This window comes from Dreissena polymorpha, chromosome 4 (assembly GCF_020536995.1).
Source record: "Dreissena polymorpha isolate Duluth1 chromosome 4, UMN_Dpol_1.0, whole genome shotgun sequence".
Taxonomy (NCBI): Eukaryota; Metazoa; Mollusca; class Bivalvia; order Myida; family Dreissenidae; genus Dreissena; species Dreissena polymorpha.
The window spans coordinates 32,448,989-32,593,167 of NC_068358.1; the positions used below are offsets into that span (position 1 = coordinate 32,448,989).

The window sequence follows — 144,179 nt, forward strand, 5'->3', positions numbered from 1 at the left end:
TAATAAAAAGTCATTTGTTACTTTAGCTATTTGTTACTTAAATCTCTATCCGTTGTAATATATATGCAGTTTACGGTAGTACATTATTTTGTATTATTAAGCCTGTTAAATTAAGCAAACCTTATCCCGACTAGGCATAACCCTGTAACCATTATAAAACCTACATTCAATTCAAACGAGCAAAACAATTACCACAAATAAAGCAGATGAGTTCACATGGGCGTGTTTGTGTACATGCATACATGTATCATCAATCCAATTTATCAACATATTGTAGTTTCCTTTTCAAACAATAAAGATTGATACGGCAAGATACATTTCGATAAATCAAGGGTAAACGGGGTGCATCGCTTTAAACAGCCATATCTTCATCAATTGTGCAGCGATTTTCACGATCTCGGTCTTATTCAACGCAGAAATGAATTTCCTTTCTGGAAATGTATATGTCTTGCAATATTTTTATACAAATGCTGGGTCAACTTTTAAGAAAAATAACGATACACAACTCGCATGACCCAGTTGACAGTGAATGTTCGGTTGAATAAGACCGAGATTGTGAAAATCGCTGCACAATTGATGAAGATATGGCTGTTCAAAGCGATGAACCCCGTTTGGTGGTGATTTTGAGTTGCATACCTTGTTATATATATATTTGATAGTGAAATATTTTTTTCAGAAAAGTTAATTTTTCGTTATAATATGATTATTTATCATTCAAAATGATGTTTTCACTAATTAATATCATAGCCACACGCTACCCACCTGTGTCAATGACACCTATTATTTGCTTACAATAACATCAGGGGCATATATTTGCAAACAGGTGATTAATTTTGAATTGATTAATTAATGCTATGCCTACAGAAAGAATTTAGGAGCTTGAATTAGCTATCACTGAACTTATTTAATAGAAGATCTTCAATTAAGTTTAATGCTATAAAAAAAAATCAAAGTCTTATAAAGTACTGTAGTACTGATTTATGACAAAACAAAACAATAAACAAATATTAATGAATTTGCAATTCCATTCAGTCTTTAATTAAATAAATACATTTTATATGAAGCCTGATGGTCCCAGGGTAGGATTTCGCCGTTCAGGTCATCGTCAGATCGTCAGAGACTGGTCTACCATGGGTGTTAGTCGTTGGTTGTAAACTTCTTAGCGGCGAGACCGGGTCTTCAAGTGGTGGTGTTGGTCCCCTCTGCTGTGGAATTCAGAGGTGGGTTCAGGCAGCCAGTACAAAACCACTTATTCTGCAATTCACCAGTGCGAAGTTGCAGGTACTGCTGATGGATAATTTCTGAAAATAAATAAAGCAAAGTTATAACATAATACGATTTTATATATACAAACATATAATATTGAACAAAACGTAGTCAGATCAGATAAGATGTTGTAGCTATCTCTTCATTTACAATCTAGACTTATTAGCAGCGAGACCAGATCTTCAAGTTGTGGTGGTTCGTCGCTCTCTGCTGTGGAATTCAGAGGTGGGTTCAGGCAGCCAGTACAAAACCACTCATTCTGCAATTCACCAGTGCGAAGTTGCAGATTATTATTGTTGATTATTAACAGTATTGTATTTGTCTGTTTCAGGTAGACAGTGATGAGGCCTATGGTTCGGTAGCCGCCACCAGTTCGTCCAACGCTGTACCATCAACATCAAGGCTTCTCGGATCTGTAGTCGCCACCAGACTGTCAACCTCTGCTCCATCAACATCAAGGCTACCCGGGACAGTCAAAGCCACCAGTCCATCAACGACAATCATAATTGACAATTCAGTGATCAAGGGATACCATGTTTTTAAAATCAAAACCACCTGTTACAGACACTTACTTTGATGTTGGCAGGGAGTATACCAATCCGATTGATAAAAATGCTTGTCTGGTGTGGATCCCTGACATTTCCAAATTTAATATGTCTTTGCATTATAAAGAAGTGAAACTCCAGCTGCTGGACATGACATGTTTGCATGACATGTACACAGATGACAAAAGACAGTTAAAACTGTCAGATATTGCAAGCTTACCTGTAGGCCATGTTCCCGGCATATTGTCGAGCTGCTTTCGAAGAATTTTGGACTCCGGTGGCAATATTTATGCGATTGTGACAGGAGAGCCATGTCCATGTTTCCCACCATTGCCTGCCCCACATGAGAAGGGAGGTGGCGTTGTTATACCTTGTAGATATGTTGTAGTTGTTCATGATGCTGGCAGCATTTTTGCCACTCTTACTGAAGTTCTTTCCGATATGGTTGAGGGAAGTTCCATGCGTTTATCAATTTTGTGATAGCTTCATGCTTTGTATCATGCTTTAAAGTGGCAGGGCTATGTAAATGTATACATGAAATAAGATATTATGTAATTGTCCTCCAATGTTTAAAATGGGCTAATTTTAATGAGAATAAAATGTTTAATTTTCATGATAAATGTTTATGCTGTGCGAGATTCTAATTTTAGAATGGTGATATGAACTCACCAGGTATCTGATTGGTTAATGTTGTATCTCGTGTGCACGAGATCTGTAAAATATGTTTCATACTGGTTTTTGTAATAGACGGACACACAGCGTTGTTTGAAATTAACTTGAAAATAATTTTATTTCCCTAATCCCTCTCACCCTTTTTTATGTAACTGATAATTTATCATCATTTAATCTTTGAATCATTTAAGAGAAGTTAGTTGTACAGAATGTATATGTATTGAATATATGTTTAAGTCATGTTGTATTATAAATTGTAATTGATTATTCAGTTATAGGCACATTCGTTTATCATTGTGAGTGGACTTAAATTAAGAATTAACAAGAGATGTGTTTTGTCAGAAACACAATGTCCCCTATTGCGCCGCTTTGAAGCCATAAATTTGACCTTGAAGGATGACCTTGACCTTTCACCACTCAAAACGTGCAGCTCCATGAGATACACATGCATGCCAAATATCAAGTTGTTATCTTCAATATTCAAAAAGTTCTGACCAAATTTAAAAGAAGGTTAAAGTTTAAGGAAAGAAAAATACAATTATATTTGAACTTTGACCTTGAAGGATGACTTTGACCTTGACTTTTCACTAATCAAAATGTGCAGCTCCGTGACATACACATGCATGCCAAATATGAAGTTGATATCGTCAATAAAGCAACTTTAACCAAGGTTAAAGTTTTTGGGACACACACAATGAATGAATGACAGACAGACAGACAGGCCAAAAACAATATACCCCCGATCTTTCGATCCAGGGGCATAAAAACTAACTTGCAATGTAAATTTGTGATTGTAAACAATGTATTTCATGTTTTGACTGTTTAATTAACGTTTGAGATAGCCCCCAGAGTTGTTTTGACCACGTGATCCGTTATGGCTACAAGTGATCCGTTACTGCATTATTTCCGCAGCGAACAAAAACGTGCCACAAATACTTATTGTCGGCATTTAAAACATAAAATTTGCTCAAACAGTAAGAAAAGGTAATATTTTATTAAACTGATATAAAAGAGGTCGCAATAAAAATATTGCTTTTCTTCAGCGCAACTTATTTTCGCTAGTGATCTGCTATTGGTAACTTGACTGTACTTGTATTTCAAAATAAGCGCGTACACATAGACATCACTATTTCAAATTTTCTTTTTCGAACTATTTTCGATTGTTCATTAGACTTTGAAATAGCGGAGTTCAACTGTCTAACTGTTACAATTTTTTACATGTAGTTTCTTAAACATCACAGGGATCTCTTTTCTTATGTACCTTTTATTACAAGACTGTCGCCTTATGTGTATGCCAACTTGCATGATGATGTCTTATGCACTTTTCTATTATTGCCCGGTTCTTTATAACGCTGTAATGTGTTGTTTTAACATTGACCACATCTTTGACTAATCCCCATAATCATCGTTTTGTTTTATAGAAAAAATTAAGAGCGAAAAAGCTGTAGAAGATAACTCTGCTGTGACATCCTGCCCGTCTATGTTGGTCAAATCACACATTTGAATAGAAGTTCAAATTTAATGTAATTTTTCAAATATTTAATGGCAAATATATTAAATAAGCTTCAATTTTAAGTTTTGAACGAAGATAATTACATACTTCATTAATTTATAATAAAATGCCATCATACTGATGTTGCTCTCCTCCCTGTTCAGTTTGATCTGCACGCACTGCGTATACCTTTGTGTGACCTTTACCTACCTTTACCAAATTGCATCTAGGTATCTTCATTCTCGATTCGGACCACGAGGTAGCCGTACATGTTTTCATGCGCGTGTATTCCAGTATTAACCGTGGACAAGTAAAATATACGGTCTGTTACCGACATATAACTAATCTAATTACGCAGCGTTATAATATAATCTTATGTTTTTATTTATTTTGTTTGTGTTTGCGTGTGAATCTCTAGTGTACTATTTTAAACTGAGTCTCGTTTGTATTAGTCTGTACCAAGGTCTCGGTCAAGTGAGGGATATATTAAAATGATGCCCAATTGCTATAAATTATAAATTGAGTCCGAAATAGTATGAATTGTTTTACAGCCCATTTGATTTTATTTTGGAATCTGAAATATTTATGGAAAATTTCAAAATCGGCCGAATGTTGAATCCAGAATTTGTTTTCGATTTATATGCAAGGAAATCTGATCAACGTATAATTGCAAACTCACATTTTGTGCTTAGTACAGACGGCTTTCATGCGTCAGTAATTGTTATGATAGCCGCTGCATTAAAATAAAAGCGATGATAATGAACATACGGGAGAGTATCTGGGGAGAGTATCTAGGGAAGGGTTTGGTCTTCAAGGGTTTTATCATTCAGGGGGTTAATTGGCCGTGTTTAATTTATTTTCCAGGATAATTGATGGTGACGCATAGAAGCAACCAGACGTGCGTTATCTTAAAGGGGCCTTTTCACAGATTTTGGCATTTTTTTAACTTATTCATTAAATGCTTTATATTGATAAATGTAAACATTGGATCGTAAAAGCTCAAGTAAAAAATCAAGAAAAAAATTAAAAAAAGGAAAAGAACATTGCCCGGAGCAGGTTTCGAACCAGTGACCTCTGGAGTCCTGCCAGAGTCCTGAAGTAAAAACGCTCTAGCCTACTGAGCTATTCCGCCGAGTACAAATTCTTGATGTATTTTATACCTTATATAAGCAATCTTCGTAGTTTCACAAAATTTAACGACAAAAACAGAACTCTCCAAATTATTCAATCGTTTCGCGTTGCAACGCTTTATAATTTTTAGGTTTTAAAATCGTCAAAAGATGCATATAATGGCTATATTAGAGCATGGTTAATGTTCAGTATTACTGTTTCCTCACAAATATCATAACTAAAACGAAAAATTACGAATCTGAAACAACTTTTTTCAATTTTGTCAATTTACCAAGCGTGAAAAGATCCCTTTAATATGACCAATAATATTAATTGCTATATCCTTATATAAAGATTGATAATGCGCATGAGTCAGCGCGGTAGTTTGGAAAATTTTCAGTGGAGATAAAACTATATATTTCATTAGTAATAAAGGTTATAAACAATAACTGGAATGTGAAAAGTATGTGAGAAATGAGTGTTCACCTGTTCTGTGGATTATACATGCCTAAAAAGCGAACACACAGTTTACTGGGACAGTTCAAGTACAAACACAGAAGAAAAAGAGTACACGTTCAAAGGGCAATATGGCGGACAATCGTAGCTGTGCAAATATCTCAGGAGCAGCGAAATTCACAACTACGAACGCTACCCAATCGCCACAGTTATAAATGGTTCATTTGTGCAGCTAAGTCAATGTTTCAATTCAATGTCTCCGCAGCTATGTAATTTTAACAGTAATTTCAACAGACGTTTATTCATGGCGTCACAGGGGTATGGACAATTAAATATGCCGACATTCCCCAATCAAATTTATTCAGCAAAATACAGAGTTAACCGCACTGTTAAAATGCTCTGAGCATGATGGACAATACAGATAGAAATCTTGGAAAGTTAGAACCAATCCAATCAACAATGGATAATCTAATGGTGCAATGCGAGAGCATGGACAAAAAAGTTTTCCAAATTGATAGAAATTGAACAAATCCGACAATGCCCAATTGATTAAATTATAAATTGAGTCCGAAATAGGCACGACACATAGTATGAATTGTTTAACAGCCCATTTTATTTTATTTAGGAATGGAAAATATTTTTGGAATATAAGAAAATCGGCCGAATGTTGAATCCAGAATTTGTATTCGATTTATATGCAAGGAAACATCTGATCAACGTGTAATTGCAAACTCACATTAATTAAGTTCATCAAATATGAAATTGTTTAATTTGAGTTATAAATGTTATGAGGTTAAATTTTATTTACACTTATATGTATCATGAATATTGCTGGGCCAAGTGTGAGGTTGAGTGCTCTAAAACCGGTTTAAACCCCCAATGCTTTGCATTGACCGTTCCAACGCGGTGACCAGAGCTATGTGTGTATGCTGTTTCGTATTTTGCTGTTTCGTACTGTGTTGGCAATTGGCTACTTGCCTTTAATAAAGGACCAACACAGTGAACATAATGAGAATGTTTTAGATAACAAAAAATACATGCTTTTTTAAATATATACATGTATAACACTTTATTTTGATAATATGCCACAGTTATAATGTCGCAGCGCTACACAAGTGCCCTTTTGAAAAATTAGCAGACTGTCCGTTTTGTTGTAAATAGCCATTGATTCAAAATAGCAGTGTTTGAAAGTTAAATTGTAGTTGTGCTAAATATCAATTTGCATTTCCGATTATTTCATAGGATGGGGGAGAAAGAATGCTGGTGGAGTCACATTTCCGATCGATGTCCTAAATAATTCAGTTACAGAGAGAAATTCCTACGCGAGAAAACAATTGAAAAAAAACATCAAAGAGTGAACATTTTATATTTGCCATGAATGTGTGTAGACAATATGTGTTATAAACAAGTGCAAATCTATCAGAAAAGAATAATTTGGTTTAAATATAATGATTATATTCGTTATATATTTTTAAAAGCTTACCTTATATGTTACCTTATATATATTTTATTTGTGTATAAGCTTATATTTTATGTATTTTTATATATGTGTTTACAAGCTGATCCATTTTGTTTTACATTTATTATCTGAAAATAAAAATAAAGATACTGTGTTAAATATATTTTGTCATAATTTTCATTAGTTTTAAGCGATCGCCTTTAGCGTTTTCGTATGGCCTGTCCTTATATTTGTTTGTATACAAATGCATATAATCTGATTTCCGCCCGTAATATTATAATTAGTGTTTTTCCCAGGCCGTTTTAGCGTGGCGCTGCGCCATGCCCTTTTTTGTAGCGCCACGCTGCCCCTTTCAAAGTCATTTAGCGCCACGCTGCCCTTTTCAAAGGCAGCCGCCCTGCCCTTTCATGACATGAGCACCCGCTGTTTTCCGCGCCCTTATTGATAACATCTTAATAGCCCTTTGTCCAAACTACTTTGCCGACTAGTATCAGAGTATGGCCCCAAGGCCGCGAAGATTCGCTCGGTTATGAATTAGTCATGCGTGAATAACACCGTGTCAATATTTATCGATAATTTCAGTGGCTTACACCAAGCACACTAATTGGTCGGTAATGTGTACTCGTCCACGATAAAATCGTGGACAGTTACTTCGGAGACTTCTGTTGCAAACCTCGATTTTCCTCGCGGAAAATGTGCATTTCATGCATAATACAGTAATATCAAAACATTTATTTTAGATTTAGTTAATTAATTATTAACAGAATTACTGTATCGTTTTCTAATTAAACAAAATGCGAATCGCGTATTAGGCGGACTTATGTCGCTTATCATTTTAACAAGATGGCGGACAATACAGCAAATAAATTGTGACCCTCGGCGAAAATAGCAAATAACGATCGAATTAACGATGGAGATCACACATTTAGAAGGGATTAATGAAATGCATGAGATAACGAACGATGCATTAAACGTTAAACACAACGACGACATATTTATTAGTAATCTGTTCAGTTGATGTATGTCACGGAAACGAGTGTTTGCAAATTGTTAGCGTTCAATTTACTCATTTTACTGGCAAAACTTCTGACAAGATTATCGTTAGAAAATGGGATAAGACAAACATGGTTTCATTTATATGTTAGTGGATCTGTGTATAATCAGATTCATATGCATATATTGCTTTATTATGTTTGTCATTATGTACAGTTTACTGCAACAGCATGCAACTTAAATGGAGACATAGCAAGGTAAATGTATTAATATTAATTTAAGTAAGTTAAATTACCATAAAATGTGCTTGTTTATATTTTTATGTGTATATGTTTCTCTCAAAACCACTTATTCACGGAACGTTTTTGCCCTTTTTTACCTAAACTGTGCGTTAAAATACCCTTTTTCAAAGTAATGCGCCATGCCCCTTTTCCCTCCTGGGAAAAACACTAATAATGTTATTAATTAGTTGAATTCATATTGGCTTTGTTTTTGAGCTGAAGACAGCCGTATTGGCCTGAGGCTGTCTGAAGCTCAATAACAATTCAACTAATTAATGACAATTTTATTAATTATCTTTATACTATTATTCAGCAAGAAAAGCTTGAATTTCACTTTTGAATCAATTACAGGTTTTTGCTATTAAATTAAGAATGAAGTTTTGAAAAATAGCAACATTTCTGTTCTAAACAACTTTTTCCCTGTTTATATTTCCATGTAAAATGCTTTGGAAATGTTATGTACACCAAATACCTTTTTGGACTATTGAGCTTTACCAGTACGTAAAAAAGAATGGAAACGCGTATAATTTTATCGTTGCTAAGCGCGTAACACCTAACGCAAATCCTAATAATCCTTTTTATCCTATATATTTCTTTAGTATCGGGGGCTACCGCCCAACACCCCTGCCTTGTCGATAGTGGTATACAACTGCGTACCGGTAAAGTTCAATCTAGAATACCTCTTAAGAGATATCTTGTTAATTTAAAACGAAAATTGAATATTGTTGCAAGAGGAAACAAATGTTCAATGCATTTAATTTCAGAAGAATAATTATTATTTCATTAATATTGTGATATGAAGGCGATATAACTAATAAAGAATATAAACCATATCATTTAAACTTAGTATATGACTAAATATGCTTTCTAGACATTACATGATGCAGGAACACAATTTGACAGGTCGCGAAATTATGCAAAATTTACCTGAATAACATTCCAGCCACACTGGATCGACTACCGTTGTTTTGAATACAACTCAGAAAGATAATAAGGATTGAAAACTTACTTATTGCCATTGGGAATTGCATTTGTAATGTGTAAATCCTCCATGATTTCGAATTAGTTTTGCTTTCGGCGCTCATGTAGCTTGAAAATGTTCAAAGTTGTTTTTTAAGTACGCTAAAATATTTAACCTTACTGTTGTGGTTACAATGCACTATTGTTATTGTCGAAAAAGGGAGCTGAATATATTAGGGGTTGAGTGCTTTAAGTATATTTTTTAAGATTTAAACCTTTGCGACAAACCGAAGCATACAACTTCAAGATGGCGTCCAAAATTGTCGAAATTTTAGATTCTCACATAAGGCCGAGTTTTTCCTGGGTTTTGATTGGCTGAATCTCGTATTGGCAAATCTTTTGCCGTATTGGCCGTGTTTATCTTTCCATATTGGCCGCCTTTTTCTCGTATAAGGCGAGTTTCGAGCTTTATTGGCGAGGCTTAACATGTATTGTGCGAACAAATTGAACACATTCTCGTCTAATACTATAAAGTTAATTAATACAAGTTACGCCTGTAAAAAAAAATCCGTCCCATCTCATCTAATATTTCGACCATTTTTTCCATCCGGGTTACGCCCGGAATCCGCCCCTTCTTAAAATCATATGTAAAAAAGTACGCCCGGAAATAATTTTTACGTCCGGAATTTAGTTTGCGATTCCGTGCCGATTCCGGGCTGGCTGAACATTTCGTACGGGATAAGCTGGTTTAGTTATCTTCAAGCCCTACTTTTAACTTTCGTTTCGTTTATTTCAAAATGCACATTTGCACAATATACTAACAGAGTCACGTCATTTACAGGAAACAACGGTAAATTACAACGTTAAGGAGGACAAGGTCAAAACATAAAACATGCAGCATGATACATTGACTAAACTTTGTTATGTTTAATAGTTATTTGGACCAAATTAACGAATACTAAAGTGGTTATTTGTAAGAGATCAAAGTTTATCACAATGAAGTTGTCATAGTTTAACATGTTGTAGCTCTTTTTATTGTTATTTACGTAATTGGCAGAAACGCATTCCTTTTAAGTTAAGACACACATGCTGGTAAAAAAATTTGAAAATTCAAACGAAAATGATGATTGATCTAACACGATGTTTTATTAAACGTGAACTAATCGAGCAAAAAGTGTTGTTACATACAGCTCATCACTTTAATTGTTCACTTGCAGATAACGCGATTATGGAACGATACTGAATCAAACTTTCGTTCGTTTAGGGATCATTTTTAGACGGCGATATTATTTACGCCCTTTTTTTAACGTTCGGGAGTGAGCACAGTTATTTTTAGTGGTTAACTATCGCAATTAAAAATACAAATATATGTATAACACCCATTGTTTGAATATCGAATTTTAGCTATAATGTGATTGGAAATGTAAAATGCTACACTTCAAAAGGAGATATTAATTTGCAACAAAATGTACTTAGCACAAAACTTCAATTAGTTGACATTCTTTCAAATTCAATTTATGACAATTTATTGCAATTACATCCGTAATGTATTAGAGAAGTACGAATAAAACATAAACATTGAAAGTGTATTTCCATTAAAAACTGGTACTCTAAAAAAGAGACATCTTTTAATTGTGTATTCCTCGACATGCATGAGCGATAACTACTTATCATTGATTGTTATGTTCATGTTCCCTTTTCCCAGGTGTACTGGATTATGAAAGCCTTATGCGGCTTTTATTCAGGAAAAGACAAAAATCAGTAAATATGTTCTGGAACGACTGTTCCATTTATTTCTGTTTTCGATTCATCCCCGAGCCGTGTCTGTTTTTGTATCGATGCTTTAATAATAGTATAATGTAACCTAGTATTGAACCGGAAACGTCTGGTCGGGCATCCCGCACATTTATTTTCTTGTAATTTCATGGCTTTCTTTAGTCCACACAGTGTAAGGATATTGTGTTTATATTGTTAATTAAGTCATATTGGAAATAATGTTCATTTTGCATAAGTTCAGAGTTTCTTCTTGAATATTTCATAGTAAAATTTACCATTTTCAAGATTCGTACTCAAACCTATTCGTACTTGTGTTAGGTTTATATGTTCTTTAAACAACTGGTACACGTTAAAATAGATATTGTATTGTAATATCACTAGTCATAAAAGTATTTTAATAAGTCTACGTCATTCTAAACCTGTTTTCTGTGTATTTTCAGTCTTTTACCAACTTTTTGGTCGTAACGTTTACTACGATTAAAACGGTTAACTGGCAAGGCGTTGTTCTTTGAATTTGTATGATTCCACCAATTCCTGAACTATGGCCCAGCACAGTAAAAGAACTGTGATGAGTGAGCTTGACGTGACAGCATTTGAGGAATTAGACTTGATGATTAAGTGGCTAGGTCCAGAGTCCTCCAGACAGGCATCTAGTATTCGCGCGTCGTGTGCTGGCAGTGCTGAATCTGCAAGATCACGAATTTGGGATCGTCTAGATGAGAGATATGGAGCACCAGAAAGAGTTGAAATTGCTTTAAGGCAAAGGCTGCATGCTTTTCCTAGACTTAATCCTAAAGATTCAAAAGCACTTTACGAGTTGTATGATTGTGTGTCAGAAATTAACTTTCTGAAAGATAACCCCAAGTACAAAGACATGTTTTCTTTCTATGACACGTCGTATGGTGTTTCTCCCATCGTGGCCAAGCTTCCCATACATCTACAAGAGCGGTGGACGGTTAAAGCTTCAGAGTACAAAATCAGACACAGTGTGCCGTACCCACCATTTTCATTCTTTGTGGAATTTCAAAACTTGCAATGCAGGATGAAGAATGATCCTAGCTTTGTGTATGAAATGACAACTAGCATAGCCACACCTCAGGCCCAGAAGCGATCCCTGGGTGTCAGAGTGAACAAACTGAATGTGGACACAAACCAAAGTACTTACACACCAAGTAGGCAAGCAAAATTCAAGTGTCCATTGCACAACTCCAACTCTCACATGTTAGCGTCATGTAGGGACTTTAAAAGGAAAAGTTACATTGATCGAAAGAAGTTATTGAAAGACAACTTTCTGTGTTTCAAGTGTCTTGATGATTTCAATGGCTCATGTCATAAAGAATTGAAATGCAGTGAGTGTGGCAACAACCACCACACGGCCATGCACTTTACTCCAGCAGTGTCGTCAAAGTATGGCGGGGAGCCTCAGCAGCGGAATAGAGTACCTGCTCCCCAAGGTGTAACAAATTCTTCATCCGTGAACAGTTCATGCACTCAAGTTTGCGGTACCCCTGGCTTTGTCGGGAAGTCGTGTGCTAAAATAGTTTTGGTGGAAGTTTCTAGCAAACAGACAGGACTGAAAATGCAAACGTACGCATTGATCGATGATCAATCAAATAGATCGTTGGCTTCACCTACACTTTTCGATGAATTGAATGTCAAGGGTGATGTTGTTGAATACTCAGTTAATACCTGTAACGGCATTGAAGTGAAAAATGGCAGAAAAGCCACTGATCTAGTTGTAACAAGTGTTAATGAAAATAGTGTTTCATATGATATGCCATCAATGCTCGAGTGTGAAGTGCCTAACAACAGAGATGAGATTCCTACGCCAGAAGTCGCCCTGGCGTACTCCCACCTGAAGGATCTAGCGCCACACATCCCACCAGTCGATCCCTCATGTAGTGTCAACCTTCTGATTGGAAGAGACCTTATAGAAGCACACCATGTGATGGATCAGAAGATTGGGGCATCAAATATGCCATATGCTCATAAACTTCCATTGGGCTGGGTTATTGTGGGCGAGACTTGTCTCGGTAGTTCGCATATTACAAACAATGTAAATGTAAATAAAACCTACATTGTAGGTGATGGGAGAGCCTCTATCTTGCCACCATGTTCGAGTAAATATGTTGTGTCTGAAAAATGTGAAAATGACAATGTTGATCAAAATAACTGTTCAAGCATGTATATCATTGATAATGGTAGATATTCACTGTTTATGCCATGTAACAATGTTCATGAGTTAGATTGTATGACTTATGATTTTGTGTTCGCATCTTCTGTCCGTGATGAGAAAGCGTCATTGTCCATTGAAGACCGAGAGTTTCTGTCCATTATGGACAGTGAATTTACACTAGGTTCCGACAGTAAATGGTCCGCCCCACTTCCATTTAAGTCACCACGACCCAAGCTTCCCAACAATAAAGCCCAAGCTTTTCAAAGAGCCAAATCCCTCCAAAATAGTCTGAACAAGAACCCTGTTAAGAGACAGCATTTTGTAGACTTTATGGGTAACCTGCTTTCTAGTGGTCATGCAGAACTTGCTTCTAAGCTAGCAGATGATGCTGAGTGTTGGTACCTACCTATCTTTGGAGTCTACCATCCCAAAAAGGTTGATAAAATTCGTGTTGTCTTCGACTCAGCTTGTCAGTATAATGGTGTGTTGCTCAATTCTGTGTTGCTCCAGGGTCCAGACCTAGCAAATAGTCTGCTTGGTGTCTTACTAAGGTTTCGTAGGGAACAGGTAGCAGTTTCAGTTGATGTAGAGCAAATGTTTTACTGCTTCGGTGTCAAAGAGTGTGACAGAGATTACCTTCGGTTTCTATGGTATGAAGATAATGACCCCTCAAAATCTCTAGTTGAGTATCGCATGTGTAAACACGTGTTTGGGAATAGCCCATCTCCAGCCATAGCAAATTATGGTCTGCAGAAATCAGTTGAGAATTCTGACGAAGATGTCAAAGAGTTTGTTGGAGAGACTTTTATGTGGATGATGGTCTTACTTCTTGTCCTAGAGTTTCAGAAGCCAGGAGTTTGATTGAACGTACCCAAGCTTCACTAGCAGGGAAGGGAATTCGGCTTCATAAGATATCTTCAAACGTCCCAGACATTATGAAAGGGTTGTCTCGGGAAGATTTGTCAACAGACTTGAGCCGTCTGGACTTTGATCTTGAGAGTTTACCTACTCAGCGTAGTTTAGGACTTCAGTGGGACTTGAATAAGGACTACTTCCTGTTCGATTGTCATATACAAGATAGACCCGTCACGAAGAGAGGCCTTCTTTCAAGCATTCATAGTGTGTTTGATCCTATCGGCTTTTTGTCGCCAATTTTGATCAATGGCAGGCTGATTTTAAGAGATGTAATCGCTAGCGGTATAGAATGGGATTTACCTCTGACCACAGAATTTGAGGCCAAGTGGTACAATTGGCTAGGCAGTTTAGCAGATTTGGAGTGTGTGAAAGTCAGTAGAAGTCTGTTCAATGTGTCACTTTCAGAAATGTCCAATCCTGAACTTCATGTATTCTCAGATTCGTCAGAAAAGGCAATAGCAGCAGTAGTGTATGTGGTAGGGTGTTCCAGTGCTGGTGAGAAAAAGGCCAGTTTTGTGATGGGTAAAGCTAAGGTCGCCCCAGCTAAAGGTCATACTATTCCTCGTTTGGAACTTTGCGCTGCTGTTTTGGCCACAGAGCTGTACACTTTAGTTTCTGAGAATCTTGGTGTCAATATCGCCGATACTCATTTCTATACAGACAGCAGAGTAGTGCTAGGTAACATAGGAAACCAAACCCGTGGGTTCCATACTTACGTCAGTAATAGAGTTCAAAAGATCAGACGTGTAAGTTCTCCAAAGCAATGGAGATATGTAGCAACAGACAAAAACCCTGCAGACATCGGTACTAGAGGAGCCAGTCCCAAAGAATTGCAGGATGGCTTGTGGTTGTCAGGTCCAACTTTCCTTTGCACTCAGGAAACCCCTATGTCGAATGAGTTCTTTCCACTTCTAAACCCACAATTAGATGTTGAAGTTCGCACAGATGTTGTTACCATGAAAACGTCTGTTGGTAGCAATGCTCGCTTGGAAACAGACCGTTTTGAGCGCTTCTCATCTTGGAGTAGATTACTGCTTGCTCTAAGTGTTCTAGTGCATGTTGTTTCGTCTTTCAAGAAGTGTTGTAGTCAGAGAGGTTGGCATAGATGTTCCATCTCTAGTTCCCCAGAGAGTAAGTCTAGAGCTACTGAGGTTGTGCTCCGAGAAGTTCAGTATGATTGCTTCAAGGCAGAAGTTGATGCTCTTTCCTCACAGAGCCCTGTAGGTAGTAGTAGTACTCTGGTTGCATTGGATCCATTTCTGGATGATGTAGGATTGCTGCGATTCGGTGGACGCCTGCGTCAGGGTGACTTTCCAATAGAAGAGAAACACCCCATAATCTTAGCCGCAAAACACCATGTCACTAAGTTGCTCATACGTCACTACCATGAATCCATTCAGCACCAAGGGCGCTTATTCACTGAAGGTGCAGTAAGGCAGGCAGGTTATTGGATTGTTGGAGGTAAACGTGCCATTTCCTCTCTCCTTTTCAATTGTGTGACTTGTAAGAAGCTTAGGGGTAGCTTTGAGAAACAAAAGATGTCCGACTTACCCTTAGACAGGTTACAGCAAAACGCACCTTTTTCATATGTAGGTGTAGACTGTTTTGGCCCTTGGCAAGTTGTATCGCGTAAGACTAGAAGCTCACAGGCGAGCGCTAAACGTTGGGCAGTGCATTTCACTTGTCTCTCTGTACGTGCAGTTCACATAGAGGTAGTCGATGAAATGTCATCATCAGCATTCATAAATGCTCTTAGACGCTTGATTGCCATTCGAGGCCCAGTTAAGATGTATCGTTCAGATCGTGGTACAAACTTTGTAGGTGCTACGGACCACATTGGAGTAGATGTGATTAATGTAGAAGACGGAGACACTAAAGACTTCATTGCAAAAACAAATAGTGTTTGGGTGTTCAATTCCCCCCACAGTTCACATGTGGGGGGAATATGGGAAAGAATGATAGGGGTTTCCAGACGCATATTAGAATCCATGCTGTCAAACACTCATACCCTTACCCATGATGTCCTAGCCACACTTATGGCAGAGGTTAGCGCAATAATCAATTCTCGCCCCATAGTACCTGTATCCACTGACCCAGAGTGTCCTGAAGTTTTGAGTCCATCTGCACTTCTCACTATGAAACTTGATCTTGACCAACAACCAGTTGATGAAATGTCCCTTAAGGACCTGTACAAAGACCAATGGAAAAGGGTCCAGTATCTTGCAAACCAATTTTGGTTAAGGTGGAGAAAAGAGTTTCTCCAATCCCTGCAAACAAGGCCTAAATGGCATCATGATCAAAGTCCCTTAAAGGTCAATGACATAGTCCTCCTGAGAGATTACGACGTACCCCGCAATTGTTGGCCCAAGGGACGGGTGAACAAAATCTTTCCAAGCACAGACGGAAAGATTCGCAAAGTTGAATTGTGTATCATAAATGCCGAAGGAAAACAGAGTTTCCTTGTAAGACCCATTGTTGAGATGGTATTGCTTGTGAGATATTAGAAACACAGTAAATGGTGACTTACTAGTGTTTTCATTGAATAACTGTTGAAATCTATATAGGCTGTTATAGATTGATATGGTGTCACAGTCATTGTGTGTACATAGATGTATGTTGAACATTTCTTTGATATTGTGCCATTAATTTTTGAAATTGATAGCTCATTGTTTTGGGTAAATGAATGTGTGTAATTTTATTCACAATGTTTTAAGACTTAAAAGACATTATCTTTACTTGGCTAAAGATAATTTTGAATGGCATTGGTTAAATGCAGTATTAATGTAAGACTTATATATGATATTGAATACTTTAAAATGGTCATATGCATTTCATTTGAAAGGTTGTGCTATTATGTATTGAGTATACACTAGTTCAATGCGTTATGTACTTGTTAGTTTTAATACTAAATGTCTACTTTCATGTAAGATTACTCACTTCAGGGTGAAAGATTATTTTTCAGATGTAACAATGAAAGCATCTATGGTTCATGCCTTTTCACATTTCAAAATATGCCTTCATTTTGTAACTGTTTTTAAAGATGAATGTAATTTTCTTCATTTTATGCATAATGATGTTCTATGCACAAGAAGTTCAATGTACATAATACAAAGATACATTAAGAATACATCTTTACAGCAATTAAAGCTAAGGCATCAGGATATTTTGAGAATTGTAATTGTGTAATTTAGTCTGGTGTAGTGTTGTTAGAAATAGTCATCACTTTGCTTATAAGAAGAAACAATTTTGATTTGTCATTAAGCAATGGTTTAGTTTTTTTTTTTTTTTTTCATTTTTCAAAGAATTCGATACCGTATTTACCATTTTAAGTGAATACCATATTTGTTCTTGTAAACAAAAGGTAAATTGGGTCATATCTAAATTTTCTCTTTTGATGTTTCAACTCAATACCATATTTACTATTATCAGTTAGTACCGTATTTGCTATTGTCAATTGTTACCGTATTTATTCCAAAGGTTGTACCATAATTTTTATGTGAAATTCAGGATTTTATTTTTTCGTGTTTTATTTTTGATAGCGATTCCAAATTATTGTCATCGGACGGGGAGTGTTCTGGAACGACTGTTCCATTTATTTCTGTTTTCGATTCATCCCCGAGCCGTGTCTGTTTTTGTATCGATGCTTTAATAATAGTATAATGTAACCTAGTATTGAACCGGAAACGTCTGGTCGGGCATCCCGCACATTTATTTTCTTGTAATTTCATGGCTTTCTTTAGTCCACACAGTGTAAGGATATTGTGTTTATATTGTTAATTTAGTCATATTGGTAATAATGTTCATTTTGCATAAGTTCAGAGTTTCTTCTTGAATATTTCATAGTAAAATTTACCATTTTCAAGATTCGTACTCAAACCTATTCGTACTTGTGTTAGGTTTATATGTTCTTTAAACAACTGGTACACGTTAAAATAGATATTGTATTGTAATATCACTAGTCATAAAAGTATTTTAATAAGTCTACGTCATTCTAAACCTGTTTTCTGTGTATTTTCAGTCTTTTACCAACTTTTTGGTCGTAACGTTTACTACGATTAAAACGGTTAACTGGCAAGGCGTTGTTCTTTGAATTTGTATGATTCCACCAATTCCTGAACTATGGCCCAGCACAAAATACAAACACAGGACTGTGACAATTCTTGTTGAACAATCAAATGTTATTTTTGAACATTCAAAATATTTTTAGTTTAATATCACATACATCATGAAATAGCACAAATAAATAATACAAAGGTTGATTTTCTAATTGAACTGATACAATTTCATACTGATTTCATCTTCTCAATATTTTGCTTATAAAAATAAACATCCTAAATGATGTCATGGAAACAAACATGTGTTCATAAATGTGTTTACAAGTGTATATCGTATTATTTGTTTTCATCAATGAGTTGCGATGCCTTAAACCAAAATTACCGGTCACAATAGTTAAATAATAATCACATTAGTATGCCAAGAGTCAACTAACATCCAGATACAATATCAATAAATGAATAAACGTACTTAAGACAGCAATACTTTTTTATTTTACTGCATCAGCCTAAATATAAATGCTAATTGTGTAAAACAGTGATATTATATGTTTATCTGTAGATTTAAGATGCTTCATTATTTTAACCATTAACGTTCAAATAAACAAAGTATCAATGATAATTATTATGAATCGTAAATAATTCATTATTGAATAAAGACATTAAAAACACATCATTTTGTGTCATGAAATGTAACAATAATGTTAACATTATATTGTACTGTTAAGGTATATATAAATGTTAAATTATAAAAATGACAGAACGCATGATTTCTACGTGCACACAAACCATATTAAATTGGCATTGATTAAGGTAACCGAGCACATACATAAAATGTACCGTGTAAAATACTATACCGATTCAGAACATCACCTTGTAGTAATTGTTTTGTAACAAACCACATTGCCCTTTAATGTATACTTTCTCTTGAAATTTACATTCCAATTAAAATCACGCCAGAAGTGTGTATTATATATCTGTTCTCATGTGCTTTTTTCCTCTGAACTGTACTGGTAATTTTTATACAACAAAACTGTAATAATACACATGATTCAAACATAAGTATAATGTGAAGAAAAACGCACATGAGAACAGATATATAACAAACACAAACAGTAAACTCATGCACAACAAACGAACGTTGACAGTGATCTCTGCATCCAAATTGCGGCAGAAAGTTTGAATACAGTCGTATAACAAGAAACGGACAATGCGTTGGGTATCTCAAGCCAAGATGAACAAAAAAGTAGTATTACTAACATAACATATAACATGTGCACTGTTCCCCAAAAGCATACCGTGAAAAGGAAATATCTTTTGAGTTGTTTTTGCAACTTTTATTATGTCCGCTATTCCAAATATCATATATATATATATATATATATATATATATATATATATATATATATATATATATATATATATATATATATATATATATTAGTGAACACATTTATAACAATGTTCTGTGCAAATACGAAAATATTTGATTAAGTGCCGTAAAACGGACAAACGAGAACACGAAATACTACATCGTGCTTGTGATGTACAACACCGCCTCTATTAGCGAGAGTTTAAACAATATTATATACAAATTCGATGATATCAAAAGGCCTTCAGTGTAGAGAAACACTAACAGTAAGTTGTAAGATCCTAAACTGAATGGTGTATTTAAACGTAGCTTACAGCATCATTACAATTTTGGGTCATGTATATTTTGGCCTAAATATGTAGGAATAAAAACATATATACTTAAATATTATGTTAAGCTGATTTATATGATACAGTGTTTTTTTTTTCTTAGACAAAGCACCGCGATCTTTTGCAGGATATAGTTAGCAGTCTCACGAATACCACTCTTTGGTTCCAGTTAATGGTTTATTATTCCCTTTACTCGTTTTGTTTCAATTGTCCATTGAGGCATGTTATGTGTTTATGAATAATAAACCGTGGGTGTTTCCGTGTAAACACAATGAATAATCGTTCAGTTAGCTAACATGGTAGGGCCTCTTTCATATCCAGATTGATATCGACCACAGCTTAAGTTTAACAAAGCAGTAGCAGACACAGAATATGTGTTACGAATTTTGATGACTCGTTTCATTTGACTACATAAGTTTGTCAATTGATGCTAAATAAGTATCAAGGGATTAACAAGGTAAGTTAATATGTTTGTCAATACTTTACCAAATGAATGCGTTTTGGTTTCCTTATAGGGAGTTCGGGCATGTGAAGAACCTACTGTGAAACTGCGCAAAACATGCTAGATCTATAAATAAAGAATGACCTACTTACTAACACAATAATTTTGGCTGATAAACTTACTATTTTTGAAAACGCTTGTTTGAATTTGCAGATACAATATATACTTTTCTCAAACTGCATTTAAATAAATGTATCATGTAAAAGTTTGTTAATAACTTGTCAACTGATTCACCGATGGGCTTGCTACTTCCTATGTGCATTGACCTTGGACAGTAGATGACCCCTTCAGAGATTGGGGTCACTAGGTCAAAGGTCATGGTCACTGGCAAAATAAGTGAGAAAAGCGTTTCTGATCAATAACTCGTCAACGAATCGACCGATTGGCTTGATACTTCCAATGCGCATTGGCCTTCAGGGCTTTCCACAGGCCATTTAACGATCCCTAGCCGGGGCGCTTGAATTTCGAAATCAGAGTCACCGGGGCGCTTGAAATTTTCCGATCAGTGTATTTTTCAGTAAAAGAAAGTGGAGATTGTCAAAAAAATTCAAGATTTCTCTTTCAGTGTATCAATATTCCCTGTTTTAAAAGAGCACACGGTACCTACTTTCACAAGTAATCGCCATAAACACCACATGGGGTAATGGATAATCCACTGATAAGAGATAGCATGACGCGCGTATCGATTATTCTAGCCACATTACACAGTCATTTAAATGCTGACAAGGATGTATCAGGTAACTTTTCATGCGTCAAACTGTGATGTCCATCGTCCAATCGGTTACGCGAATGCTTATGAGGGCGGGGTAAACTGGCGATCATTATTTTTGATTTACGTCGGGCACGAAGTAGGAGTTTATCGCAGCTTGATTAGCAAGAAGTTGTACCATTTACGTAATATAAAACCGGTAACTAGTACAGTACAGTTCATTAAAGACGGTTTCGGGCATCATCATCATACCTTTTTACTGTAAACAAGTGTTACCTATGACTCATAATTAATACGAGAATCTAATTGCAAGTGGTAATTACTTCTAGCGAATAAGTTGTGCAAATAATTCCCGGTTAAAATTATGCGATAACAATTTAATTCCAGTACAAGTATATTTCATCATGTCCATTTATAGAACTGATTGACCTCGTTCTTCTGACATTTATTCGACACGTAATGCGCTTTAACAAATTTTCTTTGAATTAATTACGCACACTTGTTAATGTTTCGTCCGATAATCGATACTTAGAAGACTGATGATGGCAACCGGCCGTAATCCTCGTGGACAACGTGAATTTCATGCATACTTCCGTCAAAAACTTTATTTGACTCGTAAAGTGTTTAAACAAATTATCGTTGAATTTATAACGCAACTGTTAATATTTGTTGAAATCTCAAATGGGAATAATTAAATTTGTAATCCGAAACCCATTCCCGTAAGTCGATGTTAACGCGTTTTTAATCCGAAACACACTTCCGAATTTAAATGTTACCGCAACGTTAAAATATTCTTGCTTCAAATTAGCAGTGCAAATTTATTTTGCGTGGAATCTTTTTCTCAATTAAAAAGAGCGCGAAAATTATGCAGCATGTACAAGGTCGCGTCATTTGCATAGAAAGCGTGCGTGCATTGAGCGTTTTAACAAGCACACAACACGTCAGGGGATTGACGCATGTTCAGAGGCAATATTTCATCAAATCTATAAATAGTCACTTAAAATTAATTTGATACTATAGAAAAATGGCAAGGTTTGTGTTAATGAAATAATGGAGAGCTTTTATCGTAAATATTTATCAGAAAGTGATTTATAAAAACGGAAAAAACGAGATTATCGGGTAATAAATAGAAACTTGAAAAGTAGTAAGTATACAGTAATAGAGTCGGGTTGAAACGGATGTATTGGGGAATCGTTCGAGTCGGGATTTTACTATCTGTGCGGAAAAAGTTTTAAAACAATTAAACTATATAAAAAATTATATATATTTTTAAATGACTAGGGGATTCTCTTGAAGAGTCATAGCGCATAAAATGACGTCTTTTAACGCTGTTTTTCTTTGAGTTATAACGCACCACAGAACGTGAATTGACTCGTTAGATTAAAAAAAAATCAACATCGGGAGGGGACACCCCTCCCCAACCACCCCTAGCAGCCCCGGGGCGCCTGGCAAAAATCCTGTGGAAAGCACTGTTGGCCTTGGACACTTTGTGACCCCTGTCGGAATTGGGGTCACTTGATCAAAGGTCAAGGTCACTGTCACAATAAATTTGAAAATTGTTTCCAAACAAGAACTCATCAACGGATTGACAGATTGGCTTGATACTTCACGTGGGCATTGGCCTTTACCAGTAAATGACCCCTATTTAAATTGGGAACACTAGTGTGGTGGCTATATCGATCGTGTGTGACCGTATAATATTGCGCTGCTTACTTCCCTTGGATATATTCAGTGTATGTTCACCTACGCATGTTCGAGAAGCTTGCCGACATTGTTATTTCTTCCATTTTCTTAGACGTTTATACCGGTTTATAGCCCGCATGGTGTAAGTTTTCCACATGTTATGAATGCTATATAGCTTGTATTTTGTTGAGGCAGTAATTATTTTAAGGTATATTCGTTCATTAAGGTTTTTTAAGTAAATGTTATTCGTACTCAAATTACGTCGTACCTACCTTTTCGACCCAGTTGAGGCTATATGTCCTATTTGTTAGGGTAACTTCTAGTCCATATAAACGGACTCCCAGAGCCTTTGTTGAATTTTTGCTATGGCGGCTCTGGGAGTCCATATGCACCCCTTCATAAAGGTTTACAGAGGTTTCCTCACAGGTGAAGGGCGCGTGGCCAAGTCACTTTAACACTATCAATTTGTCATAAAACAACATTTTTTATCATATTGACCAAAAAAAAAAAAAAAAAAAATTTTTTTTTTTTCTGATATGTTATATATGAACAAGGTAGGTATCTCTTGACACAGAAAAATCACCTTCATCAGCATTTTAAGCGATAAATTGCCTAAATGGCGGTCGATTTTCGAAAACTATGTACCATTTTGTTGGGAAAGGGTGCCTCGTGACGAAAAATGACCACAAACGGCTACTTGCCGACATAAACTACAAGAAAATACTTCTCGAACTCGAAGAAATGCTAGGTCGGCTCCGATCTGACCGATAGTTCAGTGCCGATTTTACAAGAGTAAAACTATCGAAATACCACAGCTACCGAACATAATACGCATTAATACAATAAAAAAATAAGAGTTTATCAACTTACAACACAGATTTGTCCTTTTGTTTGCGTTCTTACCTCGAAATCGTTGTAAATCGGGAATTGTTTATCGGCAATTTCGAGTCAAGCTCCATGTCATCAGACGCTTACAAGGTGAAGGTCGTGGGGGTGTGTATGTTTCGGAACGCTTCTAAATTCTTCCTAACAATAATTCGGCGCAATATTTAAAACGTCAACACTGTTTTCTCACACAAGTATTTGTTCACAAAAATGACAATCATTACTTGGTAAGTTATGTATGTGATCCGTTCATTAATTATTTAAATAATGTGCAATGTTGACACATTGAATAATATTTATACATAGAAAAACTTTTTATTCACACTGTTTGCAGAAGAACAATGACGCTTCACGTTGGGCCTTTTTTCATTTCAAATGGTGTGAAAGACCAGCACACAAACGATGGATCCAGCCTTCACACTTGTCACATTGAATCCATTTATTAGCTTTGACTCCTTTGTTTGTGGAATTTGTTTTCTTGTTACAGACAAGGCACAGAACTTCATCATTTTCCTCCACTGGAGAGTTGTCACTGTCAGGATCCGACACATTTTTTCTTTTTCTAATTTCAACTTGTGTAGAAGTACTTGGTTGATCTATGTCAATCACTGTTGGACTTTGTTTGGAAATATTTTTATGTGGCTTTTTTTCACCTTTGGTAGACACCAAAATTTGTTTTCTGTGTGACATTTTCTTTTTTATTTGAAATAAACAATTTTTATCCGGGCTATTTCTCAGCAACTAATGACCGGAATTCAATGAAACTTTATGGGAAGCTTCACTACCAAGAGGATATGTGCATATTATCAGCCGGTTCTGGTCGGATGATTTTTCACAAAGTAATGGCCCTTTGAAATTTTCCATTAACTGTACATATAGTGCAATTCTTGTCTGGGCTATTTTCTCAGCAACTAATGACCGGAATTCAATGAAACTTTATGGGAAGCTTCACTACCAAGAGGAGATGTGCATATTATCAGTCGGTTCTGGTCGGATGATTTTTCACAAAGTTATGGCCCTTTGAAATTTTCCATTGTACATATAGTGCAATTCTTGTCCGAGCTATTCCTCAGCAACTTTTTACATAGAAACACTTTTTATTCACACTGTTTGCAGAAGAACAATGACGCTTCACGTTGGGCCTTTTTCCATTTCAAATGGTGTGAAAGACCAGCACACAAACGATGGATCCAGCCTTCACACTTGTCGCATTGAATCCACTGATTAGCTATGGCTCCTTTGTTTGTGGAATTTGTTTTCTTGTTACAAACAAGGCAAAGAACTTCATCGTTTTCCTCCACTGGAGAGTTGTCACTGTCAGAATCCGACTCATTTTTTCTCTTTTTAATTAAAACTTGTGTAGACGTACTTGGTTGATCAATGTCAATCACTGTTGGACTTTTTTTTGAAATATTTTTACGTGGCTTTTTTTCACCTTTAGTAGACACCAAAATTTGTTTTCTGTGTGACATTTTCTTTTTTATTTGAAAATTTTCCAGAATGTCTTTTCTAAATTGATTTACCATGACCATCAAAAAGATTTTAATTAATTTTGTATAAATAATGTAAATATGTTTTTCAAAATCTTGATTGTCAATTATATTATTATAAATGTCAACAGTCTTCTGACAACTGTCTTTCACAGCAGTATAAAACTGGTGATATAAATTTTTATTTTCAACTAAAGTGTTTTTTGAATATTCGAACATATTTTCACCATGTTTTTTTAGGTTTTCGTCAACCAATAATTTTAAGGATTGTTCAGTGATAGAACAATAGAAATTGTACAGTGAATCAGGGATGTTGGTAAGCGATCTGTTTTGATTTTGCCTCCTACTAATGTCTAACATGGTTTCTGGCATGCTTGTGTCTTGCTCTTGTACTCTTAAACTGTCCAGAATATTTGCACTTATAACAGCTTCCTGAAACATATCTGCTTTGTCTGTTTGGTACATGGTACTTCTTTTCTTTTGTATATATTTGTAGTGTAGCTTTGCGATACAGTAACCACCAACATAACGTACTCTTGCCTGTGCTGCATTGGTGATTTTTCTTTCTGTGCTTTTTTTACTTGTAATTGGGATCATTTCAGCTTGTTTTTTAAGTATATATATTCGAACCGAATTTGTAATATTAAAAGACACATGTAAATGTTCCTCTGTAAATACTTCATTATTAAAGAATGACAAACAACTCATTCTGTACTCAGCACTTGTCTGATAAACATGCATCTTTGAGTAAAATTCTGTTAGCTTTTGTGCAGAAACAGGTGCCACATTACTTGCATCAATTTTTAAACTCTCCATGAACGACATAATTTTTGAATATATTATTTTCACAAAGTGTTCAAATTTCTCCCTATCAATATTACTTACAATATTGTTTGCTTTCAACTGCATTGGTGTTACAACATTTTCACATTTTAAATTCTGTAAAATTGCTTCTAAATCTAAATCTTCAGGCAACTTAATGTTTTCAGTTTGAAGTTCATCGATACTTTTGATGATGTTGTCAAATTCTTCATCGAATTCTTCAGAGGTACTTTCATTTTCACCAATGTCAATATCAGCCTCTGATGTAAGCAGGTTCTCAACTGTAACGTTTGAAAGCTCAGCATTATCTTCCCTTGTTCTGAAACAGATGACATGTTATAAGCTTTAAATTCTCAATGTAAGATGTAGACAAAATATTTCTTTAACCACTATGTACATTTTTTTATTAATAGGCCCTTAAGTTCAAAATTTTTCTTATTTTGACAACATAAAAGATTAAAAAGAAGAAAATTTGATTTCAAGAAAATTGAAAATAACTGCACTGATTTCAGTGATTTTTACTAGTTGAGTCAAAACAATAAACACATAGTTCTTAATACATGTATCAACTATAGCTGCATATATACGGGTATATGAGTCGTGTTCTGAGAAAACTGGACATGTGCGTAAAGTGTCGTCCAAGATTAGCCTGTGCAGTCCGCACAGGCTATTCAGTGACGACACTTTCATCCGAAATTGGATTTTTGCTAAGAAGAGACTTCATTTAAACGAAAAATGTCATAAAAGCGGAAAGTTTCGTCTCTGATGATTAGCCTGTGCGGACTGCACAGGCTAATCTGGGATGACACTTTACGCACCTGCATTATGACTAATTTTCTCAGAACATGACATATATATATGAGCCTGGCAATATGTAAAAGGTTTAATGCATGTGCGTAAAGTGTCGCACAGGCTAATAAGGGACGACACTTTCCGCCTAAACTTGATTTTTGCTGAGAAGAGACTTTCGTTAAAAGAAAAATATCATAAAAGCGGGAAGTCATCCCTGATTAGCCTGTGCAGACTGCACAGGCTAATCCATGACAACACTTGACCCACATGCTTTAAACCCCCATTTCGCATAGCAAGGTCCAAAAAGAGACAAAAATACATAGTTGTTGGTTTCCGCCTATAGAAATAGTTTTGAATTCAGTTGTAAAAATTAAACTTTTCTGGCAATAAACTTATTTGCTTATTGAAATCAATTTCACAAAAGGTCAGAACAAGTTAACAGGCAATACACTAGTATGTTTAAAGATAAAACAATCCGTGTATGGGTTTCAGTAAGCAGTAACCAATATTTATGTATGCAATATTTATTATTAATAAAATTAAACCTGTACACTAAGGCCATTTTATTTTTGTGTGTGTTTCACAGAACTTATTTTTTGAGTCACAGGGGAAGGGATAAAATAACAATAACAAACATTTAAGAAGTAGATTTAGCAAAGAAATAGACAAAGTACTAACAATTTAAAACTTTATTTTCATTATTTTACAATTAAAATAATCTTAAAAAGTCTGCAAGTACAGCAAACTCCAATAAAATGAACAATATTTACTATCATACTAATGTATTGTCTTTTTAATGAAAAATGTGGTAGGAATTTGCATGAAACAAAAGATAAAAAATGGCCTCTTATATAAATGGATATAAATATCATTATTTTAAAATATTATTTATTAAAATGACTTTATAAACAAAATAAATAAAAAAAACATTAACAAGGAATTTAAACTTAAATTAGTATTAGTTATTACTGTAATATAAGTTATAATAACAAGGTACATGTACAAACTCACTTTTAGTACTGTTTTAAAGCTATTTTTTATAACTTAAGTTATAACTTTTTAACTTTAATTTTCAGGCTATTGTCTAGAGTGTGTCTAGACACAGAAGGTGCTGTTGAAGTCAATTCATTGTATAAGGCATATGAATTTGAAATGAAGGAATGTGGAGAAAGTTCCATATGTAACAAGCGCATATTTATTGACCACATTCCACATGTGTTTTGTAATGCAGTTAAGAAACGTATCAAAGGGAAAACCACCATGACAACATACACTGGCATAAGTGTGAAAAAACTGTGTGATGTTCTTGACAGAAAATCATTACCAGAAAACCCACAGGAAATAATGAAATTATTGCCTATAGACGTGGAAAAAATTGAAATACTCAATGACAGTGTTAAGTGCTCTATACCAACAAAGATCTTCTGTGATGGTAATGAGGTGTATAAGGTCATTCAATTTCAGTGTAATGGGCACTGGAAATTGAAGATAAGTGGGACAGATATAGACCTTAAATCTCTATTCATGAATGATTGTTTTAATGCAAATAAAGAGAGTGTTCAAACTGTAATACAGGGCGTTCGCCTACTGAAACTTTGTGCTGGTGTTCAAATATCAAAAACTGTAATCATGAGCCGGTACCATACACTTAATAAGTGGACATTTGATAATGATAATGATAATGGCAGTAGATTAATACACTCAGTTGTATGCAACAGACTTGTTGGAATGAACTCAGCATCAGGAACATGTAAAAAATGCTTAAAAATGACTTTCCATTCAGACTCTAGCAAACACATTGAAAACAAGGAGAACATAAACATTGCTATTGAATTTGATAGTACCAGAGATAGTATAATGAAGCTGTTTCCTGGAGCACCTGGTGAAATGATTGAGCTCCTGTTAAGCCAAGCCCAAAATGTTGCTAGGGATCCAAAAGGGAGGAGATGGCCTCAAAGTATTATTTCTTTATGTTTGCAATGGTATTGCAGGAGTCCACAGTCCTATGAAGCAGTAAGAGAATCCAAATATTTGATATTGCCTTCACGAAGTGTTTTAATTCAGTATAAAACAAAAGTTAAACAACATGTTGGGTTCGATGACAATATTTTTCATTGGATGTTCAATGAAGCACAGCGTCAAAAAGTACCCCAAGAGGGTTACATCGGTGGCTTAATCATTGATGAAATGAGTATTCAAGCTGACATACAAATATGCAAATCGGGTGATGTGGTTGAAATGACTGGTCTGATGGACATAGGAGAAGAGGGTAATACTTCACATACATTAAGGAAAGGTAGCCACGAAAAAGTCCTTGGCACTCATGCATTGCAGATTCTGTTTTTGGGGATCACTGGTTTTAGATTTCCAATAGCCCATTTTCTATCTGATGGGATACAGGCCCCGGAAATGTACCCAATATTCTGGGAAGCTATTGACAAACTGAAAATGTTTGGGTTTAAACCTGTCTATACATGTATGGATGGCGCGCAGGCAAATAGAACATTTATGAAAATAAATATTGGAAATCAAAATAACACCTTCAAGACTGTAAGTCCTTGCACCTTTAATGACATTGTTTTTCTAATGGATTTTTCACATGTTATGAAAAAAATTAGAAATAATATATTGAAAAGTGGTATATCAGACAAGTGTACCAGAATTTTAACATTAATTAATGGACACACAGTACAGTGGCAGATGTTTATTGACTGCTATCAGTGGGACAGGTGCAATGCCCTGCAGCTTCACAGGCGACTTACAAATGAACACATGTTCCTGTCAAACCAATCAAAAATGAGAAATCACCTGGCTGAGGATGTTTTGAACGCTGAAATGTTAAATTTAATGTTACAGTATCAGCAGTACTTAGGAGAGAAGGGAAATGTCCTCACCGGTGTTATCGAGCTTCTTCAACAAACATCGCTTATGATAAGAATATTCAGAGACATGAAGCCAATTATTACCACTGATGACTCTAGGCTAACTGACCTAATGATTGTTTCCAAGTGGTTCAAGGACTGGGAAACCTATGCCATGAATTGTGAAATAGTTCCTAAAAACATAAGGGCAAAGAATATCATGTCCATACAATGTCATGAGGACATTCAATCCTGTGCTATTGGATTCGTTGAGCTGTGCCAGATGCTAATATCAGCAGAGTCCAAAGTGCGTATCACTCTTGGCCTTGTAAACTCTGACGCAGTTGAAAACCTGTTCAACCAACAGAGGTCTACCTACAATGGTGCTTATACCAATCCCAATGCGCTACAGTACAGGAGATCTTTGAACAGCATTCTCCTTGGACAAACAACTGTATCCCAAAAAGCCAATGCCGGCAAGAATCGTTCAGCAGCCCTGCCCTTCAACTGCACAATGACTAGCGAACCGACAAATAAAAGGAAGTCAACATCTGGGATTGGATTAGGTGAAAAAATCAAAGTCATACGATATTAGCTAAGGGTAAGCTCTACTAAAGTGCAGGATCATATGGGATGGAGGTCAGCACAGAGAAGTCGAAGATCATGGTGAATAGCACAAACAACACCACCTAGGGACCATCAAACAATGAAAGCTTGCTTGGTTTGGACACGTCGCAAGGCACAACTCACTGTGAAATACTGTGCTATTGGTTTGACAGAAACATGTGTTCATTTGTAACCCTAGAAGGAGGTCACCGTCGAGGTCATCAGAAGAAAATCTGGATGGAAAATGTGAAAGAGTGGACATCCCTTCCCATTAATAAGCTACTCATAGCAGACCACGAAACAACAAAAGCTGGCTTGGTTTGGACACGTCACCAGACACGACTCACTGTGCAAGACTGTGCTATTGGTTTCACAGGAACATGTGTTCATGTGTAACCCTAGAAGGATGTCACCTTCTAGGTCATCAGAAGAAAAGCTGAATGGAAAATGTGAAAAAGTGGACATCCCTTCCCATTGATGAGCTACTCCTAGCAGCCCACAAAGACCTGACTGGCGGAGAATTTGTGTGACGGCGTCCCCCCCTCCCCCCCAACGTCCAGACCGGTCGAGGGAATGACGATGCTTAAGGGTAAGTGTTGTTTTACATAATTGCAGGATTCTAATTTAACATTTTAGCTGCAAAATTGAATAGTAAGTGACGTAATATATACCTAGAAGTTATTCTGCAACAGCTGTGATCTGTCAGAAATGGCCTTGTAGAATTGTCACGTTGAATGAAGTCTTGAACTACAGAGGGTTGCTTCAAACAAACACTGGGCGTGAAGTTCACCACTCTCACTCCATCTGTGGTACGCGCCCTTCCCAGTGCTACTCCAAGTTGGCCCGGCTTAAATATGCCTTTACAATTGATTTCCACACTGAAGAGAAACCAATTTTAAAATAATCACAATTATTATCTACAATTATATTTTAAGGATATACAGTTTATAAATATTGATCCCATTAGGATTTTTTAGCTATACATGTATGACAAATGTATTTTAACATGTTTTCTTTTAATTGCCGATTTTATAAGGTAATTTTAAGATCTACAAATAAACAAAGCTTAACATGACACTTAATGAAAATTAATTACCATGGTAAGCTGACATGAAAAAAATCATGTTCACCCTTTGCATGCTGGGAAATTTGTCGTCTGCTAAAATGTTGTCTGCTGAATTTCTCAAATTAGCATTTTCTTAGATTTTTTTCAAAGAATATTATCAGAATAGCAAACAGTTTGGATCCAGATGAGACGCCACATTTTGTGGCGTCTCATCTGGATCCAAACTGTTGGCAAAGGCCTTCAAAATTCTGAAAGGGTTAATTTAAATGAAGGTGATACAGGAAAACATTATAATAAAGTATGAGCAATATGTTATATAAAAAATGACTGGAGTTTTACCTTTCAAGGGTCATGCCTTGCGACTTGTGGATACTAATGGCAAAAGCAAGCTTCAATGGATACTGCTCTCGAACAGCAACATCATGGTTCTTTGAAGGACTGAAAACTGATTCATTAAAGGCATGTTAATTTAAAGAAATGCAGAACTGATCGTACGCGTCGTTGAAAGTATGTTATATCAATATTCATCATTTGTTGGGTCAAGTTAAAAAAAGGAAATTAGCACGGGCAAAAAGTTATATAAAAAAATGTTTTGTTTCCGTAAATTGATTGGCAGTACTCAGATAATTATATTTAACTATGTAATAATGTAACATAAATTAAGTGTGTTGATTTAATTTAACATACCAGAACATTTCATTCTTGGAACAGGAACTGATTTCTCTCCAAATTTAACAATTGGACCCTCTTCCGTAATTGCAGACACCACGCCTTTCAGTCCATTCACCAGCTTATCGCTGAGGTTCCTCATCAGAATAACAGGGGCTCCAATTTTTAACCAAAGATGTTTTGGTATAATCATTTGTGATAGAAAATTCCGTTCACCAGTGTCTGCAGACAGGAATTCATACAGCTGTCCTGGAAATTCCATAATTTTAGTACGGTTGTATTCGTCAACTTGTTCATTTGTTGAAAAAAGTTTTGTTGCAGCATCTGGGCTCTGTAACTGTCGGGCAAGGCTTTGAATAAATTTAACACAATCACTGGTTGGATTACCCATAGAACATTGTGCAATAGCGTCTATCAGCTGGAGTTCACTTTGTCTGACAACTTGCCTAAGCTCCAACCTGTGTGTTATTACTTCAAATAATGGACTTAAAAAACAAAATTCACCATTGTCACTGAAAATAGGGTTAGAAACTGGGGGTAGTTGGCGAAAATCACCGGCTAAAATGAGTTGAATGCCACCATATGGCAAGTTTGAGTTTTTTATCCTACAAATAGAGTCCAGACATTCAAATAGTTTTCTACTCATCATGGAGCATTCATCAATGATTAAGATATCAGTTTCAATAATTCTTTGTTTGCATTCCATGTAATGTCTATTGTGTTGTACTAATTCTGCAATTTCCTTTTTATTATTTCGTCCGTCGCCATATCCGGACCACTTGTGGATGGTCATGGCATCCGGATAAGCAATGCACGCGATGCCTGTTGTTGCTGTGACAGACAGCTTTTTAGGTGTCTTTTTGATAGTGTCAATGATTTGCTTGATAACATACGACTTTCCCGTTCCTGCAGGGCCATGAATTAAAATGTTGTGGCCTTCCAGCGCCCTTTGAACTGCTAGATTTTGTTCTTCGTTAAGCGACATGTGTGATTCTTTTCGTAACTGCGATAAACGTAAATATATACGGTTCTCTGTTTCAGGTGTTCGGTAACTCGGATGCGCGGAACCAATCGGTGTATAAATAACGTGAGGTGAAGGTCGTTCTGCAAGCGCCTCCCGTTACCCTGATCATCGTACACAATTGAAAGTAAACATTCAAACATAACGATTATATTAGTGTTTGGTGTGATCAAAAGGACAAATCTGTGTTGTAAGTTGATAAACTCTTATTTTTTTATTGTATTAATGCGTATTATGTTCGGTAGCTGTGGTATTTCGATAGTTTTACTCTTGTAAAATCGGCACTGAACTATCGGTCAGATCGGAGCCGACCTAGCATTTCTTTGAGTTCGAGAAGTATTTTCTTGTAGTTTATGTCGGCAAGTAGCCGTTTGTGGTCATTTTTCGTCACGAGGCACCCTTTCCCAACAAAATGGTACATAGTTTTCGAAAATCGACCGCCATTTAGGCAATTTATCGCTTAAAATGCTGATGAAGGTGATTTTTCTGTGTCAAGAGATACCTACCTTGTTCATATATAACATATCAGAAAAAAAAAAATTTTTTTTTTTTTTTTTTTTTGGTCAATATCATAAAAAATGTTGTTTTATGACAAATTGATAGTGTTAAAGTGACTTGGCCACGCGCCCTTCACCTGTGGGTTTCCTAGGTTGGCGCTAAGGAAAAAAACATAGTCGCCAAATCTAGGGGGGTCCGGGTGCATGCCCCCCCCCCCCCCCCCCGTTAAATTGTTGGATCCTAGATCGTCTGTGGTGCATTTTGGGGCTATTTCCTGAGCAAAATTAATACTATTTTTGTCTGAAATTAGCCCTTTTTTGATTGAAGTTTTTTCTTCGCTGGTGAGCCACTTGCTGACATTTTGCAGCCGATTTTTTTTTACATAGACAACGGCGGCGTAGTGATAATGATACATTAACACCGTTAAACAGGTTTCGGTACATGTCATATTTAGGTTAAAACCACTAAAACAGCCCGCCTGTCTCTGTAGTAATTATACGACATATAATGAAATCCAAACATTACTTTTTTTTTGTGGAAGAAATGCGTGAGAAATCACTAAGTCAGCATGAGACTGTCATTGCATGCCAAAAACCGTGAGACTACATTGTATAAACAAGGAATATGTTCAACGTATGTTCATATTGAAACTATCCTGAACTTGTCAGTTCATTAAAATTGAAGAAATAAATTCCAAAATATAGTTAACTGTAGAACTTTGAAACTGTTTAAACTGTTTATACTGTATACACTGGTTAGATCAGACGTTTCCGATTCTGCATTCATGTCTGCACTATTTAAGACGTGCTCCGATCGCGAACATTTGGTCATTTCCTGAGCTTATATTATTCTGTCCGCTTTCATTTCTAAAGAATTGTGTTAATTTCTGTTGTCTTCGACTTTCAATTTTCGTTCGAAGCATCCATTTTTCCCGGAATCTGCAACTCACTTTTTAAATCTGTCTTTCAAGTCGCATAGCGACCGTAAAGGGAAGTTACTCTACTTATACTTTTTAAGCCAATCAAAATCGTTGTTTCCTGGGAAATTAGTTTATAGTGGCTACGTCAATGCCATAACTCCGCCCATCTTATTAAATGAAGATTCCGTACTGGTCGATTCGATAACTTTGAATCGTGACATCTATAGCATAGGTCATTACACGGCACGCTTCAGTGATTCAGTTATCACGTAAATCGCCAAGTAACCCAAATGTTTGAAAAAGTCTGGTCGCAATGTAAAGCGTGACCAATTAAGACATCAGACAAGTGGATTATCGACCTAGGCGGTCGTCATTATCCCCTGGGGCCTTTCCGGTAAGGGTGTTATCTGTGTAATCTTAGCGATGTTCCGGCGATTTATATGTTCAGAAAACAGGCATTTAGATTGTGCATTTGTAAAACATAGGGTCTATTTTTTTCAATCGCCAATTTCATGAAACTCTTATTTTTAATCGCCAGCCAGGAATTGTTATCGCAAATGGCGATTTCGGCGATCGGTAACGCTAACGTAGGGTTTCATCACACTGCAGTTTCGTCACACAGAATTTACTGTAGAAAACAGGTAGAGGGTTCGTTACAATGGTAATATATAGGTGTGAATAATACCGGGAAACTTTAGCACCTTTGATGGACACCTTTCTTCTGTTATCAGTCAACATGTTTTTTTTTCTTTTCTGTTAAATTCGATAAATTGAAGTACGATGCTGTCCGGTAATCTTGCGCAGTTAAGGATCAATTGGTTTAAAAACATGTTCTTTTATAAATGGGCAACAAAATATCTAAATTTATTATGAAAATAATAAGTTCATGTGCTTATTAACACAAAAATATCTAATTAATTCAGTGAAGAACTATCCGATTTGATTTCAAAACAAACATGACTCACCTCATTTTCAAACTATCAGAGTGTCCGGTAATCTTGCGCACTTTGTATAATGACCTCGTTTAGGCAAAATTTCTAAAATTGTAGACATATGGTGTCCAATTATTGACAAACAAACATTCCAGAAAAATATTTTTAAAATCAGTTTGTAAAACCATTGAAATTAAATGTGGATTTCTAGTGCAGTTTTTGTTCACTACAAATCAATAAATAATATAGTCACTAATAATAGGATACAATTAATAAAAAAAGTACCGGTATGCGTGAAAAAAATGCATAACAGGTTTGATAACACGATCATGCTTCCATAGTTTACAGAAAATATCAAAACTAGGCCATTGCGCATGCGGAGATCATACCAAATCGGTTTGACAGAATGGCGGGAAATGATGACTATGTCGTCTGATGCGATATATTTTCATGGCAAAAAATACCAAAACTGATTGGATATTGTGCAATGGAATGCTAAATTACACGTTGGATTTATGAATTCATAATTTAAAGTATGAAAACGCTAAAGATTGCAGGGAATTTGTGATTCATTTTGAATTTTTCGTAAGAAGGCCAGTGTTTACGATGTATTGGGATGACGCAACCGGTGTTTAAATGTAATGATCGAATTTAATTTTGCATGGAATACGTAACTTTTAAATCCGTTAATTCTTTAAGATGTGAAATTCCATCTTTCATCACTAAAGAAAACCATTTGTCGTCTGCGAGATTCGCAAATGCGAAGTGCGCAAGATTACCGGACGCACAAGATTACCGGACTTAACTGTATTTAGTTAGTATACACATGCAATTAAATGACATAATACAATGTTGATTATGATTCACAAAAACATTTATTCTAATACAACACAATATTACACAATACATTAACATAAAAATCTTCTTAATAAACGGTATAATAATATACTGACCTTTACACAACACATACATTTATTTGCAAGCAATATTACACCAAAAAAAAATATTTGCATATAAAACATAAAGAAACAATCAAATACAAATCTACCCAATAAACGGTATAATAATATACTTACCTTTACACAACACACATTTATTTGCAAGCAATATTACTAGAGCTGCAACGATTCACCAACAGCTCGATTCAATTTTGATTTCAGACACTCCGATACCGGTTTTTTCGATTCGATTCATCTTCAAACCTAGTTTTATAATATATTCACTCTTATGCCTCAAAATTAACATTTCTGTTCAAATGTGATTTCAATAAAACACATAAAAAAGACAATCAAATTAGGAATTTAATATAAAAACTTCTGACTAGAAGATTGTGTTGATTACACAATAATATAAAAAAATAAATAAATAATAATAAGAACGTATCTGGAATCAGTTGAATGGTAGTACTATCACTATTATACTTTTACCCAAAACCGCAATAAGCATGTCTACCATTGTGACATGACAGCATCACCTGTTACCTGTAGGACAAATCACATTCTCTAATAAACTCATGCGACCTCTTAGTCTTGCGTTTGACATGTTGCATTAGATTAGTGGTTGAGCCGGACTTTGCGTACGCCACATCCGTGAAGCACAGTTTACACTTTGCTTTATTGGTAGGGCTACCATCCCGAAACCCAAAATACTGCCACACTTTTGATTTTAGCTTCTTAGGCGCATCTGATAATTTCAATTTGACGGCAACAACTCATTCAGCCATTTTGACGCTTTTTCCGAAAGTAGACCGTAACGCGCTTATTAACTGGATGACTAAAGTAATAAGCAACCAATCGCGCGGGTCGTAATTACAGGTAAAGATAAAACCTTCACCTTCCCGTATCAATAGTCAGAATACAGCGTGCTTTACGTATCTATGTATATATATGTTAAAGAATCAAATCGAATTTGGTAGGTTTGGTATCGTAATCGAATCGAAGCATTTCGAATCGATTTCCGATGAATCGGATTGAATTGTTGCAGCTCTAAATATTACACCAAAAATAAATATTTGCATATAAAACATAAATATACAATCAAATACAAATCTACTAAAAAAACGGTATAATAATGTACATACCTTTACACAACACATACATTTATTTGCAAGCAATATTACACCAAGCATAAATATTTGCATATAAAACATAAAGATTTAATCAAATACAAATATACTCAATAAACGGTACAATAATATACTTACCTTTACGCACCATATACATTTATTTGCAAGCAATGTTACACCAAGCACAGTGATTCATTTTGAAATCTACATCAATGAGTCCCTGGGACTCGCATGTTTTGAAACAATGGGTCCAGTCTGAAAACAATGGGTCCCAGATTGTGTCTTTGTAAATTCGTTACAAATCATATACTTAAAGCGGGTATATACGATTTTTAACATGTGTTTATTTGTAATATATTGATCAAATATGTTACAATTACACAAAATAGACAAGAAAAAGTATGCATTAAAGCCGAATTTCATAAAATGCAGCAAAGACAAATAAGCGGCCCGAGCCGATTGTGACAAACATATTTTCCTACAATAACCAAAGCATTCGTTTTTGTATTAGGATTGGAGTTAGTGTTTGTGTGTCGTATGAATAGATATCGTTGCAGAAATAGCGAAGCCAAGAGTATAGCCCGAGCCACATCGACTGAAATTTGCGATCTTTTTTCTTTTCCGATTTTTCTTTAGAAACAATATTATCATTGATGTCTACGCTGGATGTGTCATTTTGGAGTTCTTCGGCCGCGGAACTGGTGTTTTTTAAGAAAGATGTTAATTTACATTGTTGCGGATCGATTTTGAGAACTTTTTTGGGTGGCATTTTCTTTGTTTACCATCCGGGACAGTCAAGTAACCGTCCAACGAACTATTAATAAAACGCCGTAACTGATTGGATAATTTATATATTTCGACCAATTGAAATACGCGTTTTACATTCCGAATGTAGTGATATGACTTCCGTTCTATAAGTCAAGACGGTGTTGACATGTGTTTCGGTTATCTCCACGAATCGAAATCGGTTTGTAAAACTTTGACGATGTTGAAAATCTGAGTTTTTTAACAATGCGTCCCGAAGACGCACATGTTTGAAAAGTATGCGTCCCCAGGAAAAAACGTGCGTCTGGGACGCGGGACGCACGGCAAAATGAATCACTGCAAGCATAAATATTTGCATATAAAACATAAAGATTTAATCAAATACAAATATACTCAATAAACGGTACAATAATATACTTACCTTTACGCACCACATACATTTATTTCCAAACAATATTACACCAAGCATAAATATTTGCATATAAAACAAAGATTTAATCAAATACAAATCTACTCAATAAACGGTACAATAATATACTTACCTTTACGCACCACATACATTTATTTCCAAACAATATTACACCATGCATAAATATTTGCATATAAAACATAAAGATTTTATCAAAAAACAAATCTACTCAATAAACCAATAATATACTTAGCTTTACGCACCACATACATTTATTTCCAAAAAATATTACACCATGCATAAATATTTGCATATAAAACATAAAGATTAATCAAATACAAATATACTTACCTTTACGCACCCTTGAAGTGTATGTATAGCCATCACTGCTTATCGGCTTGTTGCCGCCTCGCTTACTTCCGCCACTTATAACTTCATAAGTTACGGGTCTGTCCTCTGGTATCACGTCATCCAGAGGCCGCTCCAGTATTGATCGATCCAGTGGCACGATCGGTGCTTCAATGTTCCGGCCAGTTATGTTAAATGACCGATCTTCGACTTCATCTCTTCTTGTGTCCCCCGAGAGTTCTGACATGTATGAAGTATCTTGAATCTCTGATATCTCAGGTACCGCGAGTTCAGACTCCACTGCTATGTCGGCGGTTTCCATTGGTACAGTACACTCCACGCGGTTTCCCCAAAAAACGCGCTCACTCCGCGTTTTTTTCGTGCCAGCGAGTGTTTACGCGGAGTTTGAAAGCGAGGTAAAACGCGGTGTTCCGCCGAGTTCGCTAATACCGCGGCGTGTATTAATTTAGCCTAGTCGGTAAATGCAGACAATTTCCGTTCTTATCAGCGACCGCCGCGCAACACCGCGTTAGCAGTGTGCTACTGGGCATGCCAAAAAATAAAAATATTGTTATTAAAAATTGTTTAAATACTGTATAAAAATAAAGATGATTGTACAGAATATTAATACGTATACAAATTATGTTTTTTAATTCACAGGTACGTCTACAATATGAATGAATAAACGACATGTCAAGCGTTTTGACAAATCAATATTTAAATCATAACACATATAACACAAGGATAAATGTTCCGTAAAATTTCCAAATGAGAATAATAATAAGTAATCCGAAACACGCTACGATTTTTAATGTTAACACGACGTTTACAAATGCTTTCAATATACAGTCATCATGTATATTTCCCGACAAAAGCGCGCGAAAATTATGCTCCAATGTACAAGGTCAAGGAATACTCATGCGAAGCATGCGTGTATTGATTTTTTTATACAAACTTTGTAGCGCAGAGAACACTGAATTCTGTTGTTTTCGGTTTAAAGTTTCTTTGGTATTTTTTAACAAAATTATATCGCGAATAAGTTGATATTCCCTCCAAAATAATTTCAAATCGAACACGCAGAATCTTAATCGTTACGGTATTTTAGTAGAGTAATTATTTTAACAGTAATTGTACTGTAAACTTAATAAAGAAGACATCTGGGCGTAACTGGATTAAGTGTTTGATGTTATGAAAACACACAAAGCTTGTCTACTGACCTATTGTGTAGACTGCTGTCTGCGGTGTTTTGACAAAAGGGATTAACATGTGTGAATGTCACTCTGCCGATTTGGTCCATAATTACTGGTAATCAATGTTTTTAATGTCGACGCAATTAGAATACAACTGTGAATATTTAATGCAACTATCAACTCAATAGTTACCACCTTCTCTTAGCAATCAATGGAATAACCTAACTACAAAGAGCAAAAAAATGCATAAGTGAGCAGGGAATCGACTTTGTTCCGACAATTAAAACCATTCCTAATGCGTTCGTTAAACCTGTTTACTTGAGTAAGTTATGCCTTCAGACAGGAAGCCGCTTTCCTTTGATAACGTCAAACTGTCAATTCACACAGATTTGCGAGACTTTTAGGGTCCTTGGTTATTTGTTTACATGTTCAGTATAGAAAAAACACCTGCTTACATGAAAACTTTGGATTAAATTATCAAAATAAAAACAATGTTGCAAACTGTGATTATATTAATAGGTAAGTATCAGTTTAAAGACGACGTTTTGTTTGTCGTAAATCAACGAGTTTTCTATACAACTACTTCTACAACCATATCTTGGTTGTTTTTTAATGGTATATTATATGTATATATAAATTAATATATATATGTACTTGTAATAAATGTAATTTTATTTGAAAATCAGGAAGTCAAACAATGTTAAATTGATCGTTATCTCATAAAACGCGGAGTTTCCCCGCGTTGCCAACGCCGAGAGCCGCCGCGTCGGCTTATTAATTTTGCCGGACATTCAACGCCGCGTCCAAAATCATGCAAACGCCGCGTATCGCGAAATTTTCATTATCTGCCTCCGCGTTACTGCACACGGCGTATGGAGGGAAATTGGGGAAATGCGTGGAGTGTACTGTACCTCCGGTGAGACTTCTGCTGTGAGTTCCGACTCCTCTGCCATGTCGGCTGTTTCCATTTGTACCTGCGGTACGACTTCTGCTGGTTGGCTGCATTCGCGACATTTCCATTCTACTACAGCACCCTTCATCATTTTGCGATACTGTCTTAGAATGATACCAGTGTCACAAGACAGGTGTTGCCATTTTTCGCATTGATCACACGATATTGCGCGATCATCGTCATTCACGTTCCGTTCGCAGAGTATGCATGGATATTCTGAAGCCTTGATTGGATTTTGTGGTTGCAATGAAACAACTCCCCTATTATATACTCTTGTTTAACAGACGCTATTTACTCTATATGTATAAAAACACACAGTTTGTATAATCCACGCTGCCAATTTAAGCCAACTACTTTAATTGCCAATTAAAGGCGTGTGTCGCTAATTGATTGTTTGCAATGCGCTAATTAATATGTTTGCACTATCAAGTAATCAATAATTGAAATATCTTATAATCATAGATTGCTAGTCGATAGGGTGTGGACGTGTTTTCATGTGCTCCACAAATATGTGTTTTATTCATATATTACGCACACAGAAAAATTTGATATTATGGTAGAAAAAAGGATAATATGCAAAGTGTAATGCAAGTGTTACATTTTTTGGATAAAATCAACAGTAAAGACAAAAAAGTTACTTTTATAATCATTTTTATTAAAATCATAGGACATAAATTATTGCCTGTTACATGTGAATATATTTCTAATTAAATATAAAATAACACTGACAAAATTTTACAGTTTTAGCTGGTACTACAACTACTAAAATAAATACGCTTCATTATAACAAACAGTACGCTGTTTAACCTAAGTCAAACATAAATCATTTAAATAATATATACAATTAAAACCATGATTTGTTACAAAACTCAACGCAATAACGCTAAAAAATAACATAAAGAAGCATATATCCCAATATATTTATTAACAACATCATATTCAATTGCAATATAATTCTATACAATATATCAGTGTGACGAAACCTCCACTGCCCTCCTTCATAATATCAGTGTGACGAAACTGCATTGTGACGAAACCTCCATCACCCCTTCATAAACATGGGTGCAGTTCAGCGCACAGAATCCGTGCACTTCACTAAACAGACGTCGTTCGAGACAAATTGAGGAAAATAATGAATAAACTTATAATAAAGCGAATCTTGGTCGTTTATATGCCCCCGAATGAGGGCATATAGTGATCACACTCAGGCCTTTTCCGCCCTATGCCACTGGTCCGAATATCGGCCCCATTTCCATAGTCCATATAAACGGACTCCCAGAGCCTTTGATAATTTTTGCTATGGCGGCTCTGCGAGTCCATATGCACCCCTTCATAAACATGGGTGCAGTTCAGCGCTCGGAATCCGTGCGCTTCACTAAACAGACGGCGTTCGAGACAAATTGAGGAAAATAATTAATAAACTTATAAATAAAGCGAATCTTGGTCGTTTATATGCCCCCGAATTAGGGCATATAGTGATCACACTCAGGCCTTTTCCGCCCCATGCCACGGGTCCGAATATCGGCCCCATTTCCAATGCAAATCTGATTGTTTTTTTCCCAATTGAAAAAAAAATTCCCAATTCAAACAAAAAATTTTTTTTTTTTTTAAACCTTTAAATATATAAGTTAACCTGATCCAGAGTAGAAAATAGAAAAATATTGCATAATTAAATTATCTGTTGCCTTGAATTTGTTTTAAAACCAGTAAATTATGTTAAATTGATTATTTAAGACTCATTATTTTCCCCCCAAAATCCGGCGTTTCGTGAGATTTTTTTCCCCTCAAAACAGGCCAGGCCCTTTCCCCAAAATCAGATTTAAAAAACACACTTATCACACATGTTCATAAGATTTTGTAAAATTTTAATAATATGTTATCAAAATAGTTTTTATTTGCCAGTTAACGGCTTCTAATACAAGAAACACTATTTACATGCAGGCCTTGATGAATTTTTCCAGAGCCACTCGCCCTGCAGGGCGAGTAGGCCTGACAATCCACTCGCCCTTCACTTTAATCTACTCGCCCTGCATTAAAAAAAATAGATATCTATATTTATAGTTATGATCAACCAGAACCTTTTTAAACTACGTAACAACTAACATAGTGACACTAAATTGCAAACAAATAAACTACATTATCTGACGGATTTTATTTGCTTTCCTTACGTTTTCTGCTACCGTTTCCTTTTCGCACCTGTTTCCTTTTCTCAATACTTTCCGCTTCTTGTTTTGATGACCTTTCTTTCTGTTCCCTGTCTCCACCACCTTGCAGATATTTTAAAATAGAACCCTTTTTCATGCCGAGTTTTAATATTTCAGACGATCTTTAACTGAAAGACATGCTTGATTGACAAATGGTTACAATATGGTTAATTTTGGCTAAGACTTCTGATCACAAATTATTATGTTTATTAATAATTATTGTTTCTGTTTATTTTTAATTGAATATAAGAAGTATTATAATTAACCAGTCATGTATTATTTTTTATTGATATTTACATTAAAATGAAATTTTATTCTTCATGGAATGACCAATATATTTAACTGTTTTTTAACCATGTTTTCCGAAGGAAAAAAACTTGTTATTAGATTGGCGAATGTCGGCGGGTGGGTGGGCTGGCGGGCGGGCGGGCCGAACAAGCTTGTCCGGGCCATAACTTTGTCGTTCATTGTGAGATTTTAAGATCATTTGGCACATTTGTTCACCATCATTAGACGGTGTGTGGCGCGAAAGAATTACCTCGATATCTCCAAGGTCAAGGTCACACTTTGAGTTCAAAGGTAAAAAATGGCCATAAATGAGCTTGTCCGGGCCATAACTAAGTCATTCATTGTGAGATTTTAAAATCATTTGGCACATTTGTTCACCATCATGGGACGGTGTGTTGCACGAAAGAATTACATCAATATCTCCAAGGTCAATGTCGCCACGACTAAAAATAGATAAGTTCAGTTTGAGTTGTCTCCCTTTATCCGACTTTTTCACATTGAAAACCTAGTTTTGTGACAATTTTGTCCCTTGTTTCACTTTTAATCGATGAGCTAAGAGCACTGACACCTACGAAAACAGCGCAGCCGATTTCAAGAATGATTTTTACTGTGCCCATGACGTCATTTTTCATTGTCAAAACGAAAGTGCAGTTTCTTTGTGTCCTTAACCTATTTTTTGTTGGTTCGAAAAAATTTGTATCGATATGGCAGGAGTTCTGGAACTGAATTAGTATTTCTCAACTTGAAAAACAGCACTCGCCCGGTCAGTTGAGTATTTACTATTTAACAAACTTTACCCGCCGGACCGTCAACTTCACTCGCATATGCGAGAGGTCGAGTGGATTCTTCAAGGCCTGACATGCGATTATTTTTCCCAATTGAGCCAGTTATGTGATTAATTTGTTTCCCAAAATGGGGGTTTTCAGGACGCGAAATTCCCAAAATTCCAGTGAGGCGTTTTCCCAAAATGGAGCGGAAAAGGCCTGGCACTGTCTGTCTATCTGTCTGACAGCTGTCTGTCTGACTTTCCTTCACACTTTGCGTTTAGGTTTCGCAAAAATACTCATAACTTCTATGTCGCTTTAGATGTTACCTTCATATTTGGTATGCATATGTTTATGGACATACTTTCCATACGCACACAAATTTTGACCTTGACCTTTAACTTAGGGTCCGCGTTAAGTTTTGGAAATCTGCGTTAAGGTTTCGAAAAAAGCATATTTTTTTTCGGTGGGCATATGTCTTCCGATGGAGACAGCTCTCAGTGCTCCAGCTAGGATTTGAAAAGGGCAGGGGGGCTTTTTTGTCAAAAGGGCACTTTCGACGCGCAGTATTTTGTCAATAGGGCACGTTCGACGCGCAGTATTTTGTGAAAAGGGCACGTTCGAGCGCGCGTGTGTTTCTGGAATGCTTCCTACTGCATGTTAATTTTTATGTTATAAATAATTGTAGTATTCCCAATATTATTAAACCATTCAAATATAATGTCTACAATGAGGATTAAACTAATTACAATGTAATAAGAGATTTATGAATTATCATAGGTAAAAAAAAAAATTAAAAAAAATGTGTTTTTTTTTTTTTTTTGAGTTTTGAGAGGGGGGGGCAGGGCGGAGGTTCGGGGGGGGGCGGGGGGGGGTGGGGGGGGGGGGCAGGGCGGAGGTTCGGGGAGGCAGGGCGTGGCGCCCTTCGATTTAGGCAGAGCTGGAGCACTGCAGCTCTTGTTTTCTCGGATATTTTCATTTTCACTTAAAAACACTAGCTTTTGCTGCACAGTCTCTAATCACTATGAAAATCATGGCATTATCCATAATCGTTTACGCAATGCACGTTTTACGGTCCCAAGCCGCTCACGATGGCAATGTCTAGGGAAAATGTATTAAGTAATGGGTTGTAACACCCAGTTCCTAGGATCAACTCGCAAGCATACATGTATCTTCACATACATTATAGAAAATAGTAATTTTTTAAGCTTACAATAATTTACTTAAATATTATTGGCATTTGTTAAATAATTGTGCAATCTGAGATAACAAATTAAAACAAATATTGAGCAGCAGTCATTTTGAACTTCGGTCTGAAACATGAAAGAGGATTTAACAATTTATTGTTAACATGTTTTATAACCAGAAAAATACGGTATATACAAAAGTGTAACAATTTTTGGACTACTGAAGTATGGTCAGACTCCTAAATTTCAGTTCAGAAGAAGGGAGTCCTAAAAATTCCTTACTCAGAATAGTTTGTGACAAACACTTGTTATCTTTACTTTGATTGTGTTTGAAAAATGTTATCACAACACTTTGTGTACCAGCTTGCTTCATATTTCTGTTCCAGGCCTTCACTGGGCATAATTTATTTATGCCAACTGAAGACCAGGAAATGAAATAGGAACCATAACAAAGAGATGCAAAAAGTCATATTTTTAGTGGAGAAAAACATACATTGTGAGAATATCTAGTGTGCAGGCCTTACAATAATTATGTCACCTGTAAATTATTTCTCGATGTATGTATTAACATGTGATACAGCATATGCCGAAGTGATTAGGTTATTTTAACATTCTTTGATAAGCATCGAGAAAATAGATGACAAAAAGATTTAAGTTGCATAGCCTACTTCTTTTGTTTTGTCAAAATTCTATATTTATGAAGGGGTCAAAGACCGCCGGTGCGAGGCGGGATTTTGTCCATACTAATTATAGTGGTTGGATTCTTGTTTGTATATGTATTATCATATAATCTTGAGGGGAATCACACAGCAGCACAATTATCGACATGAAAAATTATAAGGTCACAATGAAGACTGTCGAGTACAAGTTTATGTTTTAATAATGAATGTTGTTTTGTGTATTTTCAGGACGTCTCCTTCCACTCCTGCATGCCTCCCAACCCAGGCCCAGTCAAAACAAGTTCCAGCGATTTTTTCCTTCTTTATAAAGTACGGGTAAACACTTTCCCAATTACGAAAAAACCTACAAATTTCCCAATTGCTGTCCAATTTAAGGTAAAAAAATTTAAGGTAAAAAAAAAAATAAAAAAAAATGCAACATTTTGTTAGTTTCCCTATGCAGCTCTATGGTTTGAACTTAGGTAAATATAATATTGACAGCTTGAAAACACTTAGTTATCAATTTAAAAGTATTTGGGAGCATAAAATCAAATAATTTCCAAATTTGAGGGTTTCATGACTCGATTTTTCCCAATTTTCAGGCTTTCACGACTCAATTTTTCCCAATTGGACTGGTACGGGTACTTTTCCCAATTGGACAAAAAAAATCGCCGAGTTCAAAAATTGTAGTCGGACTGGGAAACTAGCCAAGGGCATCATTAGTTGAGTCATGTCAGCCATGGTTGATTGGAGTATTTCTTATTTTGTTTTCTTAACAGTATGTATATAGAGAATAACAGGTAACTGCCTGATCTTTTTGTAATATATCAGGCAAGGCTTAGAATAATATTACGGCGAGGCTTGCCAAGCCGTTATTTTATTCGTGCTGAGCCTGATATATTACAAAAAGATCAGGCAGTAACCTATTTTTCTGTTTATCATACCTCTATGTCCCAGAGTTTAAAGAAATAATGAAAAATCGCTAAAAAGCTGCAGTTTTAGCTGGAAAGAATATGACTTTTGTTGTTTGACGAGTTAATAATGACGTCATAAGCACGCACGCTTAATATTTGTTAAATATGTTTTTTAGCTCTGCGTTTTCGGAGAAAACCCAAGGTATTGTCATAGCCAGCTCGTAGTCCGCCGTCCGCGTCGTGCTAAAACCTTAACATTTTGTTAAGGTTTTGAACATTGGATCTAAAATCAAATTGCTTCAACCTACAACTTTGAAACTTCATATTTAGATGCACCTTGATGAGTTCTACACACCACACCCATTTTTGGGTTACTAGGTCAAAGGTCAAGGTCACTGTAACCTTTTAAAAAAAAAAAATTCTGACAAGCTTTCATTTATTCAAAACTGCACCCGTAGCCGAGTGTGGCACCCGTTATGGGGTGCTCTTGTTGCTGTTTGTGTTGCATTTTGTGTTTAAAATTTATCACATCCTGGTATCAAATTGTTTGTTTTGTTGAATCTGATTCGATTGTACTAAAAATAGTTACTTTATAGTTGTTTCCCAGTAATATGACCATCCTCCACACATGACTGATATAAAAACTTCCTGTTGATCATGATATAAAAAATATATCTGGCAACGTTATATCAGGCAGATATCAATGTGATGGTTTGATAAAAGATAATTATGACCTGTACTTGGTTAAGGTTTTCTTATTCTTTTGCAGAAAACGGACTATAAATAGTTGTACGTGTACCTCTAGACAACCAACCTTACAAAGTTAGTTTATATACCTGAAATGTACATATGCATTCATTTCTTTACTTCAGATGTCCAGGAAGCTCATTATAACATTTCTGGTGATTTTGTGTGGTAAGCATTTAGACATAATTTAATTATGTATTTATTGTCTTATTCTCATGAAACTTTTTCAGTAGATTATTCCAATGATTTCTCTGACGAAATATAAACTTGGTCATGTGATGTCACCAACTCATTTATCTGCTCAAATTAAAGAAAAAGAAAACATTTACACTCATGAATACAAGTTTTGTGTCTAATGTTCGTGAAAATTCATTCCAAAATTGTTGTTATGTTATCACATCCTAATTTTTAGCTCGGCTGTTTTCGGAGAAAACCCAAGGTATTGTAATAGCCAGCTCGTTGTGTCGTGGCGTGGCGTGTCCGCCGTCCGCGTCGTGCTAAAACCTTAACATTTTGTTAAGGTTTTGAACATTGGCTCTAAAATCAAAGTGCTTCCACCTACAGCTTTGAAACTTCATATGTAGCTGCACCTTGATGAGTTCTGCACGCCACACCCATATTTGGGTCACTAGGTCAAAGGTCAAGGTCACTGTGACCTTTAAAAAAAAAAAAAAAATCTGACAAGCTTTCATTTCTTCAAAAATGCACCCGCAGCTGAGTGTGGCACCAGTTGTGCGGTGCTTTTGTTAAAAAATGTTTCAGGTTCGTTAAAAAATAGGTGGAAGGAAGTTTCTTTATATGGCTATTGTGAACCTTGTTGACATTAAGTCATATGTTTAGTCCAATGTTTATAACACTTGGTCAGAATATTTACAAAATTGTAGTTCTTCTGATATTTTGGCTAAGATGAGAAATAGTTCTGTTTGTTAAAAGTTAAAACATATCCCCTACTAGGTATATACATAAATCCGTAATTCACTGATGACCTATTCAATTCTGCATAAACAGGTTCTTGTGCAGGAGAGACAACCCTAATGGCTTACTTAAATGTTCCAGTAGGTTTGTCCTAAATAATCTAAAAGTTTTATGTGAACATATACATGGTTCTGCAATGTATATATTTCAATTCTTTAAAGTGTGTCATAATAATGTGCCTTGAAAGTAAATATTTATGTGTCTTAAAGTTTATATGTATTCAAAGTTTTATACCCACAATTGGTTGTAACAAACAATACAAAATCTGTGTACATGTCTTAACTTATGTGTATCTTATATATAAACATCCTTTTATAACTCAATAAGTAAAAGTTTCAATAGCTTTATCACAACAACATGGCAACACAATTTATCATTCGACATTGTTAACATTTTTACATACCCATATTTGGCCAATTGTCTTGACAATTGGTGAAAACAATTCATAATATTTTTTGTACACAATACCTCTGGTGAGTTCTATACTCAGTTATGTGGGGTTAAATACTAGGTTAGTATGCTTACTTGAAATACATTGATAACAGTAAACACTTTGGAAGTCAAATGTGTGGCCCAATTATCAATGATACTTGCACAAAAGAGTATATTGTTCTATTGACATCAATGTTGAGTTTGATATTGGTTCCAGTCATTTCAAAACATAACTCGCAGTTTTTCTTGTGTGACAATATTAAAACGTAATGAGCAAGCAAAACATTACATGTTTACCCTATAATAATGCAATTGGCTTAGCATGTTTGTTTTTATATGTGTATCATTATTACATTCTCAGAAGAATTAAAAAAATTACGATCAAACACATTTCTTCCAAGGTGATGTAGTTTTCCTGGTATGACATGAAAGTATATGTACCAAACTCAATTGTGTTATTTCAAAAAAGTCAACCAACCCAAAGCCTCCTTTGCCTAATTTGTAAAGTTGGCCAGAACATTTGTTCCAATAATTTGATAATAGGTATTTAAATAGTTAAATAGGTACATTTACTGCAGTCAACAAGCTGCAGCTTTTGTTATAGTAATACCATTTGCTTATTTAATTGTTATAATTAGACTGATATATTAAGCACCACCATTTAAAAACACTCTTGTACATGTATTTGTCTATGCTACTATATAAACTTTGTATAATTCCTCAAATTTACATACATGTAGTACATATAGTTACATTTAAAGGTCAGAACAGGTAACTTTTTTGCAATGACAAGTGAAATGTTATGGCACAATTGCAACTGGACAAAGGGATTAAAAAGTTAATGGTGTACTTTGTTACAGTTATTTAACATTTGTAAATGAGCTGTACTGTTAAACATTTTAATTTTAGCACAAGCTATCGGCTGGACTCAAAGCATACACATCAGAGTGTCCAAGTTCCCTGTTCTAATAACATTCATTTGGGACAACACAACATCTGCAATAGATGTATTTCATAGGTCTGACCACAAAAAGATCGCTGTGTGCAGTATAAAGTTTGATAACGAAACAAGGTGCAGTCTAACAAAAGACGAACTATCCAAGGACTATGCTGTTTTTGGAGAGCTTAAAAGAACATACCTTGTGATTGAAGAAATGAAAGAAGAATTAGAAGGACTTTATTTATTTAAAGACGCACATAATAAAATAATTAATTTCAACATCACTGTACAACCACATTTACAAAATTTCACGGCACAACCTAAGTTCACGGCGCAGCCAAATTCCACGGCAAGAGGGGAGACAAAAGACAATAGAAGTGCTTCGCATACATGTAAGTATAATTTCCCTCAGTAAAGCGCGATGTTCTTTTCTATGAAATATGTCTATCTTTAAACTGAATTAATGCCATAGAATCCTTCTTAAAATAAATTATCCATTGTACTCTAGACTGATGCTTTAAGCACAATAACCTGAAACTGAATGATCTAGTTTCATGTTTTAACAGATTGTTGTGTGTGTAATAAAACCTGATTTGCTGGGCACACATCATTTTGTTTGTTTTTAAATGCAATAATTTCAATTTATTTTATATGCTTTCAACAAAAAGCAATGTTTGTGTTTTTGATGTATATTCAATGAAATCACCATTTACATATTATTACTATTTAATAGCAATACACAACTTTGCAAAACTTTTTATAACCAATTCTCGCCAGCAATGTTTATAAGTGCTTTTCGTTTATTATAAACTAAAAATTGTACATACCAGGGCTATAGATAACAAGCGTATTTGAGTTATTACGCAATTAAAATAACCAAAAAAGTAATTAAATTCAAAATAAAGCGTACAACAACGCAAAATCAAATTTAATAACGTAATTCCCGTAAAAAACCTTGCGTCACGAAACGCAATTCTCACGAACACGGGGCTTATTGTTTAGACTGGTTATTTTTCGGACAAAAATGTACTGGATAGTATATATGCCGTTCTGAGAAAAAAAGAAGGCAGTCTTTCCAGCGGTTATCAATCTTTGGGGTATGATTGTAATTTTTCATAGACCCGTCCGATTTCTACTTTCATTTTCAAGGTATTGAACTCAAAATGACCCGAAAACGGGATGAATCGCTTTGAACAGCCATCACTTTATCAATTGTGCAGCGATTTTCACGAACTCGGTCTTATTCAATGCAAAAATGAATGAACTTTGATCAGAAATTCAGTATTTGTTTGTTGTAATGTACGGGTACCTTTTTGAGTTTCATTTGTATAAATAATATAGTAACCTTAGTAGATTTTTATTATATTATATATGTTATTCCCTAAATAACCCAAGTGAGTAAAAAAGCTGGGGTGGAAATCCCAATTAAGCTCAAAAGTAGGCGGTGAAAATTTTTGCTAAAACTCTATTGAATTAACAAAAACCCTATTGTCAAAAACAGGGGGTGATTTACCCAATATACCCAAAAAATTATCTGTATTTAAAGAATGTGATAAATCTGTAAACAAAAATAAGAAGAACTTCAAATTCAATTAAAAGAAAATCTACACAACTTGAAATCAAATCAGATTAGTAAAAAGGACTCATCATATTGTACTTGTTTTTAACTGTAACTTATCAGTTGTATATTGCTACATGCATGCAAAACAGTAAGTACTGTATGCTATGAAAAGTATGTTATTTACTTGTATTTTATTTAGACAATGACAAAAGTGCGGAAGTGTGGAAAACCATAGCTATCATTCTGTTGGTCATCCTGGTGGTCATCCTTGTAGGAGGAGGGTGCTACATCAGAACAAGTAAGTATTACTTATTCAATTGCTCTAGCTCAACTACCTGTCATTTGTCCTTACTAGTAAGTTTATGCCCCCGGATCGAATGATCGGGTTTATTTTGTTTTCGGCCTGTCTGTCTACAGTCTGTCTGTCATTCTGTCCCAAAACTGAAACCTTGGTCATAACTTTTGCAATATTGAAGATAGCAACTTGATATTTGGCATGCATGTGTATCTCATGGAGCTGCAAATTTTAAGTGATGAAGGTCATCCTTCAAGGTCAAAGGTCAAATATATGGCTTCAAAGCGGCGCAGAAGGGGGCATTGTGTTTCTGAAAAACACATCTCTTGTTTTGACTGACTTTGGAACAATCTATCTCAAGACATTAGGACATGTGATACATTACTTTTGTTCAAAACTAGACAAATTATGGTTTGATAAGTGTTGGGGCATATCAAAAGTGTAAGATATAAGTAAACTTAATTAATTAATGGTATTTTTTTTATAACAATTAAAAATTCATACCCGAGTTGAGGTATTGCAATTAAATAAGTTTAAAGAGATCAACTAGCAGTAAGAGCTATTGAAATTCCCTAAAAGACAAAATGTAGAAAATGCTGTTAAAAACTTGTTAAGCTGAAAGCCATGTTTAAAATGAGTATACACAATCTTAGTATTGTTTTCAAAACTGATTAAATGTTGATAAATAATTAAGTGTAATAAATGTTCAGAAAAAGTGGTAGCAGAAAATAAACTATTTGAAAATTTTAGGATATTGCAAATAATTTTCTTTTATAGTTGAAAACTCACTTATGTACATGAGACATGTATATTGTTTGGAAGTCCATAAAATTGGACTGCATGTGATGATTTGGTCCCGAACTGCCATTTTGACATTGACAGTCTAATCCAAACTAGTAAAAACAAGATGTGTTTGTGAAACACAATGTCCCCCTATATGACGTTTGACCTTGAAGGATGACCTTGACCTTGTGAAGGATGACCTTGACCTTTCACCACTCAAAATGTTCAGCTCCATGAGATACACATGCATGCCAAATATCAAGTTGCTATCTTCAATATTGCAAAAGTATTCATAAAATAGCGATTTGGGCCACATATATTTGACCTCTGACCTTGAAGGATGACCTTGACCTTTCACCACTCAAAATGTGCAGCTCCATGAGATACACATGCATGCCAAATATCAAGTTGCTATCTTCAATATTGCAAAAGTATTTATAAAATAAGCGATTTGGGCCGCATATATTTGACCTCTGACCTTGAAGGATGACCTTGACCTTGACCTTTCACCACTCAAAATGTGCAGCTCCATGAGATACACATGCATGCTAAATATCAAGTTGCTATCTTCAATAATGCAAAAGTATTCATAAAATGAGCGATTTTGGCCACATATATTTGACCTCTGACCTTGAAGGATGACCTTGACCTTTCACCACTCAAAATGTGCAGCTTCATGAGATACACATGCATGCCAAATATGAAGTTGCTATCTTTAATATAGCAAAAGTTATTGCAAAATGTTAAAGTTGGCGCAAACAGACCAACAGACAGACCAACAGACAGGGCAAAAACAATATGTCCCCCACTACTATAGTGGGGGACATAAAAATTCTTTAAAGGACTTACCAGCTACATAATATTATAGTACTAGCTACAGAATATTATAGTAAAATAACCTGGTTTCATTGCTTGGATCAAGTTCATGACAGTGCGATTGATCACAATTATAAATTACATTTACAATTACAACCTTAGAAATTGATATTTGTAATATGATAAATAATCCGATTTATGAATATATTGTTTACTTAAGAAACTATGCCTTCAAGGGTATAAATCAGCATTCAGTAGATAATTACGCAGACATGGTGAAAGACTTCAACATTTACATGACAGACCAGTCTGCAAAAAGCACTTATTTAAAAGCCAGTTGTTAATTGCACACGCCTCAAATACGAGTGTTTTACCTAGGAGCACATAGAGGCGTGGCAAAGTAATTTCAAAAAGGACATTTTAACAAATGGTTCATTCAAGAAAGGGCAAAAAAAAGCGCAAAAAAACAAATTCCGGGGAAATAAATAGATCATGATTGTTTCAGTTTGGGGAAAATATTTACACCTATTAGGCCATCCTAAAAAAATTGTTTGTTTGGCATAACCCCACCCAGGTAAATTTGGGTGGGTCGGTAGGTAGGGTTTTAAATTTTTTTTAATAATTTTTTTTCTGACATTGAACTCTGACAAATACCAAACTGAAAGGTAATTATCAAATAAAGCTCCAAGTCTTCTGCCTCATGAAAGGAAATTGGTAAAGATTTTTCTGCACCGTCCGTTTCACCGCACGTGTATTCGTAAGTCCATTTTTTCTATAAAGAGCTTCTTTTCATTTACTTATTTTTTATACGACTTTTGCCATCGGCCCTTATATTGTAGGCAGACGACAATATCAACTGTGTATTCCATTATACACTACGCGACCCGTGATTTTTGCCTAATTTGCGAAGTCAAGGCGGGCATTTTGCTTTTTGGGTGGAAAATCACCGCGATTTCACGTGACTCGTCACTCCGACGTCGCGCGAGAGCAAGATAATCTTCGCGCTTAATCCCCTCAATGTTGTGGTGATTCGCTGCGATTCGCCGCAATTCGCCGTGATCGCAGTGACAACCATGACTTGCCAATTCATGCATAGAAACCGAATCGTATCGATAACTTTATACATGTACATAACGCTTCTAATGTTCACAATTATCCGATAATCCAACATCAAAAAAATAATCTTGAACATTTATGTCGGTAAATATGTTTCATTAAAACAAATATATGACTACGCCATTTTTCAGAAGTGTATAGAGTACAGTGCATAATGTGGGACACAGCTTTCATTGGACGAGCGTATTTAAATTTAGATTGATACAATACGATCTTACAAAAAAACGTTTTATTGTGTCATACGCCTTCATGTAAAAAACGTTTTCCTCCTGGAAATTGTGCAATTAATGCATAATATTATCAAAACATTTTTTTCACACGTAAAGCGTTGTAACAAATTAATATACAATTCAAAACAAATATACCATAAGTATAAATGTTCCGTTAAATTCCCAAATGAGAATAAAAATTAGTAATCCGAAACACACTTCCGATGTTTTAATGTTAACACGACGTTTACAAATGCTTTCAATATAGTCATCATGTACATGTATATTTCCCGACAAAAGAGCGCGAAAATTATGCGGCAATGTACAAGGTCAAGGTATACGAGTGTGCAAGTATTGATTTTTTATACAAACTGCGTAGCGCAAAGAACATTGAATTCTGTTGATTTCGGTTAAATGTTTCTTTGGTATTTTTAAAACAGTTATATCGCCAACAATTTGATATTTCTTTTAAAGTCAATTCAAATCAAACACGCCGTATCCGTATCGTTACTGATAGAAGTAAAACATAATACCTTGACTTGTATAGTTTTTTTGTTGTGAGAGACCATCTGAGTAAACGCCGAAAAATATATCCAAAATGTTATTTTTTGTCAATGCCATTTGATCCATTATCGCACTTAATTGGCAGAGCCATCCTGTTGTTTCTGTGATTGTCACATCTTTTAACAGTTTGAACACGTACAAAGAGTGCCAATAAGACACTTGAACAAACACTATCACCCGCTGGACAGTACACACTAAATAATCAAATGTTGAGGGTTTTTTGTTTTTGGCGTGAAAATCCAGAGAAATGCATGTGCATTATACATCATCATAAATTTATTTAACTCTGCGAACGCTAAGTGCTACGTTGATATACTCGTGTTTTTTTCAGCAAAACAAACACAATGTTTAACGGCTTTAATATATAGGCAATGATGTAATAACAACAAATTATTTACCACGATGTCATAATAACATGTACTTAAAAATAGAACAGTAATGTATTTCCGATTTCCGGCTTATCAAGCATTGTGAATGTATGTACAACGCTCGGAAAGTAACGCGAGTAACACGAGTTATCCGCATTGGAGCCTGAAACAGAAAATAAATAAGTATAGCATATTTTAGTCCAAATAATTAGATGTAATCTACCGATTACATTTAACCTTTAAATGAAAGCGTTACTTAAACAATTTCCCGTGTCTTAAGGCGCGAATATTTTGCTAAACACTGTTAACAAAAGGGCTACACGTTATAATTCTTAATGAAATGCAAAAATAAGTATTAACATAATTAATAACGTCAATTAACACACACGGTAAGATCAAAGTTTAAATGGAAAACTTATATCATATTTATCGTAAATTACCAAATTATTAGTTTCGTCGAAATCAAATACCATGTAGAGAAACAAGGTATTTATAACCGACCAATGACGAAACACTATGCAACTTTCAATTTACACAGTGTTACGCTACATGTATATTGCAACAATATGGAATTTGAACAGTGGTAGTGTATTCGGGCCTGGAATATAATTGATTGTAAGTTTTAATAAACATTCTGCTAATGCAATTAGTTAAATAATGTTTACATGTTATGTTTAATAATTATTGCATGATCATTCTTCTGCGCTGTTATATTAATTTGGAGCCGTTAAAGCTTCCGACATTACTTCATCACGTTCATGTCGGAACGGGAGTATTTTAGCTAATACGCCCATTGCATACAACAACAACAAAAGCTTTATTATTGCAATGTATAATGTAAGTGTATACATATATGTTACATGTACATGTAATGTAGTGTAACCCTTAATGTAAATCTCTTAAAAAGGTGAACCACGGCGGTTTGCGGTGATTTGCGGTGATTCGCGCTGATTGCGTAACAGCGAGATACATCGCGCGACGGTCGCCGAGACATCACCCAAATTTTCTTGTCGCTCGGAATCACCGCAATTTGTCACGTTGCATCGATTGCGGTGATGCGAGAATCGCGGCAAAAATCACGGGTCGCGTAGTGTATGCGCATGAATGACCAAATATTACCTGATAGCGAACTCAATGTTGATTGGCCCGCTACCATATGCGCTTCAAATTGTTCATGGAAACAAAGAGAAAAATAGTTTTAAAAAACACTCCGGATTAAAATGGCGGATGTTTTCAATGAAATTTAACGAGATTTAAGCATATTCGCAAATTATATTTTTCTAGGGCTAAGTTTGCTATACTTTCGCAAATGGCGAAAGACAGCGCGAGCCCTGTAGTAGTGAGCATTTATTCCAATAATAACACGTTCGCAATGCTCGCGCTGTCGTTAGCCATTTGAGTCATTTGCAAAACTATTGAAAATTTGGCTCAAGAAAAATCTAAATTGCGAAAATGGGAAAATCTAGTAAAATTCCGTTGAAAACATCCGCCCTTTTTAATCCAGACTGGTTTTCTATATTTGTCTCTTTGTTTCAATGAAAGTGTTTGCAATTCTAACAGTTAACGAAACCCGGTCTGTACCCGATTAGACATTGCTTGACCTTATTGTTAATGAAGTGCACATGGTAGCTGGCCAATCAGCATTGAGCTCGCTTACACATGACATGACGTTGTCGAATGAAACGTGAGAACAGATGGAGCTATCGGATAATATTGGGTCATTCATGCGCAGATGTTGTATAATTTGAATTCACATTTAATATCGCCATCTGCCTCCAAAATAGCGACCGGTCGGAAAGTCGTATAAAAAGATAAGCAAATGAAACAAAAACGTGACAATACCCGTCAATAAATATTTCTAAGCTGACCATTTTTTATCTTTTGTACCGAATATTTACCGATCTGAATAAAAGAGTGATAATTAATTAATTAGTTATATGGCGTTAATATTATACATCTCTGCCGATTGCCGAATTGAATTGAACGGTGATAAATAATTAATTTGTTTTTTTACTCCCAAACTATCCTTAACGACAGCAGCGTATTTTAATTAAAGGGATACAAGAAAAACAAGAGTGGTTTAATTGTATTTAAAGTCTAATTAATCGCATATGCATATGTCAAATAAATAGGCGACTCAAATTAATACGGGTACGCGTTTTGTTCATTGCTATTCTAGATATCCTTGAAAGAGCATTCAATTAAATGACGCAAATAACCGGAAAGGATAAAAAGCGGAAAGGACAAATTTAGCGGAAAGAAGTTTCGGCGAGCAAAAATATTTTTTTTTGGAAAGTTACAAAAAAAATTCAGTCGGGCCGATTTGAGTGGGTCGTTCGGGTTATGCCAAACAAAAGAATTTTTAAGGATGGCCCTAACATACAGGAACATACTTGAGTGTTATTGATGTATTTAACCAAGATCAATTAATTATTTATAATATAATAATATTATATTTTATATGTTACCTTTCAATATCTTCCATTTCAGTAACATGCCATAACAGTTAGGTGTACAGTGACAAACATTATAAAGCAGAATATACACATGTATCTGATTAAACACAGATCTGCTAACATATAACTAAAACCATGCTTGTCTTTCCTTTTTTTTTAACTATAGTTTTGTTAGATATATTTTTCTTCACGAGTAGACTCCAATTTACAAACGCTCATTCTATGACATTTAATACAAAAATTTATAAGAAAAATATGTATCCAAAACGTATTCTCAATCATTAAAAGACACTACAATCCATCCTTATTGTATGAATTCCGTCATTAATTGGGTTGTTATTTGTAATTTTTGCTGAGCAAAGTAAATTCTTGTTTATTGTCTGCCATATTGAAATCACGTTTTGCAACATTTGTGAAATGCAACGTAAAATAGTGTAATAAGGTGCCCTTGGTAAATTGCATCATCAGAAAGAGCGTTGGTATGAAAAAAGCACGTGTATAAAGACAATGTCGCTTTTTTACAATGCGTACAACTTTCAGAGCCATAAACAAACATTGACAAACAAATAATTGCGTTGCAATTTTTATGCCCCCTGATCGATAGATCGGGGGTATATTGTTTTTGTCCTGTCTGTCTGTTTGTCTGTCTGTATGTCAGTATGTCTGGAACTGCTCATTTTGAGTGGTAAAAAGTCAAGGTCATCCTTCAAGGTCAAAGGTCAAATATCATTGTATTTTTCTTTCCTAAACTTTAGCCTTCGTTAAAGTTTTATCATAACTTTTTCCATATTGAACACAGCAACTTCATATTTGGCATGCATGTGTATCTCGTGGAGCTGCACATTTTGAGTGGTGAAAGGTCAAGGTCATCCTTCAAGGTCAAAGGTAAAATTTAAAAAATAAAGCGGCGCATTAGGGGGCATTGTGTTTCTGACAAACACATCTCTTTTTTTTAACGCAAAATCAGTCCTGTAAATTAGACAGACAGGCCTGCCCTTTCAAAATTTTACAGGACATGTCCGTCAGTCCAGCCATGTTCGGTGGAAACTGCATTGACCTGCACTAGTCCTTGGTTAACCCAAAATGAAGTTTTTCATCTATCATCAAAACCTGCTTTCTAAAAAGCTGTGATACTTGCTCCGATAGCATTCATGAACAATCTCAATACAGCCATGTCACTTGACCTTAGTTTGACCTACTTACGGACTAAAACTAATCAAAATGTCAAATTTCTTCTGTAAGCAAAACAAATGTCCAATTTGAACACAAAAAAATAAAATAAGTGTTTACTGATTATTGTCCCCTACCTGTGAAACCGGAGGGGACTTCTGGTTTGCACTCCGTCTGTCTGTCAGTCTGTCTGTGAGTCCGTCACACTTTTCTGGATCCTGCAATAACTTAAAAGTTCTTCATATTTTTTCAAGAATCTTGAAACATGGATAGATGGCAATATGGAGATTGTGCACGTCATTTCATTTTTTTCCTGTCAAAAATTCTGGTTGCTATGGCAACAAATACATATTTAAAAAAATACTGACAATGGTGGAGTTTCACCGGTAGGGGACCATATTGCTTGGCAATCTCTTGATATATCTCAATTTTATTTCAGTTAAATCTATAAAAAAAGTTTATAATTTTAATTTATATGATTTTGTTCTTAAAATTGAGTAATTACAATTTCAATTATTATTAACTGTTTGTATAATTAGTTTTCCTAAATCAAACGATTTTTCGCACGAAAAAAATCCCAATCCCAAAATATTTTGTTCCCAAAAATTGCCGGAAAAAGGCTTGACTTCCATTAATGAAACTGGACTAATCAAGTATAATGACAAGGCATGTGAGTTTGGTTGGTGGTCATCACACCTGACTTAAGGGAATTCCTCTGGGTATTCTGGTTAACCCCACAGAAAAAGACCACACCAAAGTTTAATATCTACCATTAAAAAACTTAATAGCTGGACATTCAATTATGATTCAGAATTTGTCCCATTTTTTTTTTAGTCTAATTATTTAATGTGAGCTCTCTATAATTGCCATTAGTAATGACTGTAGTTTGAATACACAGACATGTTTGAACTCAACTGGTGAAAAGAAAATTACCCATGTATTTTCAGTGAAGAAGCAGATAGAAGCAACTCAGAGGGCAGCAAGGATTGTGACTTCAAGGAATCTGACTCAAGGGCTTGGGACGGGTATCCAAGAGTCAAGCTGTGGTCTTGGGACAATGACTACCTCGCAGAACACAAGGAAAGATGGTATGTATATAGCATATTCAATGTAATTATTATTTGATGCAAGGTGTTAAGTGAATTTTACTCACTAGCACTATACATTCCAAGAAAAACTGAAAAACTTTATTTATGAACCTCAACACATTTTTTTCCATTCAAAATCAGGTCCGGTAATCGGCAGTATTTCCAATAGAAAAAAGTATATATTTTTCCCAAATGGGAGCTAAAAATTCCCAATAATTATTTTTTTTAGATCATATTATTTTGTTTATATCCCCTCCATATAAGTTCAACCTAAGTAGTAAATATAATACTGAAAACAATTGTATTCTTAATTTTGAAGCATATTTTAGCAAAACATCAACAACATTAATTTCATAATTTCAGTCAAAATGCCGCAAATTTTCCCAATTCAAAGGGACCCGGCCCCATTCCCAAAATGGTGAAAAAAACACACTGTAACATGTAAATTGACTCTTAAACAATTTCATCAGATGTCTTACGCTCTTTTCATCTGCATTTGTGTATTTCATCTGAAATTAAAATATAAATTGTGAAGGAAATGTATTTTTGGGGAATTTGTGTACAACACCAAGAACTGCATAACGAGTAATTTAATTTATTCAAGTGTTCTCTACCATAGCATACATATATACATGTAAATAAACTAATTTTATTTTAAATTCCAATCCTCCCTCTGGAAATTATTTGAGTGTCACAAGTTTCAGATCTGTTCCAGTTCCTACCTTCATTCTACTTTTCTTGCTGTACAATTATTACGTTCATGATTGTAGTCATTATCAACAATGGCAAATCAGTAAACCATTTCAAGAACAACATATTTTTCGACACCTCATAATCACACTCTAGTGTATGCTTCAACTGCATGTTTGGTAGGGGCCTTATGTTTACTCTTAGTCTTTAAACAAGTTTGTAAATTTGCTGGTTTACTACCTCAGTTTCAAAGAAAATAAAGAGATCAAGAGTCAACAAGATCAATGACAAGGTCAAACCTCACAAACAATTGCATGCTGATGGAAATTTAAGAATAAACATTACACACAAACAATCTATGACTATTTTCCGCTTCCCAAGTGTTTAGGGCAATAAATATAGTCTACTTTCTATAAATAGATGGTTATGTCACTGCATTCTTAAAGACCAGTGTGTACACAACAGTATTAAGGATGCATAATATGATTATGTATTATGCAGATTTTACCAAACTAATGACATTTTACAAAACTCTTTAGTTAAAACAGCTTTGGCATGAAAACAGTCATCATGATTTTTTTACATGAATCTGGTCTACGATCTCTCAATTTTCCAACTGAATTTTTGATGCCTTATTTTGCACATTGACAAAAAAATGAATAGATGGATATCGAATTCAATGAACAGCTGATTATCTAATACAAAGAAGTGCTGCAGAAACCATAATACAAAATGTATTTATAATATTAATGATAATAATAATAATAATAATAAATATCATTTTCATAGTAATAACAATTATGTTTGTATAAAATAATTACCACCATAAAACTCTTTCAGATGTTTATCTAGAGCTTGATGCAAGTAAAGAGGCAGATGAGAAATTTAGCCTCCTGGAATCAAACAAAGGTACAGCTATAAACTTCCCTATAATTAGCATGTTCTGGGGCTCTTTCATAGGTCCCACAATTACGATTTGAGAACTATGCTGTGGTTTAAAATCATATTCATAAATAACGTAACTCTGCTTTGTTATTGCATCCACTTTAATAATAATAATAAGTTTGTGTGAAACTATTATGTGGATTATTTCACTAGTAACATTTATAATTTGTAATGATCAGAAATATATTTTCAAATAAATCGACAGGTTTTCAAATTAAGCAATTAATACTAATTGTCATTTAAAAAAATAAACTATTACAACTCCACTGCCATTTTGTAATACTCATAATTTCTCTTTCCAGATGCTGATCATGCTGTATCATTAAAAGCAGGGGGTAAATATGTTTTATTGTTATATTCTTTTATACTGTTTGTTTCAATGTATTAAAATAAGAGACCATGTGATTGGCTCTTTTTTATTTCTCTTCCGGAGGGGACTATATGATTAACCAGCATCTGTCATGTCTACTGTCCATTCATCCATACGTCTGTTGGTCAGTCAATATATCCACAAAATTTGTTCTTACTATTTCTCCAAAATTTACATGTATGAAGAGACTTTATGAAACTTCTTAAGGGCAGTGTATGGATTATGCAAGCCAGTTCTTTTTTTTAACCACAGGTAAGATGGCTGTTCATAAAATAGAACAAAACTAAAGATTGCAATTACTAAAAAAGAACATCTAGGATTTCTTGAATATAAGAAGCCACCATGTATACATAAGAGCGCATATGCCGGTAAAATCAAATCACAATTGAAGAAAAACTATTTTCCTTTTTTTTTTAAACTTCTAAATTGAAATATGGCAGAACAATGTACATTTTTTCGTTTTTTTTGTTTACTTAAGGCCACAACAAATTGATTAAATGTTCGATGGATTCGCTGCACCTAAAAATCTTAAAACTAAATAAAAATATTTTTATTTTTATTTTGCGCCCGCAGCAAAACAGTTTGCTGCGCACCTGTTTATTAAATGATTTAGTTTTATTTAGCCTACGTATTTAACGACAAAGAGTGTTATAACGCTTTGCGTTATTACATTGGTTTATGGTAAAAACAAATGGCAGCGTTCGTCTGTCTTGTCATGTCAGCAAGACACAAATGGAAATGTTAATTTTCCACTGGGGCAAGTAGTCATTGCATCACAGATGATTTGAGTTATTTTATAATTTCAACCGTATTTACATAAGGATTTGAAATGTCGCCGGTATGCGTTCGATTGGAAAAATTCTGCACTAAACTTGTTGGTATTGATTAAGTTAAAATATTAAAAATTAACATGCAAAGGAGTGTCGCCGTGGAACTGGACAAAAAATGTCGAGTATAATATAAATTGTACGAGCCACCTATCTTCTAGTTCAGACTGATAAATGCTAAGTGTAAGGTGTACATTATGCCCCTTAAACATGAATTTAGCATAAGTAAGAAAGTGAAGAAACTTTCTGGACCTAAACGACTTTACTGGCATTTGATTGTCTTTTTTATATATTAAAATACTCATTTTTAACTACCCATTTCTTATTTTCTTTCATTAGGAAGTAATGTGTTTTTTTTACTTTACAAAACTTAAACTTCTCATTTCTAATTTTAACAGTGCTAAAATAACAAAAGTAATGCATCGAGTATTGTATAATTCCATAACCTATGATATTTAGAACTAATAGAACTTCGAGATATTTCAGATCAGTGTTTTTTGCCCAAAATAACAGACTCTTATAGGCTGTGTCCAAATTGAAAATTGTACAAAAAGCTGTTTCCCAAAAAGTAACTTTTTTTCCTTTTAAAAGTCTCGCCAAAATTTCCAAAAAATTAAGTCATTTTTTTTTAAATAAAGTCAATTGGGTTATTGAGTTTATCATACAGCAGTTTAATACCCTAGCACTTTATAATATATATTTTAGAAAGCAGTTAAACATGCACTTATTAACAATTGGTATACTGTTACCTATAATCATAATACTAATGATTTAATATTTCCAATTTCATGGTTTATTGCACGTTATTCCCAATCAAAAAGGCACAGGCTGTAAAATATGACGCAAAGAAAAATCACTGCTTATGCTTGATATTTATTGTATTATTTATTGTGTCATGTTATTAAACCATCATTGACAGAAAACTGAGCTTCTTATATATCTTTGATAATGAAAACTACATGAACCGTGTTAAATTTAAGTAATCACTACCTGGTGTGAGAAAGCAGAACAGCTATTAGAGACTTTATCCCCCGCCATAGGCGGAGGAATATTGTTTTGGCGTTGTCCATACGTCCGACCGGCCTTCCGTCCGTCCGGCACTTTTGTGTCCGGAGCAATTTCTTGGAAGTGCTTTGGCGGATTTCATTGAAACTTGGTATGCCTATATATATGGATAAGAGGATGATGCATGCTAAATAGCATTGTACACAATATGTTACTAACGGAGTTATGGCCCTTTGTATCTTGAAAAAATATTCGTAGCCATATCTTGGAAGTGCTCTGGCGGATTTCATTGAAACTTGGTATGAGTATAGTATATATATGGATAAGAGGATGATGCATGCCATTACCTTTGGGTAATAATGGAGTTATGGCCCTTTGTATCTTGAAAAAATTCTTTTTTGTGTGTGTCCGGAGCCATATCTTGCAAGTGCTTTGACGGATTTCGTTGGAACTTGGTATGAGTATATATATGGATAAGAGGATGCTGCACGTTGGCGTTGTCCATTCGCCCAGAAAACTTTTGTGTCAAGAAGTATATTTGCTGGGGGATATCAATTTAACAAATTTGCTTGTTTTCCTTATTTTTACAAACATTTGACAAGGGCTTAAACTCAATTATTACTTCTAAATGATCTTGTACTGGTATTTTGCAGATATCATGCATTTATTTGGCAAAATATATCAATTTACATAGACAATGTATGTATTTTTTATTTTTCGCTTTTCGCTCGCCTGTGATTTAACAAAAAATAGAATAAAAATAAATTTATTTTTATTTTGCTCGCTCGCTCCATTTTTGGGAAGCAAAAATCTGTAGAACAATATCATCAATTTGTTGTGGCCTAAACCTAAAATATGTTTTTAGGAAAATCGTTATTATGAAACGCAATTACTCTGTACCAATTAGCACTTAAGTGCTGTTGACGGTGAATATATGTGTTTAGGCCACTCCTTTTTAGCTCATCTATTTTTTGAAAAAAAAAAATGAGCTATTGTCATCACCTTGGCGTCGGCGTTGGCGTCCGGTTAAGTTTTTCGTTTAGGTCCACTTTTCTCAGAAAGTATCAATGCTATTGCATTCAAACTTGGTACACTTACTAACTATCATAAGGGGACTGGGCAGGCAAAGTTAGATAACTCTGGCGTGCATTTTGACAGAATTATGTGCCCTTTTTATAATTTTGAAAATTTGAATATTGAAAATTTTGGTCAAGTTTTGTGTTTAGGTCCATTTTATTCCTTAAGTATCAAAGCTATTGCTTTCATACTTGCAACACTTACTAACTATCATAAGGGGACTGTGCAGGCAAAGTTATGTAACTCTGACTGGCATTTTGACAGAATTATGTGCCCTTTTTATGTCCCCCACTATAGTAGTGGGGGACATATTGTTTTTGCCCTGTCTGTCTGTTGGTCCGTTGGTCTGTCTGTCTGTTTGCGCCAACTTTAACATTTTGCAATAACTTTTGCTATATTGAAGATAGCAACTTCATATTTGGCATGCATATGTATCTTATGAAGCTGCACATTTTGAGTGGTGAAAGGTCAAGGTCATCCTTCAAGGTCAGAGGTCAAATATATGTGGCCAAAATCGCTCATTTTATGAATACTTTTGCAATATTGAAGATAGCAACTTGATATTTGGCATGCATGTATATATCATGGAGCTGCACATTTTGAGTGGTGAAAGGTCAAGGTCATCCTTTAAGGTCAGAGGTCAAATATGTGTGGCCCAAATCGCTTATTTTATAAATACTTTTGCAATATTGAAGATAGCAACTTGATATTTGGCATGCATGTGCATCTCATGGAGCTGCACATTTTGAGTGGTGAAAGGTCAAGGTCATCCTTCAAGGTCAGAGTTCAAATATATGTGGCCCAAATCGCTTATTTTATGAATTCTTTTGCAATATTGAAGATAGCAACTTGATATTTGGCATGCATGTGTATCTCATGGAGCTGCACATTTTGAGTGGTGAAAGGTCAAGGTCATCCTTCACAAGGTCAAGGTCATTCTTCAAGGTCAAACATCATATAGGGGGACATTGTGTTTCACAAACGCATCTTGTTATACTTAGAAAATTGAAAATTTGGTTAAGTTTTGTGTTTAGGTCCACTTTATTCCTACAGTATCAAAGCTATTGCTTTCATACTTGCAACAATTATTAACTATCATAAGGGGACTGTGCAGGCAAAGTTATGTAACTCCGACTGTCATTTAGACGGAATTATGGGCCCTTTATACTTAGAAAATTGAAAATTTGGTTAAGTTTTGTGTTTTGGTACACTTTACCCCTAAAGTATCATAGATATTGCTTTCATAGTTGGAACACTTGCAAACTATCATAAGGATACAGTAAAAGGACAAGTTGCATAACTCTGGTTGTCATTTTTACGGAATTATGGCCCTTTTTTGACTAAGTAACTTTGAATATATGGTTAAATTTTGTGTTTCGATCCACTTTACTTTTAAAGTATCAAGGCTATTGCTTTCAAACTTCAAATACTTTCATGCTATCATGAGGTTACTGTACCTGGCAAGTTGAATTTTACCTTGACCTTTGAATGACCTTGACTGTCAAGGTCAGATTATTAAATTTTGCTAAAATTGCCATAACTTCTTTACTTATGATTAGATTTGATTGGTACTTTGACAAAACTACTCTTACCTGACATACCACAATAGACTCCACCCAAACCATCCCCTGTGCCCTGCCCCCCTCCCCCCCCCCCCCCCCACCACACCCTCACACTATACCCCCCCCACCCCCCCCCCCCCCCAATTTATTTATTTTTGAAACGGTTTAAAAACACAAATATTTATTTTTATTATTTTATTTTTGAAATACCGTCCAACTATCGCACCCAAGAATCCCCTCCTCCACCCACCCCCCCCCCCCCCACCCACCCACCCCCTCCCATAAATTTTTTTATTTTTTATTTTCATTTTTTTCCGCATTTTTTTGCATTTTTAGAAGATAATGTAATAAATGTCCACACCCCCACACTATACACCCCTCTTCACTCCACCCCTCCCTCCTTTGTGATTGAAATTGAGAGTCCCTTCACATTTAAAAAGAAAATAGATGAGCGGTCTGCACCCGCAAGACGCTGCTCTTGTTTTATTTATTGGTTTACAAAAAATTTCAGTGAAAGTTTCCGTCAGGCGGTCGGAAAAAAAAGAGATTGTGTATTTGTTATCTTTCAGATGGCATTACAAATATAGTTTGAAAATTAATTTATTTAATAAAAATCAGCAAAAACACATTCAATACAAACAACAAAACTTATTCTTAGTCCTTGTCTGGAGCATGTGTTTTGGTGGGTATAGGACTTCTGCGCAGCCAGTAACACCTTGAACACATCCGTGCCGGCAGGTTGCTTTCCTTCAGGAGTTCCCTGCACCCCACCTGTCACAACAAAAATACTTTTTAAATACACATATATTATAACACAAGTTCAAATGTTTGTGCATTCAAACTTTATCATGCACAAAAAACATTGCCAGACAAATACAACATATCACATCATGTAGAGAAGTGTAGTTGACTTGCATATGAAATTGACCATTGTTAGATTTTATGATGATGAATTATATCAAACAATGAAATCCCATATTTTAACAATGCGTCATGACAATTATTGTACCACAATCGTGAATATTTAATTAATTGAGTCAATATTTTATTAATTATGCCCCCCTTCGAAGAAGAGGGGGTATATTGCTTTGCACATGTCGGTCGGTCTGTCGGTCGGTCTGTTGGTCGGTCCGTCCACCAGGTGGTTTCCAGATGATAACTCAAGAACGCTTAGGCCTAGGATCATGAAACTTCATAGGTACATTGATCATGACTCGCAGATGACCCCAATTGATTTTGAGGTCACTAGGTCAAAGGTCAAGGTCACCGTGACCCGAAATAGTAAAATGGTTTCCGGATGATAACTCAAGAACGCTTATGCCTAGGATCATGAAACTTGATAGGTAGATTGATCATGACTTGCAGATGACCCCTATTGATTTTCAGGTCACTAGGTCAAAGGTCAAGGTCACGGTGACCCGAAATAGTAAAATAGTTTCCGGATGATAACTCAAGAATGCTTAGGCCTAGGATCATGAAACTTCATAGGTAGATTGATAATGACTGGCAGATGACCCCTATTGATTTTCAGGTCACTAGGTCAAAGGTCAAGGTCACGGTGACCCGAAATAGTAAAATGGTTTTCGGATGATAACTCAAGAATGCTTATGCCTAGGATCATGAAACTTCATAGGTACATTGATTATGACTCGCAGATGACCCCTATTGATTTTCAGGTCACTAGGTCAAAGGTCACGGTGACCCGAAATAGTAAAATGGTTTCTGGATGATAACTCAAGAACGCTTATGGCTACGATCATGAAACTTTATAGGTAGATTGATCATGACTCGCAGATGACCCCAATTGATTTTGAGGTCACTAGGTCAAAGGTCAAGGTCACGGTGATCCGAAATAGTAAAATGGTTTTCGGATAATAACTCAAGAACACTTATGGCTAGGATCATAAAACTTCATAGGTACATTGATCATGACTCACAGATGACCCCTATTGATTATCAGGTCACTAGGTCAAAGGTCAAGGTCACAGTGACAAAAAACACATTCACACAATGGCTGTCACTACAACGGAGAGCCCATATGGGGGGCATGCATGTTTTACAAACAGCCCTTGTTGAAAATCAACTTTAAGCTTGCAATGGATGATGGTGTGCAGGTCGGGATTTTCACGATTTAATATTAAAATAGGTCGTCAAATGTTTCGCTCTCAAGGTGTTTCCACCCTCAGGCTGTATGTTTTCCCCTGTATTTAAGTTTTATCATTGACGTGATAAATATCCCCTAATTCAATTATAATTGGGGGCGAAACGACGAGGGTGGCACATCCTGGGGGCGAAACGACAAGGGCGCAAACGCAAATCTTAAATAGAAGCCAAAACTAAAAATATTACCTTTTGCTAGTTGTACTTGCAAGTACTTGTATCCGAACTCCTGGATAGCTCGGACGGGCGTATCTGTTGCCATTGCGATCTTAGAGTAAGACCCTTGTGTATCATGGAAGGCTTCGGGTTTGGACACAGTCAGACTTTCCTCAGCAAGTATCCTCACAAGGGAATTTCCAATAGTCTCGGAAATTTTTGCGAGCATAAAAATCTTTGCAGGTCCATTATAATTATGACCAAACAAGTCCACTTGCAAAAATAAACAATCTCCCTTGTTGTCCAGGTCAACGGGAGTCGCCATGTTACCGATAACAACAGACTGGTTTATCACAGTTACTGCGTATTTATACGCACAAGAACGTAAAATACCAAAAAATAGTACAACCTGACCGCTCAGTGCGCGATGTCATGTTTAAAACGCGGAACATTTAGAAAAATGATTACTGTTCGGACCATTTTCGTAGAATCGGGAATTTTTGTTTAAAAACAAATGTCAAATCTATTTTTTTTTATTTTTTTTTAATACGTCCGCAGGTTTTGTTAACCAATGAAATTTATAAAAGTAGTCGCCTTGTTTATAGACAATTAAATGTAGGGCTCATTTTTACATCTGATCTTATTCATTCTGTAGTTATGTTTTGTTTTTTCTTTTTATTCAACAAAATTAATATAATAAATCACTAAACATGATTAATTTAAGTACCATATTTTTATTTATTGTGTGGAAAATCTTTATAACAGCAGTAGGTTACTAATAATGAATATGTTTGTTGGCAAATTTCTTCTGCTGTCCGTCTGTCTGTTTCTCAACCAAAACTGATTTAGCTAGAAAAGCATTTGTCGTAAAACTGGAAAATGTAATTTTTCAATAACAACTACATATTTTTGGATCAAACTTGGTTTATAAAGGACCATGTTGGGATTTTGAAATACCTTGAAGTTTTTTTACAAAGCTATGTCACACTTACAAAAGAATCAACTTCATATTTTAATCACTCAACTACTACATAAGATATGTTCATAACACTTACTAGTATACACATTTATCTCGATATGTGTGCATTTTGGCTGTCTGTCAATCAAATCATCTTTATCCCCCAAACATGTGTTTTTCTGCAGATGTTAAATGTCAGGAGACTGGCACTAAAAAGAATGACATAAAGTAATGTAATTTATTGAAAGATACATAAGGAATAATCCTGAATCTTACACAAATATATTTTCCTGCGAGTCCAATCCTCTGGCAAATGTTAGCAACAAATATTGATATTCCTGTGCTTAATAGATGTATGCTTCCATTATGAAACTTAACCTGTGTGCAGATTAAATTTTTTAGATTGATAGAATTTTACACCCCTTTTAAAACCTTGTTGTCCCCTACTGGTGAAACCGGAGGGGACTTATGGTTTACACTCCGTCTGTCTTAAGGTCAAGGTCATCCTTCAAGGTCAAAAAAACTAAAAGCGGCGCAAAAGAGGAAATAGTGTTTCTGACAAACACATTTCTTGTTTTGAAATGCATTAGCAATTTTTTATTTTGGACAACACTGCCCCATTGATGGGGGGATACACTTTATGTGACAGATAATTTTCATTTACTGTATTTATCACATCCAGGAATGTAAGAGAACTAAGCTTGAACAATGTTCATGTGCAGAAGTATTTTATTTGGGGCGCTTTTGCACCATTTTCAATAACAGATGTGACTTTCAACATTTCCTCTTGTCAGAGGGTTTGATAATAAAATTGATTTTATATGTGTATAACAAATGAATATACTGTTTTAAATTACAAACCTGTACATATTCAACAGATAAAGCTAGTTATACTGGAAAGTGAACAAGTCTTCTCTTTCATTTACTGGTAAAACTATTAATTTCTAAGAAGAAAAAAATGTTTACCTAAATACAGCTGAAACTACAAGTTCGACAAAAGTACTAAAACCATGCAGTGACTAGTTATCTACAAGATATTGTTTGATCCTGACAAAAAGCAGTTTCTGCAATTTTTCTTCAATATTTCAGGGGACCCAGATTTGGCTGTGTGACGTGAAGGAGAACATGAGGTAAATTTCAAATACACTTATTTTCTTCCAGTTAAAAAAATAGTTTGTTCCCACTTTACAAAAAAACCTACCACAAAAAAACACCATGAGAAGATAGCATGTTTGTGTGTACCTCATCTCTACACCTCTAAGATCAAGGTCACACTAACCGGTCAAAGTTGCAATTTGGCTACTGAATTTAGAGAATTTGATATATAAGAAATCCCCCCCCCTTATATATATAGCGTTTCATTTGTCTGTCAAGCTGTGGGTAGGTTGGGCCATCCATGGCCAATTTGTAATGCTTTAACCATCAAAAATTGCTATGGTGTGTTTTCCTAGGCCCTTTTTGCGTGGCGCTGCACCATGCGGCCCTTCTTAAGCGCCAGTTTGCCCCTTTGAAAGGTAAAAAGCCGCCACATGCCCTTATTGATCAATAACATCTTTATTACCACTTGACCAATTTTTTAAGCCGACTCACTAGTATCCGAGTATGGCCCCAAGGCAGCAAGATTCGCGCTGTTGTGAATAAGTCATGTGTGAATAACCCTGTGTCAATATCAATCGATAATTTCAGAGGCTTTGATATACCAAGCACACTAATGGGTCTGTTATGTGTACTCCTCCACAATAAAATCGTAAACATTTAATTCGGAGACTTTTGATGAAAACCTCAATGTTACCTGGAAGTCAAATTTATAGTCCCAATCTTCATAAAAGTTGGTCATAACATTTGTCTAAAAGATACCACAGCTGAGTTTGACAATGATTCCTGTTTGATGAAAAACATGACCACCAGGAAGCCAGGCAGTTTTGTTTATATGGATATAGTAAAACCTTGTTAACACTAGAAGTCACATTTATAGTCCAATCTTCAATAAACTTGATCATGAGTCAGACAATTGTTCCGGTTCATTGAAAAACATAAACACACACACACAACTATTTATAAGGCATTAACTTTTATATCTGCCTAAACAATTAATCCTTGCTTTTTACAAAACAATTTTAACAGCCCTTGCTTGACGTTAATACTACCCAGGGCATTGACCAGGGCCACCATGGCCCTGGTCCACTATGGCCCTCTTATTCTTGGTCCCAGCTTTGGAATAACCATGTTTGACTTAACATGTCTAGTTCAGGTAACTAATGTATTGCCTGCAAGCCGAAGTTGTTCAATTTTCAATAACATTATTGTTAGCACTTGTACTTATTACAACATTCAGAATTGGGGATAGTGTATTCATTACTATTTTGACTAACTCTGATTTAAGCTGATTTAAACAAAATCCTGGTTTATATTTACATACAGATGTGAATATAACAGATAGTTATCATTTAAAATATGGCTAAGAGTATATAATATCAGGTGACTGAACACTTTTGAACATTTTCTATCAAAGTGGAAGAATAGTCATGCACACTGTCTTTTCTTTCTGTTACCACATACATTTAACTGGTCAAGATTGAAGTTGTTTATAATCAACCCAAACATAGCTCATTTTGGCGAATACAACTTTCAATAACATTATAGTTTGCCGATGATATCACATAAAAAACGTAGCATGTCCATTGCTTAAGAGATATATATTTGTAAATAATAGAATAACACATTTAAGCTCGGCGTTTTGGGAGAAAACCCGAGGTATTGTCATAGCCAGCTCGACGTCCGCTGTCCGCGTCGTGCTAAAACCTTAACATTTCTTTAAGGTTTTGAACACCTACAACTTTGAAACTTCATACATGTATGTAGATGCACCTTGATGAGTTCGACACGCCAATCCTATTTTGGGGTCACTAGGTCAAGGTCAGTGTGACCTCTAAAATAAAAATAAAAAGTTCTGACAAGCTTTCATTTATTCAAAACTGCACCCGTAGCCGAGTGTGGCACCCGTTATGCTGTGCTGTTGTTTTTGGCTGTTTTAGTTGGTAATAGATATCATAGATATGTGATTAGATCATATGTAGGAGCAAATTTGTCAGTCTTGGAACAATGCTAGTTATCTATAAATGCTCTTCACCATGTTTATAGAGGTGCAACTCATTTACAATGTATCTCTGAAACTGATAGACCAATTTTAATGACATTGTTTCATAACAAGAGATTGCTCCTGTTTTTCAAATCATTTGATACTTGTATTTAAGAGAAGTTAAATGTAAAGTTTAACACATAAAAGTCTGAAGTCTATTTTTGTTCTCTTACAGGAGCAAGAAGATCAGGTGTGGTAGACAAAATCAAGCCAAATCACATCAATAGGGCATTAAGCAACACTTTGACTCAAGGCAATTTTCACCGTTTTGGACTATTGTGTTTGCTACTTGTATGGATACCTTTGTGTCAGCTTTGGGTAGAGTTATGAGTATGTACTTGGACATGATAAAATTTGCATTATTGTTTTCAAATTTGTGTTTTATGGAAATAAATATTGTCACTTTCTTGTATCATACTTTTACCATACTTCGCATGTCATTTTTTGATAGAAATATGCATACCATATGCATTAGTCCTGTGTTGTGTGTGCCTTAAATAAATGTCTTCCAGCTTTGCAAACATAAAAAAGTAATAATAAAGTGGTTTCAAACACAGTCTCATATAGATTACACAGAATGTTAACCATTTAAAGTTCAATAATTAGCCAAATAATAACAGTGTATTTTTTAGGGAATAAATAAGTAAACCAGATTTTCAATGAATTTGATTTGAAAATCCTTGTTAGATTGGTTAGGGCAGGTGGCTGCATCAACAGGGTCTCTGCAGATCTAGCATGGGGTTTGTTTTGGAACAAATTGCATCAAGGTCAGTCTTACTCAAAAACAGAAAAACTGTTTGAAGCTGAATAACTTAGGTAAGTTAAAATCAAAGTTTTGTGCTGAAGGTTTGTGTATATGAATTTAACATGCAGACCTAACTTGAGATTGCATAATTATATAAAATTAAATATAACTTAAATTATGGAAACCTGGTTTTATGGCAATGCCATGTTGCATGAGTTTGCTTTTTTAGATGTTTGTGCGTAAAGTGGATTTAGAGACAGCTTTGCTCTGTAGACATGTATCTAGTTATTACTTAGTGTTTATTCAATAATATCTTTATTATTTAAGACCTGTTTCATAACATTTCCCTGTTAATGTTTTGTTATATGGGGTTATTTTCACAAGAAAAAAAGGAAGGGAGAACACTGAATAATAATTACATAGATGGCTTAACAATTTGAACATTTAATTGACAACTTTATATATAATTGATTTGTTTGGTAATGTGTAAATAATTAAAGTCATATAAGATGTTTCATTTGGCTACAATGCTTTGTACTTTTATCACATATTAGGATCCTTTAGAGACATATTTATATAATTTCAAATGGAGTTTTGAAACTGTTCTTAATGATAAGTGAATTTTATGAAAACATCATGAAATGATGGTGTTGTAAATGCGATAAGAACGGTTTTGTATGGAAGAGGTTTATGTAGAATTTTTATATCCCCCACCACTTTAGTGGGGGACATATTGTTTTTTGTCCTGTCTGTCGGTTGGTTGGTTTGTGTGTTTGCCCAAACTTAAACATTTTGCCATAACTTTTGCAATATTGAAGTTAGCAATTGAACTTCATATTTGGCATGCATGTGTATCTCATGGAGCTGCACATTTTGAGTGGTTAAAGGTCAAGGTCATCCTTCAAGGTCAAAGATAAAGCTTCAAAGCGGCGCAGAAGGAAACATAGTGTTTCTGACAAACACATATCTTGTGCTTACTCATTTTTGTTATTTATTTATAAAGTTTTATGGTTATTAAGTTGGAATGAAATAAACATTCCTTTGAAATTTAAATTTCTACAAATGGTATACATAAAATGCCAATGCATTTATAGATCAACATTCAAATGTAGCATAGACATTTTAGGTACCATTTATACATGTATATAGGATCTGGCACGAGTTGTCATAACATACCATATTTTATTAAAGGAGTTCAGGAATTTTGTTAGTAAGCAAGATTTTGGCGAGCTTACTAACAAATTTCCTGGACGAGTTTAATAAAATATGGTATTATATGACGAGTGTCAGATCTTTTTTATCACATGCTTTTAAATGAGCAAATTAAATAAATGTTTACGCATACATGATGATAAATCCCAAATGTTGTTAACATTTCGTGAGGTATTTGACGTTGCAATGTCATTTCAGCAAAATAACAAAGTGTGATTGGTCAATAAACGAAAACTAAGCCAATGAAAAACGCTTTTAAATGTTGTATTACACATGTCTTATATAAAAAAATGTGTAATGGTTTTATTGCACAGGAAACAGGGTATAGCATGTAATAAAAATATATTTTTTCATACAGATGAATAAAAAGACTGAAGTTTCAGTGGTGCAGTACCATTGCAAACTTTAGAGTTGATTTATGATAGGGAATTGAATATAACAAATATATGTACAAAAACGTTTTTAAAAAGTTTCGTGAAGTTTTTGTTCAGCACATATAATGTTGACGTTTACTATTAATTTATTAAAACAGTTTCAGAAAGACAATGAAAGTTTAAGTGTCCATGTACTTGAAAGTGCACATGGTATTATGAAATCATGGTTATATGCTGATTATTTACAGTTGTTTACATTGATTTGTGATATCAATCATTTTGATGAAGAATCGTGTATAGGATTCCATTCAATATAAAGCTTTAATTGGACATCAGTATTGCCTCCATAATTATTGAGCATTAATAACAATAAATTGTTTGTCAGTAGTATTTAAATTTATGTGTTCACATACAAATATTTGTTAATATGTTTCATAACGCATATATCAATACTTGTGAATTTCATTGGTCAATATCACATAAATAAATTAATAGAACTATATATTTTGCATATTTTGTTAAGTAAAAGAAAAAACTATGTAATGTTGTTGTTTTTACATACAAACCAAAAGTGGTTCAAACATTATCTCGCTGATAAAATCAACTCGCTTGTGTCTAGGATCTGACCTAGTCTGCTCCACTATTATTAGCTCATCTATTTTTGGAAAAAAAGAGCTATTTTTATCACCTGAGTGTCGGCGTCCTGTTATGTTTTGTGTTAAGGTCAACTTTTCTCATAAAGTATCAAAGCTATTGCATTCAAACATGGCACACTTACATACTATCATGAGGGGACTGAGCAGGCAAAATAAGATAACTCTGGCTGGCATTTTGACATAATTATGTGCACTTTTTATACTTAGAAAATTTGGTTAAGTTTTGTGTGTAGGTCCACTTTATTCCGAAGGTATCAAAGCTATTGCTTTCATAATTGAAACACTTCCAAACTATCATAAGGGGACAATTGCTCACTATCATAAAGGGACTGTGTAGGCAAAGTTATGTAAATCTGACTGGCATTTTTAGCTAACCTGATTGCTCAGGTGAGCTTTTGTGTCCGGTCTTTGTCCGTCGTCTGTCCCTCCGTCCACATTTGTTCGTAAACACTAGAGGCCACATTTATTGTCCGATCTTCATGAATTTTGGTCAGAAGCCTTGTCCCAATGAAACTCGATCGAGTTCGAAACTGGGCCGTGCCGGGTCAAAAACTAGGTCACTAGGTCAAAAAAAGAAAAACTTGTAAACACTGTAGAAGCGACATTTCATGCCCAATCTTCATATAACTTTGTCAAAATGTTTTTCTTAATGATACGTTGGTTGAGTTCAAAAGTTGTTCCGGTCCGTTGGAAAACATGGCCGCCAATGGACGGTGCAGTTTTTCTTATTTGGCTATAGAGAAACCTTGTAAACACTCTAGATCCCAATCATCATGAAAGTTGGTCAAAACATTGATTTTATTGATATCTCGGACGAGTTCGAAAATGGTCCAGATCGGTGGAAAAACATGGCCCCCAGTTGGCAGGGCATTTTTCTCTATATGTATATTGTGAAAACATGTGAACACTCTAGAAGTCACATTTTTGGTCCAATCTTCCTGAAATTTGGTCAGAACTTTGTTTCCAAGATACGTGAGTTAAGTTCGAAATTGGTTCTGGTCCGTTGAAAAACATGGTTGCCAGGGAGACGGGGCAGTTTTCCTTATATTTATATAGTAAAAAGGCTTGTTAAAAATCATGAATTAAGGTCATGTAACATGGGAGACATCTCTTCTAAAGATTGCATTTAAGTTTAACAGTAATTACTCCCCTTTGACTTTTAATGTTTTCATAATAATACAGCGTAGTTGTGTGTATCATTTATGTGTTAATTGTTATTCGAGGTTCGATGTTTTTTTTAGCTCACCTGATTGCTCAGGTGAGCTTTTGTGAACGGTCTTTGTCCGTCGTCCATCCGTCCGCCCGTTAACATTTGTTTGTAAACACTCTAGAGGGCATATTTCTTTTCCGATCTTCATAAAACTTGGTCAGAAGTTGATATCTGATATCTCGGTCGAGTTCGAAACTGGGTCATGCCGGGTCAAAAACTAGGTCAATAGGTCAAAAAAAAAGAAGAAAAACCTTGTAAACACTGTAGAAGTCACATTTCATGCCCAATCTTCATGAAACTTTGTCAAAATGTTTTTCTTAACGATACGTTGGTTGAGTTCAAAAGAGGTTCCGGTCCGTTGAAAAACATGGCCGCCAGTGGGCCGGGCAGTTTTCCTTATTTGGCTTTAGAGAAACCTTGTAAACACAACAGATGTCACACTTTTTGCCGAATCATCATGAAAGTTGGACAAAACATTGGTTTTATTGATATCTCGGACGAGTTCGAAAATGGTCCAGATCGGTGAAAAATATGGCCACCAGTGGGCGGGGCATTTTTCTCTATATGTATATAGCGAAAACATGTGAATACTCTAGAAGTCACATTTTTGGCCCAATTTTCATGAAATTTGGTCAGAACATTTGTTTCCTTGATACGAGAGTTGAGTTTAAAAAAATGGTTCCGGTCAGTTGAATAACATGGCTGCCGGGGGGGGCAGTTTTCTTATATTTATAAAGTAAAAAAAGCTTGTGAACACACTAGAAAGCACATTTTTTGCCCAATCATCATGAAACTTGGTGAAATGATTGGTTTTATATATATCTCAGATGAGTTCGAAAATGGTCCCGATCGGTAAAAAAACATGGCCGCGCCAGGGGGGGTGGCAGTTTTCCTTATGTGCCTAGAGAGAAACCTTGTGATCCAACACTATAGAAGTCTCATTTTTTGCCTAATCGTGGAACTTAGTCAATACATTGGTTTTATTGATTTCTCTTACAAGTTGGAAAATGGCTCAGATCAGTGAAACACACTTTTTAGCTCACCTGATTGCTCAGGTGAGGTTTTAGAATTGGTATTTGTCCGCCGTCCATTCGTCCACATTTGATTTGTAAGCACTCTAGCATTCACACTTCTCAAGCATTCTTTATGAAAGTTGCGGAAAGATCAAATTCAAGTTTGATAATGAGCAAAATCACATAATTAATGCCATAATTATTGCCCTTAGATTGTCAAAATTTTCATTTTATTATACAAAATCCTTGTAAACACTCTAGAGGTCACACTTGTTTCAGATTTTATGAATCTTGGTCAAAATATTTATTTGTGTAAGCAAAGTTTGATGTTTGGTAAGGGGGGTCAACTCAAAATATAGGTCACCAGGTAAAATCTTACAAAAACACTCCATACGCCAGAGTTTTGGTTCAATAATGATGAAACTTAACAAGAATGTTTGTCTGGACAATATCTAGGTCAAGTTTGATGTTTGGTAAAGATTAAATGAACCGACTCCTCTCAGGTTAGCGAATTAGGGTCATCTTGGCCCTCTTGTGACAGAATTATGGCCCCCTTTTATACTTAGAAAATTGAAAATTTTGTTAAGTTTTGTGTTTTGGTCCACTTCACTTCTAAAGTATCATAGCTATTGCTTTCACACTTGGAACACTTGCTTGGAACATAACTCTTGTTGGCATTTTGATTGAATTATGGCCTTTTTTAGCTCACATGTCATGAAGTGACAAGGTGCTTATGTGATCGTGTGATGTCCGGCGTCCGTTGTGCGTGCGTGCATCCGTCCGTTAACAATTTGTTTGTGTACACAGTAGAGGTCACAGTTTTCATCTATAAAATTTGGTCAGAATGTTCATTTTGATGAAATCTGGGTTGGGATTGTATAAGGGTCATCTGGGGTCGAAAACTAGGTCACTAGTTCAAATAATAGAAAAACCTTGTGTAGACAATAGAGGTCACAGTTTTCATTCAATCTTTATAAAATTTGGTCAGAATGTTTGTCTTCATAAAATCTGGGTTGGGATTGTAATTGGGTCATGCGGGTTCAAAAACTTGGTCAAATAATAGAAAAACCTTGTGTAGACAATAGAGGTCACAGTTTTCATCCAATCTTCATGAAATTTGGTCAGAATGTTTATCTTGATGAAATCTGGGTTGGGATTGTATTTTGGTCATCTGGGGTCAGAAACTAGGTCACTATGTCAAATCGTAGAAAAACCTTGTGTAGACATAAGAGGTCACAGTTTTCATCAGATCATAATGACATATGGTCAGAATGTTTGTCATGATGAAAGCTGGGTTGGGATTGTATTTGGGTCATCTGGGGTAAAAACTAGGTCACTAGGTCAAATAATAGAAAACAACTTGTGAAGACAATAGAGGTCACAATTTTCATCCTATCTTTATGAAATTTCTTCAGAATGTTTATCTTTATAAAATCTGGGTTAGGAATGTATTTGGGTCATCTGGGGTCAGAATCTAGGTCACTAGGTCAAATCCTATAAAAAACTTGTGTAGACAATAGAGGTCATAATTTTCATTAGATCTAAATGAAATATGGTCAGAATGTTTGTCTTATTAAAATCTGGGTTGTGATCGAATTTTGGTTATATATGGTCCAAAACCAGGTCACTAGGTCAAAGTTTAATGAAATCTGGGTGGGGATTGTATTTGGGTCATCTGGGGTCAAAACTAGGTCACTAGGTCAAATCATAGAAAACCCTTCTGTAGACTATAGAGGTCGAGTTTCCATCAGATCTTTATGAAATTTTGTTGGAATGTTTATCGTAATGAAATCTGGATTGGGATTGTACATGAAATTTTGCCCATTTATACTTATAACTAGCCATAGTTTGATAGAATTTAAGTTGATGTTGCAATGTTTGTCAGGTAAGCGATTCAGGGCCATCATGGACCTCTTGTATCTTATATGGCTTTAGTTTAACCTTGTTTACACTCAAGTTAAATGTTCTCGAAGTTTAATGTAGTAATATGTATTTCGCAGAAAATTACGTTAAGGGACAAAAACTGTTCATAACTTGAACTGTTTGAATTCCAATCGTGAATGCACACTTAATTACTGATTAACTGACCATTATCAGCTGACTGAGCACAAATCAATACACATCTCTGAGTGAACCTTGTTGTTCTGATTTTAGATCAGCAACTTCACATCTTGTGCTATTTCTTTCATGTGTGGCACCAAAGATAAGAGAAGATATAATTTTTTAGGCACACGGTTTATTGATGAGGTCTAAAAAAATGGTGTGATTATGAAAGATTTGTGTTTCAAAACGGAATTATTGATTTTTTAATTGGAAATATAATTGCAAGGCAAGTCTGAAAATAGTTCATATTTGTTCAAAAACAAGGCTCTCAGGGGGGTTGTAGTTTGTATGCTCCCCATATATATTATAATGGGGAGCATATAGTTGCCAGTTTGGGGTTCCTTACTTCCGTCACATTTTTGTTACAGTTTCTCATAGCGCCTTCAATATTTATGCCCCCTTCGAAGAAAAGGGGGTATATTGTGTTGCACATGTCAGTCGGTCGGTCCGTTCACCAAATGGTTTCTGGATGATAACTCAAAACGCTTAAGCCTAGGATCATGAAACTACATGGGTACATTGATCATGTCTCTCAGATGATTCCTATTGATTTTCAGGTCACTAGGTCAAGGTCACAGTGATTCGAAACAGTAAAATGGTTTCTGGATGATAACTGGAGAACGCTTAAGCCTAGTTCCAAAAGGGTTGCCTTGTGTAATGTGAAGTCATTGTCTGTCGGCCATTTTATCCTGGATGATAACATACGAAGGCTGTTGCAGTTCCCGGACTCCATTATATCTGCTTCTGACTGTTCAGGGCGAGTCTGCACTCTGTCAAGTTATTATATGTGTTTTGAGTCGCGTTGTTAAATGGCGTAACAGTATAAAGGGAAGTAACTACGTAGTTAAGTTGTTTTAAATCCTGTCCATCACCGTTTGTTCCGTACTTTAAGAATATATAATTTATAATAACGCAATATAAAATCACGGATAATCTCGAAATGAAAGTAATTGTTGGGTAACTTTTAAACAACGCATAACAAAATCATTTTCGCAGCTTTACAGACATCGTGCAGTTCTCTTTACAAACAAACGCCCAATAGTTTTTTTCTGTCAGTGCAAGATTGAGAAAATTTACCCGTTCTGTCTGGTAGATTCCCCCGTTGTACCGAAGCACCCTCCGTAAGCAATCACGCGGATTTTTTTACTATTAATGGTAGCTGATCTAAAGGTAATTATATTTTCGTTTCATTTTGTTTTTCTTTTTAACAGGGCACATTTAGGATCGTCATTCCATATAGATTGCAATAACATGTAGCAGTATGCACTCACTTGGTTTTCTCTCAATCACATTGCAGTGCAATAAGATGGTGCAGTCCAAAAAATTTCGTACCAATTTTTTTCGTACCCAATTAGTTTTTCAAACCCAACTATTTTAGGTACCATAATTTTTTTATTTTTTTTTCTTACTCAAATTTTTTTCGTACCCAAATTTTGTTTGGCAAAATTTGTTTGTACCCAATATTTTTTATCCAATTTTTTTTCGTACCCAAAATTTACACCATTCATACAATTGTCAAAATATGTTGACGAATAATTATAAAACCATGCAAATAAATATGTGTGATAAACCTGGGATTTCCCTTTTAAATGTGGTGTACATAAAGGCAGTAGATTGCATCCAATTTAATAAACCTATTGTTTCTATGTAAAAATAACTGTACATATACTAATGCACTGTAGAGCATTATCTTTGATCTTTACTGATAAGCCAAGTCAGCCTACTGTGTTTGGGTGTATTGATCGAACAGTGCAATGAAACTGTTTCCATGGCAACTTTGACTTCAGTAAAATGCACTGGTATCCTGTACATATGTAGTGCAGTTTATAATGACTAACCATAAAGGAGGCATAATGTTGATCATTTTCATGCATCTTTTTCACTATAGGGTGTAATTATTTTGCATTTACATGTGTATATACTTTGTTTGTGTACATACTGTAATTAATTTCTTTGTGAGTAGTGTTTAGATGTTGTTAATGTCTAAACTGCCAGTAACTAATTAATAACACACGTCTGTCATCTGATAACCTATACATGTCAAATATTTTATGTTAAAGAATAAAATAAACATTAAATTGGTCAATATGGTCAGCTGTATTGGAAAGAGGAGGCTGAATATGTCCCGAAAACCAAGATTTGGTCAGTGAAAAGTCAGGGAATTTTATTTCATCTGGTTGGTGGCAACCCTGATAAACTGCATAGCAACTTCGTATTTGGCTTACTGGGGGGGGGGGGGGGGGCATAGTGTTTCTCCAAAAAAAATTGTTTACCGATCTCTTACATATTTGGCATTTAGGTACTTTGCATGGACCTCTACCTTTTGACGATGCTTGAGGTCACTAGCGTCAAGGTCACTGAGGCTAATAATAGACTTTTCCGTCACAATTGTGTTACAGTTTCTCATAGAACCTTCAATATTTGTCCGATCTCTCACATATTTGGCATGAAGGTGCCTTTCATGGACCTTTACCTTTTGATGAGGTTTGAGGTCACTGGCGTCAAGGTCACCGAGGCTAATACTAGATTTTTCTGTCACAATTTTGTTACAGTTTCTCATAGCGCCTTCCATATTCTACCGTTCTCTTACATATTTCGCATGTTGGTACTTTGCATGGACCTCTATCTTGATAAGGTTTGAGGTCACTGGGGTCAAGAACAAGGAGGCCAAAAATAGATTTTTCCGTCACAATTTTTTTACAGTTTATCATAGCGCCTTCAATATTTTAACGATCTCTTACATATTTGGCATGTAGGTACCTTGCATGGACCTCTACCTTTTGATGAGGTTTGCGGTCACTTGGGTTAAGGTCACCGATGCTAAAAATAGAGTTTCTGTCACAATTTTATTACAGATTCTCATAGCGCCTTCAATATTTTACCAATCTCTTACATATTTGGCATGTAGTTACCTTATATGGACCTCTACCTTTTGATGAGGTTTGAGGTCACTGGAGTCAAGGTCAAAGTCACCGATGCCAATAATAGATTTTCTTAACGTCACACTTTGGTTACAGTTTCTCTTAGCGCCTTCAATACTTGATCGGTCTCCTATATATTTGGGATGTAGGTACCTTGCATGGACCTCTACCTTTTTGATGAGGTTTGATATCACGGGGGTCAAGGTCAAGGACACAGGCTAATAATAGATTTTCTCATGGTCACACTTTTTTCCACACAATTAAACCATATATCGACTAAGCATCATTGGTGAGCATCCATCAGTTTTACTGATATCCTTGTTTTGTATGTCTACAGTTGTTTTTAATGAAACATTGTGAATTCTTTTAGTCACATTTTTAGTTCAATGTGAATGAAACTTGCTGAGTACAAATGTTGTTATTATATATTGAGTTAGTTTACTCAATTAGTTTTAATAATATCATCTTCAAACATAGTGACAATCTTTATGAGCATACTATTTTTTCTCATGGTGAACTTTTGTGATCACTTTTTGTCAATTGTCTGTCTTCAGTTGTGTGTCATGAATATTGCCTTGTTAAAAAAACAGTGTAGAGGCCACATTTATTGTCGATCTTCACGAAACTTTGTCAGAAGATTTGTCCTAATGATATCTTGAACGAGTTCAAAAATGGTTCAGGTCTGTTGAAAAACATGGCCGCCAGGGGGCCATTTGTTGTTTATTCTTCATGAAACTTGGTTAGAACATTTGTTCTGTTGATTTTTTGGGCTACACAGATAAGGACATTTCTTTTTATCTCAGGTGAGCAACTTTGGGCCTTTCAGGCCCTCTTGTTTTACTTAGTAACTTTGAATATTTGGTTTCATTTTGTGTTTAGATCCACTTTACTTCTTAAGTATCGAGGATATTTCTTTCAAACTTTAAATACGTTCTTACTATTATGAGGGTACTGTACCTGGCAAGTTGACTTTGACCTTGACCTTTGAATGACCTTGACTCTCACGGTCAAAATATTGCTAAAATTGCCATAACTTCTTTATTTATGATCACATTTGATTCATACTTCAAAAAAACAACACTTACCTGACATACCACAATAGTCTCCACCCAAACCATCCGCAACGCCCTACCCCAGAATCCCCCCCCCCCCACAAAAGTATTGTTTCCATTGTTTTCTTATTTTTTAAAGATCATCTAATAAATGACCAAACCCCACACTATACCCCCACTCTCAACCCCGACCCGAGCCCAATTTTTTTTGTTGGAAACATGGTTAAAAAAACACAAAATAAATATAAATTTTTATTATTATATTTTTGAAAGACTGTCCAAACAATCCACCCAAGAATCCACCCCCACATTTTTGAAAGGTAATGTAATAAATTACCACACCCCCACACTATACACCCCTCTCCACCCAACCCCTACCCCACCCCCTTTTTGATTGGAGTATTTAGATAGGTCCCTTCACCTTTAAAAATAAAATGAAATCAGCGGTCTGCGCCCGCTAGGCGGTGCTCTTGTTTTTAATTGTATTGGTTTCGTAATCTTATCTATGGTATATGCATGTTTCTTATAACCATTAATGCTATGCCTTGTACTTTTGTCGTTTCAGTCTTCAAAAAGTGTCTAATCTTTTCTACACAGTCGTCTAACATCAAGTTGTTATACCTTTGAAGCCTTTGTTATCAGTCACCTACCCATGTCACAGACAGGGGACTGTTGGTTTACCCTTGGCGAGTCAGCATTTCAAAAAAACTTGATCTTTGAAAACTCAAAAGCTGCTGCGTATAATGATGAAACTTCGTATAATGGGAATATGAACTATTTTTCGGTTTTTTCCTCAGACAAAATTATGGTTGCCATGAATACAAACTAAAATCTGTATTCTACAACAACTCAACAAGTTTTATGCTAGTTTTACAAAACTCAGTATATGGATAGATGGTCAAATAGGGAATAGGCAAATTAAATCGTTTTTTTTTGTCTGAAAAAGTAGTTTCTATGGTAACAGAATAAAAGAACACTAAAATCTGGTTATTGTAACAAACAAGCACGTACTGAATTCAGGCACTGAAACTTGCTTTGTCGATAGCGGGCCATATGTACGTTATTTATGATGCCAGGTGGTTAAAACTGCATCCATTCCGGGACACGAACCCAGCACCTCTCGCTATCAAAGGATTACCGGGTCCCTTACTCAGTTAAACACTAGTCCCGCTTATGTTCGGTACCGTAACTTTCTCCCTTGTCAATTAGGAATTCGTCCTCGAATTCATGTCGCAAAGAATAGTGCATAAATGATCCCGACGAATCCACGGGCAGATTGTATGCATAATTGCAAGTGCCACGGTCCCACAATGGACGCCATTTTTGCCAGTTGCCACCCAGTCCGGGACGCGAACTCGGGACCACTCACTAATAAGGCGAGTGCTCCACCAAGTGAGCTTATCGGACCGCTTACTCAGCTGATCACCATCCCGCTTTAAATCGAAACAGTGACATTTCTTTTGTTAATCAGACAACTTGTTTGCTATGTACAACTGTAATTAAAAACCAAAATATGTATATTAACTTATCTCAGAAAGTACTTAAAAGATGGGGTGTGCATTAAAGTAGACTATGTTGTAAATATGCACGTTATTTAACATTTTCGTCGGACAAAAATTATGGTGGATATTGTTATAGAAATGTTTCAAAACTAAAATCAAGATAATGCCATAACTAAATATTTCTTAAAATAGGTTAATAAAAATTTAAGAGATCCTGATCTTCCGCTTACAACTTAAACCAAGCTCTTTTTCTTTTACTGTTAAAGCTGGCGACCTGAGCGAAGCATTACACGTTGTAATTATACGTATCATTTGATGGCCGAATACCAATGTGGTTAAGTTTCTCTTTAGCGAATTATGTATTTAAATAGATGTTAAAAACGTCAAAGCGCATTATGTTGAAATAAGCACTTGTATTGAATGAAATATTAAATTGTTTTTATCTAGACACGGACTCTAGATGAGACAATATACGCTCCGTGATGTAGAAGTTCATAGTGTTTGATTAGAGTAATGAAGGCCTGGAATCAATTTTCAACAACACCGTGGAAATACAATCTGCTCGACTTGAAAGATGGCGATTGAAATTATCCACATACAACTTCATCGTCAACTATCGCCCAGGGAACCAAATGATTTCCGATTATTGTTCCAGGCACCCAGTGAAAACAAACAGCACAAGCAGTTTTACCGAAGACTACGTGAACTTTCTGTCAATTTCGGCAGTACCGGATTCGCTAACATTAGCAGAAATAGCAGAGGCGACAAGAAAAGATAAAGTTTTATGTTCTGTAATTAACGCCCTATCACAAAACAAGTGGCATAATCAGTCAGTGCAAAACAGCGCTATCTATCAGCAATACCGCGCTCTGGCTGATGAGTTAACCTCGGTGAAAATAAATGACAACTATGTAGTACTCCGCGGTTCAAGACTGTGTATACCAGAAAGTATGCGAAGCTAAGTTGTAAACCTAGACCATGAACATCAAATCGACTCCGGTGTAAAAGCCTACTCAGAGAAACATGCTGGTTTCCATACATGGATACAGTTGTCGACGATGTATGTAAACACTGCATTCCGTGCATGTCAGCGTCACCAGTCAACAACTCAGAACCAGTAAAGTCAAGTCCACTACCTAGCGTACCGTGGGATGAGATTTCGATAGACTTTTGCGGTCCTTTCCCGAATGGCGATTACGCAATGGTAGTTATCTTTAACTACGCCAGATTCCCAGTTGTCGAGATTATCAGAAATATATCAGCGCAGTCATATATCGACTTGACGCAATATTCGCGCTGATGGGAATTCCAAGAGTAGAAAAATCTGACAACGGCGCACCTTTCTACAGCCAAAACTTCAAAGAATTTACAATAAAGTACGGATTTCAACATCACAGAGTGACGCCGTTGCATCCACAAGCCAACGGTACAGCGGAAGCATTCATAAAACATCTCGTCAAAGTATTAAAAACGGCATGTAAAGAGGGATTTCAGTTACGACAAGGACTGTGCAATGTCCTATTTAACTACCGCAACACCCCACATCCAAACACAGGTCGCTCACCGGCAGAAATCATGTTCGATAGAAAACTTAAAACAAAAATCCCTGCATATAGAAAACCAGAAAACGACGCTGAAATACGAAAAAGGGACACACAAAACGCAACCAGATGCGTAACGCAGACGTCTAACGGAAGTCCAAACCTGCGGATCTCAGAATCGGATATACCGTTTGAATACGACAGAAACCGCGTCATAAACTGGATACGCCATTTAACCCAACTCCAGGGACAATCGTAAAAAAGAATGGCTCTACCATTACAGTTGAACACAATGGAAAACAGTTTCGTCGCGATGCATCACATTTTAACCCAGTACAGACAGACGTCCAGGACCCCCGACAACTTCCACAATGGCAGCACAATCCCAACCCGACGCCGACGGTCCAAAAGGCAGAGTCGCCAAAAGGCATGATTAGACCCGCCTCGGTCAATAGAAGCTGGCGGTATGTTATACGCTTGTATTCCATTTAGTTAATTGCGCTTTGATATATGTAGCGAATAAACGTGTTAAAAACCTATCCCTCTTGGGTCTTGTATTCACTTATCCCATTACGGGTCTAGGCGTCAAAAACATACTTAACGTTAAGAACAATAGAACAGATGCGTAGGAATAACATCACGAGTGCGAAGAGAAAATCTAGAAAAGGGTTCTGAATAACTATATGTATAACCTTCACCAGAAGTTCTTAGCAGAATGTAAAAATTGGACGAGCAGCGTTTTACAGTTACAGACCAAAGCACGGTTGTCCAGTAAACTTTGCCTCTCGAACTGTCTGTCTGTGTTCGAGACATCAGAACTTTTGTTTTTTGTTAAGGTCCATGAAGTCAAATGATAAAACAACATGCACAAGCCCAGATAAGTTTGAGGATCAGTACAAGGAAAACCCTGAGCTGCTACGTGAATCTATGGAAAAGTAACCTTCCAGTCAAGAAAAGATCAAGTGTAAACAGTGGAAGCGTGTGAAGCTGAATAATGGGACGGAGCACCAAAGGGTTGTAGAGGTTGAGAGGAGCAGGCAAAAGTTCATAGAGACTGTACTGAAAGAGTTTCAGGAGTTTAAGGGTCACGTGAAACGGGTTAAAGAGCAGTATGTTGCCGTCAAAGATATGAAAGATAAATTACCAAAGAATCATGTCCTTGTACACATGGAGTTCAGTTAGAACTATACATGCAACACACTGGAAGAAATCCAATCAGCACATTGGAACAGTTGCATGGTGACTCTCCATCCTACTGTGATCTATTCCAGGAATTATGATAATGAGCTAAAACACACTAGCTATGTGTTCGTCTCTGAGGTCCTCAATCACGTTGCAATGGTGATCACAATCATAGATAAGCTGATATCTCTAGTAAAAGATGTGGTGCCGAATGTAGAAACTGTTCGTTTTTGGACCGACTACCCATCATGACAGTATAGGAACAAAACCATCTTTGATCTAAAAGGGCATTTCGAGGAACGCTTCAATGGAGTCACTGCATCTTGGCATAACTTCGAAGCAGGTCAAGGTAAGGGCCCCTGCGATGGGGTGGGCGGCACTACTATAAGGAATGCGAATAATGCTTTGAAACAAGGCAAAGTACTAATTCAAGATGCTCATGATTTCTTTTCATGGGCTAAGAAAGATCAAAGGGGTACTAAGTACGAGTTGTTGACAGAAGAGTCATACACCAATACAAAATTAGAAGTAGACAAAAGAAATACACAAATCAAACCACCAAAGGTTCGATGATGCTGCATGCTATGGTAGGTATGGGTGATGGGCAGCTGATGACACGTACTACTAGTTGTGTATGTAATGACTGCTTATTGAACGGTTTCAATAGAAATACAACATGTGCATGGAATCATGCACACATTGAAGAAAAAGCTGTGGAAGTGGTTGACACAAGTAGCACTACTGAGCATACAGGGCAAGAAATATCCGACGAAATCGCAGATAAGTATGAGCAACAAGCAAGTGCACGTTCAGTTTGAAATCCGTCCTGATGGCACATATTACATAAACTTTATGACTGATTCTGGGAAACGTAAAGGATGTTTCAGGTGGCCAGCCAAGGAAAACAAGGGCTGTTTGTAAAACATGCATGCCCCCCCATATGGGCTGTCCGTTGTACTGGCAGCCATTGTGTGAATACGACTTTTGTCACTGTGACCTTGACCTTTGACCTAGTGACCTGAAAATCAATAGGGGTCATCTGCAAGTCACGATCAATGTACCTATGAAGTGTCATGAACCTAGGCAAAAGCGTTATTGAGTTATCATCCGAGAATCATTTTACTATTTCGGGTCACCGTGACCTTGACCTTTGACCTTGTGACCTCAAAATAAATAGGGGTTATCTGCGAGTCATGATCAATCTACCTATGAAGTTTCATGATCCTAGGCATATGCGCTCTTGAGTTATCATCCGAAAATCATTTTACTATTTCGGGTCACCTTGACCTTTGACCTAGTGACCTAAAAATCAATAGGGGTCATCTGCGAGTCATGATCAATCTACCTATAAAGTTTCATGATCCTAGGCATATGCGTTCTTGAATAATCATCCGAAAATCATTTTACTATTACGGGTCACCTTGACCTTGACCTTTGACCTAGTGACCTCAAAATCAATAGGGGTCATCTGCGAGTCATGATCAATCTACCCATGAAGTTTCATGATCCTAGGCGTATGCGTTCTTGAGTTATCCGGAAACCATTTTACTATTTCGGGTCACCGTGACCTTGACCTTTGACCTAGTGACCTCAAAATCAATAGGGGTCATCTGCGAGTCATGATCATTTTACCCATGAAGATTCATGATCCTAGGCGTATGCGTTCTTGAGTTATCATCCGGAAACCATTTTACTTTTTCGGGTCACCGTGACCTTGACCTTTGACCTAGTGACCTCAAAATCAATAGGGGTCATCTGCGAGTCATGATCAATGTACCTATGAAGTTTCATGATCCTAGGCCCAAGCGTTCTTGAGTTATCGTCTGACAACCACCTGGTGGACGGACGGACCGACCGACCGACCTACCGACCGACCGACATGAGCAAAGCAATATACCCCCTCTTCTTCGAAAGGGGGCATAATAAGATCTTGGGAGATTTGACTGACATTGTTGCGGTGATCGAGGAGCCACAGACGACAACGAAAGCTGGTCGAGTGTATTCTGTGCCAAATAGTACATGGGGAATAACTTACCGGCATACACAAAGTGGTAACACTGATAACTGCATTGTTGTTTCACGAAGTTACATTCACATTGTATTGATGTACTCACCATCACAAGCAACAGTGATGTTTTCAAATGATTTGGATAACCTGTTGGTATGACAATGACCAACGCTTATGCTATTGCAATTATACCTGTACGGTAATGTACGGGACAGATATAATCGATCTGAAGAATCATTGTCACATGGAGTTTATTATTTTGTATAATAGCTGTTTTACCCTTTAAAAGTTACATATATTGTTCTAAAACAGTTTAAACATGTGTGACTATTTCAATATTTGTTTGTTTGTAATTTTAAACCAGATTGTGGCAATTTTTTATTAAACAGTTAAAAAAAATTTGGTGTACATAGTTCGATATTTGTATGAATACCTTTATCTGCAGTAATACTATACTCGTACTTTACTTATAGTTTGATTCCAGTAGGTATTTTTGGTAAATTGTTTTAATGGGTGCATTGTTTTTCTGTTACAATGGTTTTGTAATTGATGGGAATGGACGGGACAATAACAAAATTAAGTCCCAGTCATTTAAGTGATATACAATGTACTAAGATAATATGCTCAAGACAGATGTTTGTAGGAATACTGAAGTACTGTTTACTGTTGCCTGTGCAGTTTAAAGTTGTACGTTTGTTATTTTAAAGATGTATTACCTCAAAGTATGTGGTATGTTTTGAAGTTAATTAGAAATAGTATGAACATTTTTGTTTTTTATTTCTCTAAAAGGCAAGCTGTTCTAACTTAAGTTGTTTTCCTTAACTTCTATATGACTTTATGAAATAAAACATACCATTTTTATTGGTTTTAATCATGCATTAAAAAAATATCGAATAATTGTCGTTTGGGTCAACATAGATTTATGAAAAAAGGAGATATATATGTTTGTTCAATTAAACTAACGTATCTTGAACAAGAAATATCTTTAAAAAAGATATACGGCGTTAATAGTTTAATGAATGAGATCAAGTATAGCGAATGTCTTTTTCTGTGCAGTTCTTAGCTGCATCACACGCAGTACGGGATGTTACTGGGAGTTTCGCGGCTTATTTAAGAAATAATTCGTGTACGTTATAGTTTGTTGTCGAATAACCCACGGCCGGAAGTTTAGATGCGTAGGGATTAAATCACGAGTGCGAAGCACGAGTGATTTGAAACCACGCATCTAAACTTCCGGCCGTGGGTTATTCGACCACAAACTATAACGTACACGAATTATCACGATTCTAACACGATTATTACTAAAGATTTATAGAATGTATCTCATTTTTCTTGCATACTATTTTATGTGAAGCTCCGCCCATAAAAATAGCTTTCGGCTGTTCTGTCGATCAGATCTCCGCCCTCAATAACAGCCAAACTGGATGGAAAAAAACCCATTTCATTTCTCACGTTTGGTTAACTAAGAACAACAACTTGCGTAAACTAATATGTTTTCATTGTACTCTTTAAATTAACGCAAGAGTGTTGAATCTACAAGACAACAATTCCGATTCGAACTTCAGCCATTTCAGTATCGAAGCAGCAGACGAACACCGTGGGAAATTGGGTCAAGTTTACGCATTTCTGTTCATAGCGTAGTATTTTGTCACGTGACATTCATTCATAAAATACCGGATTATTACGCTGGTGGAAAATGTATCGGCATGTTTTGTTTAGCTACAGCGCGTGCTTTCAGTGTATAAGCTCCGCCCATAAGTTATTGCAGAATAACCCACGCTTGATTTCCTTCTTTGTCTATAGAAAACAAGTCACGTGCCGTGTTAGAATTAAGAAATAATTCGTGTACGTTATAGTTTGTTGTCGAATAACCCACGGCCGGAAGTTTAGATGCGTAGGGATTAAATCACGAGTGCGAAGCACGAGTGATTTGAAACCACGCATCTAAACTTCCGGCCGTGGGTTATTCGACCACAAACTATAACGTACACGAATTATCACGATTCTAACACGATTATTACTAAAGATTTATAAAATGTATCTCATTTTTCTTGCATACTATTTTATGTGAAGCTCCGCCCATAAAAATAGCTTTCGGCTGTTCTGTCGATCAGATCTCCGCCCTCAATAACAGCCAAACTGGATGGAAAAAAACCCATTTCATTTCTCACGTTTGGTTAACTAAGAACAACAACTTGCGTAAACTAATATGTTTTCATTGTACTCTTTAAATTAACGCAAGAGTGTTGAATCTACAAGACAACAACTCCGATTCGAACTTCAGCCATTTCAGTATCGAAGCAGCAGACGAACACCGTGGGAAATTGGGTCAAGTTTACGCATTTCTGTTCATAGCGTAGTATTTTGTCACGTGACATTAATTCATAAAATACCGGATTATTACGCTGGTGGAAAATGTATCGGCATGTTTTGTTTAGCTACAGCGCGTGCTTTCAGTGTATAAGCTCCGCCCATAAGTTATTGCAGAATAACCCACGCTTGATTTCCTTCTTTGTCTATAGAAAACAAGTCACGTGCCGTGTTAGAATTTACATTATAACATATTGCTGGTCATAAACCTATAGATACAAAACAAAAAACCAAAAGAAGAATGGAAGTGAAATTTAAACATATGAGTCAACCGGCCACACGAGAAGTATCCGTATTTATAGGCGCGTTCTTCGAAAAAACCTGTTTTAGTGGTTTGTCGGGCATTGCTATTTGATTCGATTATTAACAGTATCAATTATCATCGTGCTAATGCTTAAAGTGATATTATGGGCATTTTGCACTGTTGAATTGAGCTGAAAAGAATTAACAGGTCAAAATAGTTAGTTCATATGTGGTTACTGATTAATTATCTGCAACTCACCTTGCTACCAGTTGTTTATAAAAATATATTTTATATTCGATATTCTTACGTGACCCACCCAGTCCTGTAAGCTGAAATGATCCGTAAAACAATTTCGTGTCTTTGTGTCGTATGAACAAATCTGCACTAAAACGAAATTTAGGTTCAACTCGTAAACGCATGATCAGTTGTCAAACGAAAGTACGGTTGATATTCAAATGCATTATTTTTCTCTTTCTGGTATATTGTTTTAGTATGATGATGCTGCATTAATTAATATAAGTGTATATGAAGTAGAAACATCAAAAATAATCAACGGTTGCGATAGACACCTATAAACTGTTACATGCTCATAATATCACTTTAGTACATTAGGCAATATGGACGAATAATTATTGTTAAATTTATCAACAATAATATTTATCATTGTATTGTTGAAAACACATTAAGAATCTATTATTTACATACCATAATTATATTGCTGAATATCTTCATTTAACATATTTCTGGTCTAAAGAAAATTCCAGGTCACCTAGTTCACGGATAGCGTCTTTATTATATAACGATTATTTTACTGGCCGCCAACTCCGGTGATGACCTGTATATAAACTCTGAATGACCGCAATTTGACCCGATATACCTCGCGGGTTGAAATGCAATGCTTTAAAGTGAGGCCTCGCTTCCATTGCTCTTTATACTTTTACACGCTAACATGTTGACAGGAATAAGGAAGTAAGTACTAAATATGAGAACATAGCCTTTTAAGTATAAACGCTCTTGCGCTGGTAATACTCTGAAAATAAAAGGTGTACGCACAAACTGTATTGATGTCGAGAATTGAGTGTAAAACTGTTCTATCTATTAAGCCTTTTCATTCGAGATAAAATGGTTTCATACAGTAAAACAGTGTTACAAAGACGCGGATATGTTTCCAATGTTCTGGTGGTATACTCAAATCAGCCAATGGAATAAATGAAGTGTATTCATTCGTACCTAGCCGCGGGAAATTTTATTGGAATTTTATTGGACACTTACAAAGGTCAGGCTAAGGTGAAAAGCTGGCTTAAGACAGCTTACGCCGAAAAATATTGAAATATAGCTGATGAAACTTATGGAAAACATCTACAAAAGGTGTGTTAGAATAATGGTGTTATTAAGTATACTATATATTGAAGTTCAAAAATTGACTTTTTTCAAATGAATTGTCCGTTTAAAAATACAATGAGTGTACACGAGAGTTAGCATTTTACATGATGATTTGTGATTGCGTTTCTCTCTTTCGTCTCAGCCGAAGTCGACCCTACTTGCACGTTTGCCTGAATGTTCACTTGTCTCTGATTGGACGGAATACCAAAGTCTAGTTCAGCACGGCCACAAAACTACATTTTATTTTATTTTAATGCATGGAATCTCATGAAAGTTATAATAAATGTGTATTTTGAAACTGCGATCGTGCACATGTAATTTTGTTTTGGATAGCCTTGGTAACTCCAGAGTTATGTTCTCTCAATTTATTGAAATTGAGGATTTTTCCCTTCCAGAGCTGTTCCACAGTAACTATTGCATAATAAATTCACAAAATTCAAAATGATTATGTATCATCATAGTTTGGTGGTGCATGAGTGAATTCTGTTTGGATAGCCTTGGTAGCTCCAAAGGAATGTCACCTTAATTGATAGAAATTTAGTGGGTTTTTGTCCATACTAAGCTGTTTCTCAGTACCTTTTGCATAGACGTTCATGAAACTTAAAATAAATATTTATCATCATCATCATGGTGCAAGCCCACATTCTGTTTGGATAGCCTTTTATACTCAAGAGTTAGTCTCCCCTAATTGATTGAAATAGAGCATTTGTTCTGTCCGGAACAGTTTCTATTTGAAGTCCATGAATCTTACATAATTATTCATCACAATTGTACAGTGCTGTATGCATAATTTCTGCTTGGACAGCCTTGGCAGTTCCAGAGTTATGCCCTCTTAATAAATAAAAATTTAAGTAATTGTGTCAGTATAAAGCTTCTCAGTAACAAGTGTATGGAATTTAATGAAACTTAAAATAAATGTGAATCATCATACAGCGGTGGTGCATGCATAAGGGGTTTTGGAATTGCCTTGGTACATGTATCTTAATAGTTATGCCCCTTAATTGATTTAAATTGATTACTATTTTTTGCCATGGACTGTTTCACATAAACTATTGTATGAACTGTTTCAAAATTCTAAATTAATGTTAAGTGTCATATTGTGGTGGTACACTTTGAAGTTTTTTGGGGTTCAGCTAAGGAGTTATTGCCCCTTTATAATCGATTGAAATTGAGAATGGTGTGTGCCTGTGCTGCTGTATGTAATTTAATGAAATTCAAATTTAATGTGTATTATCTGTTTTGGGTGGTTCTTTCATAACATTCGTTAGGATGATTTGGACAGTTAATAGTTTTTTTCCTTTAATTGAGTGAAACATGAGTGTTTTCATTTGGCGGGGGATAACAATTCAAAGAATTTGCTTGTTAGTTCAATATCCACTTTGTTTTGTTATTTATAATTTGCTTTTGGTTCTTGTGTGGCTTATCCAAATTGAAATACCTCCAATAAAAAAATTTCATTGAAGGTTCACCTGTCCTTTCTTCCGGTAGGACATACACATGAAGATGTGGGTGCAAGTTTTAAACAAATTGCACACAAACTTGGGAAGACTAATGCCAAAATATTTGACGACTTATTAAAAATATGCCCAAAGTCGCAAATGCTCACGAACATGTTCAATATCAAGGACTTGTTGAGCGATGCTCTACAGGTTAAAGATTTAGGGATAAGTGAACCACTGCACTACAGATTTCTGCGAGTGGACAATTGTATTAAAGGTTCGTATAAAGGATCACACAAAAGTTCATGAACTGACTTTGAATCGACAATTTTAAAATGTATGCCACCTGGGAGACCTAACATTGTAAAACCAAATTATAAAATCATTGAATTTGACAAATTTTTAAAACATATGAGAAAATTTCAAGCTTTATTTTAAAATCAATTGGTAGTTGAAATCTGGGATTAATTTGTGTTCAGAATAAAGCAAAATAAGGAACAAAGAAATCCAATATCGATATTAGAACCTTTACCCAGACAAACACCAATTAAAAACAACTTGTGCTGCAACAGTGAGTACATCATATTGTGAGTACAATAAGCTACCTAATGAAATTATTACCGACCATATTGCCCAATGCATAAAGTTAAATGTAATAGTCAATATTACTGACAAGAAATTGCCATCACTTTACTGGATACCTAAATTACATAAGACGCCATATAAAAGTCGTTTTATCGCTAATTCAGTGTCTTGTACCACCAATCAATTATCAGTGTATCTTACATCTGCATTGAGTGCTATTATATATCATATAGCTAAATTTTGTAATAAAGTTTATGAAAATAGTAATATTAACCTATTTTGGTCAATAAAAAACACCTTAGAAGTTATTGATAAAATTGAAAATAAAATATATAAGGTGTCGCAGGTAAGTACTAATGATTTTTCGACACTATATACAACGCTTCCTCACGCTTTAATAAAATCCAAACTTGTTTCTTTGATTGAAAAAACTTTTGCTAGAGAGAAATGTTTGTATCTAGCATTAAACACTAAAACAGCTTTTTTTACTAATCAGATATTAGATAATTACATCATTTGGACTGATCTTGACTTTTGTGCAGCACTTACTTTTCTTTTGGATAACTTGTTTGTTGAATTTAATGGTAAAATATTTAAACAAATTATTGGCGTTCCTATGGGTACTAATTGTGCGCCACTTATAGCTGACCTTTTTTTATATTGTTATGAAAGCGAATTTATGTTAGAATTATCTAAAACTAAGCAAGTAGATTTGATTAATTGTTTTAACCTTACTAGTAGGTACATTGATGACATACTTAATTTAGATAATCCATTATTTGAACAATATATTCACAAAATCTACCCAAAAGAACTAGTCTTAAATAGATCGTGTATATCCAATACAGACGCTGCGTATTTAGACTTACATTTAACTATTAATAATAATTTGATCAAAACTAGTTTATACGACAAACGGGACGATTTTAACTTTGAAATTGTGAATTTTCCGTTTCTAGATGGCAACATCCCTAAAGGACCTTCCTATGGTATTTACATTTCGCAGTTGGTACGTTATGCCAGAGCATGTTCGTGTATTAAAGATTTTAATGATCGTAATCTAATATTAACTAAAAAATTGCTAAAACAAGGCTTTTTGTATCATAACCTAAGAAATAAATTTGCTAGATTTTACTCTAAGTATGGTGATTTAATTTCAAAATATAATGTTTCTTTAAAATGGCATTTAAATAATGGAATCTCCCATCCATCATTTTACGGAGATGTTTTGAAGCGTGTCCGCAAATTAAAATATGTTAAACCAAATGTTCATATTAAACTTTTCAATTTAATTAACTTGTTTTTATCAAAAGGATACGATGCTTATGTACTTAAAAACACGTGTTTGATGGTTTTCGATTCACTATATCTTTCTTCCCTTAAAATTTGGAATCATTAGTGATATTATAGGCATTTTTCAATGTTAAATAAAATTGTGTCATTGTGTCGTATGAACAAATCTGCATGAATACTACATTATAGGCATTTTTCACTGTTGAATAAAATTGTGTCATTGTGTCGTATGAACAAATCTGCATGTAAACTACATTTGGACTCAAATCGTACATCAAATCATTTCTGTCTTCAGTTGTCATAACACCTATATACTGTTTGATTCCAATAATGTCGCTTTAATGGAATTACCATTTGTATTCATTTGCTTCTTAATATTAAATCACGTAAACTTGTTTTATTAGTAGCACAGCCCGATTAATATTTTTATTTAGTACTGCCCTTGGAATTTGTTCACGTCATTATGTCATTATGGATTTTTGTGACGTCATACGACCGACTTTCCCAGTTGTAATCTACATGCATAGGTCATTGGGTTTATAACGTTCCATTTCTTTCTTGTTTGATTTAATTATTTTTTAATTTGTTTAGCAGTCACATAAACAACCAAGCTATGTAATATGGAATTTTTACACCCATTATTGCTGCTTCTTCCTGTATTTGCGCGATGATTATCTGAGATATTAACTCTATGATTCTACATTCTCAAATCTTTTCTATAAAGAGGGAATGTAGTTGACAATTGTTAATAGTTTTATTTGATCGTTCGTCAAAAAGTTGTAATTCTGTTACTCTTGTATCTTCAATGCAATTGAGTAATTAAATAGTAATTAAATTGAATGCGTTTTAATTCCCTTTTATTATTGTTTAATTTGAGTTACAATGCTATGACGTTAAATTTTATTTACACTTGAATGTATTATGAATATTTCTGGGCCAAGTGTGAGGTTGAGCGCTCTTTAACCAGGTTTAAACCCCCAATGCTTTGCATTGACCGTTCCAAGGCGGTGACCCCAGCTTTATTCATATTTTATGTTTATGTTGGTTTGTATTGTGCTGTATTGTGCTGTTTTGTACTGTTTGGGCAATCGGTCACTTGCCTTAAATAAAGGACCAACTAATTGTTTTTAATGAAAATTCAATACTGCTCCAGCAGCTGGAGTTTCACTTCTTTATTTTGTATGGCTGTCTTTTGTTCTGTCTTTTTGCATTTTCTTTATTGCCTACCAGAGCATAATCGTTTTTTTCTTCAAAACAAGTACATGATATACAGGCTGCTGAAGGCCATCATGTTGGACGCTTTGAGAAGGCATCTTCTTTATTTGGCACTATTTCTAACAGTTTGTTATGTGAACATTTTATGTTACCCAGTCAAATTTAATTTTGATCAGTAATTCTCATTTTCTAGGAGACTGATTATTTTAAACAAATACTTTGCTAATGCATGCAAATCAAATTGACTTAAAATGTATTCTACCATCACGTGTATTAAATAGAGATTATAAACGAGCCGTGCACTCGGAAAACGGGGCTTAAAGCATGTGCGGAAAGTGACGTCCTAGACTAGCCTGTGCAGTCCGCAGAGGCTAATCAGGGTCGACACTTTCAACCTAAACTTGATTTTCTCTAAAGTGGGACATTCTTTAAATACCATATCAGCGGAAAGTTTCGTCTATGATGAATTAGGATGATATTTAACGCAAAAGCATTAAGCTCCATTTTCCCAGAGCCGCGCTCAAATTCATCTATAAAGGTTTTTTTTCTGGATCCCCATAGAGTCTAGACACAATCATATTTTCCAATCAATATCTGAGCTCAACTTAATGTTGCACAAAGACGCATAAGTTACTTGCACTTTCAAAAATTCAAGAATAATCTCTAGTAAAGCGTGCACATTTGATCCAGTTAATTTAGGACTAATTAGCCACATTTGAGACGAAACTTCAGAAACTTAAAAAATTGCGTAAAGTGGCACCTGCATGTAAGTATAGCTCTTATATGACCGTGTTGAAAAAGTTAATGTGTGTATCTAACTACAACATATAAACGCATATTATTCTTACTGGACGACCACACGTTCCACCAATTAATTCCATTCTCTTCCATGAATCGTTTTGACAAGTTCGATCTGTGCTTCGGATCGTTGTCTTGCTGAAACCTATGTCCATCTGGGTAAGTTGTCCTAACAAACGTAAGCAATGTTTTTTCAAGAATTTCTTCAGTGAAGAACTTGCTGTCCATGATTCCGTCGAAAATTAATATAGATGTGGGACCTCTCCGGCTTATCCCTGCCCACACATGCACTTTTAACGGGTGTTTTGGTTTTGGATGTGCGGTCAGATCCCTCAGGTCTATAGCTTGTCGTTCTGTTGTTGTGTAGCTGAAAAGAACTTTCATCAGTAAAAATGATGTTATCGTTTGATTTGATCAACGTCTGACAAAAGTCTATCCTCGGTTGAAGGTTGCGCGTATTGACCATCTGCGAATATCTGTGAGTACTATGAGTAAATCCAGCTGCCTTAGTTAATCTCCGAGTAGTACTAAGAGAAAAAGTAGTACCATCTTCCTTTAATTCCCTGTGAATATCCATGCTGGATTGATGGCAGTTGCGCAGCAATGAACTTTTCACTATTTCCAAATCGCTGTGTGACACTGACCTTAATGCCTTAGGTTTAGGGATAGCCTCATCCGTATTAAACTGTCCGTGAACATATTGCTTAATCGAATATGACACAATTTGTCGCGATACAACAACACCCGGGAGTTCCTACTCTTTCACAATGACTTTTACTTTAACACCGGACTTGAACAAAGCAATTAACTTTAATTTGGCATCATGCGTCACTTTCCCCATTTTAAACAGAAGGAATAATTGAATAAGTTGTTATAAAATCAAAATGAATGAGTTGATACTATATCGTTTAACACTTGCAAGAAGTCTGAGACTGAGAACCAACATAAATAGCAATAGCAAATTTGACACTTAACTTGTATATTGTATTGCCCGTGGTTTGGGGTCATTCGTACCCCGTTCAGAAGAGCACTTCTGATAATGCCTTGCAGATAACGTAAATAACATCATTTTGACACTTCACTTGTATATTTAATTGCTGGTGATTGTGGGTCGTCTCTACCCCGTTCAGTTGGGGTTATTTCGCACAATAATATGTGGCAGATTACCTTTATAAATTTTTACACTTCCCTGCATTTTTATTGCAGGTGATAGTGGGTCGTTCGTACCAAGTCCAGTGGGGTAGGACCAAATCAACGGCAGGTGAAGCCGTGATTATCGCGGAAGGTATTGAAGCCGAAATGAAGGAAAAACTGTCAGAATGCCTTCAACAGTTTGAAAACAACAACAAAAGAAAAGAACCTTCGACAAATGGTAATTATGAACCTAACATTTACCTATGAAATAGCCAGACGATTTGTCCACTTTTTTTTTAATGCATAGAAACCATTGTACCGATGTCGGTTTCCGCAACAGTATTACTGACACAAATTTTTTAAAGGGACTCTTCACAGATTTTGGCATATATTGAAGTTAGTCAATAAATGCTTTATATTGATAAATTTAAACATTGGCTCTTAAAATCCCCAGTAAAAACAAATAAAAAAATAAAAGTCACTCTAAACTGGATATATTTTTTTACTTTATAGAGGCAACCTCGTAGTATCACACAATATAACTACACCAACTGAACTTAAAAATCTCTAGTAAAAAAACCCAATAACACACAAAAGAAATTGCGTGAATCTGACAGAACTTTTTTAATTTTGTCCCAAAATGTGAAAAGGCCCCTTTAACATTTATTAGCACTCTCGTAAGGCGTCGTTCGCCACGCGCCTCACAATTACACATATAAGGCCCATCATATCATACATAAGATAAACAAGATGATAGTATACGTTTAATTATAAAAAAGCTATTATAATCACGATTTATTTTCAAATATATATCACATACAAACAAGTCGCATACAGTTGAAAAAAAAGCCAAACAATGTACTTGCGCACGTTAATGTCATAAAAAGCGCACATATAACAAATATATTTGTATCATTCTTGTATACAAGAAATCGGTATACTAATCATCATTCTGATTTTTAGACTACCACCGGCAAGCCTGTGGCACAAGTTATGAGTCGGAGACCTCCTGCTTCCGTTATCTCGGAAACCCTGGAACCACCGCAAGAAGCCTCCTCAACGGAAACGGGGTTCGTTCAACTTGGAGCGATTTCTGTACCACCTGGTACAGATTCTCGCGTACCCGAAACACCGGAACCATTGTTAGAGGCGACGTCATCTTCAACTGGAGGCACTTTCGTTCCACCTTCAATGGGACTGTCCACAGAGCAGGTTGTTCCTACACCACTCCCTGTTGGAGCGACATATGTGCCGCCTCCCTTTGAAGAGACTGTTGTGGGAGAGGTTCCAGGGCCGTGGATGTCTCTGTTAGCAGAGCCACTATCTGTCACTCCCACTGTTTCAGCAGTATAGTTGGATCTGTCAACAACTCCAACTGAAACTCCAACCCGGACAACATTCCTGGCAACGCGGCCGACCCAAACCGGATCAATGATGTCGATCCTGAATATGATGATTGAAATGCAAAAGACCGATTTGCCAGATCAGGAAAAGCTCCGGCAGCAAGTTGAATTCTTGACCAGATGTTACGCGTCGCTGCTGCAGGAGATGGCCTCAATGAAAGACCTGATGTAGTCCATTGTCAAGGGCTTGTACAATAATGCAGCTACTTCAACAGCACAGCCTACGGTAGCGCAGCCCACTATAGTGCAGCCCACGGTGGCACAGTCCATCGCTGCACAGGCCACAACTGTGCAGCCCACATATGTGCAGCCAACATATGCACAGCCCACAGATTCGCAGCCCACATATCCTCCTCGTCCTGAAAGTGAGGCTATTGCCTGTCATGCCTTACTTTCAGACGAGGAGGTAAAGGTGATTCGACAAGCTTCCCATGGCCCGGTTAATTTCGCTGCTTGCCTGACAAAACGGCTGTTTCCTGAACTGTTCACTGCCGCCAACGTGAGGCTTCACTACAACTACCATGGTGGCGGCAGGGACAAAAAACAGGCACTGAGCCCTTGGCGGAAGAGCGCAATAAGAACGTATGTTATTCGTCACTTCCCAAGCATGAGCGACGAACAGAATTGGGGACTCGAAGGCGTCGCCAAAATGAATGAACTACTACCCCGCCCAGTAAGGGCACCTGCTGCAATGACCAATGAGATAGACATGTGAAAGCAAAACTGTACATTTTGTACACACATTTGTTTAATGTATAAATGTGTACTAAGTTGATATAACTGTAAATTATAATTTCTATGTATGTATATATATATATATATATATATATATATATATATATATATATATATATATATATATATATATATATATATATATATCTCATAACATCTAAAAAATCTTAGTAGTGTGCTTTCCAATAACAAAGATGCCACTAATACAGGTTGTTTATCTGAACTGAAAATTGTGTTACCAATTAAATTTATGCTTTAAATGCGTCATGTGCATAAATATACATATATACACATCTCTTGCATGTAATTAATCAAGAACAGAAAAAGTATTTGTTTATGTTCTATATGAACAAAATAATAAGCCAAATAAAAATTACCACACATTTTATAATTGATTATTATTCGTCACTCGGCATGAAATATCCGGGAAGTTTTAACCAGTGCATACGACGCAAACATCAAACAAACAATAAAATAAAACATAACGATTGTTAGAATAACTCAGTTCATATAAACTGGCGAACAAGCAAAACTGTGCCGATAAACCTACCATTTTCATACGCAACTTACTACTATCTGCAAAAGAATGTGTGAGGCATTTAAGGGCACAGTAAGGCAAAATGACAATATGTGTAGAAAGTTATATCGCATGTGTAAACAATTCGACGTATGTATATTATTATTCAGTTCTGATTATTTATTTTTGAATTCAGAAATTAACGTTTCTTGCGATCAATTTATAAAAAAAATAATAATATGTGTATTTGCATATAAATTTCTGTCGTTTGGCTAGAATAACCGACGTTCTTAGTAATCCAAAAGCAAAAATTAGTACGGAGTTTAGGCGAATTGAATACTCTTCCTTTGGAGATGCAAACATGTTGCAAAGTAGTAGATTTTGTAAATAGCATTTGGATCGACCCATCTTTTTGTAAATTAGTTTATTTCACTGCCTTCCCGGGTGAATCGTGGTACAATTTACATGTATATCACCTCGAAGATTATACATGAAACCTAGGAACATCGGCCTCCACCGCGATCCAACGCGAACACGGTGAATCGCAGTGAATCACCGCGGAGATCATTTTTATAACATTCGCGATGATCAAGCCCGATTGCAATCGCGGTGAATTTTCACCCAAAATAAATAATGTCCACCGCGTGTCGGTGATTTAGGCAAAAATCGCGCGCTGCGTAGTGTACACATTGTAATGGTAAGCCATCTTATCAATGTGATTTTCCTTTATAAAGTGCAGATGTTACATAAAAAATGATACGCTGGCTTATCAAATTGACTTACAATCTGACTTTTAGTTACTTGTAATGGTAAGCAATCTTATCAAAGTGACTTTCCTTCATATGAATGTGGTACATAAGAAATGATACGCCGGCATATCAAACTGATTTGCTTTTTTATGTGTAAAATGGTACATAAGAAATGATACGCTGGCTTATCAAATTGACTTGCAATGTGATTTTAAATTTCTTGTTGTAATGATACGCCAGCTTATCATATGCATTGTCTTTATGTGTAAAGGGTCCAAAAGAAATGAATTGCTGGCATATCAAAATGATTTTTAATATTTTATGTTATGTCGGCTTATCAAATTGATTTTTAATTTACATTATGATTTTTTGTTTAGGTTGATACGAAGGCTTATCAAATTGATTTTTCAATTTGTTACTATTATTTTCTGTTATGTCGGCGTAACAACTTGATTTTGAAAAAAAGACCTGAATCATCAGAAAAAAAGGACTTTGTTTTACTTTTGTTTAATTTACATCCGAAAAAATGTGAACAGATCACATAACAAGAGCTGTCAGAGGACAGCGCGCTCGACTAATCGAGTGCTTGACAATATAACGTAAGCCATCATGGGGAAATTGTTCATATTCAATAATTTATTAGACGATCTTTCAATTTAAATTTTTTTTTTGGGGGGGGGGTTAGAGGGGGTATAATGTGGGGTGTGGTCATTTATTAGACGATCTTTCAAAAATAAAAAATAAAAAATTTTGGGGGCAGAGGGGGGTGAAAGGGGGGTATAATGTGGGGCGCTTTCTAATTTATTAGACGATGTTAAAAATAAATTTGGGGGGGGGGTAGGGGGGGTGGGGTGAGAGGGGGGTATAATGTGGTGTGTGGTGGGAGGAGGGATTTTGGGTAGGGGCGTGGGGTATTGTTTGAGTGGAATCCATTGTGGTATTCAGGTAAGTGTTGTTTTGTCAAAGTAATAACATGTGATCATAAATAAAGAAGTTATGACAATTTAAGCAAAATGTTCAATTATCTAAGTGTAAAAGGGGCCATAATTATGTCAAAATGCTTGATACAGTGGTCTGCTCTTGTTTATAGGTTGGGGTCATGTTGGTAAATAAGTATGCAACATATAAAAGCAATATGTCAAAGGATATATGAAATATTTGGTGTAGTACTCAAACTTTAACATATATTTATCAATAATATGCATATTCTTAGTATCAAAGGGGCAATAATTACGACAAAATGCTTGATAGAGTTGTCTTCTCTTGTTTATAGGTTGGGGTGATGTTGGTAAACAAGTATGCAAAATAGGAAATCAATATGTCAAGGGACAATGAAAATAAATGGGGTGGTACGAAAACTTAAACATTTGCTGCATATTCTAAGTGGAAAAGGGGCCATAATTATGACAAAATGCTTGATAGAGTTGTCTGCTCTTGTTTATAGGCTGGGGTATTGTTGGTAAACAAGTATGCAAAATATGAAAGCAATATGTCAAGGGACAATTAAAATAATTGGGGTAGTACGAAAACTTTAACATTTGCACGCTAACGGAAACGGAAATGGTAACGGAAACGCCGGGATGATTAGGAAAGCTCCACTATATATATTTCATATATAATAGTCGAGCTAAAAATTGCCTTTAAAAAGTATATTTTCCTGTAGGTATTTAGGGAATGATTGGACTTTCCTTTTTTTAAATAGACTCAGTTTATTTTAAGAAGCATGTCAAATCATTTAATGCAGAATATAGATTTATATAAATTAGAAACCAAATCATTCTTAAACACCGTGGTATTGCAGTCGGGTCCTCTTTTTGCTACATCTGAACGTTGTAACAATCGAACCAAAGCAAGCTATTCCTAAGTGTTGCACACTTGCTAATTGGCTAAAGAGGAATACTTGCATTTTAAGTATTCGAAAAAAAAACGGAAAACAAACCAAATAAGTAGCAAGTATGAGTCACGTGTTACCTTAATGTTCCTTAACATATTGATATGGGTATTTCACCATGTCCATTTATAGTACTGATTAAAACCGTATCTCTACAGCCACGAGTTCATATTTGCTGCTACAAGTCTCTTTGTACGCATATACAGGGTCTTCCAATCAATATACATGTAAGCCATTTAAAACCTGTGTTAAATGAGAGCGCCAAATTTTCCTGTCGACTGTCAAGTTCCACGCATGGAAAGCGTGCGTGCTGCACAAAGACCAAGCGCTGTAACTAAATAAAGATGTGACGCGCAAATTAATACATGTAATATTTTATAGTGAATATTTTAAATCGAAAACAATGCATACAGTGAAAAAGTATTGCCCCATTGAAACGTACGAAAAATATAAATCAAAGTACCATAAACACATTGCAGTAGATGTATTTTTAAACAAGAAATGTGTTTGTCAGAAACACTATGTCCCCTTCTGCGCCGCTTTGATTTATTTTAATTTTCTTTTCATTTGGCAGGTTCTGATAATTATCTCCCTTAAAAGCTTATTACTTCCCTTGGATTTGATTATTTTACCTTTGACCTTGAAGGATTACCTTGACCTTTCACCACTCAAAATGTGCAGCTCCATGAGATACACATGCATGCCAAATATGAAGTTGCTTTCTTCAATATTTCAAAAGTTATGGCAAAATGTAAAAGTTGGAGCAAAAAAACTAACAAACCAACCAACCAACCCAACAGACAGGGCAAAAACAATATGTCCCCCACTTTAGTGGTGGGGGACATAAAAAGCACCACTACTTTGTTTGACAAGTGCGTTGGTCCAAAAGTTTTGGTGAGACGGGGCGTACAGGAATAAGCCGAAAATTTATTTATAATGAAATGAACATAAATGAAATGAAGCAGAGACAGATGCATGTGAAGAAATTAATGTAGGTAAAAATGCCTGAGGTAAAAATACCATAGGTAAAATTGCCAGAGGAAAAAATGCCAGAAGTAAAGTGTTAAAAATTCTATAGGTAAAAATGTTAGAGGTAAAAATGCAAAATTAAGATATAGTTAGATAGAGTTTTGAGCATTATTTTTTAAGGATATTGAATATTGTCAGTATTACATTCTTTGCTTATGTTACGGATTTTTTTATAAATTAAACATGTAATATTTATTATACTTGTGTCACTAATTAATTAAGACTGTAATTGTTTTGCATTGTGCTTTATGCATTCTGTTTATTATCCCCCGCCATAGGCAGAGGGATATTGTTTTGGCGTTGTCCGTCCATCTTTCCGTCCGTTCGTCAGGCACTTGTGTGTCCGGAGCCATATCTTGGAAGTGCTTTGGCAGATTTCATTAAAACTTGGTATGAGTATCTGTATGAATAAGAGGATGATGCACCATCTGTTAATAACACAGTTATGGCCCTTTGTATCTTAAACAAATTCTAGTTTAGTGTCAAATATAACACTTTTGTGTCCAGAACAATATTTGCGGGGGATATCAATTCAACGAAGTTGCTTGTTGGCTATGATTTGTTGTTTCTTTGATGAATCGCTGATTAAAGAAAACGTGTTAAATTCCTTTTAAAAGCTATTGGATTTTCATTGTTGTTATGGAATCTTTTGATTTTTGAGGACAATAAATTATAAAAGCAATGTGACAAAATAACAGGATTTTGATGGTGATTATGTTAACATTTATTATTAAATGACACCAGAAAATATGTTTTGATACATCTAGTTAAGTTCTGCATTAAAGCATTTAAATTTAGAGCTGATAATAAATATATTTTTTAGTCATATTTTTCCCCAACTGAAATTGTGTATATAATATCTAACTGCATTTTTTTCTTAATCAATTGCGGATTTAATTCACTTAACTTTATAAACACAGAAAGAGCTTTCTCTTTCATCATACATTCTCACAAAAGTTAATTATAATATATGTGTACAAAATGCAGATTCAGAAATGTGTTGAGAAATGGGAACAATATTTTGCGCCGCACTCCTCCAAGATTCCTGCCGTGTGATTACGTGTTTGAAGCCACATGGTGGACTTCATTTACGCAACTCGGCATTTGCCGTTTTAGCTTCTGTCGTGGGCCGGTCACGTGATACGCGTAAGCCGGTTACAAGCAAATAAAGTGGAACCGGCCTATTTCAACAAGGCAGCATTGGTGGTTGGTGCATATGCATTAATTCACAAAATCTCTCTTGTGACAATGGTTATCTGGTTGTGTTATTAGGAACTGCGGGAATGTTAGTCTCTATGAGTCTTACATGTACATATTTTAATGTTAGTAAAGTCCAGAATGCCAGTTATACACTGATTGTGATAACAACACGCAAAGAACAAACAACCAGTTTGAAGAGTGGAACAACCGGTTTGCACATTTAGTAGGGCACCACCATCCACACATCTTGAAGTTAATAAAGCACATCACACTGGAAGATCGTGTTGCTGCGACAGTGATTGCCCAAAATGAAACAGGCAACTTCCAACCCAGAAAGAAGAAACGAAAGTATTGTCAAATAATGATGAGAAATTGGGTGAAATATTTGGGTTTTCTTTATGTACGAAATATTGACAAGTATATCAGTGGCGAGTATGCATGACGGTCAAAAGATTAAATATTTGGATCTGGTGTATGTTAACAACAAAAAGGGAACGATGCTGTCGACACAAGCCTTAGGCTGTATTTGCATTATTTATTTGTATCAAAATGCTGATTAGCGTGCACATACCCAGTCCCATGTTGTAATTCAACCAATCAGGAACAAGCACGTATAGAACACTGACCAATAGGATTCATAACTGAGTTTCACGGGCCAGATGTTGGAGGGAAATAGTACAGTTAGCGTTTAGACTTGGAGACGTACGAATCGAGAAAGACACAATCATGTAGCAATCACAACGTATTTGTATAACTGAAAATATCAAGTATGTTAGACATTAAATTGGACTAGAAACTGATATATGGTGTTGTTGAATATTTTATCCTATATTATGCAGAGAAATTAACATTAATAGAGAGGGACCGACTTGTCCCATGCGCGGCACAAGAAAATGGTAGTTAATGCAAAACTCGTCATCTTGGCATTATGCGCATAACGAGATATCGAATGATAGGCTACACACTGGTAATTTAAGAGTATTGAATATTGTTAGTAACTATGTGTCGTCCATGAACTATGAACGATTACGCGACAGTATGGACAGCTCCAACAGAGATTGAAAAGTTTGAGTCTGGAATACCAAACTGGTAATAGGGAGCTTGGGAACTTCCTTCGTGCAGTCGGACATAGCATTAGGTTTGGGTTACAGTTTTCTTGTTGAACAAAAAAAATTACTATATGACATTTGGCATTTTTACCTCTGGCATTTTTACCACTTTACTTCTGGCATTTTTGCCTCTGGCATTTTTACCTATGGCATTTTTACCGCACTCCGAAGAAATGCCTTGTGAACAGTCACCTGTTTTGATCAGTGATCCTGAATCACATTATTTTCATAAGTTCTCCAGCTTCCAATAAACAAGCATATCACTCCAGTGACCAGTCTATTTCGCTACTTTAAAGTACAAAATGAAATTTTGTGACGTATTCACACGTGACCACAGCTATATAAATACCGCACCTTGCACGAGGAAACTCATAGTCATTTTAGCGACCTATCTAGCTACACATTGAGGACACGGTCGTCCATTTTTTGGTACGTGACCACGTGTATTTTTGTGAAATGAGTTTTATTTCATAGGCTTTTAACACATGTGGCAATTGTTTATTTGATGATTATTATGAAGATGATGATTCAGTTGACAGCTGTGCTTGGGATTTTCCGAAATTAAAAGCTCCCAATAACTGAATCTTTGGCAACTTTGATAAACACTTCATGTACAAAACAGTGCCAATTAAATAACATTATTGAAATATACAAAGTGCCTGCTAACTGCGAACTCATACAGAAAGCGTTTGGAAAATATTTTATTATTTCAGTTTGATAAACTACGGCACGTGAACGGGCTACTTGTTGCCATAAATTTCTAATTGTTACATATAACCACGTGCCATTTTCACTAACAAATTGCTTGACGATGTCAAAAAAAGATATAAGAGATAAGGACGATGTCCTTTCTATTTTCCAATCTGATGAGGAAGAATTTTCTGGGTTTGAAACCGAGGATATTCCTACTCATAAATCGGCGGACAATTGTTTCCCGTCTAGGCCCCCCCCCCCCCCCCCAAAAGTTAGCCTCCAAGGTTACAAAGCCTAATAATAGTAATCCGAACGTTTCCTCTTCCGGTAAGAAAAATTCTGCGAAGAAAACAGAAAAGCAGAAAAGTAAAGAGAAAAATGAAACCGGTAATTTGATAGATTTAGACAATTTGAATGAGGATTTGGTCATAAAACTAAAACATGTTTTAGGATTGTTAAAACCTGCTCAGCCGAGTGTGACGGTTCAGTCGGAAGCCATAGTAAGTGGCGAAGACGAACCTGATTCGGACGAAAATTTTTCGGATATGACAAACATCATGAGCATAAGGCGCCGGCTCCTCTTAAGGCCTTCTCTGAAAACAAAATATTCCAAGCATATGCAAGATTAGCACTCCTTACCTTTTCAAAGGAGTTAAAAAAATCTACAACAACTGTTAAAAGTTGGCAAATTCTTTTATCCTAACAGATACCCAATCATGCTAGTACCTATGGCGCAATGCGAGTATCTCGTGGCAGAGGCACATACAGGGCAAGACCCTACAATGGTTATGTAACTGCAGGCATGATCCCTATTTTGTCCCAGGCAAATTTGGTTTAGCCTGATATATCTCAAAGTTGCCACAGATGAAGGAACTGATATCTGATTCATTGACTGTCCTTTGGACAGGTTCAATTCCATATGTTGGTAAACTAAATAGCTATACATAGCTAATGTTATATTGTCATATATACACAAACTTAAAATAACAATTGTATTGTATTGTATATGGCAGTGGACCCATGTATGGCAGACAAGCAACAATGCCAAGACAACAGTATGGTCAATTCAGACATGTGCATAATTATGCCAGTACACCGGAAAAGAAGTCGCCGTCGTGCACAGTAACTTCAGCCCCAAAGTAGAGGTGCAAAATTTTATGTAAAGGTAAGCAATTCTGAAAGATTAATATCATTTTGATAAATGGGCAAAAATAACATCAGACAAAAGGATGTTACAAACAGTTCAAGGGTATATTATTAATTTTAAAACAAGTCCAGTACAATCAAAATTACATGGAAAAATTTCTTAAAGTCTTGTTGATCAAGAAATTAATAAAATGTTACATGAACATGCGATCGAATGTTCAGAATACGAGGATGGAGAATTCATTTCGAATTTATTTTTGGTTCCAAACCAAATGGCAAGTTTAGGCTAGTCATAAATCTAAAACAATTAAATGAGTTTGTATGTTATATGAAATTTTAACAAGAAACCTTGAATTTTGTTCTTGAATTAATACAACCCAAATGACTGGTTTATTATACTGGATTTACAATCTGCTTATTGGACAATTCCCATAAGTATTAGAATATTCAAAGTTTCTCAATTTTGAATGGAGAGACCAATTGTATACATTTGTCTGCCTTCTATTGGGCTTTCGTCAGCACCATTTGTATTCACCCAAGTATTGAAGCCAGTATACACTTCTTTTCGTAGTAGGAGTATCAGATGCTAATATTATATTGATGACTCGATTGGCATTGTCAAATAATGATGAGAAATTGGGTGAAATATTTGGGTTTTCTTTATGTACGAAATATTGGCAAGTATATCAGTGGCGAGTATGCATGACGGTCAAAAGATTAAATATTTGGATCTGGTGTATGTTTAACAACAAAGGGGGAACGATGCTGTTGACACAAGCCTTAGGCTGTATTTGCATTATTTATTTGTATCACAATGCTGATTAGCGCGTACATACCCAGTCCTATGTTGTAATTCAACCAATCAGCAACAAGCACGTATAGAACACTGGCCAATGGGATTCATAACTGAGTTTCACGGGGCAGATGTTAGAGGGAAACAAGGCAGTTAGCGTTTAGACTTGGAGGCGTACGGATCGAGAAAGATACGATCATGTAGCTATCAGACTGTATTTGTATAACCGAAAATATTAAGTATGTTAGACATTAAATTAGACTAGAAACTGATACATGGTGTTGTTGAATATTTTATCCTAAATTATGCAGAGAAACCAACATAATAGGGAGGGACCGACTTGTCCCATGCGTGACGCGAGAAAATGGTAGTTAATGCAAATCTCGTCATCTTGGCAGTACGCCCATGACAAGATATCGAATGATAGGCTACACACCGGTAATCTAAGAGTTATGAACATTATTAGTAACTATGTGTCGTCCATGAACTATGAACGATTACGCGACAGCATGAATACAGATAAAACAAGAAACAAATATGATTGAGTTATTAGAATCGGTGGAATTTGTTATAAACAATTAAAAATCCATCGTAATTCTTGTTCAAAGAATTACATATTTTGGTTTTATACTAGATTCAATGAAATTTATGGTATTTTTACCTTATGAAAAAGTACAGAAAATAAAGCCGTTTGCATCTAGGTTACTTGCAAAAAGCAAAGTTCCAATTAGGGAACTGGCATCTTTTAATGGTTTGCTGTTAAATGCATTTTTGCTATTATGGAAGCCCAAATGCATTACAGGAACTTGGAGAGGCAAAAGGTACAAGTTTTGAATGCAAATCCAGATTACGATTCAATGATCATGTTAAATTCAGATTCTTGCAATGAAATAAAATGGTGGTTGGATAATGTCCAAATGAAAAAAGGAAAGGAGATTATAGGCAAAAACCTATTTCTTTGTGTATTCAATCAGATGCATCTAATCAAGGATATGGGTCATATTGTGTACAAGAAAGGAAACGGTCAGGTGGTAGATGGTCATTGCAAGAAACAAATTATCATATAAATGGTTTGGAATTGCTTGCAATTTTCTTTGCATTGAAATATTGAGCTGTTGATACATCCGAAATTTACATTGCTATTCAATCAGACTCGATGGTTGCAATTGTTTACATAAATAATTCAGGATGTATGCAGGATGTAAAAATGGATTCCTTGACAAAAAAAATTTGTGAATGGTGTATTGCAAGGAAGCTGTTCTGAACAGCCTTTTATTTACCAGGTGTTGAAAACATCCATGCTGATTTCTCGTCCAGATATGTTTCAGACACTACTGAATGGATGTTAAAAAGACAAATATTTACCAAATGTTGATTTATTTGTTTCGAGACTAAATTCTCAGTTGTAACATTATGTTTCATGGAAACCAGATCCCAATGCACTTTGTGCTGATGTTTATAGAAACCAGATCCCAATGCACTTTGTGCTGATGTTTTTAGAAACCAGATCCCAATGCACTTTGTGCTGATGTTTTTAGAAACCAGATCCTGATGCACTTTGTGCTGATGTTTTTAGAAACCAGATCCCAATGCACTTTGTGCTGATGTTTTTAGAAACCAGATCCCGATGCACTTTGTGCTGATGTTTTTAGTTTACACTGGTCAACATATATTCCATATATATTTCCTCCTTTTAGATTAATTGGAGCGATATTGAATAAAATCAATGAAGATAGTATCTGTTGATAAAGCTCTTATTTCATGCCCATATTGGACAAACCAGACCTGGTTTCTAATGTTATTAAATTGTATAATCTGTTTCCCTGCCAGGATACCAAGACAAAGGCTTGTTGACACTGCCACAAAATCCAATGGGAAAGAATCTACAACTGATTGAGGTGATTATATCAGGATAGAACTCAAAAGTCAAGGCCTTCCTGAGAGGATGTTGCCGAACATATATTTAACAGCTGGCGAACTGGGACCAAAAAACAGTATTCCAGTGCATGGAGAAAGTGGTGTTTGTGGTGCAATATTAGACGAAGTAATCCGCTGAAAAAGTGATTGTGTCTTATCTTTTGCATATAAAGAACATGAACAAATCGTATCATGTTACTTGCACACATAAAGCAGTAATTTTAGAAACATTAAAAATAATAGATTATAAATTCAATATGTCCTTTATTCTTATTAACAGATTTATGAAAGTTTTGTGTAATATTAATCCTCCAAAACCCAGGTATCAAACAACATGGGATCTTAGTAAAGTATTATATGTATTTTTAACATGGATGCCCTTAAATGGCTTTTCATTAAAAATGTTTACTTGCAAGTTACTAGTGTGATTACTTTGTGTACAGCATCTCGTGTGCAGACATTGAAATCTCTGTGTGTTAATAAGTGTGTGTTTGTAAATAATGATATAACATTCAATTGTGGCAATCAATTGAAGATTTCTAAACCAAGGAAAAATTATTTTCTCAAGTTTAAAGATTATGAAGAGCCAAAATTATGTCCAGCTCGGACACTGAAAATTTACTTGTCAATGACCAAGTATCTTTGAAAACATGTTCAATTTTTCATTTTGTATTTTACTTATCAGTCAGTTTCTTCTAATACATTAGCAAGATGGCTAAAACGGGTTTTATTTATGGCAGGTATTTATGTTAACACATTTAAAGCCCATTCTTATAGAGGGGCATCAGTTTCGGCGTCTGCCATGGTTGGATGTAAAACTAAATGAGATTTTGATAACTGCAGATTGGTCTACTGCTAAGAACTTGTATTTACGAGATATGGGTGGTGACATTAATCAACAAAATAGTACATTATTTAGTGAAGCTGTATTGTCTTGCAGACATTTATTTTCTGTTCTAGTTGGATACCTAAGTAATATCTTATTATTTTCAGATACTTAATTTATAACTGGTATTTATATTGCTCCAGAATTGTGGATGCAATGTACTGGGATCAGTATTACATTATTCATGGCCAGGTTTGTTTTATTATTGTTGTTTGTTATAACGGATTGAAACTGCGTTTTCATATCAAACCTTATATGCTATATTATTATAGATAATATGGATGTAATATTGATATATATGTGGTAATTATAAGTTGCATACAGTATATATGTTTACATAATTATGTAGACATTCATTGAATTATGCATTATGACACATAAAATTGATAAAACTGAGTAATAGTCTGTTCTATTTATGTTGTCGTCTTTAAATATGCTTGTATATTGGAAACTAGAGGCCTTATGAAAATAATGGACCCCCCCATCCAAGCACTTGTGTGATGGATGGGGGGCATTGTTGGAAATAAGGCCGGAGGCGGAAAATATACAAGCACCCACCCTTGAATGGAAGAATTATGTTCTTATGTGCCCACCCTTTGTAGATTAAGAATCATATTGAATGTTTGAGTAGTTTACAACAACATAAATTCTGACTTTAAAACCTATGAGTTTCCTCATGCAAGGTGCGGTATTTATATAGCTGTGGTCACGTGTGAATACATCACAAAATTTCATTTTGTACTTTAAAGTAGCGAAATAGACTGATCACTGGAGTGATATGCTACCGGCCTTAGTGCTTGGATGGGGGGTCCATTTTGATAATATGCTTTCGCAGTCAACACAGACATCTGAGGTTCGGAATCATGTCAATTATTAATTAGTTTGTTTAACAATTTCAAATTTATGTCAATTATTAATGAGTTTGTTTAATAATTTCCAAACAGCCTGATCTCTTATGTAATGGAAGTTATATATTTACATTGGCTTGAATAAATCCTCAATTCTTGTGTTATAGTTTTTACTCTATATATTTTTGTATCAATAAATGGTGCAACTTTCTAACTTTTTACACGTTTTTCTGCAAAATCTGAAAAATACAAGATGTTCATCATTGAAGATGGTTGTATTTCACCCTGTAGAAAATACCGGTAAAGGGTTCACCGTTGAATCACAGGAAAAGTGTTGGGGCAATGCAAGTGATGACAGATGTGGGAACAGAGCCTACCTGTTTTGAGTCAGAGTCTTCAGATGCTGAAGATCTTGAGAGGGATGATGAGATGATTGATGCATACATAGCCAAAGCTCCAGTTAAGGGTCGTTTTTTCGTAATTACGAATTATTTTCAAGTCCGTTACGTATTTATTTTAAAATCTTGTCGTACCATTAAGAATTACAAAATCAAGTTACGAATATTATTTTTACATCGGTTCGTATCGATTTTTATTGAGTTCTTTTCCCGTATAAAAGATCTTTGCGGTGCTTATATAGAATGGTTATCGGGTTTGTTTAACAAAGCGCATTTTTTCCAATAAAAGCGGCGTATACAGTCTATCTGTCAAAAAACAATGGCGGCGCACAGAGAGCGTCCTAAAAAACTGCAAAGCGTCCAAAAACACGCTTTTAACATATTGTACGCAAAGTGAGCCGAAGTTAAATGTTTAGAAAAACATTATAGAAATGATCTTATACGATGTTGTATGTTCAGTTTCTGACACAGTCGGAAAAGCTAAACAAAAACGCGACACGACGGGTTCAAACTTAAACACAAAAAAACATTGAACGAGTGGAAGGGACAAGTCATGTGGCTAATCGTTGAAAAGATTGAAGGGGAGACCCGTTTTAATTGTGAAATATGTAAAAATTCATCTAAGGCATGCAATCTAAGCACAGTTTGGGCATATGAAGGTATTTGAAAAATAAAATTGTATAATACTGAAAAGACACTGTTGAACTCGTATAAATAAAGTTGCTAGTATGTTTATTTTGATTTTTTTTGTATGAAAATAACCATTATTATTTATTTTTAGGTCATTTATAAAAAATAACAATTATTTTCTAAAATTTAGTAGTAACGTTAAGAATAAAATTTCATAGTTAAGAATTCTTTTTGAAAATCTGCTAGTAATTTAAGAATTTCACAAAACCTTATCTGGAGCTCTGCATAGCTGATGACGCTGATGATGATCCTGACTGGGAACCAGAAGATGATTCGGATGAGGAATATGCATCAGAAGATGAAGAAAACATTTGGAAAGTGTTTTTGAAAACTGCCATAAGTAGAGTGAAAACTAATGTTTACTACATTATGTGTCCATATAATGATCATTTATGTGTTACTCTTATTCGAACACGAATATTTTCAGTAAGATACTTATTATACGTATATCCCTTTGAAGAAGTGGCACAGTCAATATGTTTGTCCATCTGTTTGCGTGAAACTTAATGCCTCAGTCATCAGGTTGCAATGTGTTGACGATTTTGTAGTAACTTGGTACAAATGCTAAATATCATAAGGCAAGGTGTTGTGTGCACTAAGAGGTAAAATGTCATATTTGAGTGGCGTCCTGCAAAACTGGAATGTTGAGGCATCCGTGCCCAATACACCCATGTATTGTATAAATGAACCACAATTCTTTTTCTGGAGAATTCCACTGTGTGTTTTTAAATAATGATAATTGTAATGTATCTTACTTTTCATGTATTGTATTTTCAGAATGAGATTGATTATATTTTATCTACATATTGTAATATATATTTCAATTGTGTTTCATTAACATCAGTTATTCCTGGTCAATATGACATCAACTTTATATCAACTGCTTGTGTAAAAAGAAATTATAAAGTGGGGCCTAGTAACTAGTGCATAACAATAAAAAGTGCCTGTGGTGTATACATGTATGTCTAAGAAGTCTAAGCTGTAACAAAGTATTTATTACCTTTACATAGTCTTAACCCTAATAACCTAGAATGTTTGTACAGGGCAGACTGAAGTGAACAGATTGACAGGCCAAACCTAGTGTTTGACAGATGCACCATCACCAATAACTCCATCAGAGGAGGACAGCTGAGAGTCACAATTTAATGTGGAACGGGGCATGGTCGGACATGGGAAAGTTCACCGAATGTATGTTGAACACCATTAATAAACTTGGTAGTGGCAGGGGTCATGTTTTTAATGGAGTTTCTGCCTTAGAAAATTTGTAAACTGTTAAAGTTTCGTGAAAGTTAGCATTGTATCATTCAGGACATACATTTGACTTCAATTGATTTACATATTGCCAGCGGTGGACAATCTTTGGAAAAAGACACAAGCACACCTTTTTGAGACCGTTAAATCGTTAAGTCTGGGAGGGGATGCTCACCTGGACACACAGCAAAGTACAGCTCGTCCTTGACTTAAACCGGTCCTTGATGCACAGCTTGTTCAGGTACTTAAACTTTATTTCTTTTATTGGCTAGCCAGTTTGTCTTTGACAAAGAGCCTGCTCATTCTAGTAAGGCTAGTAAGGGGATCTTAGTCCAAATTTCTGGTGAAAAGCCAGGCTAGGGGAACCCTTGTCCAAATTGTTCATGAAATTTGGGTAGGCTACGGGAACCCATGTCCTAATTTTTCATGAAATGTGCCTAGACAAAGAGAACCTATGTCCAAATTGTTTATGAAATGCCAGGCTACTAGGGGAACCCATGCCAAAATATTTTACAAAAAAGCAGAGCCTTAGGGGAACCGGCCATGCCCAAAACTTTAGAAAAAGTCCATAGTAGGTGAACATATGACCATTTTTCGAAATAATGTTTTTAGGGTTACACAGGCCTATCTTAGTAAGGCGGACGATGGTATACAATTACTGCAGAACAAAATTTGAACAAATGGGCATTGATGTTAAGGCTAGAAATGTATGCAACTATTTTGTACTGTTCATATTTTAAGAAACTTTGTGTTTCAGAAATTGATATAATTATCCTGCTTTTAAAAGTGTAGTATTTGCCATTGTAACAGTATTTTTTACCTTTTCAGGAAGACCATGGACAAAGAAATTGATATAATTATCCTGCTTTTAAAAGTGTAGTATTTGCCATTGTAACAGTATTTTTTACCTTTTCAGGAGGACCATGGACAAGACTTGAGGATGACAAACTTTATGATCTACCAATTGGAACAATAGTATACCAGGTATCATTTAATGAAATCCTTGAAATATTATAAATTAAAATGCACAGTTGTTAAAAAAGATTACTCATTGTGCAAACATGTTATGCAAAAACAAGGTTGTGCAATATTTAATTAAAGATATGAAATTAAAAACTATCCTCCCAAATAATATCAAAATTCATGGCTGTCTGGCAGTTATCTGTCGGGCTTTATAAATTCTGTGGTTCAGAATATTATATTTTTTTCATGTGGAAATATTTTACAGTGGTACATATAAGTTTTATACTGGCAGTTCAAACTTGTTAAACCCTGAAGCATGTGGACATTGAAAACATGTTTTTGAGCTTTTTTCCTGCTCCTGTGAACATTTTTTCAGTCAGAATCTGAGTATCTACAAACAAACAAAATCTCGCCTTATGATACATTTTTCAATTCATTTGAAATACATGTATTAAAAAAATAAGAATGCTTTTTCATTATTCTTATATTGTAGTTTCCTGATACGAAGTATTTTTGACTGGAGTGTATAAAGGATTAGACTGTTGAGGAGATGTAAACAGCAACTCCGCTGCAAAAATCTTATGTAAAGAATGCATTTGAAGTTATGATGAAACAGACTCCAGTTTCTCTAATTCATAAAAACATCTAGGTATACATGTACATCTATAAATGTGATATACAAATTTCTAAACTATATAATATTCACATGGTCTGTGACACTGACTATATATATATATATGTGTGTGTGAAAATCAGTGCTATTAAGAGTTTAATCAATTTTATCATTCTATATAATTATTAATATTTGTACAGTGACATCAGAATATATTTTCAACAAATAATCAAGTGTTCAAATAAATTCAGTTAATTCTTTTAAAGCGGGTATATACGATTTTGTCAAATATTTATGAATTTATATAAAATGTGTAAAAAACTTATTATATATATATATTTCAATATAAATTAAAATAAAAGTTAAGAAGAACATGTGTCGAAAAATGCGAAATAAGCCAGATTTAATTCTGAAATTGAAAACGGCTGTACAGCCGAAATCGCCAGCATGTATACCATACATGTACGATGTGAATCTAAACTTAGTTTAACTGTTTATTTGAATTTCTGCAACGATATCTATTCATACGACACACGAACACTAACTCCGATCCGAATACAAAGACGAATGCTTCGGTTATTTTAGGAAAATATGTACGTCACAATCGGCTCGGGGCGCTAATTTGTCTTTGCTGCATTTCATGAAATTCGGCTTTAATGTATAATTTTTCTTGCCTATTTTGTGTTATTGTAACATATTTTATCAGTATATTACAATTAAACACATTAAAAAAATCGTATATACTCGCTTTAACAGAACCCACCTCAATTGTAGAGTGGTCTAAAGACGCAATCTTTTTATCACTAAACAGGCATAAAAAAAATCACAATCAATTAATTGGTCAATTGAACTTTAATAATATGATACACATGTTTATGGAAAACCATAATGTCAGTGGTCAATAGATGATAGATGGAGTATGCCATAGCCCTTATGTATTACATTAAAGTTTTACTGTTTCACATATTTTGCAAATTGCAACTCTGGTGTATCCCAAGGCCTGTCCAGGAAGTATGAGCTTTACAATAATATTGTGGATTGGTTTGCGACAGATGTTGTTCATGAGTGCAGAGGAAGGCAATTACTTTGTCCAGGTATTAAAATCTGAGGGTACTATAAATAAAAGCTGCATAGTATGAGAAACAAACAATGAAATGTTATACTTCTCAACCCTTGATAAATTACGTCTTGCAAATCTTCTAGTATCTACAGGTCGACCAACTTGCTGAGATTATTGAGGAAAATATTGCAGCTGATTACCGAAGACATAACCAAACTCATATGTCTTAATACTTGTCTTTCAGAGATTTGATTAAACAGACACAATAACAGTGTCCTTGAGGAACAGAAATTACATCAGGCACCTTAGTTGCCTACAATTCATGCCAAGAAATCCTTACTCTGCGACTGCTTTGAGCTTCACGTCCAAATTACAAGTTCAGTATAAAATACAGAGACACCAACTCAGACTGTCACATGTAGACGACCACCGGTATAGAGAGGATCCGGTTTAGAGGGTTTCCACTGTAGTATACATTGTATTATGCAGGACGCCTACAAAAGTAAATTCTACATCTAAAAATAGTTGCCTACTTGTTGACAACACTAATAAACTCAGCCTTTTCATCTCAATTCGCCACTGACATCGATTGCGCATGCGCAGAGGTTCATTTGATTTTATCCCCATTCACCTCTTAAAAACTGCACATGCGAAGAGATTAATCCCTTTAATGGATAAATCGTGATGCATTACGTAATTCATCCCCAAAAAACGGCTAGAAAAGGTTGAATACAGATGAATTCGGATGAAAAGAGGTTATAACCATAAAAATCTGCTAAATGAGGATTATTTTCAAGGGATTCTTGAGATTAATCCCAGAACAAAATCCCTAACCCCACTGTAAATGAGTTAAAACCTTCAGGAAGGTTTCTAATGCAAAATTGCATTGTCTGGGGGATCTGGAAAGGAAGAGAAAAACCTGTTTTTAGGACTTCCCTGAAACCACTAATCACCGAACTAAACTCTATACACCACAATGACATCATGCTTGGTGAAAAAAGAGTTGAAGTCATCCAGATGTGTATCACAATGGACTTTTAGACCAAATCTCAAGTTATGGGAATGGTCCCTCACAATGGCAAATTTTATTGTGCAACTTGTGAAATAGAGGGCAGTCTAGAAAAAAAGGGAAAAGGCCACACTATATATAAGGCCTTTCCTGTGTCAGACCCATGTCCCTTACGAACAAGTAATTCAATATTTAAAAAATGCAGAAGAGGCTTTATTGAGTGGAGTGGCTGAAAAAGGAATTAAAGATGTTTCGGTGTTGTTTGACGTTGACCATTTTAATGCAGTTGTTGGAATTGTCCCCGACTACATGCATGATGCATGGTGTTCTTTTAGGGAACAACAAGAAAGCTCCCAACTTTATTGACTTCAAAACATCAAAAGAGCAGCCATATTACATTTGACTTCAAAACATCAAAAGAGCAGCCATATTACATTTGACTTCAAAACATCAAAAGAGCAGCCATAGTACATTGGAGAGCAAGTTAAGGAAGTTGATAAAAGACTCTCTAATATGCAACAAACAGATAACATGTCGAGACTTCCAAGGTCAATAAATGATCATCTCGGCAATTGGGAGGCATCGGATTTCAGCACTGGCTGCTTTTCTATAGTGTCCCCTGTCTCCAAGGTATTCTCTCGCCTCCAGTTATGGAAAACCTATGCTTCCTGGTGGAGGTTGTTGACAAATTGTAAGGGTAAAATCTGGAAAACAGAGCCATTGACGGAGCTGAGCTAAGCTTGACGAATTCCAAATAACTCGTGAAAACCTTTATGGGGTGGAACATTGTGGTCTCAACATCCGCACTATTGTAGTTCATCTAGCAAATTATGCAAGACTCCATGGGTCATTGTGGGGCTGGTCATGCTTCGCCTTCGAAGACATTAACGGGACTCTGCTTTAATCAGCCCACAGGACTGGCAATGTCTGTCGTAAACTGATGCAGACCATGCTAGAGCAAAAAAAATGCGTGGTGAGGCTGATTTGTTGAGCACTGGCAGAAGGACAAAAAGAACAAAAGTGTGTGAAAACTGCAGTTTGTAAGGAAAGGTGCATCAAGAAGATATCCAAAATCTACAAGTCGAAAAGGAGGTAAAGAAATAAACTGGCAAAGATGTTTGCTCCCTTCAGAATATATATCAAATTAAATTGAATGGACAACACTACTGATCTCCTTAAAAAAATTACAAACGTATGAAGAGAAAAACTGTCACACTGTTATATGAGATAATGAATGCATTAAATCATTTTTACATGACACTGCCAGCAACAGATGTTTTGCGTTCACTCAAGAGCTGACAATGACTGTGTTGCTTTAAAACAGTATTACTCATTTAATTTAAGTTAAACATGGCAGCAAAAATGAAACTGAACCAATTCATGCATTTGTAGAAAAAGGTTTTTGCTTACAAGGATTGAAGGATTGTGTCTGTTTAGCAAGATAACCTACTTTTTACAATGTCTGTGTGAAGATAAGTGCTGTACAAAATTCTTGTTTGGTGTTTTGTTATAAATTTTCCACTGAGTATTTCAGACGTGCATGGCAATATACTGAGATTTATGTTTTATCATTTTTTTAGTATTCCATTTAAGGTAAAAAATAAAACACATTTATATGTAGCTGTCAATTTATTGCATTATACTGCATGATATGCTTTTGCAATAGGGTTTTGCAATAATAACAAAATCATGCTCTTAGTGTTTTCATTATGTTCTGTAAAAATGCTCTGTTTCAAGTTGACAAAATAATTATTTTGTAATATTGGTTTGTTACTTTTGAATAGTTACTATATGAAGCATTCTATTAAGTTCAATGTACAATGTGTATGATTTGTTATTGTTTATTTTATGATTTACACCTATGCATAGGCCATGTGAGGGCTCAACAATTAGGTGCTTTAATATGGGAGTAAAGCTCATGCAGGTATACTCATAAAAATAAAAGTATGACAAGGGACAGAAGTGTCACAAAACCAGGTTTTCATTGTGAAAAAAAGATCTGATAAAGGGAGAAAACTCAAACTGAACTTTTGAAATGAACAAACAAAATTAACCCCCTTTGTAAGTTTGTTTTTAAAAAAAATCTATTTTTAGTCGTGGCGACCTTGACATTGGAGATATTGACGTGATTCTTTCGTGCGACACACCGTCCCATGATGGTGAACAAATGTGCCAAATGATTTTAAAATCTCACAATGAATGACATAGTTATGGCCAGGACAAGCTCATTTAAAGCCATTTTTGACCTTTGAACTCAAAGTGTGACCTTGACCTTGGAGATATCGACGTAATTATTTCGCGCGACACACCGTCCAATGATGGTGAACAAATGTGCCAAATGATTTTAAAATCTGACAATGAACGACATAGTTATGGCCCGGACAAGCTTGTTCCGCCCGCCCGCCAGCCAGCCAGCCAGTCCGCCCGCATTCGCCAATCTAATAACCAGTTTTTTCCTTCGGAAAACCTGGTTAAAAAGATCAATGGACCAATATGTATTATATTAATTTAATAAGTGACAGGTCTTTTTCGTTATTAGTCTATTGTGCTTGTTTACAGTTAAAAAATATAAAGAGGACATATATTGATTTGTTCTTGCAAAGGGTCCATAATTATACTTACCGTAATAAAATTTAATATTCAATTACATTTGTACTTTGATGCGTGCATATAAAAATCGAGTGTTAAAATACATTATTTGTTTTCATCTAAGCAATTTCAAACCGATCTGTAGATACTCTAGCTAGATTAGTACTATACCTGCCGTTTAGTCAACGCCCTACATTACATGTCTATTCATCGTATGTTTCTGTTCTAGTTCCATTGTGATCAAAGGTGGAAATCAATTACACATCAAATTTTATCAATAAATAACAAATACTCGATACGTGTTAGGCAAATTAAAATTAGTCCAGCAGTTTACATGAAAAGCAGCATTAAATAGTACAGCACACATAAGATACTGCTACATTCAAATTAATATATTTTATTGTAAATGTATGAAGTTTGGTTCAATTAAATTACTGATGTACAGTCCAAGAATTTAATACACAAAAATAACTGTCCGAGTTTCAGCTTAAGTGTGTTCGAGTTTCGACTACTCAGTCCGAGTCATGGCAATTCGCATCAAGCAACATTTTCATAATGTATATTGCGGTGTTTTCACATAACATCATCTTTGTCACGAAAATTTGAAACTACGCTAATTTGACTTTATAAGAGGAGGTAATCTGTTATGTCCGGCATCGTTGTTTCGGTACCGGTGCATATATAGTGTTGTTGTATACCTGAAATAAATAGTTGCAGTCACGTTGGTTATTGTTTTGGCAATTCCAGCCTTATATTTATGGTTTAATTGGCTTGCAAACCCTTAAATTAAAATTGGCGATGAGGATTTGTTACAGATGTGTGTTGGCTGACAGTTTTGAACATCAACTCGGCATTTTCTAGTTTAACAAGTGACGTGTTTGTGAAACACTATGTCCCCATATATATAACCTTTGAGCTTGAAGGATGACCTTGACCTTTCACCACTCAAAATGTGCAGCTCCATGAGATACACATGCATGCCAAATATCAAGTTGCTAGCTTCAACATTGCAAAAGTGTACATTGAATAAGCGATTTTGACCCATATATTTGACCTTGGACCTTGAAGGATGTCCTTGATCTTTAACCACTCAAAATGTGCAGCTCCATGAGATACACATGCATGCCAAATATGAAGTTGATATCTTAAATATTGCAAAAGTTATGTTAAAGTAAGGGCAAACAAACAAACCAACAAACAAACCAACAGACAGGGCAAAAACAATATGTCCTCCACTACAGTGGTGGGGGACATAAAAAATCGTATTTGTTTTTCTTAAACCGGTGTCAAGGTAGAAAAAATCACAGGAAGCCAAAATGGTGACATTCATCGAAAAATTGATATTTTCGATAACAGTGCGGAGTTGTTGGACTGTTACAATGAAAGGTTGCTGGAATGTTTTACTGCTAATGAGATAGCCAACAACTAGGATGTGCCAGCTCTTGTGTCATTAGTCGGTGGAAGAACTTACCAGATTTTCAGAGATTTGACTTCGCAAGACACAAAGACCTATAAAGTACTATGTGAACTGTTGCAGAAATACTTCAACCCTAGACCATTAGTGCTAGTGGAACGCTTTCGATTCTATAAAAGGGATCAGAGAACGGATGAGTCTGTGAAAGACTTCAACGTCAGTTTAAGGAAATTGGCAGAACATTGTGAGTTCAAAGAACAATTAAATGAACAGCTTCTTGACAAATTTGTGTGTGGCTTGCACAATGAAGCAATACATAGAAAATTGTTGTCCGAAAAGGATCTTACATATGAAAAAGCATATGATGCAGCAATAGCAATGGAAGCTGCTACTAAAGATATCAAAGAGTTGCAAGGTAACAAGTTTCCTACACAATCTGTGAACAAATTGTCTTTAAGACAGAACTATGACAGTAAAAAGCATGAAACTGGGCCAAAACCAAAGTCTAAAGGCCAACAAAGCAAACCACTCAAAACAAAGGGAAAGTTCAAACCATGTTACAGGTGTAACAGAACCAATTACTTGGCCAATTGTCGGTTTAAAAATTCAAAATGTCCCAAATGTGGAAAAACTGGTAACATTGTTCCGGCTTGTAAACAGAACTTTCATAACCTTGATGTTGCAGAGGAAGAATATGAAGAATACATGTTCAATATTCGTGATGATAATGATATGAAATTCATAAAAGTCAATCTGGAAGTGAATGGAAAGAGATATATAATAGATAAGCCATCCGCCATCTTGAAGATATCGAGATATCGATATGCCCTGCTGCAAGCAAAGTTTACACCAGTGAAAATATTTTACAAAATGGTGAATTTTATGATGGATGTTTCAACCGATCAGATAGAGAAAAAGATAAACAGTTATATCGTCTGCCAGAGGTTTTAACTCGTGAAGGTGAAAAATCCCTTGAATTCTCTACAAAACGTCGGAGATTATGGCTAGCGAGGCTGAACCAAGATTTCACAGCAAAAAACTTGAAAAACATCCGAGTTTGTTCCAACCACTTTATATCACGTAAGTTATTGATAATAAATGTACACTTTTAATAAAAAGAAATCTGAAACACTTAGAAGTATATTATTATTTTTGTTGAAATATGACCGAAAAGTTTTTGTGAAAACAACATTCGTACTCAATTAGTTTCACATCCGGTACCAAGTTATATCGATCTACCACTCAGTGGTGGGTCTAGGATTTCAGTACTAAACATGTACTTATTTTTTTTCATGTTTACAAGACTGATGTTAAATTATTTTAGAATATGTTTTTGATAGTTATTCTTTGATTTTCAGAGAAGAAAGCCACATTGTATGACAAGAACAGTCCAGACTGGGTGCCATCTGTAAACATGGGTCACACACAGCTCCATCACCCCATGTAGCCAGTGCCCAGTTTGAGCGAAAGCCAGGAATGACAAGGCAGACGCCGCCCGTACTCTTCTGGCTTTTAGCGACATGGAGTCACTTAATGGATCCTGAACCGAACACTGTGCCAGCGATAAAAACACAGACTGACATTACATGAGTGGCGTTTGATGCCATGACTAATGAGCTTGCCCATCTCCAAAAGAAGCCAGACTCTCCATCTCCAAAAGAAGCCAGACTCTATGAGTTTACTTATAAAAACTCAGGTTCCCTATTCCCAAGAGTTTTTCATTGGAAATGACGATATTAAAAGTGATATATTTTACAGGACTTGGAAGTTATGCTGTGTTGATTACCCTTTTCAATAGCCTAGAGACTTTTCTGACACTCACAAAATTTCAGTGCTTCAGCACTATGAAGTGACTTTCAACCTATGAAACTCACAGTTTACTTGTCAAACTTGTTCCTCGCATACCAGTTCAATATTTCTCCATCTAGAGTCTCAAGGATTTTATATGATTATATAGACGTTATGTATGTTCGCTTCAAACCATTTGTGCACTGTCCGGAGAGAGAAATTCTTCGTAAAACAATGCCCATGCAGTTCCGCAAACACTTTGGAAAGAAATGTGCTGTAATAATTTATTGTTTCGAAATAATAATTGAGACCCCAACAAGTGTAAAAGCCCACTGTAAGAGATTTTCGGCTTACAAACATGACAACTTAGAGAAATTTTGTATAGGATTTACACCGCAAGAAATTATTTCATTTATTTCAAATTCATGGGGCGGTCGCACAAGTGACACACATATAACCGAGCAGAGTGGTTTTCTGGATAACCTTTTACCCGGAGACCTTGTTTTAGCAGATAGGGGATTTGACATTGCTGCCAGTGTTGGAACATTATGTGCTCAAGTAAAAGTTCCTGCCTTTACTAAAGGTAAAAGTCAACTGTCGCCTGTGGACTTACTTAGAAACGACACGGAAGCTTGCAAATGTGAGAATTCATGTTGAACGAGTTACTGGATTAATTAGCAAGGCAAAAGTACGTACTTTTGAGCAGCATCCTACCAATTGAATTTCTAGACACGAGAGGTGATGGAGACATTCCACTACTAGACAAAACTGCGGTAGTTTGTTGTGCCCTCATAAACATGTGCGATTCAGTTGTTTGCTTCGATTGAAATATCTGTACTAAATCTATGAATATTTAAGCACCAGGTGGAAAAGAAAAGAAGGCAACAGTACTGAAAAAACATGTGTGTGTCTTTAATAGGTACATATAAACATTCATGAATTTGTTTGTTCAAGCATGCAAAAAGGATCCAGACAATATGTTTATTTTGCCATATTTATGCATCAATCATAAAAAATTTCAAATTTAATAGTGAAGTGAAAACATTCAAAGAAAATTTTGTAATTTTAAGGAAATTACCACTTTGTCATTACGAGCAAATACATAGTTTTCATGTGACGTCACACATCCTGGTACTTTTTACACCCCCGCCATTTTGTTTGACAAACAAACCCACTTACACTTGACCTACTACGGATGACGAATTCATCTTTTTTTTAGTAAAATATGGGTGTGTCATGTTGGATTAAAGGTTACTGCAATCCAGCAGATAATTCAGTACGACGAGGTTTCTATTCAATTCCAACTGTCAGAGAAAATGAAGGCGTTTACTATCACAAAAACTTTGAGCGCAGAGCGGCGCCAACTGTGTCCGGCAAAATATCAACCGGAAAGATGCGCCGACAAAATACTCGAAAATCTGCTCCGATCACTTCATAAACGGTAATTGAAATGGATATATTGATGTTCTTTTTTAAAAGTTAAAGCCTGAGCTTTCTATTTATAGGTATGTTAGGCCGTTATTGTTATTGTTAGGCTGGCTCAGGCCTCATGCAGCGGTAAAGTGAAGTCAATGCATATTTCTTTGCATAGATCTGACTCTGAACACGTGTACATTTTTTCTATGACAATGCACTCAGAATATTAACATCTTGAATGCTTATTTTTTTATTTTATTTTTTTTATATATAGTTTAATTTTAATGTCATTCTGTTTTTCAGGCAAACCATCTAGTATGTATGAAAGATCCAATCCTGATTGGGCCCCAACACTTCTTCTTGGAGAAGACTTGACACCAAGTAAATTTTTGAAGAAAGAGAAGAAGATAGAAACTAACAAAAAAAGGTACACTATACATGTATGATAAATGTGGTTTGATCTGAAAATGCATGAAAAATGACTACCCAATGTGCTATCTGGATTTGATGGGTTCGAACTGGCATTATGCAAGAGTCAGTGAGTCTCAGTGTTGGTTAGTTGGTCTGTCTCTATATTAAAGGGGCCTTTTCACAGATTTTGTCATATTTTGAAGTTTGTAATTAAATGCTTTATATTGATTAATGTAAACATTTGATCTTAAAAGCTCCAGTATAAAATCAAGAATAAAATTAAAACAAGGAAAAAAAGTACCCGGTACCAGGGCTCGAACCAGTGACCCTCGGAGTCATGGAGTTAGTCTGATGTAAAAATGCATTAGCCCTCTCGGCTATTTCGCCGAGCATACACGGTATAAGTATTTTATACCTTATATAAGCAATCTTCGTAGTTTCGTAAATTTAATCGACAACAACAGAACTCTCCAAATTATTCAATCGTTTCGCGTTGCAATGCTGTATAGTTTTTAGATTTTCAAATCGTCTAAAGATACATATAATAGCTATATTGGACTATGGTAAATGTTCAGTAATACTGTTTCCTCACCAATATCATAACTAAAACGAAAATGTGCGAATCTGAAACAACTTTTTTCAATTTTGTCAATTAACCAAACCGTGAAAAGATTCCCTTTAAGTACATGTTATTATTAGTATGCTGTTTAATTTCAGATACCAGAGGAAGTTGGATAGGGATGAGGTTCGAGAGAAGCACCATGTGGCCAGAGCACTTATTGAGTTACAGTCTGAATCGCCTGAGATTCATGAAATATTCACAGCGGTGCCGCTTGCCTCTGACAGTCATGAAGCATTCACAGCCCAGTGATTTTTTTCACCCAATTGGGAACAGTTCCGGTACCCATGCCTTTGGGAACTTTTCGCATCATGAAATCACCAAATTGGGAAAAAAACGAGTCGCGAAATATTCCAATTGGGAAAAATCAAGTTGTGAATTGTACCAATTGAAGAATGGTATTTTAATTACTTTGTTTAACTTTCGTCAGCTTAAAATGACACAGGAAAGCATCATAAACTTTTATCCACAGTTGCGTACAAACAACATGCTATCGGAACACAGATTGTGTTGTAATTATAGTTGCATTATTTTACCCTTGTAAAATTGCTGAATACAAGATGTGCATTGATGATTATGAATCCTGCTGATTCAATTCTCTCTATTGTAAATAAAATCAACAATCAAGTATGAAGAAAACAACACAATAAGCAACCCTCTTACGGCATTAATTGTGCATGAAAGTGCTTAATATAAATTGTATTTGCATACACTACCCATCCAACCCACAATTTAAATAAAAATAAGAAATAAAAATTATATTTTTTTGGATGGGGGGGGGGTATTTTTGGTATTATACATTTAAAATTAATTTTGTCTTCTAAATAAAACATTATAATTACCCTATTATCAAATTCCAGTAGAAACAACAATAACACAATTTAAAAACACAAGTCTTTGACAATCACCACAGTGTTACCAAAATGACATAAATTCAACCGATCCCTCAAAATAGTCTGCAAGCAGTCAATGCTGTCGGTAGACATCAAAGGTCTTTGATGTTGGGGCCGTTTTCTAGGAGTTAAAACTGAAAACTTGTAACACTTTCAGCAGATAGCAAATGGCCAAAAGGCATTGATCAATACTACGTTACGGGCAGCATGCAGTACTGTCAGATACAGTTTTAATACATTTGCTCCATAGAGGATGCAATGTGTGAAAACTATGGAGATTTGACATGATTGTATTGTTCAAATTTATTTTAATCCAGTGTGAGGCAATACATTGTGTTTGCTGGAATTTAAATGGGAGGTTGCTTTACAGGTATTGTTTGTGGATTTACTTTAAAATTAGGGCGAAATGAATTTCTCTTATCTCTTTAAAAAAGGCGATATAAGCCCATGGCGTTTTCGGGGATTGTTTACTCGATTTTGATTGGGATTTTTTGTATTTTTTCGGAAATTTGGACAGGTCCGGTTCATTTTGCAGGCTGTCAAGTGACCTTTTTTCAAAAAGTAGGAAAAAATAGGAACTACTTTTGCAAGAAAAGTAGGAAAAAAGTAGGAAAAAGTAGGAACTTTTCCCTCAAAAGTAGGAATACATAATACTTATTTTTTTGACACAGGTCCAGGAAACATAGCTTGAAACAGAGCAGGAGTGCCATCACATGTTCTGTATGGATACCCACTTGAAGCTACTTTAAGGGCCCAGAAGATTTCAGCCTTTTGTACCTGTTCCTTGTGTGATGGATGTACTTGCATACAGATAGATTTATCCCCACAACCCTGAGAGCTGCTTGGCTTTTGGGCACTTCCAAACAAACGCTTTTGTGAATTATCATGCATGTATTTCATGTTTTCCTTGTGTTTTTATCCATTTGCATGACTTATAAGTTGATTAGCACCAGAATTACTACAAGATGGACTTCATTCAGACAGTACAATATCTTGCAAACTCATTGCCGGTATCTCTCTTGCACCATGATCCCAGTGTTTTTCCACTGTTGTCCAACTTCTCCATCCATGAAGGGTTAAACTTTGTTTTCCCACTAGAAATTTTAGCACTTATAGTGTATCTATGATAATTAAGTTTCAAGCAAAGCTACCCTGATAAAGAAGTATACATGTAATTAGATGCTGTTCATTTTGGTGTATCATCAAATAAGTGGTTAGAGGTCTTCTGTGTATCGATATAAAAATGGTAATTATATTGTGCATGTTATATCCTTAAGCAGAAGACCAAATTTATTTAGTGATACACAAACTTGTTGTACAAGATTAATACTAGTATATAAAGCAGTGTAAATGCTCTGCTACAGCTACATTGTGAAACCTTTAAATTGACAATAGGGTGCAGTTATAATGACTTAAGTTACATTCAAAATGACTGGTCATTGCAGAGCAGATTATGCAACTGGAGATAGGACCTTATCACCTGACATCTTTTATGACAGCATTGATTGGGCAATGAAACAGTTGCACTACATTGTTTATTCCAGTTTCAAATAATGGCTTTTACATTATTGATGTCTTTGCGGGAGTGTAATAATGCCGTTTAATAATTTTAATACTTCGCTTTAACACCTTGAAGTTACCTCACTAGCTATGGCAACATTAGACAAGAATTGTGTTTGTCCGAAACACAATGCCCACTATTGCGCAGCTTTGAAATAAAGTTTCAATACTGTGAAACCATTTATTTTCGACAGCACAAAATTTCGTCATTTTTATAAAAATGACGATTTCGTCAGCACTTAAATTCGCTGATTTCTGATTTTTGAATTAAAAAAAATAGGTCAGTCAATATCCGATTTGCGTGTAATACATATTCGCGATCATTCGCAGTTGCGAAAAATCGTGGTATGAATGCGGGAACACACTTGAGAATCACTGCAGGAGGTGGGCCTGTTTGTCACATGTCAATTTACTAGTCTTTTGTTATCAAGGGACAGTAATGGACCCTCTTAATGTATGCCCTTCACACGTTCATTGTTATGATTAGTGGACAAGTGGGATCGAATAACCGTTAACGAGTGTTTGTAACAACGAAGCCAATTGCCAATTAGTCTTATTCTATCAAATAGCAAATCAAACTAGTCACTTTTGTTTATTTTCTTGGGTATGTGTTCTAGTTGGTATGATTTTTATTAAAATGCTGTCAATACCGTTTAAAAACTGTTTGTGTTATACGAAAGAGGTTCCAGATTGTAAAGTGTTGTTTTTTTCAAATAAAATGCTTTTTTATTCTGATATCAACCTTAAAATTATTAACTCTATGTGTGTGTTTGTTCTTAAAAAGTAAACTACCGGTATATAAATCAATAATGTCAATAATTTAAAATTAAATAAATTGATACATATAAAATAGATAAAACAATAATAAGTGTGGTTAAACGCAAACAATCAAACAACAAACAGCAATTAAAATATTTTTTATTAATTTGTGATAAATACGCATGTTGATCACACATCGTCATCCTTTCATTTGGTTTATTGTCTTTCATCGGCATTCGCTGCGTGATTGGCTAATATGCAACACCCCTGAAAAACACAATGCACCTAATGGGTAATAAAGTTATAAACAATTAGCGCTAATTCATTACCATTCTATTTAAACGAAGTCAACGCATTCGATACAGCTGTACTGCACACGCGTTTTAAAGAAGTGTAACGTGTCAGTTAAGTACCTTGTGTAATCTACATCCCTTTGTGTCAAAACCGGATTAATCTTGATTACGAAACAGCAGTGAATGTGTGCATGGATTATGTTGGAATTTAAAGGGATCTTTTCACGCTTTGGTAAATTGACAAAATTGAAAAAAGTTGTTTCAGATTCGTAAGTTTTCGTTTTAGTTATGATATTTGTGAGGAAACAGTAATTCTGAACATTAACCATGCTCTAATATAGCCATTATATGCATCTTTTGACGATTTTAAAACCTAAAAATTATAAAGCGTTGCAACGCGAAACGATTGAATAATTTGGAGAGTTCTGTTTTTGTCGTTAAATTTTGTGAAACTACGAAGATTGCTTATATAAGGTATAAAATACGTCAAGAATGAGTACTCGGCGGAATAGCTCAGTAGGCTAAAGCGTTTTTACTTCAGGACTCTGGCAGGACTCCAGGGGTCACTGGTTCGAAACCTGCTCCGGGCAATGTTCTTTCCCTTTTTTTAATTTTTTTCTTGATTTTTTTACTGGAGCTTATACGATCCAATGTTTACATTTATCAATATAAAGCATTTAATGAATAAGTTAAAAAAAATGCCAAAATCTGTGAAAAGGCCCCTTTAATGCCTCATGTCTACGGTAATTTTAAAATATTGATCAACTTGGTGTTTGTTTTTGTTCAAACATAGAGCATGATTGTTCGTTAGGATCTTAAATTCGCCGATCGGTGGACTGACGAAATTTATGAAAATTAATGCCTGACCATTAATAATGGTTTCACAGTATATCATTTGGCAGGTTTAGAAATTATCTCCCTTTTAAAGCTTATTACTTCCCTTGGATTGTATTTTTTAACTTTTGACCTTGAAGGATGACCTTCACCTTTCACCACTCAAAATATGCAGCTTCATGAGATACACATGCATGCCAAATATCAAGTTGCTATCTTCAATATTGCAAAAGTTATGGCCCATATCAAAGTTTTCGGACGGACACACACACACAGACAGACAGACAAACGGACTGACAGTACAACTGCAATATGCCACCCTACCGGTAGCATAAAAATGTATCAGGGCATTTAGGCTCTGTGCATTTATCTTTAATTACTAAACATGATGTACCTATGATATCAATAGAACATCATATCCGTTGTCATGTAATACAGAATTTATTACATTATATTTGTAAATGATGAAAACTCGGCAAAGCATCAGTTTTATCTTTTTTCCAATAACTTGTGTAATAAATTCCATATTACATAACCACTCATACAATACATGTATCTCTATACCTCTACATTCCAAACAGCAATATCATGTAAACATGCATAAGGTTTGGTCAAATTGTTGTCAATGGAAACAAAATAAAACTGGAATAAACAATGGGTTCCCTCAGCTCTTGCATCACTGGGAACTGTGTAAGGTAGTGAAGTCTGCAGTGTACAAATGCTAAGGAAGTAAACAAGGCACTATTGTTACTTCAAAAAAAAACTTGTCAATAATTTTAAAAGTTACATAAGAAATAAATATTTATGCTCCTGAAGAGGTGCTAGCAGACAGTCAGCATGGGTTGTCAGGTCTCATCTAGATGAATGCACCTTAACAGGGATACAGTCATGCCATAGATTCATTCATCCTGCAAGTTTACTAAATAAACTCGTTAAAAAAAAATAATTCTCCATTGAAAATGAAAAAGTAGGAATAGTAGGAAGATTTGGTAAAAAAATAGGAAAAAGTAGGATCCTGATGAAAAAGTAGGAAATAGTAGGAAAAAGTAGGAAAAAGTATGACCGCTTGACAGCCTGATTTTGGGAACGGGTCCGTAGGTCATTGGGAACGGGTCCGTTTACCGGACCCGTCCAAAGAAGGAAAAAAAACACTGCAGCCTTGCCGCTTGCCTCTGAGAGTCCTTCCAAGCCCCCCAATATCTTTTTTGAAAGTGAACTTCCGGAGAGCCCATCTACTCCACGAGTAACACAGAGTCAGCAGGTAGATAGTGAAATACAAAGACTGATCTCTGAGAACATGCAGCTGAAAGCTGAATTGCAAGCACACAGCTGTCAAAGGAAAGTTTTTAACATGACAATGAAAAGGTTAAATACTATACAGGTCTGCCAAACTTCTGAGTCCTTATGATAGTGCTCAACATAGTAACTCCATTCATCTGTACAAAAAATATAGGCTTGGGGATATTTGAAAGACTATTAATGACATTGATGCGCCTTAAGCTCAATATGCCTGTGCAAGACATAGCTTACAGGTTTGGTGTCTCCACGTCAACAGTGTCTAGGATTTTTCTAGTCATGATACACATTCTATACATCAGACTGAAACACTTAATTTACTGGACAGAGAGCGAGGAGTTACAGAAGACAATGCCAATGGAATTCAGAACACACTTCTAAAAAAAAACTGCTGTCATAATTGACTGTTTTGAAATATTCATTCAAAGACCTAAAGGACTTACGGCAAAAGCTCAGACCTGAAGCAATTACAAACATAACAATACTGTTAAATTCTTGATTGGAATAACACCCCAAGGATCTATTTCATTTCTTTCTTCAGGGTGGGGCGGCAGGGCCTCTGACAAGTGTATAACAGAAGGTTGTGGTATTTTAGGCAAGCTTCTGCCAGGTGATTTAGTTTTAGCAGATCGTGGTTTTGACATTGCAGACAGTGTCGGTGTTCATTGTGCGGAAATAAATATACCAGCATTTATGCGTGGTAAGGCCCAGTTGTCAGCCATAGATGTTGAAACAACTCGGAAAATTGCGCATGTGAGAATCCATGTTGAAAGAGTCATAGGTCTTGTCCGCAACAAATATACCATCTTGCAAGATAAACTTCCCATAGACTATTTCATGAACGAAAAAGGAAGTGGTCCCGGAATTGATAAAATAGCTACGGTTTGTTGCGTGTTAACCAACATGAATGAATCTGTAGTTGGGTTCAATTAATAAGATTTTTTGTGAAGGTAACTGTCAAAACAACATGAAAGTGACATCTAAAGGATCATATGAAATGTATGTGCTACCTGATATATATTACTGTCTAGATATCATAAGAATAAGTCTAAAGTGACAGAAGATTATGCTTCATCTTTTTATTGCATTTCGATTTTAACGTGTATATATTGTATAATTTTGAATGAATGCAAAAATAATTTTTAAAATAACACCATCTTGAAATGCCAGGCTTGGTTATGCGGAGACCTGAATCAGTTTTTAATACATACTAGTGGTAACATGAGAATGATTATGTATTGTACATTTATTTATTTCGGTCACTAAATAAAATATATAAACATAATTTTTCTTGTGCAGTGCTTGAGACATTTCAAAACTTTCTGAGTCGGATCACAGGAAAATGGACCCTAAGGTGATTGTGACCAGTTTGGATCCAGATCAGCCCTTGCTTTGCTTTATTGACTGAATAACAAACAGATTGGATCTGTGATTTTTTTGTTATTGACTGAATGGCGAACAGTTTGGATCCTGCTCAGACTAGTAGCGATACTACGCTTTCAAGTGGAGGCAGAAATGGTTCCGAATCCAAATCGGTCACAATCGCCGTACGCAACTAATTTTATATGACTGGACGCATACTTTACAAGTAACATCAACAACATAAAATATTCAAGATTTATTTAACATTCAATATGCAAACCCTAAGCTGATAGCACTAAGGTAAACAGTAGGTAAACAGTAGCACATGCTATATGAAAGGAATAATATATTAGACGACAGCCACATCAAATTGATAACAAGATATAGCTCTAATTTATTCCGAAAAGGAAAAAAGAATGTTCTTAATTATACATGTATATAGTATTTGTTCGCGTGCTTCTGTTCATATATGTTGCTTTATTTTTGATAGAATTTCTGGCATCTGTACATGTAGCTAACTTAAAGGATAAATCTTGTTGATAGCATAAATATAAAAATTATTAAAACTAAATTTCTTTTTTTTGCTTGCTTCAGAAAAAATACCTATTTGTTAAAAAACAAACAAGTAATCAATTTGATGTGGCCTTAGCTTTGCAAGAAAAGCACATTTAAGTAATGAAGATACAGGCATACATGTGCATATCATGACATACAGTGTCACGGGAAAAGAGACCTTATGGCAAATGCTACCAGTTTTGATCCAGATCAGCCTGCTTCCGAAAACACAGTCTTATCAAAATCCAGACTGTTGGATTAACATCTTTGTTTTACTGACTGAATAGCGAACAGTTTGGATCTTGATCAGACTGCGCTTTCAAGATATCATTTGGGTTTTCTTTCGATTGAAATGCATTTAAAATGCAGGAAACCATGTGGACAGTTTTCATTTGCACATTTCACAGTACATTCAGTGTTTTTATCTGCAACATCACCGCAAACACATAATGCTTGAGAAGCCTTGCGGACTTACTGATGTCCTTGGCACTTTCTACAGAGGAATTACACATGGATTGGGTACTTAATTTCACGGGGGAAAGGGGCTGAGCAGCTTTGGGATGTTGATAAGCACTTTGCAGACCATTTGGGCACACATCACTGAACAATGTTCCTGTCCGCGGAGTTTGCTTGTGCAGCCTTTCTCTGGAAATCAGACTTCCTGTCAGTTCAGGTAAAACAGCACGAGTGAAGAAAGCCTGAGATTTTTCTACATTTTCATCAAAGTTGAGAATCGGGTTCAATCCTTTGAACAAATATATCCGATGGAGACCTTACAACAAAATCGCAATAATTCTTTCCGGTTACAAGGAGTTGTGTCTGCACTTGGTACACGTACTTGTGACTGTCCTTAAGCTTGCCATCACATAGATACGGAATATTATCAAGGCCATGGTCCTTTGCAGTAAAAGGGCACTTTACATGTATTTCAACCAGACCTTCACCACAGCAATCCCATTTCACAAAACCATCCGGGCTTGCACCAATGTAAGGGTACTCTGAGTTGATACACAGTCCACATCTTGTTATGGTGAAGTTCTCGTGTTCTGCCCTCATTCGTTTTTCATATTTAACTTTTTAAATTAACTTTTAGTGTTAATTAAATAATTCACAATGTCAATGTATGTGACTGATGGCACTGATGGCAGACATTTATTGTCACTGACGAGATCGCCCTTACTCAAAGCGTACGGATCTCTTCCGCCTATCAAGGATATTTTTTCCTCGTATCTTGTCCTTTCCTTTCCCTCTAGGCGATCCTTGTACGAGTTTAATGATTGCTTATCTGCCATTTTAGCATTCAATAATTTCTACTTAGTCAGTATTTTTCTAGAAAGACGACAATTCACGAAAATTAATCAGATGTAGATGTAAATGTAGATAGCGCTATCGATTGTGTGTTTTGCCAAACAAAATGGTGGACACTTCCTGTTAGCACGCACCTGCTATTATCTCTGGAACTATGTATATGACAACATCTTTTTCCTTGGCGATTTGAACTTTGATATGCTGGACAGTGCAAAATGCCAACCACTAATGAATATCTGTGATACTTTTGATCTAGATATTGTCAACAAGCCTACATGTTTTACTGTAAATGGAAAACCATCACTTTTAGATGTCATTTTAACAAACTGTAAATCTTTAGTTTTTAAATCATGCAATTTTTCATGTGGTCTTAGTGATGTTCATGACATCATTGGTTGTCAACTTAAACTTGAAAATCAGACAAATAAAACACAATTCTGTTATTATAGAAGTTACAAAAACTTTGATGTTGATAAGTTTAATCATGAATTAAATGATAAATTGTCTACTCTTAATATAGATGGAGATGTAAATACTGACTATGAAAAATTCAGCATTGTACATCTAAATTTAACAGATAAACATGCTCCTTTAAAACAGAAAATGATGCTCCATAAACCAGTACCTTTTATGAATAAGACATTTAAAAAAAGCTATATATCCAAAATGAATGCTGTTTAAATAAATACAACAAGTACAAGAGTGCAAAAAACTGGGATAATTATAGAAAACAAAGAAATCTAGTTACTAGCTTATGGGGAAAATCTATAAACAAATATTTTCTGGACTGATGTATTGGTGGATGTCAATCAAACGATTTCTGGCCAACAGTTAAACCATTTTTAACAAATAAAGGGACAATAACCCATAAAGACACTATTTTATATGAAAATGCCATTTTAGTAAATGCGCATTTTCACTGTGGGAAAAATTTACAATGGTTAATATTGGACATTTTTGGTCGGAGTGAATTAAAACTTCAGCACAGTCAATAACATTTTTAAGTAAAACATGAATGCACATTTGACCTCATTTTATCAAAGTTTTAAAGCGGGTATATACGATTTTTATATGTGCTGAATTGTAAAATATTGATACAAATATGTTTTAATAACACACAATTTGCAAGAAAAATGATACATTTAAGACGAATTTCATAAAATACAGCAAATACAAATTAGCGCCCCGAGCCGATTGTGACGAAGATAATTCGTAATTATTTTCCTACAATAACCGATGCATTCGTCTTTTTTTGTAAGTGTTCATGTGTCGTATGAATCGATATCGCTGCAGGAATTTCAAATGAACCGTTAAACTAAATTTAGATTCACATCGTACATGCATGATATACATGCTGGCGAATTCGGCTGTACAGCCTTTTTCGATTTCAGAATTAAATATCTGGCTTATTTAGCATTTTTCGACACATGTTCTTCTTAACTTTTATTTTAGTTTATATTGAAATATATGTATAATAAGTTTTTTACACATTTTATATTTATTACTAAATATTTGATAAGATCGTATATACCCGCTTTAATGATAGCCTTTCAAGGTTGTGTGTGTGTGTTTGTGTGTGTTAAACGGATTTGGGATGGAGTGGTATTCAGATCCTGCTTAACTCTTTCAGTGCTGGAACTGAATTTTAAAGGCCTTTGCAAACAGTTTGGATCCAGATGAGACGCCACAGAACATGGCGTCTCATCAGGATCCAAACTGTTTGCTATTCTGATAGTATTCTTTGGAGAAAAAAAACGAAGAAAATGCTAATTTAAGAAATTCAGCAGACGACATTTTAGAAGACGACAAATTTCCCAGCATGCAAAGGGTTAAACAAGAGAGGCAGGTTTGAGTATTATTGGACAAATGTTATTGAAAAATCTAAGTACCAATGATTCTGCTCAATTTATTGTCTGATAAGCTGATATTTGGGAAATCTCATTACAATAAAGGGGTGAGTATTTTGTTTTAATTCCATTTGTCCTGCAGAAGAAATTCATATACATTGAGTATGGGTGGAAAAACTAGCTGTAACATTGATTGACAATTGTTAAACAATTAGCTCAATTATAATACCCGTATGTATCTATGTCTTATCTTCAGAGCAGAAGGAAAGTGACTGAAAAGGAGATGGTCCAGGCAATAAACCAGAAGTGTGCAGACACTCAAAATCGATGAGAACTGTGCCCACACAAAAAAGTGATTGAAACCTTGCTTAGATAAAGAGATGACATTCTCAATGTTGATGTGTTTTTTCATAGACATGTCCATAGCATAGTTTATGATTCTTGTTCCATTTGATTTGATAAATAACTGATTTTGTGTCATATTTGCATAGAGGACAATAAAGGATCCTGCTTAATATTTAAATGGCCACCAAAAGAGGGGGGCTTATTCTAGATGTATGACCTATTTAGTGTCACATTGCCGTAAAACCCAACTCATTCATTTATTCCAGATGCAGGCAAAATTGGATGATTATGCTTTTTGTCAACAGTTGAGCCTGAATTGTTTTAAACAAGTATTTAAGAAACCAAAATAAATAGCAGGGCCCTCAATCCATTTTAGGGGAAGCGGGTCGCTACCCTCATGAAGGGGTATTTTCGTGGCGTTTCGCTTTTGGGGGGACTTTTTTCTTACTCTCTCATTATTACATTTATACATGTTTGCACTATATTCATTTCATTTTTCATAATTTAGTATGTTTGACAAGATTAAATTGAAATAGAATTGAGATATCAGGGGACAAAAATTCCACTCGTCCGCTCGTATTGACGAGTGAAATCTTGAAAGGACGAGTGAATTTCCCTAAAGCTCTCGTCCTACAGGACGAGTAAAAAAAGCTGATGTTAAAAAATGAATTTTCTGACCAGTAAGACTTATTTTTCATTTAATAAATTCATTTTCTAAAAGCATATCTATTCCGAAAGTAGAATGCAAATGAACCGGAAATTGTAATTGTAAACTTCATACAGCAGGTGCGCGTTGTTATGCGAGACTTGTGTCCCGAGTAAATATTGGCTTTTTGGTGTAAGCTTTGCGTGTACATGTTGACAGGGAACCATGCGACTGCAGTCACTGTTAGTATTGACTTTGAATAATTATTTAAGCGCGAAGTACGGTTTTAAACCAGATTTAAACCAGTCTGAATTTCGTTTGAAAAATGTCTGACATACGAGCGTTCTTAAAAGGGGGCGGGGCGATTTTTTAAACGTCCGAAATGGAAAGCACGCGAGCATTAGAAAAAAATATTTATTTTGTGTTCCTCATAAATAAATTAACTTATTTCACTGCTTAGCAGTGATATACTTTAGGAAATGTTATAAGTCATATCAGCCCTTTGCAATCTTTATTTCACACATATTTGAAGGACGAGTGCGTGTGTTTGCAGGACGAGTGAAAATTTTAATGAACTCGTCCTGCAGGACGAGTGCAGTTTATGAATATTTTTGTCCCCTGGATATAATAATCATGAAACACATAAAAAAAAATCAGAGGGAATGTGTCCACCCAAAAGAGGAAAAAAGTATACTTTTCAGGTGGGGGACTGCGGCCGAAATTCGGCCACAGATTTGATAGATTGAGGGCCCTGAATAGTTATGGATAGAAAAGATGTATGCTTCTGGTTTTACTGTTTTTACCTATAAACAGATGTTGGTTCAAGTTTGTTCAGCTTTATATGCATAACATTTTAAAGATATCTTTCAGACAAGCTAGCCAAGTGGGGAAAAAAAAGGTTTTTTCTTGTATGAAGCAGCATGCTGTCAAATTATTGCAAACGTAGACTGAGCAGCATATACTACTGCACTGAAGAATCTCTTAGAATCAATTATAGAATGATGTGACAACAAAGGTTTCTTGTAGTAATGCAGAAAGCTAAACAAGCTAGTACTGCTGCACTCTGTAACCAATTTACAACCAGAACCAGTCATGACCAGTAATGTGGAAATGCAGGGGGATTTTTAACCTTCTTTTATTCAGGTTTGGCCTGCAGTGAGGATCTAAATCGCATATAAGCGGCTTATATGCAAACTGCTCAAGTTCTTTACAGCTCGCACATAAATCGCTTATATGGCTCATATAAGCAGCTTATATGCAAACTGCTGAATAACTTTATAGTCTGCTTATAAACCGAAAAATTATCGCATATAACTCCCTTAAACCCGGCTTAAATGTATTCAATTTTTATATGCGGCTTATACTTCGTTTACATCACATATGCATGTAAAATCCCAACATGCGGCTATTAAGCGACCTATATGCGAAACTTGTAAACTGCTTATATTTGACATATTTTTTTTTTTGAAAGCATTATTGCCAGGTGAGTCAGATGCCCCACTTCAAGGTCAGCTGAATGCACCATTGTAAGCTCCTTATGTTAGTCTCTTGGCCAATCAAGACAATCTATATAGTTTAGTATATAAATTTTTCATGTTAGCTACTTAACCCTGCCATGCATGCAGATGCCCTGCACCCAGGTCATCTAAATGTACATGTCATATTAGGGTTTGAATTGCCTTTTTGTATCTGTGTTCGGATGACAATGTGTTCTTGTGAGCAATGCCATGACATTGCCCACACAATGACTCAGAATGATGTTAGAACTCCAAACTCAGTCATCTTGCAAAAGAATGTGATACACCATGGTGCAAAACTACCAATCACATGGAAGATGAAGAAGAATATGCACTACTTGTGTATTTAAAATCAAACACAGTTGAATGTAAATGGTTAAAACC

At 35.5% G+C, this 144,179-nt stretch overlaps 5 protein-coding genes and 2 long non-coding RNA genes across 7 annotated transcripts; 6 read left to right on the forward strand and 1 right to left on the reverse strand.

Annotated features, from left to right (window-relative positions):
* The first annotated feature begins 11,009 nt into the window (after nucleotides 1-11,009).
* Nucleotides 11,010-11,507, forward strand: LOC127879378 (uncharacterized). The gene is made up of 2 exons (XR_008049038.1): nucleotides 11,010-11,182; nucleotides 11,451-11,507. It is a non-coding gene; the product is annotated as an uncharacterized LOC127879378 (long non-coding RNA).
* A 2,614-nt stretch (nucleotides 11,508-14,121) lies between these two features.
* Nucleotides 14,122-17,048, forward strand: LOC127878333 (uncharacterized). Its single transcript, XM_052424858.1, has 2 exons — nucleotides 14,122-15,562; nucleotides 17,044-17,048. Exons 1-2 carry the CDS (start codon nucleotides 14,122-14,124, stop codon nucleotides 17,046-17,048), a joined length of 1,446 nt encoding a protein of 481 aa, XP_052280818.1.
* Nucleotides 17,049-22,876: 5,828 nt separating this feature from the next.
* LOC127876731 (uncharacterized) lies at nucleotides 22,877-73,869 on the forward strand. Its single transcript, XM_052422163.1, has 10 exons — nucleotides 22,877-22,890; nucleotides 46,390-46,470; nucleotides 47,927-47,969; nucleotides 50,118-50,540; nucleotides 51,909-52,007; nucleotides 60,434-60,574; nucleotides 62,105-62,173; nucleotides 62,512-62,544; nucleotides 71,414-71,454; nucleotides 73,639-73,869. Exons 2-9 carry the CDS (start codon nucleotides 46,411-46,413, stop codon nucleotides 71,434-71,436), a joined length of 891 nt encoding a protein of 296 aa, XP_052278123.1. The 5' UTR covers nucleotides 22,877-22,890; nucleotides 46,390-46,410; the 3' UTR covers nucleotides 71,437-71,454; nucleotides 73,639-73,869.
* LOC127876722 (uncharacterized) lies at nucleotides 23,657-32,473 on the reverse strand. The gene is made up of 4 exons (XM_052422147.1): nucleotides 31,958-32,473; nucleotides 31,610-31,715; nucleotides 30,876-31,082; nucleotides 23,657-26,264 (listed from the first exon to the last, which is right to left on the reverse strand). Exons 1-4 carry the CDS (start codon nucleotides 32,328-32,330, stop codon nucleotides 24,731-24,733), a joined length of 2,220 nt encoding a protein of 739 aa, XP_052278107.1. The 5' UTR covers nucleotides 32,331-32,473; the 3' UTR covers nucleotides 23,657-24,730.
* On the forward strand, nucleotides 27,783-33,144 carry LOC127876721 (uncharacterized). Its single transcript, XM_052422146.1, has 2 exons — nucleotides 27,783-30,793; nucleotides 32,981-33,144. Exon 1 carries the CDS (start codon nucleotides 27,890-27,892, stop codon nucleotides 30,191-30,193), a length of 2,304 nt encoding a protein of 767 aa, XP_052278106.1. The 5' UTR covers nucleotides 27,783-27,889; the 3' UTR covers nucleotides 30,194-30,793; nucleotides 32,981-33,144.
* A 27,349-nt stretch (nucleotides 73,870-101,218) lies between the features above and the next one.
* On the forward strand, nucleotides 101,219-103,662 carry LOC127876737 (uncharacterized). Its single transcript, XM_052422170.1, has 2 exons — nucleotides 101,219-101,681; nucleotides 102,407-103,662. Exons 1-2 carry the CDS (start codon nucleotides 101,679-101,681, stop codon nucleotides 102,794-102,796), a joined length of 393 nt encoding a protein of 130 aa, XP_052278130.1. The 5' UTR covers nucleotides 101,219-101,678; the 3' UTR covers nucleotides 102,797-103,662.
* Nucleotides 103,663-118,799: 15,137 nt separating this feature from the next.
* Nucleotides 118,800-120,255, forward strand: LOC127876743 (uncharacterized). The gene is made up of 3 exons (XR_008048057.1): nucleotides 118,800-118,939; nucleotides 119,615-119,682; nucleotides 120,155-120,255. It is a non-coding gene; the product is annotated as an uncharacterized LOC127876743 (long non-coding RNA).
* The last annotated feature ends 23,924 nt before the right edge of the window (nucleotides 120,256-144,179 follow it).

Excerpts from the sequence above, each read along its gene's own strand:
- LOC127878333 (XM_052424858.1), top strand. The coding sequence starts at position 14,122 with ATGAAAGGGTTGTCTCGGGAAGATTTGTCAACAGACTTGAGCCGTCTG.
- LOC127876722 (XM_052422147.1), bottom strand. The coding sequence starts at position 32,330 with ATGGGTAATCCAACCAGTGATTGTGTTAAATTTATTCAAAGCCTTGCC. Across the intron at positions 31,083-31,609 it reads CAAGGCATGACCCTTGAAAG|TGTGGAAATCAATTGTAAAG; the intron begins GTAAAACTCCAG and ends GTTTCTCTTCAG. Across the intron at positions 26,265-30,875 it reads TGTTGCAGAATAACTTCTAG|AACAAGGGAAGATAATGCTG; the intron begins GTATATATTACG and ends CATCTGTTTCAG.
- LOC127876731 (XM_052422163.1), top strand. The coding sequence starts at position 46,411 with ATGCCTCCCAACCCAGGCCCAGTCAAAACAAGTTCCAGCGATTTTTTC. Across the intron at positions 62,174-62,511 it reads CCTCCTGGAATCAAACAAAG|ATGCTGATCATGCTGTATCA; the intron begins GTACAGCTATAA and ends TTCTCTTTCCAG. Across the intron at positions 62,545-71,413 it reads TGTATCATTAAAAGCAGGGG|GGGACCCAGATTTGGCTGTG; the intron begins GTAAATATGTTT and ends TCAATATTTCAG.
- LOC127876721 (XM_052422146.1), top strand. The coding sequence starts at position 27,890 with ATGAAGGAATGTGGAGAAAGTTCCATATGTAACAAGCGCATATTTATT.